The 136,089-nt window shown below is 50.7% G+C and overlaps 1 protein-coding gene across 1 annotated transcript; it reads left to right on the plus strand.

Annotated features, from left to right (window-relative positions):
• Positions 1-9,837: 9,837 nt before the first annotated feature.
• On the plus strand, positions 9,838-50,630 carry LOC133355558 (NADH dehydrogenase [ubiquinone] 1 beta subcomplex subunit 11, mitochondrial-like). Its single transcript, XM_061572898.1, has 3 exons — positions 9,838-9,879; positions 11,586-11,710; positions 49,698-50,630. The coding sequence occupies exons 1-3, from the start codon at positions 9,838-9,840 to the stop codon at positions 49,858-49,860; spliced, it is 330 nt and encodes a 109-aa protein (XP_061428882.1). The 3' UTR covers positions 49,861-50,630.
• The last annotated feature ends 85,459 nt before the right edge of the window (positions 50,631-136,089 follow it).

The following is a 136,089-nucleotide window of genomic DNA, read 5'->3' on the forward strand; positions in this document are numbered from 1 at the left end:
TGACTGCAGGGATTCATCTTCTTGGTTCTTTCGGTAAAGTCACGTAGAAGGGAAATAATAAAAATCAAACATGCATCCTTACGGAGTCATTCAAATTGAATACGGACACTGCTTTTGGGGCGTGGTCCAGTGCGGTCATCTTGTGGAGGGACTCGCCTCTCGCCGCGGGAATGTGGACTTTTTCCTGCCGCCTCTGTCCGGGCCCTCGATTGAGATGAAATCTGCCCCAGTGATCGGTCGAGATTTTCTCGTTACTTTACGACTGTCCGGTCGGTCGCCAACAGCGGCGGTTGCTGCAGGTCTGCTCTGCACGTGTGCGGCGACCTCTCTTTGAAAAAGTCGAGAGTCATTTTGTCTTTCTTTTCCCTTCCCGAGGACACAGACAAGGAAACGACAACAACCTGACGTTCAAGTTCATTTATTAGGTACAGCCCTGTGAGCTATTCGGCTCTTGAATCGGGTGCAACCGCAACAAAAAAAAACAAAAACATGAAACAAGAAAACATCTTAAAAGTGAATATGTGCCCGAGGTCAAGGGGATTATTGAAGAAGTATAAGTTGCGTCGGATCAAATGAGTCAGCCGGTTCAATAAGCGTCCCGCTGCCAAGCGGCATTTGCTGGATGACCCAAGGAAAGCCATCAAGGCACGGGTCAACATGAAGATGTTGTGGATCTTAACAGCGTTCACAAATCAAATTACGACGAAATACAGGCCCTCTCTCTCTTTCGGCCACCCGTGATGCACAAAAAAACAGGCGCTGCATGAACCGTGGAAGCCAATGCTGCGCGATTATAAAATTAATAATCACGGCTTGTTTGTCTTATTTAAGTCCACTGCTGGATGAAGGCGCCCCTCCCTGTACTGTTACTGGTCATCGAGGTTGATTTGGCCGCGGCAGTAGCGCGCTACCACCCGCGCTGACCACTGGTCACCGGTCCGTGCGGGTCGGTGAAGTTTGAGGATGGGAAGCGTTCAAAACCGGTTTCGATATCGCTACGCCACTGGCAGAGATTTCTATGTTGTAGTTGATATATTTATTGTCTTTTTTTTAATGGCCTTTCAGGCCTACCCCAAATCGTGGCTTACCCGAGTCTGGCTTTGCGAGGTTTTACTAAACGCAGCTTCAGTGTTTGACGCTCTGAAGTGAACAGGGGAAGCCTTGATAATTGTTTTTTTTACCCTTCTATCTGGCAACAAAACTGACACCTTTTTTACAAGGAGTCATATTTGCATAGACCACAATACCTGCAGCCATAGATGCAAACAAAAACATAACTCTGATAATATAGGCACTGTCCTTGAAGGTTGATTGGTCCACACCTGAGACAGCTTTCCTTAGAGCCTAGTCTCACATGGGTTGGACCAGATGACGCCAAAAGGCGACCAAGAATGGAACAAACCTGAACGGCAGCTCACGGCGTTCCAGAGAACATAGCTCTTGATGTCGGATCATTCAACACCAGGTTGAATCATCGTCATCATCATCTTTACTACTGGTCAAGAGTGCGTTGAAAAGTGGCAACGCCCAGACACGCCGGGGAGCATCCGTATTGAACTTTTGACTTTACTAAGGCACAGTCTTGGTTTTATGAATTGGGGCGAACATCCCGAGTGGGAAACTGGAATGGACGACGCTTTTCTTAGGGCACGCGTGCAAGCTCGGCGTGGCCCAGGCATTCCCGCGCCATCAAAGATCGTCAAAAACCCCCCGATCGTGATGTCACAGCGGCTTAATTTCCAACGATCCAGCAACGCCGCCTGAGGAACAAAGCCAGCTTTGCTGACAGGATGTGCATTCGGGACATTCGTCATGCAAATATTTAATCTAACACATTGGCACGAATGGATATGGAGATGATTCCCTAGACTGCCAATCGCGCACCCATAATTTACGGTAATGACCCGCCCGGAGGCCCTGCGGCAGGATGCTCGCCGAGCAATCGGAGTTGTGAGTACAAATCCCGGTCGGGGTTCGGCTCGATCAGTCATCCAAGTGTTTTAATAAAGCGAACGGTGCACCTTCTGTGAAGCCAGCGGCGGCAGTGGTCGCCCTGCGGAGAGACCGGCCACCGATGTGGGAACGTGGGAAACCTCACCAGTTGGCCAGTGCCACCAACAGAGCAAAGCACTCTCCTTTGATTTTTTTGGGCACAGAGACACTTGGATTTTCACAGCGAGGTTGGCGTGGCACTGCGGGTGAACACACGTACAGCCCTTTATCGACCCACTGCCTGATGTAGGCCTCTTCAGGCTATGTAGGTCCATGGGGGGTTATTTGACCCTACTGCCACCACACCGGTCGGTACCAAGTTGGTGAACGAGAGGAGGCCCAGGTTGCGTTTCAGATGTCACTCGCCGCTGGGGTGTGTTCAGTAGGCAAGAGCGCACCCCAGAGTCCTTTTCTCTCGAACTACCTTGTCAGCTCGAAGCCGCATCCAGCCAATTGGAGGCGCCCTGCCTTACCTTCCCGCGAACTCTCGTTTGCGGACGCCCACACGCCGCTTCCATTGGCTGGGCAGGTGCGTGACATCACGTTCGCCTTTTGGAGGCCTATCAGCGTCCGAACGTCCAGTTTCTACGAGAGCGATCGCCCCAGCCCCCCGTAAGGAAAACCGCCACGGCAGAGCCCTCCGCCGATGTCGGGCGTGGCCGATGTGTCGACTCTTGGCTTGCCGGGTTCATGAACCCCTTTCCACCCTCGTGGCGCGTGTGGTCCGGTGACGAAAGCCCGTTGCCTTTTCTCAGGCGTGGTGTCGTCGGCTTTTCGGGCCGCAGCCCGCTTTATCGACTTGCGTGCTCGCAGCTGTGCGCCTTGCCCTGCATGTGCCTTTGTGGCAAGTCAGCGGGCATAGGCGTATTGATCGGTTCCCTTTGTTGTTCCTCTCCGGCGTGACTTAGTGAAACAAATGGATTTTAAACTGCGGCTCCCAAGATATTGTTGCCCATTATAGCAATAATACGAGCTGCAGAAGAGGCAGCACTTACCGCGGCGCTCGGTTTGCGCCGCGCGAGAGAGAGAAGGCCCTTGTTCCCGGGAGTTGGATCAAGTGCCGTGTGTGTGCGGCGAGCCGTGGTGTTCTCCGTTAAAGGATGTGCCCAGGCAGGTGCGGACGGACGGTTTTGATGGATGCATGGCGATGCACGTGGATAGTTGCGTTTGGTTATATAGCCATTATGGGGTAGGCATTTTTGTTTGTCCACATTTCGCGTCGGTGAGCTTGGACATTTGATCTTCATACGACAGTCCAACAGTGGAGTTTGCTGCACTGCCGTATGCTTCCCGCCGTGGTCTTTTGCTCGGTGGTCGCCCATCCAAGCGTCGGTACGGGCTCATCTCTGCTTAGCTTCTGAGATCTGATGGGATCGGGCACATTCCGTGTGGTTTGTTGAATGACAGCGATTGAATTGTGTTGATCTACAATGATGCTACGCCACACGACTCTGAACACTGAACACACATACTCCAGCACAGTGCCGAGCGGTTCCTATGCCTACACTGCGGTGGTTTCACGGAGAGGGAAACGGCAGTGAGCGTGTGCGAGGGAGCTTGAGGCTGTGTGTGTGTGTGTGGCAGTGATGTGGGGAGCGGTGGCGCGGTGGTTTGTGCGCTGCGCTACGAACCCCGCGACCCGACTTTGATTTCCCGCTCACGTCTCACAGCAGTGTCAATTAGCTGAACTGGTCCTGGGCCTCCCCTAGGTCGACTCGACCTTAATTAAGTACCTTGTGCGGGGTCTCAAAACATCAGCACTTGGGGAGCAGTGCGTGGTGAGGGCCACCCACCCACCAGCGTGCCGTGCCGGCCTTCATCGGTAGTCGCTAACGGCACTTGCCGCAACAGCCCTGTGTAGGATGCACGCGAGGGATCTTTGTCCTTGAGTGCAGTGAGCGTGGGCTGCAGGATGAATAGGTATTGTACTGGCACTTGTACATTTTCGTTTTCCACCACTGGTCAGGCATTTCGTGAGTAGTAATGCCTAGTTTTGACATCTTTAATTTTGCGAAGAGAAGGGTGCTGGAGACTTGGATTTGAGGGCTGTGCAACCCCATTAATTGGTGTACAATAATTTGACGGCTGTTTGGAGAATTTTTTTTGCATTGCACAAATCTCGAAATGCAAATATCCGACGAGTCAATCGTGCGTCTCCGTGTTCAAACAAGAGCCGAGCGGTCTTCTCTCTTTTTTTTTAATCATTGTACCCCGAAGCGGAGCCAGTGATGATGGCCCATTTTACCCTACTCCGGCGAGGTGCCAGCCTCTCCACCGGATGACACCTCCGTTGACCTCCTGAAGTGGCGCTCTTTTACCGGAGGGATGACGGCCGAGCGTGTGCCGTGAGCCGAGATCCGAACTCAGGATTACACCCCAACCCCCCCCCGTGAGATGGACGATTGGTCGTGAGGGCCGAGCAGAGGTTAGCTGTTTGAGCCCAGTGGGTCTCCCCCCCCACCGCCCCCCCCCCCCACGTAATGCTGCGGGAGTATCAATCCGTGAGCTGCGTCGGGAGTGAAATCTTCCCCGTGACGTCGTTCGAAAAATTATCCACGCGCGTGTGGGGGGGGGGGGCAGTGGGGGGGGATGTCACGGTAACCAATTTTTTAGCAACTGTGAAAGTGAACGCCTTCGTGGTCGCCTTTGCGCTGCAAGCTTACCGAAGTAAGAAGATTAGTTATTGTGATCGGCACACGTGAATTATCATGATGATCGTCACCGGTCACGTTGTGTATCCACTGCCGGATGAAGGCCTTCTCACACCGTGGACATTCCCTCACGGCCCTGCCAATTCCACGCGGTGCGTCTCGCGCCTGCATGTTGAACTCGTGTCGTGGGCCCATCTCTGCGGTGGTCAAGGATTCATGCGTTTGGGATCGGGTGGCGTGGCGACGGCTCGCAGCGGAAGTGTTCGTTGGAGTCACGCAGAAGTACGTTGTGTAAAATATCCTCCTCTTCGTGCTCTGCAATCCGTCACAGCTGGGCGATGATTGTCTTCCATCATCGCGGCCTTCTCCTGTGTGGGTCCGTCGATGACCGGACTAAGGCCGACGATCTGGGATGGACAGACCCTGTAGTCACAGTTCGGGCGCCGCGTGTATATAACACGTGTAGTGTCCTCCTTCCTCGAGGCGTGTGTGTGTGTGGCGTGCGGCTATCGTTGTTGGAGTGCAAGTCGACGCTGCTGTGGTGTACAGACGTTCTGCAGTGGTTTCACAAGAGAGGGCGGTGTTGCTGCTGCTGCGTGTGATCCCAATCGATTTAAAATTTCTCACATTGACATGCAAATTTTTACCTGGCAGCCCTTTGATTGATGGAAAACCCACCAACGCCGCAGTCGCTACCCACCGCTTACATTAACATTGGCTGGTGACATTTGGGCTACGCCCATTTCAAACCTTTATAAACGGTTGTCTTTAGAAGCTAACCCTCCTTTTCCTGATGACGGCCACTTGTGTTGCGATCGAAACGTCCTAGTTTCTTGTTATTTTCTTTGAACCTATCTACGTGACTTTACCCAAAGACCCAAAGAATGTAGCAGCAAGTCGGTTGCAGACCCCTAGCTCCCGTGATTTTTGAGTGCGTTTACTCTGGGACGCTCCTCATTTCCTTTCCACATGCTGAAATTGACTCGAGGAAGAATTCACCGAAGTTAAATTCGGGTGGCAAGGACCCTCCTGAATCGTGGTCTTGAGGCTCAGAGAAGGCCCCTCCTGGGTAGATAAAAAAAACAATCATTCACTTTTTTACGGACATTTGTACATGCTCACAATTTATCAACTCACTTCGTTTTTTAACGTCATACGTATCATTGCCATATAATAACACAATCCTATATCCAGGACTTTCCTGAATATCACGGTTGTTTGTTTTAGAGGACCCTACCATAGGTTCTCGCACAGACTTGAATTGCTGATCCACTCTCTGTTGTCGCCGGTGATTAAACAACCAAGTTTCATGATGAATCCGAATGTTGCTTTGAGTGAAGTCACCATTGAGGCTTTGGTGGCTAAGCCAAATTAATCCCCGCGGCGTTTATTCTGTTGATGTGCCTTTATTCAGTCAGTTCAAGTCAGTTTCTTCTTCTAAAAGGAAGGAAATCATTAAGTAAATACAACCATCAACGCATTAAAGGCCCTTTCAAGAACACTCCGCGTATGATGATCACGTGATCAAAAGAGGCCAGATAACGCAAATTTCCTGCAGAATGAAGCCAACCTTCTGAGCTCAACTCCACAATGGATAACAAAATAACTTTAGTGATCGGTTTTTACTCTTTCAACTGGTACAAAAGCTGACACCTTTATACATGGCATCATGTTTGCATTTTGACCTGCTTGTGTTGTGGTTATTGCAAACATGATGTCTTGTATAAAGGTGTCAGTTTTTGTACCAGTTGAAAGGGTAAAAACCTATCACTATATTTTGCCACTGGTAAAGGAGGTTTCATAGTGTAAAAAAACTTTACTTTAAGCCGTGAATAAAAAAAAATCCAGTTTAATATATTTATAAAGGGGACGACAACCTTGTTTCAGCATTCAAAATGCGGAGCGATCGCACCACTGCACGAGCTTTGGGAGATAGTGAATGCCTCTTCTTGGTTCTTTCGGTAATCATCTTCTTGGTTCTTTTGGTAAAGTCACGTAGAATGGAAATAATAAAATAATAAAAATGAAACATAAATAATTCTCACGACGTTTCGGCCACAACGCAAGCAGCCGTTGTGGCCGAAATGTCGTGAGAATTGTATTTTATTATGTTTTATTTTTATTATTTTATTATTTCCCTTCTACGTGACTTTACCGAAAGAACCAAGAAGATAAATCCCTGCAGTCACGAAAGCTTTAAATCGAAATATTTCGGTAAAGTCACGTAGAAGGGAAATAATAAAATAATAAAAATTACATAATACAATTCTCACAATTTTAAATCGAAAACTAGTGAATGCCGTGCAGCATTTCCGATTGACGTCAGCGCGGTCGGATTGCGGCTTCGAGACCTGCGGGCGCGAGCAAAGAGAAGTGTCCGCCAGAGACGCTGCCCCCCCCCCCCCCCCCCCCCCCTATTTCATCTCCAGCCTTTTCCCCGCTATTTTTAAATGCCTCCAATTAACATAGCCGCAGAGAATTCTTGTCATTAGGCAAATGACGCACACTCAATAAACCCCCCGCCCGCCGCCCCGCCAATCCAGCCCGCCCACCCCCCAAAAAAATAAAACCGCATCGGAACCGACCAGTGGGGTGGTGCGTCTTTGCACGATTTCTAATTGGATGCGGTTCCTACGCTACGGCGCGCGTGAGCCGTTGTCAGGGTTGCGTCACTTAGTAGTGCGTGGGGCTGCGAAGTCGTCCGTTGCGTGTGTCATCCCACGGCTTGTCCCCCCCTCCCCTCCACCTCGAGTCTGCGTGGTGCTGTGAACGCGAGAGACTCATTCCTGGTCTCTTGAGTTCCTCGCTCGGGTAAATCAAATGGACCCGGACATCTGTGCAATAAGAGCTTTCATAGGATTCCTCCATTTAAAGCTTTGGTGCAGGGATTCATATTCTTGGTTCTTTCGGTAAAGTCACGTAGAAGGGAAATAATAAAATAATAAAAATAAAACATTATAAAATTCTCAGGATCGTTTCGGCTACAACGCTGTCTTTCCGACAGCTCTGTTTCTTCACCTGAGGACGGCTGCTTGCGTTGTGGCCGAAACGTCGTGAGAATTTTATTACGTTTTATTTTTATTATTTCCCTTCTACGTGACTTTACTGAAAGAACCAAGAATATGAATAGGATTCCTCCAGTGTAAAGAAAGATTCTGATTCTAATTCACCCGATGAAGTCGGTTTTTAATCACCAGCGCAAACATCATACTGAAATTGTAAATGTTATGGGTTTACTCTCCGACACACCGGCGTGCTGAACTGGTGACTAAATTGCCATGTTTTGTTTAGGGGACAAGCCTTACTCACACTGGCGGAGCCAGTGGGGGGGTGGGTGGGCACGTGCCCCCCTCAATGATCCGATAAAAAGCCCTAATTTCGATCGGATAATTTGGGTTTATTAGTAATAAATCGGCATATTGCGACCCCACTGCCACTGTGTAGCATATTATTACGTGCCAGGGACTCTATGAGATGATAGCACAATAGTCTGAGTCCATAATTGGCAATAAGTAACTGCAAAGCGGTTATAAGTGACTCACGGAATTGTGCGCAGTTGCGTATCCAGCACACGACTTTCCTGAAGGCATCAACAGCTTCAGCGAGCGTGATGCCGATCACACAACGCGGTTCGAATTCGACCCTCGATCGATGGCTGCACCATCGCCGCACACGCGTCGAGTAAAAAGCAAGGGACAAGTCCTTAACTTACTTAACAATTCCGATCGGAGTCCCACCATAGGCTGAGTAGACTTCAGTGAGGACCAGTCCCGGTTAGGAATTTAACCGAGTAGTTGCAGTGCTTTCACCACAACCTCTCCTAATGTTCGGGCATTTGATGTGGCCCAATTGGTAGCACATTTGCCGCAGAGGTTAATACTGCGGTACGTATTAACGCTAATAAATACAAGGCCTTCTGCTTCACAGTGCACATTTCCAGATGCCATGTAATTCACATGGATATGCCGTTGCGTGCCAGCGTTATGGGTAAAAAAAATTACCAAATTATAATTTTATTTCCACTAAAATGACTCGATTTGAATACACAAAGCAATAGGCGCTGCACTTTGTATTGAAAATTTTGACAGGACCCTCCTGGAAACGACGTCATGAGATGCACGTGAAGCTTTCCTGAGTAAACAAGCGGTCACAATAACAACACCTGCTGTTTGCCACTGAGTGGCGGTGACGTCACCACACGCTCGTGCCAGGCTATAGATACACCTTGGCCACGTGATGTGTGGAAGGCTCGCTGGCAGCAGGTCACGGGACAGACCCAGGTGCCACGGGTTGACTGACTTGAGATGACTGGCAGATGCACCACCTGTGCTCCCTACTGTGCCACCTTGCATCATTTTAGCCGCCAGGCGCTCCGCTCGTTGTTGTGAGCGGTCCTTCCTCTGCCCTCTGTTGTTGCTGGATGGCACAAACTAAACACAAAGGAGTTCTGAAGAAATTCGTTTTCAATCTAGATTTAAAAGTGCATAGCGCCAGTGGCTTCCTCATTTTGTAAGGAAGAGCGTTCCAGACGGACGTAGAAGCATGTTTGAAAGCTCGCGATGCGGTGACCGTCTTTGTTCGACGGCTAGCCAGAAGCCGCTGCGAGGATGACCAGAGTTCCCGTGATTGTTGACGTTCCTTTACGAGATCAGCAAGGTACCGTGGTTCATTCGTGGCAAGCACTTAGTGTGTAATGATACATACACGTGTGTGCGCACAGGCAACACGCGTGCACACGCAAGAATGAAATGTGACGGGCAGCAATAGTCGCACTACCACCGCCGCAAGGGACGTGGTTGTGACGTCAGCCTACTATCAGAATCGGCGTCTTGTTCCAATATGGCACAGAGATGCATTGTGATAGTAGTAATATCTATCTGCCTCTGCAGATAGCACGTGTGTTCCTTGATCCGTGCCTGTGACCGACTGTGACGAGCATTTCTTGTGCAGCAAGGGCTCTAGAATATTTGAGGCCCTTTCTTTTTAAAATAAATAGTGTGCTATTGTGTAATGCCATTAGGTTTTTCGCCGTGACCTTATTTCATTCACGATTGTTATCGTCCTTATTTGCCCAGGAAAAGCATAATTGAGTCTCGTGGCTTTTTCAGGAGGGGCCTGCCAAGTTGTCAGGAGGTAGGGGGGCGGAGGGCGGGGGGCGATGATTTCTGACAGTATTTGATGAAACCTGCCAAACATGCGGTGTCTCATCACCAGTGTCAGAGCTTGCCAGGTTAAGGTAAGAGCAGTTTCGGCACTGAATGTCGAAACGGGTCCAGAGCCTTTCATTGCACAATGCTCATCAGCACATTTTTTTTGTTACATTATATATTTTCTGTTTTATTCAAATATCTCAACCCCAATAATTGCAAAGGGTACGGGCCATCTCCGGTGCGTTCATTCACACATCCATGCTCTTCACCTGGCCTGTTTAAATATCAGTGGGGTTATCTATAAATAGATTGGCCTGTATTATCTGGAGGCTAGCATCCGTCTTCTTACGTCCGAGGTCGATGTAAGGGCAGCAACTGCAATTTTACCTCTTGGTGGATGAGCCAAGTAATTGCGTCAGTCGCGGCAGAGTGTCACTGTGAATGATGCCTTCCTCGTATTTGCGAATCGGGCTTCAAGTCTACGTTACACGTTCCGTGGCTCTATACTGGGTGGTGACCACAGACTCCGCACACTGCCAGAGAGTTTAAATTTTCCATTTGTGCATCGTCATCATCATCAACAAAGTATAGCCGCATCTGCTGCCGTGGGGTTAGCACAGTGGGTGCGTTTCATGGTTGCTGCCCGCAATCTTCGCTGGAGATTGAAGCCCAGCGTTTTCTGTGTCCAGTGATGAGGTTGGGGATGTGGCTTGCCGGCCGCGTCCGCATCAATGTTTAATCGCACGATGTGCGCTCACCGGTGATTTGTCTCCAGAAGGCCACGCCGGGTTTTCCCAGAGGGATCGGCTGCGCTATTGCTCACCGTTGACATCAGCCACAGTGTGGAATCAAACTCGGGTTGTCATTTGCGCAGTGCGCGAACTGCTGCCGCCACCAGCTCTGTCTCGATCACGTGTGGTCTCTCTCTCTCTCTGTCTGGGCGGTACTGTCGAACTAGAACTGGCAGCACCATGGCTTCAGCTCCCTCTGATCACGCGTTGTCTCTCTCTCTCTCTGTCTGTCTGGGTCGTGTTGTAGAACTGGGAGCACCATGGCTTCAGCTCCCTCTGATCACGCGTTGTCTCTCTCTCTCTCTGTCTGGGCCGTGTTGTAGAACTGGGAGCACCATGGCTTCAGCTCCCTCTGATCACGCGTTGTCTCTCTCTCTCTCTGTCTGGGCCGTGTTGTAGAACTGGGAGCACCATGGCTTCAGCTCCCTCTGATCACGCGTTGTCTCTCTCTCTCTCTGTCTGGGCCGTGTTGTAGAACTGGGAGCACCATGGCTTCAGCTCCCTCTGATCACGCGTTGTCTCTCTCTCTCTGTCTGGGCCGTGTTGTAGAACTGGCAGCACCATGGCTTCAGCTCCCTCTGATCACGTGTTCTCTCTCTCTGTCTGGGTCGTGCTGTAGAACTGGCAGCACCATGGCTTCAGCTCCCTCTGATCACGTGTTCTCTCTCTCTCTCTCTGTCTGGGCCGTGTTGTAGAACTGGCAGCACCATGGCTTCAGCTCCCTCTGATCACGCGTTGTCTCTCTCTCTCTCTGTCTGTCTGGGTCGTGTTGTAGAACTGGGAGCACCATGGCTTCAGCTCCCTCTGATCACGCGTTGTCTCTCTCTCTCTCTGTCTGGGCCGTGTTGTAGAACTGGGAGCACCATGGCTTCAGCTCCCTCTGATCACGCGTTGTCTCTCTCTCTCTGTCTGGGCCGTGTTGTAGAACTGGGAGCACCATGGCTTCAGCTCCCTCTGATCACGCGTTGTCTCTCTCTCTCTCTGTCTGGGCCGTGTTGTAGAACTGGGAGCACCATGGCTTCAGCGACGACTCCGTGGCCGACGTGTGGAACATGAGGCTCGCCTTCTTCTCCGGACTCTCCGTCGCCATCGTGCTGGGCGCCATCTTCGTCCACTACCTCCCCGAGTGAGTTCCCCGCGTCACGGTGGCTGGGAGATGTTAACTACCTCGCCTGGGATACAGGAGGTCGTGAGTTCGATCCCGACCCTGATGCCTGCTGCATACAGGCAGTCCCCGCGTTACGATGGAGATGCGTTACGACGACCCCATCGTAAGTCGAAAATATTGTAAGTCGAGAATGGCCTAGCCTACCCAGGAGTCTTAAAGAATGGTGATGATTTTGCAAAACAGAGCAATTTACAGTACCGTACTGTATAAACTATATACTGTATGTATGTATTAATTACAATACATGCTTTTTTCACTAAAATTGGGCTTTGAAACACAAAAAACACAGAAAAAAATACACGCGCTAACACCGTGACAACTGTACTCTGTCGACCGCTGGTGAGAGTGAGAGGCATCACCACACAAGGCGGGAGATGCATACAGAACATCCCGGCAGCGTCCCAACGTACAGTATCGTACCTCGTACACTGCTGCGTTTGCCTGCCGCGCGAAATGTAAAATATTTTCCAATTTTGCCATATCGCTATCGCCATCGTCAGATCGAAATATCGTAAGTCGAACCATCGTAAGTCGGGGACGACCTGTATTTGGAGTTTGCGTGTCTTCCTCTCCCAGTGGTCGCGTGGATTTTTCTCCGGGTCCTCCGGTTTTCCCCTCCACATTTATAATCGGCGCGCGTTTAGGATATTTGGCTGCTATAAATTTCCACGTGATAAGCCACTTGGTTGAGCTATCATTTGTGTCCAGGTCGCTTCTGGTGGGGCCTTACCTGGTAAAATAAAACAAAGTTTTAAAGTTTGAGCTTAGTAATGCGTGTCCCTCGCCACCGCCATCATCACCGTCGTTTACTCCGGTTCAGAGCCATCATTCACGTCGTAAACAACAACGCCAGTGAGCAGACTCTGTCCCCCCTGAAACGTATCCTTCTCTGCACCCGAAAGTTTTCTTCTGCGTTTTAGATTTTTTTGCGGCCATAATGGGAGGGGTGTCCTTGCCTGTAATGCCTGGCTCTGCCGATGAGACGCTGCGTATCCGAACCCGTGCAGAGATTTGCCTGTCTGGGTTGTGTAAGAAGTACTTTTATTAAAGTAAAAAATGTATGTGGACGGATGTGTGTAGGAGGACGTATCATTATTATTATAAGTCAGATTTTTTTGTGTTATTGCAATTTGTTCAGCAAAACTTGTCACACGACAAAGGAATGGGCCTCATGTCCCCGCCCAAAAGCGAGTGGCCAGGGCACATCGCGAGAAGGTGATCAATGGGTGAGACTGGTGATGGAATGGCAGTCAAAGGAGGAAGAAAACGGTTACAACCCCAAGTGCACCTATTGTTCTCTTTTAGCCCCGCCCACCCCTCCCCCCAACACGTTCCATTCATTGGCTACCACATTCAGATAAGCTCCTCCCCCCCCTCCCCCTTAACTTGTATTTAAGAGCTTGTCTCTTGAATCTCTGCCTCACTTGATACAGTAAATCTAGCTGTGACGGTCCCACCTGATGACGGAGACTTGTGTTGCCTCCGAAACGTCGTAATTTATGATTTTATTTCCATTATTTTTACTTATTATTATTTATTTTTACCTACGTGACTTTACCAAAAAAACCTAAGAGGAGGAAGAAATCGCGCCCGAGCGCACGACCACTCGCCGAGGTGGAGCGGCGGAATGTGTTCGCGTGTCGGAGTGCGGCATCACAGGACCGTGGAGGGATGCTGACAGGATGGAAAAGGCCTTCCTTCATTCAGCAGTGGATAGATCATAGCTGATGCTGCTGCTGCCAATAATAACCATGATGCCGGTGATTAGTGGCAAAAATGATCAGTGTGGGCCTTGAATGGGTGAATGAGGCGATAGCGGCGATTAAATGGAAACGTTTCGCTGTCACGCTTTAGTTTTTGACCCACGCGCACTCACGGGAAAGGCGAGTGGATCTGTCTAATAGAGTCGTGGCGAGAGTCGTGGTGAGAGTCGTGGCGAGAGGCTGGTGCCCTCGCCGGCGTGAGAGATTCTCTGCCCCTTGACGGGCGCCAGGGTAGCGGCGCAGCGAAACTAAAAATAAAAACCCGCGCGCATTGTGGCTGCCGTTGGGCGCACCTCCGATTCGCATGGTTGGCTGCGTACGGGTGCGGGAGGACTTGGACGTGCGTACGTACGCGCATGCATGTGCGGCCAAACGTTCGTCACGCTGAAAAGTGACGTACAGATTACTCCGTTGGGCTTCCACCTTGGCAACATTGCCATCTGTTACGAAAACTTTTCAGAATCCTCCTGGAAAATAGCCTTGAGACTCGGCAAGGCATTCCTGGGTAAACAAGCGTTGTAGTAAGAATAAAAATATCAATAAGTTGGCAAAACATTGCTATGAAATTCCAGAATATCTCCCGAAACCGTGCCCAGTTTGCAAGCACACCAGGTCAAATGTGAAAGGTCTGTTGAGGTCAAACGCTGACTTAAAATACGCCCGTGTAGAATTCACGCGACGCGTATCGTGGTCTCCTCCATGGCTCGCTACGTATCCCAAATGAACCTGCGGTGTTGCTGCCACTCCAAATTGCTTCCCCGCAAAGCAGGGTTGCCTTGACCTCTGCACCAATTGGCTCAAAAGGGAAGCCGTTATTACACTGGCATCAGTTTTTGTCTATCACATCAGGTTTTTGAGATATAAAATATTGCATTTTCAATAAAAACTGCAGAAGAAAAATATTAAATAAATGCGGATATCTACATAAAATGATATTATAAACACACTGTCCTAAAAACACAGCACCATATTTTAACACTAAAGCAGTCACCGACTCGCAACAACTTGCAATCATAAGTGACAGTTAATTTCGGGTAAAATCAATGAAAATGGGGTATGCCGATAGCATAAAAATGAGATGTGATAGAGCAAATCTGAGATCAGATTTGGATTCGGCACCCTGAAATTAGTCTAGAACAGCTGCAAAGTCCAGGCCAGAAAAAAATGTTTTTTTTTGTTGACCAGTGTAATTGACGGTCGTCGTCACCGTCCCTTGGTTCCTGTAAACGCTGGACATCTGCGGAAAAGAGCTTCACAGCTCATTGGATTCCTCCAGTTTCAGTAAATATTCTGATTCTGAATGCGCCGGCCCGTGCGTTGCGAGAGGTTTCGGGGCCTCCGTGTTTATTTGTTTGTTTGGCTGCTCGTTCTTTTGGCCATCGCACGGGACCACGGGCGCGTCCTGTGTCCCCAGCGTGGCTCATGGCCACCGCCAGCCGGCTCGTGAAACACGACGAGGATTCGGGTTCAAGCAAAGTTACTAATACGTGCAGATGCACACACTCGCACACACTCGCACACACTCGCACACACTCGCACACACTCGCACACACTCGCACACACACGCGTGCTTGTATATCAAAATGCGCCGTGTATAGGATATACACAGCATAGGCAATCTACATGCAATGCATACAATATACACGGCATAAGCAAGCTGCATGCAATGCATTGGATATACACAGCATAGGTAAGCTGCATGCAATGCATTGGATATACATAGCATAAGTAAGCTCCATGCAATGCATACAATATTTCTAGCATAGGAAAGCTGCATGCAATGCATACGCTATACACAGCATAGGAAATCTGCATGCAATGCATTGGATATACACAGCATAAGTAAGCTCCATGCAATGCATACAATATTTATAGCATAGGAAAGCTGCATGCAATGCATACGCTATACACAGCATAGGCAAGATGCATGCAATGCATACGATATACACAGCATAAGTAAGCTGCATGCAATGCATACGATATACACAGCATCGGCAAACCATACTCCGTATGTATGTCACGATGTCAAGATGAGCGCGGTATGGTTAAGCTGTTAGTCACAGTGTGGGATGGTGATCATCTTTGTTGCTATGCCTGAGCCCACTCGACCGCTGTTGATTTCCGACAAAGCGGTACGAATTTTATTGCCTCTTGAGATGATGGGCCGAGTCAAACCCCGACTGGGATCCGTGTGCTTTCAACTGTGGCGGCACATGGCGGCTGGTATTTCATCACTCGACGCTCTTGGAGAGAAGCAGCTCTCATTTCTCCACACGACAGACATTTAAGCGGACACTTTCACAGTGTCAAGAGACTCAACGTCTCCACGCTATCGAGTGTGCAGGCGGTGCAACTGCACCCAGGGGCTGGAGGGGCCCAGGCGCCGGGCTGCGAATGGCAGGGGAAGGCAGACCGTGAGTTCTTCCAAATATCCTAACATAGGACCGCAGAGCTTGGACGATCGTTAACGCCGGTTCTGACTCCCTTCCTGCTCGTCTGCGGTTCCCCCACCCCCCTCGAGCCTGCCGTGCGAAAACCGCGCGCGACACAAATGCCCGCTGCCCGATTTTTTTGCGATGCAATTGGAACGAATGGACGGCGTGTAAGTAAAACAAAAAACAGCAATTTTATTTGAACTCGTGACAGACCTGTTCTTCACCTGAGGACGGCTGCTTGCGTTGTGGCCGAAACGTCGTGAGAATTATTTTATTATGTTTTTTTATTATTTTATTATTTCCCTTCTACGTGACTTTACCGAAAGAACCGGTAATGTCGAGCCGCCGCACGCGGGCAAGCGCTCGTCCCCGCCGACTTTGACTCGCAAGCTCCACCCTGGCACCACGACGGGGTCCACAACGGCTTTGTTTATTGCCGGTAAAAATTTGGCACAACGCGTGTTCAGCTCTCGCTCAACGGGGGGCTCGTGGTTGCCACGAGAACAACGCGGCACTTGAAGACGTCTGCTAATGCACATGCGCTCGCACGCACACACACGCACACACGCGTGCAGCTTTGTCCTTGGGAAGGACCGTGAGTGCGCGTGATGCACGCGGCCCTCCCCGCTCGCGCGCCTCCGTCGAGTGGCCGCTAATAGACAGCCCCCGCGCAGCCGAGGGGGCGACGCCGTGCCACTTGAGAGCCGCCACGCGATGGGTCGGCGTTTGGAGGCCGTCGATGGCGGTCGCCAGGGCGGGTGGGCGGGGGGGGGGCGGCGGCCGCGGGCGTTCTGGCAGCTCGACAAAAGCGATCCCCTATGTCACCGTCGTCACCGTCGTCGTCAACGTAGAGCCGATGAATAGCGGAGTTTGTTTGTTAATGGGCCGGGCGGTGCCGTGGGTTTGGGCGAGCGGAAAAAAAATCGCACGTGCCAATACCCAGTCGGGGCGGTCAGCTTGGCCCATGGTCCTAGCTGGCCTTGGCATCGTTACGTGTACGTGCGCGGCCCTTTCGTCGATCCACCGCTGACTGGATGACGACCTCCCCACGTGGTGCGGAGACATGGGAGGAAACTTGACCAGACTTCACCTCGCCGGTGCGGGTCGGTGATTGCCGGGGAGCGTAGGCGTACGGTACAACGGTGTGGATTTAGCCCCACAGCATGGTACCCGCAGCAGCCTACACCACCTGTTTTATTTCTCCCATTCACCCCCCATCCAAGCACTATCAAGGCACAATCTCTACTCCGCTGCTGAGATCTGATGAGATCGCAGGGCTCGCCCTGGTGCTCAGTGCTGCCCCTTGCTCATTGAGGCAGGGAAACACATTTGATCTTTCTCGTAATCAGAAAGAGAGGAGACTCGCCAACGGCTTTCGTGGGTAAAACATACGGGGCACGCGTTCATCTCGACGTGTTCAACAAACGGGTCCGGATCCTGTCGAACGTTTGTTATTGCGCGCTCCTTATGAGTCTGTTCCACTGCGATTGTGCTTGGATCACACATTGAAGCTGGGTCTCTGAAACAACACGATTTGAATTTCGATTTAAAGCTTTCGTGACTGCAGGGAAACATCTTCTTGGTTCTACGTGACTTTACCGAAAGAACCAACACGATTTGAGTCTGTTGCAGAACTGGTTCGGACTCGGCGATGGGGATCCCGACCGTGAGCTGGCAGCATGTTCCAGCGTCCGTGGGCCGGAGACCCCGAAACCTCGCCGAGCCGCCGTGTCGCGCGCGAGTTTCACATGCGCCGGGGTGCAGCGGCAGGTCACCGCGAGAGTCGATTTGGGTCCGTTGAAGCCGGCACGCCACTGATCGGCGAGGTAGGACGGACCAGGTTGATGGAGGCTTTTGAAGAGGAGTAGGCATTAGATTCGCGCGGTGCGAGCTTTTACCAGATGACACGCGCGGACGACTATCGTTTTCCGATTGTGGGCCCCGTGATCCCATTTTGCTGCCGAATCGTTGCCCCCCCCCCCCAACCTTCCCTTTCAAACAGAATCTGTCTTTGTGTTCGTCACCGGAGGGAGTTGGAGGCAGTTTCAGGGGCACGACGCACGGTCTGCTCCGTGTGGGACGAGCAACGCTTACTTCCTACGATGATCATTGCCGAGAGCTCCTCTGTAGGTTTATTTGCAGCCTCCTACAACGTGTATTCCCCCCCACCCACCCGCACTCATCACCATTGGCGGTCCGAGCCAGCGGTCAAAACTCTCGCGTCCCCGAGACGAGGGCCAATTAATTCGTCGGACAGCAACTGTCCACCACTCCTCGCTGGGATTGCTGCGCTCATTCCATTGAACCCCGGGCCGCGGGGGAGGGTGGGTGTTGAGTCAACCCCCCCCCCCCCCCCAACTGAGATCTGAACCTTTCGGGCTAACAAATTAGCAGCGGTGATGCTTTAACCAGCTGCAGTCTGCACGCACGATTCTAAATGTGGAGGGAAAAACCAGAGGACCCAGAGAAAAATCCACATGACCACGAGAAGAGAGACACAAATTTCAAATATTACAAGCATCAGGGTCGGGATTGAACCCACGACCTCCTGTATACCAGGCGAGGTAGTCAACATCTCCTAGCCACCGTGATGATGATGAGAGAGAGAGACACAAAAACTCCAAATATTACAAGCATCAGGGTCGGGATCGAACCCACGACCTCCTGCATGCCAGGCGAGGTAGTTAACATTTCGACACCGTAGCTAACAATTGACAGCACTGCTGTCAGATCCAGCAGTGCATTGACTGAGGGCCGCGTTTAAAGGTTGGTTTCTCACTCGCATTTGACGTTTGGTTTGTCACTTAACGTGGCTCCAAACCTCTCGTTGGACAGCCCTGCTGGTGCATCTGCACGTGAAGAGCCGGCTTCTGTTAGGTGCTGAATCGGTGCTGGAGAGAGAGTTTCGCCCTGGACATACGGCAACAACAGCAGCAGCCACCATTTGCCACAAAGTGGCGATGACGTTACCGCAGCGCTTGTGCCAGGCTAGGTGCACTTTTTTGAGGCCACGTGAAGTGTCGAACACTCGTTGACGGGAGGTCACGGGACAGACTCGGGTGCCATGAGTGGACTGACTGGCAGATGCACCGCCTATGCACCCTTCTGTGCCAACTTGCTGCGTTTTAGCGGCCTGGCGCTCCACACGTGGTTGTGAGCATCACTCCTCTGCCCTCCATTGTTGTTGCAGGGCGACTGCCTCCAACTGCCCAGTAGCATCCTATGCACACAAAGGCATAGCCTAAACAGACTGATGGGGCAAGTGCTGTTAGCGAGCACCTATGAAGGCCGACACGACACACGAGGGGGTGGTTGGCCAGCACCACGCCCGCCCGCCTTTGTCTCCCCAGTGGTGATGTTTACACACAGCACCAGGTACTCATTTAAGGCTGAGTCGACCTAGTGGAGACCCAGGACCAGTTCGGATAATCGTCACCGGCGTTGGCCGTGAGCGCACGCGCGTACCTGACCCCGCACAGACCGGACCAAGCGGCCAGCGGGGGCGGGCCATCGTGAGCCCCGGGGGGCGAGCGCGTGGCTACGTGGCGGGACCATTGAGCCGTGTGTGCGTGTGTGCGTGCGTGCCTGTGTGTGCGTGCGTGTGTGCGTGTATGCGTGTATGCGTGTACTTGTATGTGTGCGTGTGTGCGTGTGTGTGTGTGCGTGTGTGTGCGTGCGTGCGTGCGTGCCTGTGTGCGTGTGTGCGTGTATGCGTGTGTGTGCGTGCGTGCGTGTGTGCGTGCGTGTGTGCGTGCGTGTGTGTGCGTGTATGCGTGTGTGTGCGTGTGTGTGCGTGTGTGCGTGTGTGTGGTCGCGTCTGCTGCGGAAGGCCGCCGGTTTGACACGCCACGTTTCGGCGCCAGCCGCTTGAAACGAACCCGGCTGGGGGGACCGTCTCCCGCGCCATGGCGGACGCGCCGGCGCGGAAAACGACGGCGGGAAGTGGGGTGGGGTGAGGGGCGTGAGTCGTCGCGTCGATGACGACACTTTTGTCAATTTGATGTTTCTGACGCGAAATCTAAGTAGGTTGCGCTCCTAAGAGCTATTTATTTATTTATTCCACTGTTGCTGAGCGAAAAATGTCGAGCGGCCAGCAACAGGCAACACTGGTGAAGGTGTAATCGGAAACGGTTCAAGTTCATTTCAAGTTCATGTATTAGGTAGAGCCCTGTGAGCCATTTCGCTCTTGAATCGGGTGCAACCGCAAAAAACTAAAAACATGAACAAGAAAACATCTTAAAGTGAATATGTGACTAAGTGCAAACAGAAAATCCAAGAAAAGACAGCAAAATATTGCAGATAAAGCACCGTACACCAACGTTGTGTGCAAAAATCCCAGTCGGATGCAAGTCAACAACAACAACCACAACACAACTTAGATTAAGGCCATCAGTCTTACGCTGTACTACAACAAACAAACATGGCCAAACCAAAAACACTTTACGGTGAACGCAATCCTTGGATCGAGCACGGTGATTTGAAGGGATTGGGATGAGATGCGTTGCGAGGGAATTCCAAAGTGAAAGCGGTGCCTGGGAAGACGCACGACTCTTTCTGCTGCTGCTGCTTGTTGTTGTGTGGTTGAGCGTCTGTTGTTGTGACCTACTGCCACAGTATGGGGCACAGCCGGTGCATCTGCCAGTCATCTCAAGTCGGTCAACCCACGGCACCTGGGTCTGTCCCGTGACCTGCCAGAGGTCGCAAACGGGTTTTGATTCCTTACCCGCACCCGTACCCGGCCGCACCAGGGTCGCAAATGGGTACCCGTACCCGGCCGGGTACAGGTACCCGTTCCCTACCCGTACCCTACCCGAAATGAGTGACAAACAGTTACTCACCAGTGACTCACGGCCTACCTGTACCCGTACCCGGCCGCACCAGGGTCGCAAACGGCTACCCGTACCCGGCCGGGTACGGGTAGCCGGGTATCGGGTAGGGTACGGGTATCGGGTACCCGGTTGCGACCTCTGCTTCCTGCCAGCGAACCCTCCGACACTTCACGTGGCCTCAAAGTGCACCTGGCCTGGCACTGGGCACCATGGTGACGTCGCCACCCATTGTTGACGAATGCCGGCTGTTGTTGTTGTTGTTGCTGCGACCTGCAGTGTGCTTGTGAGTTGAGTGTGTTTTTGAGGTCCGCGGTGTAGCAGTTGAACACCGTGATGGATGAGACAGAACGGTGGGCCCGGCCGACCGAGTCCTCAACCATCAAGCGAGATTGACAACGGACTTTAAGCTCTGCGGGGAAAACTGCAGTCCCGGCCTCGTGTGAGAGGGAAACCAATTGGTCAAGAACCCATTTGTTTCTACCCGCCGTCGCCCGGGGCGACCTCGCAGCGCCGCCGCGATCTTTGCCTGATCCATCAACCCCCCGGAAGCAGTGGAGCGCGAGATCCATCGTCGTGACGGGGCAGTGCTGGTCACACCAGGGTTACGTTTGACAAATATACGTCGGAGCCCAAGGTGAGGACCTCGACGAGTCCGTGCGTGAACGTTAGCGCCGGGAAGACAAAGGTGGCTGGGCACGGCGTGGACCCCATCGACCCCGAGCGTGCCTTTACAATGTATGTAAAAGCATTTCACCAGGATGAGAGCCCTTTGAAACGGGGCATTCGGTTTGCAGTGGGCGCACGGCGCGTCGAGTGACGCAGACGTCGCAAACGACCTAACGAGCCGCGTATACAAACGTTTTAAACCATGCAACTTGCTGCAGCATGTTGGCCTTAATAGGCGCAAGCTAACAGCGATTTCCCCAACTGCTCGGCAGGGCCAAGCAAGGGGCAACTCGTCTTCATTTGCGCGTGCGTGTAATTGGAACAACTCGGCAGACCTTGTTGTTGTTGTTGTTGTTATTGTTCCCCCCCCCTCGCAGAAACGATGAGGGCCTTGCTCGGCGTAGCCTTGAGAGATGGTTTTGCTTCAGAATGGGGGGCACCGTTGTTGCGTGGTGTCGCTTGTGGCTACCGCTGAGATGCTGGTTTTCGAATCCGGGGCCGCTGAATTAACCGCCCCCCCCCCCCCCCCCCGAGGCTCTCAGGTGCAGCGAGTTGATGGGCGCCAATGACCGCACAAACAAAAACAAAATCGGGTTTTTATTTTGGCGAAAACGTGGCAGCTGTGAGAGTGGCACGTTTCGAAGGCGACCGCCGTGTGACGTGACCGTGACCGCTGGCGTGCGGGGGGGGGGCGCGTGGTGAAGTTCGAGCCGGACTTTGTGAACGCCGAAGGGCAATTTCTTTGGGGAATGTGGGGATTTCCAACAAAGATCGTAAACGCGAATCGTAATTCCCATCGATTTGGTCAACAGGTTGAATGCACGTTGAACGTTGACGGACGGAACTTGATGAAGAGGGTTCGCTGTTTATTTCATGTTGGTGTTTGTTAGCCACGATCCGCTGACGCGGTGCGATCGTCGGAATATTTTTTTTGCTGAATGTGACCATGGGGCCCAACCTGGTTCGTGACGTAACTAGTCTGACAGATGCCTCGTTTAGACAAAAACATTAAGGCATATCTGCATTTGTCATCAATATGCTGAATTCCTCTGTTGAGATGTAAACTCCTTTGTCAAGGCTCTCTCCTCCCACCCAGCTTAAAATACGCTGCCAAGCTTAGCAGTGTCCATTAGGACGCTGTCTTTCCGACAGCTCTCTTTCTTCACCTGAGGACGGCTGCTTGCATTGTGGCCGAAACGTCGTGAGAATTTAATTTTATTATGTTTTATTTGTATTATTTCCCTTCTACGTGACTTTACCGAAAGAACCAAGAATATAACATTAAAGCACCTTTATTATTTAATGGAGGGGCAGATAATGTGTGAAAGGAGGAGCCGTGTCGTCTGAAGAGTTGTTCACCTACTTATTATATTCTCCACTATGGCACTCATGGGGTGCCACGTCGGCAAGATGTTGACTCCCTCGCCTGGTGTACAGGAGGTCGTGGGTTCGATCCCGACCCTGACGCCTGCTGTATATTTGGAGTTTGCGTGTTTCTCTCTCCCAATAGTGGATTTTTATCCGGGTCCTCCGTTTTTTCCCCTGCACATTTAGAATCAACATCACGCCTTCGGAGTATTTGGCTGCTGTAAATGTCCACGTGATGAGGCCACTTGGTTGTGCCATCATTTGTGTCGGCCAAGTTCGCTTCTGATAAAGAGCTACATAGCTCAGAATGGCCTTTACCCGGTCAAATAAAAATAGTGTTTTTTGTTAGTGTATCGTTTCATGATAATTTCGCAATATCTATTGCATTGTTTCATGGCCGGCATTATTGATGAGACCTATAAAAAAATGGAATCTGGCCTCGGGGTTTTTTGTTTTGTTTCCTTTGTTGAAACAAATGTCAGAGGTGGGGTGGGGAGGGGGTAAACATTGATCCGTAAAACCCATTGGTCGATGGACTTAAATGTTATTTTACTCTGGCGACGAAAACACTCTTGCAAAATGACATTTTTTTTTAGAGAAGCGAATTGCGCCGTCCGCAATTCTCAGATTTCCGCCGGTGAGCTCTGGCACGTCGCGATTGAGCGAGACCGGTCGGGAGCGACGGTCGGAGGGAGCGACTGTCCGCCGCTGCAAATCCTCCCCCCCCCCCCCCCCCCGCGCACGCTATTGGTTCAAACGTTTCGGGAATTTCTCTGCCAACGTTCCACTCGCGGAGAAGCAAGGCTTCAGCGTTTTCACGGATCTTTTTTTTTTCCCACGCCCAAACTTAAAACATTGAACCGCTTAAATAAAGTGAGGGCCGTGTCATCGTTGAGCCGCGGATCGATGGTGTTGACTCCGAGCGGCTGCGTTTCGTTTCCACAAACGATTCTCCGGCGCCATCGATTCGCTAATTTGACCGTGCCGCTGGAGCAAATTGCTGCGAGCTCGTTAAATGTCTCACGTGAGAGCAGACGCCTAAGTTTGTTTATTTGTTTAAAACTAACGGGGCCCGCACGTCCTACTTTGGACGTGGCCGTCGATCTACCCCTCTGGACGAGACGTCCTGCCAGCCAGCCAGCTAGGCAAACTTGTTTCTGATAAAGCGTGAAAATAATGTTTGATACGGGGCTGCCATGACTGCCTGGAAAAAATGAAATATAATTATTTTATTGTTTATGCGGAGAGACAGATATAGGAAGGGAGGCATTGATCAGTATCACCTGAGGTGGATGAGGAGGAGATGGAGCGTCGTGGCCTCCCTGATTGTCCATGCATTCGCAGGCCACAGGACGACTGTAGCTCAACGACTTACAAGGGCAGGGCCAGGTTTCCTCATTGGCCCGTGAGCCGTGGGGGTTGATCGGTATTGCCTGGGGTGGAAAATGCTATGAGTGTCCACCACGGAGCATCCACCTCGGGTAGAGTCCACTATAGTAGGTGTCCACCATGGGTAGAGTCCACCATCGGTAGCGTCCACCACGGGTAGAAACCCAAGTGTACTTTCTGTCTGCCTGTCTGACTGAGAAACGCTGCTTCTGTATTCTCACACTCCTTTCGTGTTTTGCATCGCATCAGGTTTTTTTTTTCTCTTTCTCAAAGCAATATTCTACACGTCACGCTCTCCCCTCTTAATGTAGATGCCACTGGTTCTTCACGTTCTGCAGATGTAGATGCCACTGGTTCTTTATGTTCTGCAGCTGTAGATGCCACTGGTTCTTCACGTTCTGCAGATGTAGATGCCACTGGTTCTTCACGTTCTGCAGATGTAGATGCCACTGGTTCTTCACGTTCTGCAGATGTAGATGCCACTGGTTCTTCACGTTCTGCAGACGTAGATGCCACCATCATCACCTATTGCGCGGCGGTTGCATTTACGACTCTCGGTCCGGACAGGCAACTGGACATACGGACAGGTTTGTTCATATCTCTGAAAGTTCATAAGACGAATGTTCGTAAGTAGAGCAGTTCCTTGCAATAACATTCAATAATAAACCCCAGCTCCGTCAAGTCCAAGTTTATTTTATTTAGCCCGGTGAGGACTTGAGAGACCAGGTTAGTCTCATTTGAAAGGGTGACCTCCACCCAACGCTTCCTCCTGGAAATGAACGGACATATGAGGGGGCTTTTAAATGAGTAAATCTGTGGTTTAATTCCTGTCGCGCATCTGCTTTCTAGCCGTATTGTTTTAAATCGTTCGTCTTGCGATTGGCTCCAGGTCAATTATGATGCTCCTGTGCGATTGGCTGACCACTTGAGTTGCTACAAAATACAAGCGCAGTGCGCTGAGCCCTCGGTGAGGTGTTGTGTCGTGATGGGTATTCGCATTCCCGTCTCTCGCTCCACTGCTGGATGAGGGGCCAGCGGAGGGCACGGAACGGCGGACAATCCCAAGCGACAAGCCGGACCGTGTGGGCTATTTGCGGTTTGCGGTAACCTTTTACGTCCCGATGATGACATAAAAATATAATTGTGTCGGAATAGTAACGGCTCCGGAATAATTGAACTGTAAAGGTTGCCCGTAATCAATAACCTATCGGGTGGCCGGCCCGTGCCTTGCCGCGTCTCGGAACCTTCTGCCCTCCGCCTCCTGCGTGAGTGACATCTGCAAAGCGCCGTCCGTTTATTTGCGTATTCTCTGCAGCTTAGGGGGGGGGGGGGCTTGCAGGTCACAAGGGCTGGGCGGATTGGATGCCGCCATCCTCTCTGCCAGAACAACCATTCTCAAATTCTGGGCAGCTGGTGAAAACCTCGGCGAGGCAGTGCTCAATTTAGCCACCCGGTAAGGATGACGATGATGATGATGGCAGCGATAATGACGACTGAACTTACGATCTCACGTCTGTATGTATATTGAACTACTTTCGCACTGTGTGTAGCCAACCGTGCTAATCGGAGGTGCGGGGCAGGGGGGGAAGGACAACAAACAACAAACAGTTCCAAATAAATTAGTGTTTCAATTGAGATTTACGAGTGCATAGCTCCCAGTGGCTTCCTAATATCAGTAGGAAGAGCGTTCCAGACGGCCACAGAAGCGCATCCGAATGCGCGTGATGCAGCGACCGTCTTTGTTCGATGGCTAACCAAAATCTGCGGCGAGGATGACCGGAGTTCGCGTGATGGTTTATGTTCTTTGACGAGATCAGCAAGGTGTAGCGATAATGATGACTGAATTCACGATCTCACGTACGTATGTACGTTGAACTTCTTTCGCACCGTACTTAGCCAACCGTGCCAATCGGAGGAGCACACATAAAGCAGTTCTAACGAAATGAGTTTTCAATCTCGATGATGATTTAAAAGTGCATAGCTCTCAGTGGCTGCCTAATATCGGGAAGGAAGAGCGTTCCAGACGGCCGCAAGAGCGCATCGGAAAACTCCCGACGGGGGAGCCCTGCTTCTCCTCCTACCAATTGAGCCGCATGCTCACCCCGAATCCATTCACGATTCTGTGTTCCGAATGCGCTCCCAATGCAGAGCGTTGTGCTTGGAGAGCCACCATCAACACCGTTATGCTGTGGAAGGAGGAAAAAATGGAAAGGAAAATGATTTTAATACTCTCGTGTGTAACCTTCTTGCCTTGGACACCTTTATCCTGCCGGGCCACAGCGGCACGTTTGATGTTTTCCCCGCTGGCGGATGGGCACGGCTTGGGCAAACTATAATGTGTGTTTGTAATGCACGTAATTTTTGAGATGAGCGACATCGGAGCATCGGCTGCTTTGAGCGCAAAATCAGCATGCTGTCAGTTTTTTTTACCCTGTCCCTTGCTTGCAATCAGTCAAAGTGTCCTTAAAGGCAACAGTGATTGCATGTTTTTAGTGAAAATGTGCGACGTCTGATGTCGGAGTACATTATTTAACCGTTGTGAAAGCCAAATTGAGGCGACGTTTCTGCGTTTACAAGGACGACCTTTGCACAATGACAGTTTGCAGACCGAGGCGACGCGCTTATTCTGACTTCCTGGAATTCTGCGCCGATGGTTCTTGGCACACTTTGAAGCAACACGTCTCAAACTAAAGAATTTTTGTTGTTGTTTTTTTTTACCAGAGTAAGGCGCGCTGAGCTGTGCGACTCTGTTTTCTAGAAGCGACCTGGCCACAAACGATAGCCCGACGAGAAGTGGCTTCATCACCGCGTGGAAGTGTAACGCAGCCAAGGACTCTGAACGCGCGACGTTGATTGTAAATGCGGAGCAAAGAACCGGAGGACCCTGGAGTCAAAGCCACGTGGGCCACGGGGAGAGAGAACACGCACTTTAGAAACGTCACGTGATCTAATCGATGCGTTTGATTGTTGGGAACCAGGCATTCTGTGACGCTCGGGTTTCCACTCACTTGACAATCGCTCATTTAGGGATTTGGCCAAATATCACAAAGCAGGATCTTCCTGAGAGTGAGACTCTCAACACAAAAGGGTCATTATTGCTGTGAGATTGGAAATATACCGAGCGGGTCTTCCCGCTCGAATGATTGGTGGTGGCTGGCGCTCGTTTGTCCATCGGTAGCTCCGAGCCAGTGGTGGTAATTCTACATTTCCATGGCGAGGTCAGTTCCGGGGAATGCGAAGATGCATTCGGTTCAGGCGCGGTGGTTCTCAGCGACGGGCTCAGATGAACGCCAAATCAGGGGACTAAAACCCATCACATTCTTGTTGCGAGCGGAGCGCTGCTAACCGTATCGCCACCCAGCCGGATAATGACGACGTTCTCTGGATTTATAAGATGTGACAGACAGTAAGTCTGCACCCCTAAGTTGTGCCTGGTTGTCAATAAAGTTACACGAAACCTTAACAACAACAACAACAACCGCCATTCGTCACTAAGTGGCGGTGACGTCACCACGGCGCTTGTGCCGGACCTATCTACACTTTTACGGCCTTAAATCCTTCACACACACACACGGACACACTGACTGGACTTTAAGATGCACCCCCCTGACATTTGCATGAACATGAAAGGCAAATAAGTGATTATTTTAATCCCGACAAATCGTGCGTCAGTAATTTCTTTTTTTCACTTGCATTGTTTGAACACAATCTTGTCATCACCTTTGGTAATGAAGACGATGAGGATGGTTGATCACTCACCTACTTAAATTGGCCTTCACTCACCTCCCCAGTTCCGGTCGTGTACCCTGCGGATTCCGTAAACTTCCTGGCTCTCCATACACGGCGGTGGCGCCATCGGTTGGGATCTACGGATGAAGAGCGCCACTTTACACAATGTCAATTATTTTTCGATTTAAAGCTTTCATGACTGCAGGGATTCATCTCATTCAGACGCTGTCTTTCCGACAGACCTGTTCTTCACCTGAGGACGGCTGCTTGCGTTGTGGCCGAAACGTCGTGAGAATTATTTTATTATGTTTTATTTTTATTATTTTATTATTTCCCTTCTACGTGACTTTACCGAAAGAACCAAGAAGAAGAAAATGTCAGTTATTGTTGCATTTCACTTGGTAACCCTGGCCGTAGTGTTTATTTATTTATTTATTCTACATCCCTCCCGCATGAAGATGTGTTGTCTCAACGGGCTGTCGCCCCCCCACTCCCGCCTTAAACAAAAATCATCGCTTGTCCGTCCGTCCGACCGTTCATATCCCTTCCAATTAGGGCTTTGTAAGTCAGCCGTCGGGAGAAGTGGAAGGCGAGGGAGGGAGCCCGACATTAGCCTCGGGAATTAAGCGGGCAAGATTAGCCTTTCATCTGCCACCAATCCTGACGTGATCGTATTAGCCCCCCCTCCTCCACACTTTCGAAGCGGTTGTTTCGTCAGAATTCCTCGCCTCCCGTTCCCGTTCGCTCGGGCGGTCCCGTTCGCTCGGGCCGTCCCGGAGTGAGGGCCGTCCCGGAGCGAGGGCCGTCCTCTCCGCCGCCGCCGCTGTGCCGCCGCCGCCGCCGTGGCGGGCGGTGGGACCGCGCCGAGGGCAAGCGTCGTCGCGGCGATGGGAGCGACCGTTGCAAGTGCACACGAGTCGTTGCCCCGTGGGATTCGGGGGGGGGGGTTCAATTGGTGCCGTGGGCCGTGCTGTCCTGGTGCCTCGCCGGTCCTGCTCCGGCTGTCTCCTGGGCTCGTTGTCGTCATCGTCGTCGTTGTTGTTGGCGTTGTCTTGTTGTTGTTGTGTTGTTTATTGTTGTTGTGTTGTTGTCGGGTGCTGCGTCCTGGCGGCCTCACGCGGGGTTCTGCTGCTGCGTCGTGATTTCCCCACGCTCTGTCCGGTGTCACTGCCCGCGCCCCGAGTCGCCCCCACCGCTATCCCCGCCGTTGTAAAGTACCTTGAGATGCGGCTGCGTTTAGACGCTGTGCAAATTGAAACGTGTGATGTTGGATTTGTAGGAAGTTGATAGTGGCCGTTCTGTAGAATCACTGCCCGGAGATGCACGTTGCCTTTTGACCTTCAACGGGTGACAAAGACTTTGCGTTTCGCCACATGGACAGGTCGCTGCCTTCATAGCGGAGTGCCCACACACAGACTCGGATTTCCGGGTTCATGACAAAGCACGCAAATCGCTCCAGCACCGCTCCTCTCTCGCTCTCATGCGCACACGCACACGCACACACGCACACACGCACACACGCACACACGCGCACTCGCGTGCGCGAGTAGACATGGCCCCTTTTGTGGACCGAGCGTTCGCGTTCCATTAGCGGGCGACGCGGCGAGACACGTTGTCGCGCGGTCGTGCGGGGCGCCGGTCGGGGAGAGCCGTCGCGCCCCGCTCGGCCTCTCTCCGTGCGCCATCGTTCATCATTCTGCCCTCATGTCATCTCGGAGTGCGGCTAGAGCTGCCTGCGGGGCAGCCCAGGGTCCATTAAAGCGGGCTGAGCTGGACCACATGGACGTGCGTATAAATATATATATGTATTTATGTATTTACATGAAACTAAATTATAAGGCAAAGAAACGTAGTATTCCGCGTTCATGAAATATGATGTTCTGGTCCACCACTTTTTGTCAATCCCCTGCTGGACAAGAACTCTCCCCCCGCCCCCCCCCCCCACCATGCCACGCGGGCCGTGGGGATTTTGACCATACTTCACCGCACTTGTCGGCGTGGGTTGGTCAAGGCAAGGGGGGGAGGCATCGGTGTGGAAGCATAGAAGTACTGCACAACACAGTTTATATTGTACTCTGTAAATGTTGTGGCTTGTCTCTCCAACACACCGGTGTGCTGTACTAGTGACGAATTGGCCACGCTCTGTTTACGTGACAACCCTTACTAGTTGGCTGTGTCGGGGGGTGGCAGGTTTAATGACACATTTATATATTTTCGCGATCTAACCCTAAACAAACCCTGTTTTACGGTTGATTTTGTTCTGCTGCTCTCTGCTGCCCAAGCCGTGGCTTTGGGAATCTCACCATACCCAGCGATCTTCGCGTGATCCGTAAACCCCATCCGCGTAGATCGAGGCGACGTGCGCTGCTCTGTCCCGCAGCCGTGCTGAAAGACCGATCATCCCCCCGCCCCCCGCCCCCCACCGTGCCACCCAGCATGAGAGCCACACGGTTTCCATCGCAATGTTGACGTCGTGCGTGAATAATTTGTGAGAACATCCCCGCCTCGGCGGCTGGCAATCTGCGCCCCCCCCCTCCCCCCCGTGTTCTCTGGGGTAGTGTGGTAGCCCGGTGTGGTAGCCCGGTGTGCCGTCGTGATGCGCCGGGCGAGGTTCGGCCCCCGGTTTTCACAAACGGAGCGAAGCGAGCGGTCCGTGAGCGCCTACCGAGCGCTCGGAATCCATGAATCGGCATTGGCGTCCTAGAGATGTCGGTGGCGAAGTAATAATCGGACAATTTCCTTCACGTATTGTGATGACGACGACGATTTCAATCTGAAAGTACTTTTTGCACGTGCCATTAGCCACTTGGCCTTCCGGCAATGGACACTTGAATCGACATTTGGGTTCAATCTGAGCGAGCTCTTTTCTGACCTATGGTGTAAATTCCTCATTTCTATGGGCGGGGGGTGAACACATCCACGGAAAGAGCACGGCTCGACTTCCTCACAAAAATTGGCGTGAATCTTTTTGACGCTTTCAATCGTGACCGGCCCGCTCGCTCGCTCCGCCAGCCGGATCTACCCGCTGCGGGTGAATGCACGATCAGCGTACCGGTTCGGGTGCTCTGACGGCAGTCGACTCGCGCTTCGATGCCGGTACGGTGAACGCGCCGCGCCGCGCCGTGTGTCAACCCCGCGTGAGCGTCTCTCTCGCTCCCGTCTCCTCTCGCTCCCTCGCCTTGCGAGCGTGGAGGCAGCGCTCGCCTCCTCTTCAGATTCAGAATATGTATTTGTACTGGAGGAATGTGCTGAGCTAGGAAGCTCTTTGTTCACAGATGTCCAGTCGGGGCACGGGGTCAGAACAACAACGAACAGCACACAAACACGACAGGAATGCAAAGTACAAGAAAGTTAAATAAATCACCCAAACAAACAAATTGAACTAAACCATCCCCATCCTACCAGGCGAAGCCCACCGAGGTATTAACTTATTTTTCAAAAACCACCCGGCCACAATTGATAGCTCAACTAAGCGGCTGATCATTGAACATTTATAGCGCTGCTCATTCCACGGTGCCGTGACGAGAGCCGTTCTTCTCCGCACGGCTGCCTTGCCTCGCAGCGTGATTGTCGTCTGCGAGCTGATTCGACAGAGGCGACCTTCAAAGTCGCGCGTCGAAGTCGATTGCGAATGCGGTGGACGCTGTCGTCACAGCGTCACCCCGGTCATATTCGTCCCCCGAGGGTTTCCTGTCGGCAGCCGTCGCGTTCGGAGCGGCGCGCGAGCGCGCTGGGGGAAGGAGACGCACGTTAATATTCGTTTGGTCGTTCGTACGTCGCTCGCTCGCTCGCTCCCGTTTGTTATCCTCAAACCGACAAAATTGCTTTTGGCTAGCGTGGCGATAATTGCGACCCATCCATCACTCCTCGCCGCCGCCGCCGCCGCCACTCGGCTTTCCCTGGGCGATGAGAGCCGTGTGACTCGTGTCAAAGCGGAGACGGAGTTCCTGGCTCTCTCTCTCTCTCTCTCGTCTTCTGCTGTGTCCGGCGCGAGGCGAGAGGATGCCCTCTCGGCCGATCCGTCACCCCTCCGCGGCGACTTTGTGCGCCGTCACGCCACTCGCGCATCGCTCTGCCTCGGCTAGTTTACGTTTGCCTTTCCTCGCACGTGTGTCGTTGTCGCTGCTGGTCTGCTCCGTGGCTGCCAGCGGGTGCATCCTCTGCTTGTCGGCACAAGCGGGTGGATGGCCAACACCACGCCCAGTGGCGATGTTTAGACACTGCACCAGGTACCCATTTGTGGCTGAGTCGACCTAGGGTAGGCCCTGGACCGGTTCAGATAATCGTCACTGGTGTTGGCCGTGGCCGGGAATTCAAATTCGGGTCGCCGGGTTTATAGCGTAGTGCGCTACGCTCCACTATGACCACCACCACCACCACCTCAATCACCACTGTCACCACCACCACCACGATCGTCACCTCAATCACCACCACCACCACCACGATCACCACCACCACCACCACGATCGTCACCTCAATCACCACCACCACTACCACGATCACCACCACCACCAAGTCAGTTCCTCGCCGCTCGACCCGAGCGACTCAGCGGGACCCACCTGAGCCAGCGGTGGAGATTCCTCGTTCCTCTGGCAGTGGCCGGGTCTCTCCATGGAGCAGCCACTGCCGCCTTCCCGCAAGATCACGACGCATTACTTATTTCATAAATCCCCGAAAGAATGAACGACCCAAGTTGGTCCTTGACCAGGATTTGAACTCGCCTTCTTCCCCGCTGCGAGTGAATCGCTGCTGCCGACACGGCGTCGCCCCTCTGGGCGGATAAAAACGAAAAAAATTCCGGCCGTGAATCCGGTGCGCGAATCTTCGCTCGCTGCCTTTTTGTTGAGTTCTTTTTATGGCTTGTGTCACCGGGAGAGAGGTTGGTCGGCGTTAAAGCTTTGATGCGTGCCCCCGCGCCAATTTTCGCCGAACTCGCGCAAACATTGAAGCTGCATCTGCTCCTGCAAACCAATCGCGTTAAATCCCATCGCTGTGTTTTGTGGGCACGTAAATGGGGCTTTATGGCCGATTTTAAAATGCAGATACGGTACACGGAGTTACACTTTGATACAAACGCATTTACAAGGCGGTACTTAGCCATCTATAATATGTGGAACGCGCTGTTAGCAAGCGCCTGTTAACGATGGCACGGCATAGGAGAGGGAGCTGCCGTCAACCACGGTCAATCCACTGCTGGATGAAGGCCTCCGCAAGCCACCGCCGCCACCGCTCACGATCCTGCGATGGTGACATTCCATCTGGCGCCTGGACCACGAATTTATGTCATCGTCGCTCCATCTCCTCGGTGGACGTGCTCTCGGGCGCGTTCCGCTCCTTGGCTGCCACTCCGTCGTTAATATTTTTATGATTATTAAACAAGAGCCCGCAACCAAACACGAACGACTTGGAGAGGGGGGGGTACGGACGTTCTCCGGTACGACAAACCCCGAGGCCTCTGGCGCCCACGTGGCAAGAGGAGAGGGAAGTAGGTTTGGCTCACTTTGCCCCCACTCACGTGGTAGGGGGGGGGGGGGCAGAGAGAATGTACCCCAGCTGCTAAATAACATCACGGACACGCGGCGAGCGGGCCCGGCGTTATCGCGACACCTCCGGCCATGATTCGGGCGCGTCGTCTCTTTGTACTTGTTTGCGTACTTTTTCATTTGTTGTTTCTTGCTCCGGATCAATTTCTGCTGCCCAAAACGCAGATGCCAAATCTTTGGGACCGCACTGGGTAAAGCCGAGATCGGTGGCAACGCGAGTGTAGAAGGACAAGCTGATGAGGTTGGCCACATTCTTGCTGATATGATCCAGCGTTTATGGTATACAAACTAAAGTAAAACTATGAACTCCACTTTTTGATTTATTTTACTAGGTAAGGCCCAACTGAGCTATACAGATTTTTTTCAGAAGCGACCTGCCCACAAATGATAGCTCAATGAAGTGGCTTTTCACGTGGACATTTATAGCAGCCGAACACTGTAAACGCAAGTTTAGAAACGTGGCGAGAATAAACCAGAGGACCCGGAGAAAAACCACGCGACCACAGGGAAAAACAGACACATTCTTAGGTTTTTTCTGTAAAGTCACGTAGGTAAAAAAATAAAATTAATATAAGTAAAATAAAATAAAAATCACGACGTTTCGGAGGCAACACAAGCTTCCGTCTTCAGGTGGAACCATCACAGCACGATAGCTGTATCAAGTGAGAGAAATACCAAGAAAACAGTATTTGTATATATACTGGTTGAGGGTGGGAGGAGCCAAGGTAGGCTCTGAATATATATATATTTTTTTCTAAACATACAGGGGTTGGGAGCGAACCCCTGACCTCCCGTAAACCAGGCGAGGTAGTTAACATCATCCACGTTTTGTCAGTGACAAAACTTAGAAAAGGAAAACTTTCAAAGACAGCCTGTCACGGGTGTAATCTGTCTAGCTCTCGGCTGGAATTCGCTTCTTCGCCGATCCCCGCGACCCGTTTTGAGCTGCGAGCGAGTGAGCGAGCGAGCGCTCCGTATTTTTAGAACTCCTGGGGTACGGTCGACGGCCGGAGCCCGTCACGACGTTGCCGAAATTTTTCAATGTCAGCACGGCTCCCGCGGGATCACCTGTTCCACGAGCGAGCGTCGCAGCGTGTGCAGGGCTCGTAGGGACAGCGAGTCCCTCGTCCGCCGGATCTACGCTTCCGTCAAACCTCCTCTCTACAATTCACACGGCCGACTTCAAGCTGACCGCCACTTTGTGCCGTTTCCTTCTGCTCCCTCCTTTTTGCCTCCCCCCCCCCCCCCCACCTGCCCCCCTCCCCCCTCTTTGCAGCCTTCATGGACGGCGGTCAATTACCACTGTCCAATATTCGGGAGCCTTTTCACCAAACTAAACGTTGTATAATTGATGCAGCGTTCTTGGGTGCTGTCATTGTCGCGCATTAATTATGCACGCGCGTCTGCATTAGCAAGCCCCCCGTGGGAGCTTATTAAATACTGCACGGAAATGTATTCAGTATTCAGTAGTCCTCACTGCGGGACAGACAGCCTGGGCTGGCTGGAGAAGTTACTAAGTTCTACAATTTGCCCATCTCCATTAAGAGGGAGCCTAAAATGGCTTAAACCTATAATAAAAAATCTTTCCCATTTATACATTGCGCTTTAATGTCTCGCCAACTCAAAGTTGCCGTGCAATCGCATCTCGTCTCGCGCATTCGAAGGGCACTCCCAGTGGCCTGCAAAAGCGGGGGCATTATGGGTCTGCCAGCATGGGGCGACGATTGCTACCATGTGTGTCCCGGTAATCGAGTAGTTTGTGAGTATCTTTTGGGGAATTTTTTTTATTTTAGAAACATGTTGACCACGATGCCGGCATGCAATTGCCTACTCGTTGCACATGACGTCATGGGGTCTTTAGCGTCCGCTGTGCGTTGGTTATATTGACTTTCGTTTATGGGACCCCCCCCCGCCCCTCGAGCCACTGTTTATAAGCCGTATTTAGTTTGCTTTCTGTCACGCGCAACAAAGTTTACGATCCACGGAGTAAAAAAAAATCAAATATTATTTCTGCTCGATGGGTGCAAGAGTTTCTGCCCAAAGGCATTTCAAAAACACACATATGAGCCGTGTAGGCCCTGACAGTTGCAATAGTTCATTGTTAATTCTGGATTTGCACCGGAGGCCAGTCAAGCCGCCCTGCTTGTCTCCCGCGCGCATGTTTATGCGCTTGATGGAGAAAGAAAAATGACCGACAAAGATAATGGGAGCTGTTGGATGACACCTATTTTCATGGACGATATGCAGTGCTTGGTTTTTGTTGTTGCAGGATCCAGATTTTGTAGCGTGTGTTGATGAGCTGACTTCATGCACCGTCTCCAATGGTGGTCGTACGCTCAAGCACATTCTCTCCTTTTAGCGGTCATTCTGTCATGGTTCTCAACCCCTGCTCAAGCCCACAATTGTTTTCCTTAACCTGTTCCGATGACGTACGTGTACGTCATCGGAAGTGAATTGGAAGAGAAACTAAAATATAATAACTTTAATGGTACCGAGGCTCCCACAAGGCCACGTGGGAGGGAGTGTGGCACAGTTTGGCGCCAGCTATTGTAGAGTGCGGTCGTGCCGCTACAGTTCTCTGCAGCGAGTAACGATGTCTTTAAAAACGCTGTCGCCTCGACAGACCTGGTTTTCACCTGAGGATGGCTGCTTGCGTTGTGACCGAAACGTCGTGAGAATTGTTTTATTATGTTTTATTTTTATTATTTTATTACTTCCCTTCTACGTGACTTTACCGAAAGAACCAAGAAGATGAACCCCAGTACTGTTTACAGAAGCTTAAGAAATTATTTAAAGGAATTAAAACATGGCTTAACTCCAGGTCCCTAAGGGATTGGATACTTGCAATTGCCATCAAGTTAGGAGAGAAGTTACTGGTGATCAGGACCACTGTTTTTAAGTGAACTGTAAAAAAAAGTCAACCTGTAATTAAAAATATAACAATGATGAAACTCATTAGTAAAAGTATTAACGACTGTAATTTATACTCTAACGCAAATATACTTGCCTCAACCGCAGGCCGACTTAAGCGGATGGAAGCGATGACGTCACGGCAGCCATTTTTCGTGAATGACGTCATAGCGGCCATGTTGCATGGACATGCTTGTCAACCCCTTATCAGTGCCCTACCTTATTACAGACCAATTTAGACCTTATTGGTCACCCCGTGCTCTTATAAATCTCAACGTTCATCCTACAGTCCCATGACAAGGGAGAAACACAAACAAATATACAAAACAAATTCCTGTATTGAAAAGGCTGTAAGCCGTAGTGACCTGCAAACTAAATTTCCTCGTGCAGGAATATGGGTAAACCTATGAGTTGACGGGTATGCATGGGAGTTGCCTTCCTGGCAGCTGATTGGCTGAAGTCAGGACATCATCGCCGGCAACCTAGCTCGCGTGACTTATTGAGTCTTGAGTCGACGTATCGACACTTTTCTGACGACATTTTTCACCTTACTGTAATCTCAGCCTCAGGACCGTGTCAAAATTTAATGAGCATTTTGAGTACTCGGAGCGCTGACCTAGGGTGACTCGGTCTCCACCATCCATAGCCTGAAGCAGTTGTCCTTTCACGGGTTGATGCCTGTCACAGCAATATTTCTTGTCCCCCATGTGCTCGGATGAGTTGCCAAACGTAAGTGGCATCCCACGCTTCCTTGAGCAATTAAAGAGTTTTTGTTTGTACATTTTCTCGAGCGAAGGCCGAAAGGCCCCAAAACATCACGGCATCATCGGAGTTGTCTTCAATAAGAGTTGCGCCGTGTCTTGGAATTGATCGGGGCTTGTTATAAGAGCTTGGGTAAAGAGACGTTGGGAGGGAATTTCAAAGACGAGCAGTGCAAGGGGACGAAAGCAGAGAAAGAACCGTTGTGACCTGCAGTGTGCTGAGCGAACACACCGTAGGTATGAGATGAAACCACTCAGTCTGGTTGACATGAATCTTCCACATGGGGCGCCACGGTGGCTACGAGATGTCAACTACCTCGCCTGGTATACAGGAGGTCGTGGGTTCGATCCTGATCCTGACACCTGCTGTGTATTAGGAGTTTGCGTGTCTCTCTCTGTCATCATCATCATCATAACGGTGGCTAAGAGATGGTAACTACCTCACCTGGTATACAGGAGGTCGTGGGTTCGATCCCGATCCTGACACCTGTGTATTTGGAGTTTGCGGTGTGTCTCTGTCATCATCATCACGGTGGCTACGAGATGTTAACTACCTCGCCTGGTATGTAGGAGGTCGTGGGTTCGATCCCGATCCTGACACCTGCTGTGTATTAGGAGTTTGCGGTGTCTCTCTCTCCCCATGGTTGAATGGATTTTTATCCCTCCACGTTTAGAAACGTGCGTTTAGAGTTTTTGGCTGCTGTAAATGTCCACGTGATAAGCCAATTTTGTTGGTCTATCATTTGTGGCCAGGTCGCTTCTAAAAAATAGCTGCACAGCTCAGTGGGCATTAGCTTGTAAAATGAAAAGTTGACATGGGTGGAGGAATCAATGAGTGAAATTCACAGGAGCAGTAACAATGGTCATCGCAGTACTAGAGTGATAAAGGGACGACTACCCACCAGTGAGTGAGTGGAGAGAATCAGCAATTGCTGGATCATCAAGCAATCAATCAGTTTGAATCATCATTTTTACTTGAATTGTAAATCCAAGCCTTCACAACTAAGATTATGGATTGCTTCTTGTAAGCGCTGCATACGCCTACATGTTAATAAAAAAATGGTTGTGGATTTTGTAAATGGAGTTAGCAGGTGGTGCAATTTTCTCATTTGGCGGTCGTAAAAATCTAGGTGGTTTATTCCAATAAATCAGCGGATAATTAAGGTCATGTTCCGAGATTCATTTAGCAGCGGCCAATGTCGTGCGCGCCGGTGGCTCCGCTTCGTTCACGCCGACTCGCCCGATGGGGTGAATTCAAGTGCACGTTGAACCCGGGACCGGTTCCCTCGTTCAATTGGCGGCGGGCACCCATCATCAACAAGATCGCGCAAGAGTTCAGTTCCCAGTCGGGGTCAACCGTCATCGTCTTCTTTGCTGTTGTCGTTATCGTCGCGCTGTTCCCAGGGCACCACCGCGGAGGCTCGGCTTGGCGCGAATTTGTAATATGCCCCAACAACACGGCACGCGCCCGTCTCGAATGACGTCGGGGGCTTCTACTTTAACGCCCGCCGCCGCCGCCATGCACACGGGGCGAGTATTCGTGCGGTCAACACACAGGCCGCAAAAGCGGGGCCCGTGTCACAATCCTGCCGGAGTGTACGACTCGCCTCGCCGCGGTGAAGTGGATTTAACGAAGATGTCGTCTTTTTTTTTTTTTTTATCCTGGACAGCGCCCTTCAGATCCGCCAAGGTCGCCTACCTTATTCAATCACGCGCGTCCCCAGCCGTCTTATTAACAGGTTTTTTTTTGGCACAGAACCCCGCTGCGTGGGATATTTGGCGTTTCTGTTTTTTTTTTTGGGGGGGTGGGTGGCGGAGGTAATTTTCCGCACGTAGCCCAGAGGTGAGATGGAAAGACGCTGAGACTCCACTCTCAAACGGCCGTGGGGTCCGGATTCATCTTTTTAAGTGGCCCATCTTACCATCGGTGCAAATTCCACATTCTTATGAGATGGGCCGGTCTCTCCATAGGACGATCATCATTGACTGACTCGCCACAGTGTGGGTCCTTATTTTATTGTCTCCGGAGGGGTGATGGGCTCCTTTGTCTGCGTGTATATTCGTGGCCGTCGCGACATAGGGGCACCACGAAAGCGATACAAAGACTCCCTGAAGAAGTCCCTCACTGCTTGCTGCATCGATCACCGTCAGTGGGCAACACAAGCAGCTGATCGCAACTCCTGGCGGCACACAGTCCACCAGGCCACCTCCTTCTTTGAAGATACCCGCAGGGCCCGTATGGAGGACAAAAGGAGGAGGAGGAAGAACCGTGATCCCTCAGCACCCATCCCAGATCAGACCTATACTTGCAGCCGTTGTGGCAGGACCTGCTTGTCCCGCATAAGCCTCGTCAGCCACCAGCGTGCCTGCAGAAGACGTGGATGTCCTTCCTAGATCTTCGTTCGCGAAGCCAAGCCATGATGATGATGATATTGGTGGAACTTCTTTCGCACCGCACGGAGCCAACCGTGCTCGCCGGAGGTGTGGGGGAAGGACAACAACACAAAAGCAATTCTAAAGAAACTCATTTTTAACCTAGGTTTAAAATTGGCTTCCTAATATCGGAAGCAAGAGTGTTCCAGACGGCTACGGAAGCGCATCTGAAAGCACGCGATGCCAGTAGCTTAACATTCCACAGTTAAAATTACCATTCAAGAACCGCATACAGTATTGGGGACAACTCATGCGACCGTATGCACACACACACACACACAGTGTACGTTGTGTATAGATACTTACGATCGGATGTGGAACTGGACATATATACGAGCACAGCATCAACGCCCACGGTCATTAAATCATTTACGATTTATTGGCATCCCGATTGCTCAGCCCAATTTGAAAAGTGCGTCCGCGAGCCCGTAGATTTATCCAGCAACGTTTCCAATCGGCCTCTGCTTGTGTGTCACACAGTCGGCATTGGGGCATCTCAGCCACGCAGCCTGTGGATTTCTTTACTTGAATGCCACGTTGAAATAACACTTAAGTTCATGAGCCTCTTGGTTCTCCGGAACAATGTCATGTGCGTATGTTGAACTTCTTTAGCATCGTGTGTAGCCAACCGTGCTAATCGGAGGTGTCATCCAGGAGCATTTATTTAAGTGATAAAACTCTGGACTGGTGTACCAGGTTTAGCGTGAGTCCAAATCTTGGCCGGAGGTTGAATCAGCCTGTCGTGTCTCCAAATTATATAAGTTAAATAGCTTTTTGTGGTCAGCCCTTGGCACAAATGCTGCATTTCCACCACTGTCTCAGAGCTGGCAAGGAATCAGATTCAGACTATTGATACTGGAGGAATCCGATGGGCTGTAAAGCTCTTTTTCGCAGATGTCCAGTCGGATGTGGTCGGTAAAGTAGGATGAGCGATGCTCCATCGCTCGACTAAGCTCGGCGTGAGACCCACATTTAACCCACCGAAAGCAATGGCTGAGAAAGCAGGAATCAAACTGTGCACAATCTGGGAGCGCCAGCGCGTGCGTGCATCGCGCTCAGCACTGCACCACCGTGGTCGTTTAAAATGAACAGCATTACTTTGGCGTGCGCAATTAAATATGCAGCCAGCGTCCAGCACGTTCGCCACATGCTGGACGATAATTTATCCAATCGCGCCGTCAGATTTAGAAGCAAAGTGGCCAAAGAGATTTATTGACCCTTTTCAAAGTCCACGAGAGAGAAAGCCAAAAGGACCTCGTAAAACACACGTTTTTTTGTGTTTGGCCTCATTGAAACTTTGAACAAGAGCAAAGACTGAATTGAGGTTGTGTGGGGGGGTGGGTGGGGGTGGAGTGGGGGAGGGGACAAGCCGCCTCGTTCGAATTGGCACAGAAAAGAAAAGCCCACGAGAGCGAGAGAGAGAGGGCACCAAGTGGCAGCGTTGCATCCGGCCGCCCTCTGTAGCTCGCGCTGGGAGAGAGGAGAGTCCCGTACACAGGGCCCGGTGTTCGAGTGCATCCCGGTAAAAGGCCCGGCTAGCTGGAGTTATCGGAGGGAGGGAAGGATGGAGCGAGCGAGCGAGCCCTGGCTCGGCCAGCTGAAATGTCGAACTGTCCACGGTTATCGTGAATGTGCGTGTGTGTGTGTGCGTGTGTGTGCGTGTGCGTGCGTATGCTTGTGTGTGCGTGTGTGTGTGCGGGTGTGTGTGTGTGTGCGTGTGTGTGCGTGCGTATGTGTGTATGTGTGTGTGTGTGCGTGTGTGTGAAAGAAATTGAACGGCAACCCCCGCACCGTTCCCCCCTGCACCACCCCTCCCCACAACCCCTCCCCACCATCCCCCCCACCACCCCTCCTCCCCACCACCCCCCCCACCACCCCTCCTCCCTACCATCCCCCCCACCACCCCTCCCCACCATCCCCTCCACCACCCCTCCTCCCCACCACCCCTCCCCACCATCCCCCCCAACACCCCTCCCCACCATCCCCCCCACCACCCCTCCTTCCCACCATCCCCCCCCACCACCCCTCCTCACCATCCCCCCCCACCCTCCCACCACTCCTCCCCACCATTACCCACCACTCCTCCCCACCATTACCAACCACTAACGGATTGCCGTAAGCACATTGATACACTTTACATATTTTACACATTATACACATTTTTACATATTCTCACGCGTTTTATTACGCTTTTTATATCACGCAGCGTATCCCAAACCATATTAGTACATCATAATATATATTTTAATCTATTATAATGCCGGCACATATGGCGTAGTTTTTTCTCGTATAACCCGAGACGATTTCTAATGTCCATACACGGGAGACCACACAGGGAAGTGATTTGGCTGCTATACATATCCACGCGATCACAAGCCCACTTCGTTGAGCTATTATTTGCGATGGCAAATGATAGCTTGGCTGCAAAATTTTCAAAAATTGTTGAGTTTTAGTTCAGACAGTGTGTGGTTCGTGCGCTCACTGCCGTGTGTTTTAATGGCGTAACTTTGTCGTGGAAGCACGGAGGTACGCTGTCCCTCCTCCGCGAACCTCCGATTAGCACGGTTGGCTACGTGTGGTGCGAAAGACGGTTGGCTCCGTGTGGTGCGAAAGACGGTTGGCTACGTGTGGTGCGAAAGACGGTTGGCTACGTGTGGTGCGAAAGACGGTTGGCTACGAGTGGTGCGAAAGACGGTTGGCTACGTGTGGTGCGAAAGACGGTTGGCTACGAGTGGTGCGAAAGACGGTTGGCTACGTGTGGTGCGAAAGACGGTTGGCTACGTGTGGTGCGAAAGACGGTTGGCTACGTGTGGTGCGAAAGACGGTTGGCTACGAGTGGTGTGAAAGACGGTTGGCTACGTGTGGTGCGAAAGACGGTTGGCTACGTGTGGTGCGAAAGACGGTTGGCTACGAGTGGTGCGAAAGACGGTTGGCTACGAGTGGTGCGAAAGACGGTTGGCTATGTGTGGTGCGAAAGACGGTTGGCTACGTGTGGTGCGAAAGACGGTTGGCTACGTGTGGTGCGAAAGACGGTTGGCTCCGTGTGGTGCGAAAGACGGTTGGCTCCGTGTGGTGCGAAAGACGGTTGGCTACGAGTGGTGTGAAAGACGGTTGGCTACGTGTGGTGCGAATGACGGTTGGCTACGAGTGGTGCGAAAGACGGTTGGCTACGTGTGGTGCGAATGACGGTTGGCTACGAGTGGTGCGAAAGATGGTTGGCTACGAGTGGTGCGAAAGACGGTTGGCTACGTGTGGTGCGAAAGACGGTTGGCTACGTGTGGTGCGAAAGACGGTTGGCTACGTGTGGTGCGAAAGACGGTTGGCTACGTGTGGTGCGAATGACGGTTGGCTACGAGTGGTGCGAAAGATGGTTGGCTACGAGTGGTGCGAAAGACGGTTGGCTACGTGTGGTGCGAAAGACGGTTGGCTACGTGTGGTGCGAAAGACGGTTGGCTCCGTGTGGTGCGAAAGACGGTTGGCTACGTGTGGTGCGAATGACGGTTGGCTACGAGTGGTGCGAAAGACGGTTGGCTCCGTGTGGTGCGAAAGACGGTTGGCTACGTGTGGTGCGAATGACGGTTGGCTACGTGTGGTGCGAAAGACGGTTGGCTCCGTGTGGTGCGAAAGACGGTTGGCTACGTGTGGTGCGAAAGACGGTTGGCTACGTGTGGTGCGAAAGACGGTTGGCTCCGTGTGGTGCGAAAGACGGTTGGCTACGTGTGGTGCGAAAGACGGTTGGCTACGTGTGGTGCGAAAGACGGTTGGCTCCGTGTGGTGCGAAAGACGGTTGGCTACGTGTGGTGCGAATGACGGTTGGCTACGTGTGGTGCGAAAGACGGTTGGCTCCGTGTGGTGCGAAAGACGGTTGGCTACGTGTGGTGCGAAAGACGGTTGGCTCCGTGTGGTGCGAAAGACGGTTGGCTCCGTGTGGTGCGAAAGACGGTTGGCTACGTGTGGTGCGAAAGACGGTTGGCTACGAGTGGTGCGAAAGACGGTTGGCTACGTGTGGTGCGAATGACGGTTGGCTACGTGTGGTGCGAAAGACGGTTGGCTACGTGTGGTGCGAAAGACGGTTGGCTACGTGTGGTGCGAAAGACGGTTGGCTACGTGTGGTGTGAAAGACGGTTGGCTACGAGTGGTGTGAAAGACGGTTGGCTATGTGTGGTGTGAAAGACGGTTGGCTACGAGTGGTGTGAAAGACGGTTGGCTACGAGTGGTGTGAAAGACGGTTGGCTACGAGTGGTGTGAAAGACGGTTGGCTACGAGTGGTGTGAAAGACGGTTGGCTACGAGTGGTGTGAAAGACGGTTGGCTACGAGTGGTGTGAAAGACGGTTGGCTACGAGTGGTGTGAAAGACGGTTGGCTACGTGTGGTGCGAATGACGGTTGGCTATGTGTGGTGCGAATGACGGTTGGCTATGTGTGGTGCGAAAGACGGTTGGCTACGAGTGGTGTGAAAGACGGTTGGCTATGTGTGGTGCGAATGACGGTTGGCTATGTGTGGTGTGAAAGACGGTTGGCTACGAGTGGTGTGAAAGACGGTTGGCTATGTGTGGTGCGAATGACGGTTGGCTACGTGTGGTGTGAAAGACGGTTGGCTACGAGTGGTGTGAAAGACGGTTGGCTATGTGTGGTGCGAATGACGGTTGGCTACGTGTGGTGTGAAAGACGGTTGGCTACGAGTGGTGTGAAAGACGGTTGGCTACGTGTGGTGCGAAAGACGGTTGGCTACGAGTGGTGCGAATGACGGTTGGCTACGAGTGGTGTGAAAGACGGTTGGCTACGTGTGGTGCGAAAGACGGTTGGCTCCGTGTGGTGTGAAAGACGGTTGGCTACGTGTGGTGTGAAAGACGGTTGGCTCCGTGTGGTGTGAAAGACGGTTGGCTACGTGTGGTGTGAAAGACGGTTGGCTCCGTGTGGTGTGAAAGACGGTTGGCTACGTGTGGTGTGAAAGACGGTTGGCTACGTGTGGTGCGAAAGACGGTTGGCTCCGTGTGGTGTGAAAGACGGTTGGCTACGTGTGGTGTGAAAGACGGTTGGCTCCGTGTGGTGTGAAAGACGGTTGGCTACGTGTGGTGCGAAAGACGGTTGGCTACGTGTGGTGTGAAAGACGGTTGGCTACGTGTGGTGCGAAAGACGGTTGGCTACGAGTGGTGTGAAAGACGGTTGGCTACGTGTGGTGTGAAAGACGGTTGGCTACGAGTGGTGTGAAAGACGGTTGGCTACGAGTGGTGTGAAAGACGGTTGGCTACGTGTGGTGCGAAAGACGGTTGGCTACGTGTGGTGCGAAAGACGGTTGGCTACGAGTGGTGTGAAAGACGGTTGGCTACGTGTGGTGCGAATGACGGTTGGCTATGTGTGGTGTGAAAGACGGTTGGCTACGTGTGGTGCGAAAGACGGTTGGCTACGTGTGGTGCGAAAGACGGTTGGCTATGTGTGGTGCGAATGACGGTTGGCTATGTGTGGTGCGAATGACGGTTGGCTATGTGTGGTGCGAATGACGGTTGGCTATGTGTGGTGCGAATGACGGTTGGCTACGTGTGGTGCGAATGACGGTTGGCTACGAGTGGTGCGTAAGACGGTTGGCTACGTGTGGTGCGAAAGACGGTTGGCTACGTGTGGTGCGAAAGACGGTTGGCTACGTGTGGTGTGAAAGACGGTTGGCTACGTGTGGTGCGAAAGACGGTTGGCTACGTGTGGTGCGAAAGACGTTCGGCGCACATACGGTACATAGCGTGAGCGCTGGCTGTAATTAATGCGCGCTTTGAGATTCGCAAGAAACAAAACAAAAAATAACATTATTCCTTTTTTTGTTTGCGCGCAGCACAATATCGGTAGTGGGAACACTTGACAAACGAGAACGACCGTTGTGTTTGAATGCGGGGATGCGAACAAGATAAATACAGAGCAGCGCTAAAAGAACCACCCCCTGCCCCCCCCCGCAAAATGTCAGACAGAATTGCAGTGACGTGGGGCCAAGGTCGAGATTACAGAAAGGAATGTTTGCCTATTTTTGTTATTCTTCTTCTTATTATTTTATTATGATTAGATTTTATTGCCTTACAAAAACCCAGATTCTTTTGTTCCCCCCCCCACTCCCAGAAAGGATTTTCTTTGTTGTCTGCCGCGTCTGTGGCTCGCTCGCACAAAGCGTGAGGATAGCAGAGAAGACGAGAGAGAGACGCGAGAGAGACGAGAGAGAGACGAGAGAGAGACGAGAGAGAGAAAAGCCTTCAACAATGGGCCGAGTCTGTTTTCCCCGCCGCGGCCCAAGGTGATCGTGGCTTTTTGTCTGTCACTCACTCCGAGCGCATCTTTTATCTATTTCCTACCTCACCGCCCCCCCCCCTCACTCTCCCCCCCTCCCCTCTCTCCGGCCTGAAACATTGTCAAAGGCCGGCGTACAACATTCTATTCGTCAGACCGGGAGCCGTTTGGCCATCACCGATGAACCGCTGTAATAAATACGAAACAATGATTTTGGTTCTTGGACAGAACCGTCGCCCCCTCCTCGTTCAGCTGCCTTTGTCTTGGAGCGCTCCGAACGCCCGAAGAGCGACGCCGCCGTGGTGAGATGCGTCGAGAGGAAATGAGGAAGCCTCAAAAGATCTGTATCCTCTCTGTACATCGCCAAACGAACTAATCGCGACCAGCTACCGATGTCTCAGGAAATCAATAAGCGGGCAGTATACATCTGTCCCTCCAGATAAAAATAATATATCAGAATCGGCCGCACGGCATTCTGAAGGAGGCATATTGGGTGCTTATTTTGTTACTTATATCTCAAACATGACGGTCGTGATCATTTGTTGTTACGTACCACGAAGGGTTGCATCGATCTAGGACCCGTGGAGGGGTCCCCGGGGGTGGATCCCCTTCCCCTGTAGACATCTGGTCAGTTCACCCGCAATGGTTCAAGCAGAGCCTGACTGCTGATGATGAGACGTCGAATGTCGAAATCGGCTCCAGAATTCTGCTTGTCAGTTTGACATTACGAATTCCGCTTGTGTTGAACCAAGAGTGCTGAATTCACATGCTTCCCAGAAGGCCCGCGTGTCTGTTGATGGGGCGTGTACAAAAGGTACCGCTGTATTGTACATTAACTTTATTTGTAGCATCAGCACGGTGACAAGCTAACTAACCGGGAGCCAGCCACCAACGTCGAAAGGGAATTTCAGAACTGGCACGCCATCGAGAAAAGTTTGAGATGTTACTCTTCTTAGCCTTTGATCTGTTGGTTTATTGCAACATAAATGATGATGTTATGTTGCATTGTATTAGTTTACGTAGCAACTACAATCGCTTTTTCTTCTTCGTACGGCTGATGTTGATGTAGAGCAACGGCTCTGATTTGACATTGAGGTGGTTGAGACAGATGATTGCGTCAATCAATCATTCGAACTTTATTTAGCCGCGGCGCCTTTCACAGTGAGCTTCGCCCAGACCGCTTCACAGATGGAAGGCATTAAAAACGTACGTAACATTCCATCGCTAAACATTTAAATTACGCGACACAATAAAAGAAGGTCTACACGGTTAAACTTAAAAAAAACCTACGGATTGTCAACCCATTGCCCCGAGCGAGTTAAACAGGCCCCCACAGATCAAATAGTGGTGACGAGCGACAGACAGATCAACCCGCAGGGATTTGTGTCTGACCAAAGGGATGGGTCTTCAGTGACCCTTTACGTGTGCTTGCATGGGAGTTAGCGGAGTGATCCACCGCCGTGGTGATGACACCTCCGTATTTTAGTGTGCATATATCCGATTGCTGTGATCACAAAGAGACAAACAGCGGGTCTCTTGTGGGTGACCGCGGTCGCACACCGGAGATAATTTAATGCTTTATTTTACACTCGAGAAGCTTGCAACAACAGTAGAGAGAGAGAGAAAAAAAAAGGATTGATTCTTGAATCGAATTGCCGCCCGGAAAAAAATGAAAGTTAATCGATTTGCAGGTGTGGTGGTAAGGGGGTTGACCGTCGGAGGCCTAGCGCAGGGGCACGTGTACCCATGTGCGTGCGTGCGTGCCCATCGGCGGTTCCCGCTCACGGCCAACACCAGCGATGATGATCTGAACTGGACCTGGGCCTCCTCTAGGTTGACTCAGCCTCAAATGAGCACCTGGGGCGGTGTGTAAAAAACATCGCCGCGAAGGAAGACAAAGGCGGCGTGTGCGTGGTGTTGGCCACCGACCCCCTCGTGTGCCCTGTCGGCCTTCATAGGTGCTACTCGCTAGCAGCACTTTGCCCGGCAGTCCATTCAGGCTACACGGGCGATCTCTATAATTGCGTGTATTGGTGAGGAGGTGATGCGTTCAGTGTGCACGTCGTGACGCTTCGTACGAACACGTAATCCCATTGTGTTTGTGACCTCGGGGGAGTGGATGGGATGGGCAATGTTATGCGATGTTTTTATTTTATTTTAGACGCAAATCTGATTAGCAAAATGAGCCCATGCGGCCCCCCCCCCCCCCCCCCGCGTTCCCGTCGCGATGGCGCTCTCTAATGCGGCTTTTATGGAAACGGTAAATCACTCGCCGCGTCCCGTCCCATCCAGTGGACTTCGCTGCATGTGCACCTTTTCGCCTGGAAACATTAATTCATTCTATCTTCGCCTGCGAATGAATTCCCACCGCTCTCCCCCGAGTTCTCTCGCTGCACTCGCTGCGGACGCGTGCGTATTTTCTGACCATTAATTTCCGCGCCCCGCCCTCCTGTCTTGGTGCTGAACGAGCCGGCCGTTTTTTATATATTACACGGACAAGATTAGAATGCCCATTGGCTTGCCACAACGACAATGCCCCCGGGTTGCGAGGTCGCGAATTAATGTCAAGTAATACATTTGTTTATTTAGACATCAGGACATCCTGCTAAAATCTCACACGTATCCCAGCGGCCCCGGGTAAAGTTCCAGAGTTATGGGTACCACGTTTTGTGTGGAAGTCAACGCGGTTGTCCTATGGATAGACTCACCCACCCGCCCCTCCGCTCGGGAATTTTCACCACTAGCTCAGAGCTGTAAATGGGCGATGTGCACGATCTCATTGCTCCCGTGAAGCAGGAAATCGCTGCCGTCGAGTGGATGGGTTGAGCCGTAGTTCTTCTGTCGTGGAGTCGACAGAAGAACTACATAGCTCAGTGGGCCTTACCTTGCACAGCCGTAGCTTCCCACCGTGTGCCACGCGCCCTAACCCCACGGCGCCCCTCGATAGCTTGGTTTACTCACGGCCGGGTGAAAAAACACGGGATTTGAATCCGGGATCTCTTGTGGTGTTGGCTTCATGTTCCAAACGTGAGTCCGCTGATCCATTGCTCCTAGTCATCACTATTAAAACGAATCTATTTTTCTTTCACCAGGTAAGGTGCACTGAGCTATGCAGCTCTTTTTCAAAAAGCGACCTGGCCACAAATGATAGCCCAAACGAAGTGGCTTATCACGTGGAAATGCATCGCAGCCAAATGCTCTTAAACGCGTGATGTTGTTTCTAAATGTGGAGCGAAAAATCGGAGCCGGAGAAAAATACACGCGACCACGGGGAGAACATGCAAACTCCAAATATACAGACGTCAGGATCGGGATCTAACCCTCGACCACCTGTATGCCAGGCGAGGTTCGTCAACGTCTCGCGCGACAGAGGAGAGGGCCCGCGCGCGTCCGTGCCGCGTGAATGCTCGACGGACGTGGCGAAACTTTGCCTGCTTGTCACGTGCGTATAAGTAGCGCTGCGCATCGGGCATGCCGCTTGTGCTGCGTGCAGCCCGTGCCCCTTGAGTGAGCAGCACGTGTTCTGCAATGACATCGAATTGCTTGCGATGACAAAGTGTGTGGGATTAAATGTGCAAATGGGGAAAAAAGCTAAATCCTTTATTCATCGGGACCGCAGGGGCAAATACTCTTTGTAGCGAGCACCTGCTAAGGGCAGCTTGGCACAAAGCGGGGAGTTGCGGCGGTTTTGCCCGGCGCTGCGGTGTGGGCCAACGGTATCACCCCAGCGCTGATGTTCACATCGCAGCGACGTGTACCCCACAGTATTCCACAGTCTGTTGAGACCGCGGTGGCAGGGGTGGTGGGTGGGTGGTTCAAACTTTTCTCTTTGTCGTCTGTGCGCCGCGTGCAGACCCCGCGTGTGGCTGCGCCGCGAAGCGGAGCGCCTGGTGCGTGAGCGCGAGAGCGCCGGCCTGCCCATCCTGACGCCGGACTACTACGACCGCGACTCCATCGTGCTGCCCAGCGTGGAGGAGGAGGAGCAGTGGGTGCTCGCCCACAAGAGAGAGCAGTAGAGGCGGACGCGGACACGCACACGCAGACACGCACGGACACGCACAGACATGCACAGATGCACAGACACGCATGCACACGCACGCACACGCACGCACAGACACGCACGCACACGCACGGACACGCACGGACACGCACAGACACGCACACACAACAACCACACACACGCACACACAAAACGCACAGACAACATGCACGGACACGCACACACGCGCACACACACACACACGCACGCACACACACGCACACACATGCACAGACATGCCCTGTATCCGTCCCTCGCTGTGAGCGGCACCACCTGACACAGCGCGCCCACCCATCCACCCTCGGACTTAGACTCGCGGCAAAACACGAGGGGTCGTAACCGCGGTAACCGTGCCAGACTCCGCCAGGCACCGGATGTGAGTCGCCGAGGGCGATGCCCCGGCAACGGAGGAGCGCACCGAGCGTCGCGCCCAGACCGAGGCGGAACGCGAGGCTCGACCTCGTCGCACTCGAGACACAAACCACGCGCCGACGGTCGACATCGCGCTCGGCACAAGTGGGGGGGCTGAACCCCGCCGCTGGGCTGCCACCGCCGGCCAGTAGCGCGGCGGGGCTTTGTGAACGCGAGGGCGGCTTCAGGCCTCCACGTTGGCGTTACGGGGGGGGGAATCGTGGCCTCGTGTTTCACCGTTTTGTCACCCTCCCCAAGCGTCAATGTGATTTAGAAAAAAAAAAGCATCTGCTTGAGAATAAATCGTTTGCCAAGTGGGCTAACGCGCCACCATGACGGGCGGATTTCCGTGTGGTGTCTGTGTGTGTGGTTTGTGTGTGTGGTGTGTGTGGGGTTGGTTTGGTGTGTGTGTGGTGTGTGTGCGGTGTGTGTGTGGTTTGTGTGTGGTGTGTGGTGTGTGTGTGTGGTGTGTGTGTGTCGTCGGCATATGAATGTGCGTCTTGCTTTGAAATGTCTTTTGGCGCCGACGGGTTTAGTCGCAGCAGCAGCAGCGTTCGATTTAATAGCTGAGACTTATAAACCGCAGAAAGGCATTTAATCAAATTACTTTTAAAAAATCAAGACAGTTGCTAAGCACAGGCCCAAAGGCCCAAAATGTCCTCCGGCCCCATAGAAAACAGCACCTTAAAAGTGGTGTTTGGTGATGTTCCTTGAATTGAGCGAGGTGGATTATTGTAAGAGCTCGTGAAGAGAGAAGGTGGACGTGAAATCCGAAGTGGAGCAGAGTGACGCAAGATGTCAAAAGAGCTGTCTTGTGACCTGCAGTGTGGTGGGTACGTGTAGTGAACGGTGGGTGAGTGGGTTGTTGTGACCTGCAGTGTGGTGGGTACGTGTAGTGAACGGTGGGTGAGTGGGTTGATGTGGCCTGCAGTGTGGTGGGTACGTGTAGTGAACGGTGGGTGAGTGGGTTGTTGTGACCTGCAGTGTGGTGGGTACGTGTAGTGAACGGTGGGTGAGTGGGTTGATGTGACCTGCAGTGTGGTGGGTACGTGTAGTGAACGGTGGGTGAGTGGGTTGATGTGACCTGCAGTGTGGTGGGTACGTGTAGTGAACGGGTGGGTGAGTGGGTTGTTGTGACCTGCAGTGTGGTGGGTACGTGTAGTGAACGGGTGGGTGAGTGGGTTGATGTGACCTGCAGTGTGGTGGGTACGTGTAGTGAACGGGTGGGTGAGTGGGTTGATGTGACCTGCAGTGTGGTGGTTACGTGTAGTGAACAGTGGGTGAGTGGGTTGATGTGGCCTGCAGTGTGGTGGGTACGTGTAGTGAACGGGTGGGTGAGTGGGTTGATGTGACCTGCAGTGTGGTGGGTACGAGTAGTGAACGGGTGGGTGAGTGGGTTGATGTGACCTGCAGTGTGGTGGGTACGTGTAGTGAACGGGTGGGTGAGTGGGTTGATGTGACCTGCAGTGTGGTGGGTACGTGTAGTGAACGGGTGGGTGAGTGGGTTGTTGTGACCTGCAGTGTGGTGGGTACGAGTAGTGAACGGGTGGGTGAGTGGGTTGATGTGACCTGCAGTGTGGTGGGTACGTGTAGTGAACGGGTGGGTGAGTGGGTTGATGTGACCTGCAGTGTGGTGGGTACGAGTAGTGAACGGGTGGGTGAGTGGGTTGATGTGACCTGCAGTGTGGTGGGTACGTGTAGTGAACGGGTGGGTGAGTGGGTTGATGTGACCTGCAGTGTGGTGGTTGAACACCGTGCGATGGCAGAGAGGAACCAAGTCGGTGTCTGGTAGAGTCCTCAACATAGGAGGAGGAGGAAGAATCGATGAGTGAATTTCAGAGTAAACTCACGGAAGTCAATATCCATAATAGAGGTTTTTTGGGTTAGATCGCGTAAATCTATGAATGTGTCGTTAAAACCCGCCACCACCCGACACAGCCAACTAGTAAGGGTTGTCACGTAAACAGAACGTGGCCAATTCGTCACTAGTACAGCACTAACCGGTGAGTTGGAGTGCCAAGCCACAACATTTACAATCTGAGTACGACGTTTCGCCAGTAACTTCAACTAGCTTCATCAGGCGACAGTGGTGGCGGGTTTAGCAACTCATTTATATATTTACACGATCTAGCCCAAAAAAACTATTTTGGATGATGTTGGTCGCGAAAGCCTACGTGTTGAACTGAAGTCAGCATGTGCGTGGAACTTCTTTCGCACCCTACGTAGCCAACCGTGCTAATCGGAGGTGCGGAGCAAGGACAACGAACGAACGCACAAGAAGCAGTTCTAAAGAAATTCGTTTTTCAATTTGGATTCCACAGTGCATAGCTCCGGTGGCTTCCTAATATCGGAAGCAAGAACGTTCCAGACGGCCGCAGCAGCGCGTGTTAAAGCGCGCGATGCGGAGTGACCGTCTTTGTTCAGTGGCCAAGCCTAAAGCCGCCGCTGCTGGGAGGAGACGACCCCCGGAGTTTGCGCCGACGATGGTTCATGCTCCAGCCACGGCTGGTTGCTCCCGATTGTTGCCACGTTAAGTCGTACCCGTTCAGAACACTTGTTGTGCTTCGCCTCCATCGGCACCTCTTCACAAGACCGCAACGAATGAAAACTCACCCTCGGACGCCCGAGTCGGCGTGTTTGTGTGAACGCGTGCTTACGTTATTTGTGGGATTGGCGAATGCATGCCCAACGCCTCCGTCACGTGGTCCCACATTTCGGGGAGCAGCGCTGCACGCAGGACGTGTCTCTTTGAATTGTCTCCCTCTGTAATGTCGATGAACGTTATTGAAGTTGAGTTAATTGTGGGCAATGCTCTTGATGCCACCGCACACTTTTACTTTCGTGTGCGGTGGTGGCGAGATGTTAACTACCTCGCCTGGTATACAGGAGGTCCTGGGTTCGATCCCGACCCTGACGCCTGCTGCTGTATATTTGGAGTTTGCGTGTTTTTTCCCTGGTCGCGTGGATTTTTCTCCGGGTCCTCTGATTCCCCACACATTTAGAATCAACATCACGCGTTTAGAGTATTTGGCTGCTATAATTCTCCACACGGTGATAAGCCACTTCGTTGAGCTATCATTTGTGATAGCCACGTCACTTCTGAAAAAGTTGCATTGCTCAGTGAGCATTAACTGGTTAAAGAAAAATAATAGTTGACTAGTTTTTCTGCAGTTTTGGTGATACCCAGTGAGTGTATAAACAATTTTAAGTGTTCCCAATCGTGACCCGAGCCCTCTTGTGAATTTGACCATCCTCGCGGTCCAATTCTGGAGTGTTTCTGGGCCCACAGTAGGAAATTACACATTTCTCTAACCGATGATCTCCATATCAATACAACAACGTGTTGACTTGCTAATGAGTGGTACCCGTTTAACTTATACAGGCAAGATCAAGGCCTTTTCTAGGCCATATTTCCCATCCAGCGGTGCAGCCATATAAGGTGTCATCCATTTTACCAACCCCGCATGGATGACCGATGATCACGATCATGATGATGATTCTTATTTTCATAAGCCAGATACTAGACCGATTAAACTGTTCCCGTCGTCATATACGCACGGGACATCATGATCACTTTCTTTTTTATAGCTTTGTTTTTTTAGGACGTTTTTTTTTGCCAGGTTCTGTCTTTTCCTTGGAGCAGCAGCAGTAGCAGCCGGCAGAACACGAGAATAACCTCCCGTTGACCATCGTGACTGGGCATCCGTGGTCCGGTGGTGGCGTTGAACATCCTCGAAAGCGCGGCGGCTTTCGAACGAATGCCCTCTCGTCCAACGACATCTGCAAACGCGGTCACACTTCTTGAATAAAAGCTCAATGTTGTTGGCCGAAATGCGTTGTCGTTTTATTGTTGATCGTTCGTTGCTCTTCGTGCGCATCCCAAGACCTGCGTCGATTCTTTTCATTCCGATGTTCCGTCCGCAGTGAACGCGCGCGATTGCCACTATCAACACCTCGCGAAAAGTAATCCGCGAGCGAAGATGCCGCTGGCATTTTCCGCCAGTGGCGCCGACCGTGCCGACGTGAAAGTTCAAGCCGACATTTGTGATTTATTTTAATTTAACGTCGTAGCGCCGACTTGCGTGGCGAAGGCAGGCGGATAGGGGGAACGTTTGAGAGCGAGGGCCGCGGTAATGGAGCCGTCAACGCCCGTTGCCCGAGCGCTCCCATTCCGCTTCGTTTTTGAGAGTGATCGGCCATCCAGAACGTCGCCGTCGCAAAGTGAGCGCGGCGCGGCGCTCCTCCGCAGCGTAAAGGCCGCGTTCAAAAGAATTTCAAATTTCCTTCCGTTGTCAGAACCTTAAAGAGGAGATAATGTTCAAAGGTGCTTTTGAGGTGTGCGGCACACGAGCAAGGCAGCCTTTTACACCGGGAAACGGGGGGAGAGGGAGGGGAGGTAGAAAAAAAGCTTTTCGTGCGGGCATCAGATTCTTTTTTTTTGCAGGCCGCGACAGGAAAATGTAATCGGAGGAAGCCACCTACGAATTTGGTGGAGGTTTGCCCATCGAGTCTCGCTTCTGCGGCACGGTCGCACGCGTCGATGCCGCGTCGCGCTAAAGCTCCCCGCGCATTTTGCATCGTTTCAAAAAACTCCACTGCAGGCGGATTGTGCGTGAGCCCGTGGCCCACTTGGCCGGGACCTGCTGGGATTTGTGGTAGATTTTGTAGTGCGGGCGGGGATGTTGGGTTCGTGTTGTGGTCCTGCCTCGACTCCTGTTCCTGCCATCCGTTGTGTTGTGGTTGAGCTGTGGCTGGAGCGTTGCAGGTCACGGCGGCGAGAGGCCGGGCCCGTCTCGTCGGACAACCTGCCGCTGATAGTTTGCAGAAAACGCTCCGTGCGTTCTTACGATGGGCCCGGAGGAATTGAGTCGCTTGCCTCTTTGTGTTTTTTTGAGAGCGCGAGATCGTTGATCGAAGTTGATGATGGCACGAGTTGTCATTTAGCCGCGTGAAGACAGCTGCCACGTTCCACTCCACCGAGGGGTGGTGAAATTATGGCTTTTAGTCATTCCCCGAGAGAGATTTGGCCCCGTAGACTTTTCACGACCGACTCGAGCATTTTGTCGCAGTGCCGCCCTGAAGAAATTTCGCAACCCGATGAGCGGTGGCCTTGGCCGCGCCGTGATCCGGACCCGTCGACCTGACTTCGATCGCTGGCCGTGGCAAACACGAGAGAAGAATTTTTATCATCATCATCACCATAACTGGCCTTGCCGTCTCTCTCCTCTCCGTTCACCATCCCGGCAATGACCAGCGTGGCGGTGAAGTTTGGTAAACAAAACAAATCTCGTGTAAACAAAACAAAAGCCACGTGGAATGGTGGTTCAAGTTCAAGTTCATTTATTAGGTATAGCCCTGTGAGCCATTCGGCTCTTGAATCGGGTGCAACCGCAACAAACAAAAAACTAAAACATGAACAAGAAAACATCCTAAAGTGACTATCTGCAAACAGAAAATCCAAGAAAAGACAGCAAAATATTGCAGAAAAAAATCACCGTACACCAACCCTGTGCAAAAATCCCAGTGGGATGCCAGTCAAACAACAACCACAAGACAACTTAGATTAAGGACCTTGATCCGTTGGTGTATTGAGAATGCCTCGGATTGTATTGATTGCAATGAACGTAAAACAAAGTCACGTTACATTCCTGCCCGCGTGCGTGTCCGTGTGTGTATCCGCGTGTGATGTTGGCGGTGGGTTTTTGTGAGACTCCGGAGTGAGTTTGGCTCATACTCGGCGCTGGAGCGGCGGCGGATTTTCATAACTTTCATGGGAGATGTCTCTTATTAGCCCATTGTGCTTTGCAAGATGAAACGCGTTCGTCCGCGGTCGTGCGATGTTCTGCTAAAAGCCCACACGTCAACAAATATCAAAGCGCAAAAGCCTTTTGTGAGGTTATCCGTGGCCCTTTTATTCTTGAAGAGGTCAACATAATAATAAAAAAACGGGAAGTTTAACGATGCCGAAATTTAATTGGAGTAAAAATAAAAATACTATCATCTGTTTAAAGCCAGGACATTGAACTCCGTGTAATAGACGTGAAATGTTAATGGAGCAGAGGTGGCTATAACAACAATTCGTGCAACCGGAGCAATGCAATTCCCTCCCTTCAGCGGCCCCCTCCACGCTCTCGAGGTATCAGCCAGCACACGACTCTGCCCGATTCTCAACGGTAGCAGGAGCAGCAAAAGGCGATGGTGGCGATTATCTCATCTCGCGTGCGCCCTTCAAGTGCCCTCTCCTCCAGCAGCCGAAGCCTGTTGTCCAAGCCTCGCAGCCAGCCGAAGCGTCAGTTCGCCAACGTTGGCTCAAGCGAGCGCTGACTCCGCTGATGAACATCGAATGTCGAAAGCCGTCTTGACTTGTTTTGTTGTTGCTTGTACCGGAATGATGCACTCCCAGGGGGACGTGTGGCCGATGGGATGTAATTTTTTAATATATATAATAATACAAATTTGTAAGTGGACGGACATATGTGAAGTAGGCGTATTGGGTGTTTTTTAATATTTCATTATTTTATCTCCATATATAGAAAAGTCAAAGTTGTGATTGTGTCTGTTCAACATGTTTAGCGTACTTCCCGACATGCAACAAACTGCTAGTTTGATTCCCGCTCACGGCCACCACCGCTGACGATTATTTTAACCGGTCCTGGGCCTCCCCTAGGTCGACTCAGCCTCAAACGAGTAACTGCTGCGGTGTGTGAACATCGCCACTTGGGAGACAAAGGCGGCCGGGCGTGGTGGATCCAAGTCCCGGGCGAAGGCGGGTAGTACAGCTAGTATATAATAATAAAATCATAAAAATTTTACTTTTTACGCGGACTGCATAGATGTGAAAGAGGCGTATTGGGTTCTTTTTTTATTTCGACTTAGTGGGAGGTCGCTCCTTCTCTGCTGCCCCTCCCACTGTCTGGAACTCCCCCAGACATCCACGCTGCCCATTCCTTGGCCCTGTTCAAGTCCAAGCCCAAGACCTTCCGCTCCTCTGCTTGGGACAAAACTATACAGACGATAAATACGCCTCGTTTTTCCCCCTGATCACCATCTGCCATTGCTTTGTACTGCGACTCGAGATTTACAATCCGAATATGCCCATTTTAAACATAAGTTAATTAGAATCCATTAAGACCCACTTGCTTTGGATTTTGCCGTAATTTTTTATGCAAAAGTGAGAGGAGTGGCGGACACGCGGGCGAGCTCTTCTCCGCGTGACAGCGAGTGGCGTCTGGAATCGATCAGCGCGGCTGGTTGAAGTAAACTTCGAGAAGTCATCTTCCAGGTTAATTAGGTGCAGCAGCGGTAACACTTGTGCCTGGGTTCGACTCCCGACCCAGGCCTCTGCGTGTGTGGAGTTTGTTTTCCTCCGATGTCTTCCCGTAGCTAAGCAGCAACGAACAAGCACAACAACAACAATGCAACTGGCAGTGGTCAAAAAACCCATCAAAAATGCGGAAAAATTACACCAATTGTGGTTGCACATGGGAAGCATCTCCCGCTGCTGCACAAAAACAAACTCGGCAGGACCCCCTCCTGAACAAAGTCACACGACTCGGCGACCCTCTCCTGGGCAAAACAAACACGATCATCGGCACCGATCATCGGCACCGTTCCATCGCGAGGGATTTTATTTCGGACGAAAACAGCAACAACAAAATAATAGGCCTATCAATTCTAGATTTGAAGCTTTCGTGACTGCAAGGATTCATACTCTTAGTTCTTTCGGTAAAGTCACCATGTAGGTAAAAATGAAATAAAAATTAATAAAAATAAAACAATAAAAAATCACGACGTTTCGGAGGCAACACAAGTCTCCGTCATCAGGTGGGACCGTCACAGCCAGATTTGCTGCATCAAGTGAGGCAAGGATTCAAGATGTAAGCCCTTAATAAGCCTATCATTTTGGGATTGCAATTTCTGAGGACTGAAAATGCGTTTTCAGGCCCCCTTGTAGGAAGAGACTGCGATGGAACGAGGGCTGCGTGGATTTTTGGTGGGAAACCAGTGCACAGCAAGGCCGCGGTAGAGATGCGTCAACGGTGCAGGTGAAATGCAAATGAGGATCGTGTGTTTATTGTCTCTCTCGCTCTCGCACTCTCGCGCGCGTTCGTTCTCCCGCGCCGATTCCCTCGTGAACATTCTAATGAGGCTACACAGCTGAGCACGCGGCGCACATCGTCGACACGCGCGCTCCATCGGAAGAAGGAGGGGGGGGCGGAGACACCGCGGAACACTCAGCAAGCCAAAACCACGCGCACCGTTTGTTTCATGGCCACGTTTATCGGTGCGCGCGCGTGCCCGTGCGTGCGCGTGCGTGCACGTGTGCGCACGCGTGCCCGTGTGCGCGTGCGTGCGCGTGCATGTGTGTGCGTGCGTGCGCGTGAGTCTTTATCCAGAGATTCTTGGCAAAGGGGTTCGCACCGCCGGATCATCGCTCGCGCGATTTAAATTGCGAATGCAAAGCAGCGAACGACGCAGGCGGCGGTTGATAGATCAGGTTGCACGCCAAACGTAAAAAAAATATATTGCACGATCCATTTTGTTCCCGTAACGCTGAAGTAACTGCATTAACTAGGTCAAGCTGTTCACAATGATTATTTATAGGGCATTATATATATTACATACACACAAAACAATATAAGCTCGTGCATATTTTTTTTCAAATTCCAGCCGTGGGATGAGTTTAAACGGGTAATTACGAAATGTGTTATATTTTGGCACACGTATACGAAACGTGAAAATGTATGCGACCCACATCGCGGGTCTCTTGTTATGTCAAAGTGTTCCGCTCGTTAGAATGCGCGCGGTTGGGCTGTGATCACATTCGTCGAGGTTCCGTCGTGGTTCCTGAGCCGGTGATGGTCGTGGTGGTGGTGATGGTCGTGGTGGTGGTGGTGATGGTCGTGGTGGTGGTGATGGTGGTGGCGTCTTCCACGTTCCCATAATAATAATAAGAATTCCATCTTGTAACGCGTGCCCCGCACATTATTTGCTCGCTTTAAAAAGAGAGGCAATCAGCCACGCGGCGAGAAATCGGCTCTGCCAACAATTTCCCGAGCTCCGCGGTCCTCTGTATATGTTGAAGCGTTACCGGCCAACTAATGAGCCACATGGCTCAGTGGGCACACGGTGTCCATGTGCGAGCGGCTGATACAAGTTCTGCTGAGAGCATCTTGGGTTGCAAACACAAGGTTCCAAAGATGTGACCAAGCTGCTCAAGCGTCGGCACTGCCAAAAACAACCCCCTGGGTTTGAACCCAGGGCAGTTTCCGCCACTGCCCGGCGATTAAACCGAGGCCTCAAACGTAGGAGAGGCGATTGTCTGAAGCAGCCTCGTCACCAATGAATGCATACGAAACAACAACAACAACATCTTGGTTCTTTCGGTAAAGTCACGTAGAATGGAAATAATAAAATAATAAAAAATATAAATAAAACATAATAAAATAATTCTCACGACGTTTCGGCCACAACGCAAGTAGCCGTCCTCAGGTGGAGAACAGGTCTGTCGAGGAGACAGAGTCTAAATGACAAGCCCCAGGCTTGGAGCGACAATTTTATTTTATTATTTCCATTCTACGTGACTTTACCGAAAGAACCAAGAAGATGAATCCCTGCAGTCACGAAAGCTTTAAATCGAAACAACAACAACAACAAAACCTCATAATCGTTGGCACTGTGGCGAATTGAGATGCAGGTCGCATTCATTCAGCTGCCACTGGATTGCAGGCTCAGCGTGCGAGGCGTTCACCAGTGGCAGCCACCCTCCTGCAGCCGCCGCGCCGCTCGCCGCTCGCCACAAATGAGCCACGGCACCTTGGGGGCTGCTGGTGTCGTCAATGAACACGAATCATCGTCACGCGAGCTCCGACGGTCATCCTCGCGGCACCAGCAGCAGCAGCAGCAGCAGCTGGGCACCGGACAAAGACGCCGCCGGTCACCGCAACCGCGCGCGCGCGTTTCCGATGCGCGGCCGTCTGGAACGTTCTTCCTACCGATATTAGCAGGCCACTGGAAGCTATGCACTTGGAAATTATCTAGATTGAAAACGCGTTTCTTACGAATTGCTTTTTGTGTTTAGTTTGTTGCGCTCCCCCCCCCCTCCACATCTCCCCACCCATCGGTTGGCTACGTACGGCGCGAAAGAAGTTCAGCATGCATACGAATGTAGGTCCTGTACTAGGCCCTCTTGTCTGTTCAGGCCGCATTAGACACGGGAGCAATGGGCACATTCTTCACGGGACAACTGTCGTCTCTGCCCCAGAGGAATTATTGGTTTCAGTTGACCGGCCCCGTCTGGGATTAATGAATCCGTGTGGGTTTGCACAATCCAGCAGACGTCTGTGCGACCTCTGGGATTGCGAGTGCGGCGTGATAACAACCATCATTACACGTGGGCTATATTTGGGCGTCTTGTCTGTTCCACACGAGTAACCCTGGCGGCCAGGACCTACGCAAGCATTTCGTTTTTTATTATTTGACCAGGTAAGGCCCCACTGAGTTGTCTCGCTCTGTATTCTGAAGCGACCTGGCCACCAGCAATGATAGCTCAACATAACAGCTTATCTTTCGATTTAGAGCTTTCGTGACTGCAGGGATTCATCTTCTTGGTTCTTTCGGTAAAGTCACGTAGAATGGAAATAATAAAATAATTCTCACGACGTTTCGGCCACAACGCAAGCAGCCGTCCTCAGGTGGAGGAATTCAGACTCTGTCTCCCCGACAGACCTGCTCTCCACCTGAGGACGGCTGCTTGCGTTGTGGCCGAAACGTCGTGAGAATTATTTTATTATGTTTTATTTCTATTATTTTATTATTTCCATTCTACGTGACTTTACCGAAAGAACCAAGAAGATAACAGCTTATCACCGTGTGGAAATGTATAGCGGCCACGTTACACTAAACGCGTGATGTTGATTCTAAATTGCGGAGGGAAACCCCGGAGGAGCTGAATACAATTCCACGCAACCACGGGGAGAGAGCGAACACACATACAGCAGACATCACGGATCGAAGCCACGACCTCTTGTATACCAGGCGAGGGAGTTAACATCTCCTAACCACCGCGATGATTATGAGAGAGAGAGAGACACCGCAAACTCTGAATATACAGCAGGCGTCAGGGTCGGGATCGAACCGACGACCTCCTGTATACCAGGCGAGGTAGTTAACATCTCCTAGCCACCTTGGGGGGGGGCGGGTGTTCTTAGTTGGCTATCGGAAATTCCACATTCCCGTGGAGGAGTGGCAGGGCATCGCTCAGAAGGAGGGACGCGCTGTCAACTTCTCCCCCCCCACCCCCCACACTCAGCCGTACTCATTCTATTGCTCCGGGAAGGCACGATGAGCCGACAGCCCGTCAACTCTGCAGGAAAAACAACAGTGGCCTCCCTGCATACCGGGCGAGGTAGTTAACATCTCACCACCGTGGCGCCCTTTGCCCCGATGAAGGCAGTTGTAGTGGCTTCTAGATTTGAAGCTTTCGTGACTGCAAGGATTCATACTCTTAGTTCTTTCGGTAAAGTCACGTAGGTAAAAAATTAAATTAAAATTAATAATTGTTTTATTTTTATTAATTTTAATTTCAATTTTTTACCTACGTGACTTTACCGAGAGAACTAAGAGTATAGTTGTAGTGGCGTTGGATCGTGCAGCGGGGGGGGAGGGGGGTCGAGGCGGCGAGGAGGAGGAGGAGACGAGCATTGGGATGAATGGGCACGGTCAGTGCCGCTTAATTGTCGCGTGACAGCGCTCCACGATGCCTCCCCTTACCCCCCCCCCTCCTCTAACGAGCGTGCGGCGGGCCCAACTTGCACAGGAAGGCTTCCAGAGCGCCGATGCACGCGCGTGTGTGTGTGTGTATGTGTGTGCGCGTGTGTGTGTGCGTGTGTGTGCGCGTGCGTGTGTGCGTGTGTGTGCGTGTGTGTGTGTGCGTGTGTGTGTGCGCGTGCGTGTGTGCGTGTGTATGTGTGCGTGTGTGTGCGTGTGCGTGTCTGTGTGTGTGTGCGTGTGTGCGTATCTGTGTGTGTGTGCGTGTGTGTGCGTGTGCGCATGTGCGCGTGTGTGTGCGTGTGTGTGTATGTATGCGCGCGTGTGTGTGGGTGCACGCCTGGCCACAGACTGTCCCTACAGGCTGTCCCTACAGTCTGTTAAGGCTATATGGGGGATCTTTGTTTTGTGTATGCGCGTGTGTGCGCGTGTGTGTGTATGTGTGTGCGCGCGTGTGTGTGTGCGTGTGTGTGTGCGTGCGTGTGTGTGCGTGTGTGCGCGTGTGTGTGTGCGATAGTGTGAGGAGCGGTAGTGTAGCGTTTAGCGCGCTGCGCTATGAACCCGGCGACACGGGTTCGATTCCCGCTCACGGCCAACACCAGTGACGATTATCTGAACCGGTCCTGGGCCTCCCCTAGGTCGACTCAGCCTCAAATGAGTACCTGGTGCGTTGTGTAAACATCACCACTAGGGAGACAAAGGCGGTCGGGCGTGGTGCTGGCCACCCACCCCCTCGTGTACCGTTGCGGCCTTCATAGGTGCTCGCTAACAGCACTTGCCCCTACAGTCTGTTAAGGCTATATGGGGGATCTTTATCTTTGTGTGTGTGTGTGTGCGCGCGCGCGCGCGTGTATGTGTGTGCGCGCGTGTTCACGGAGAGCGGTGGTGTAAGCGGTTAGCCTCGCTTGCGCTACGAACCCGGTGTCCCGAGTTCGATTCCCGCCCACTGCCAGCACCAGTTACACGATGATATAAACCGGTCCTGGGCCTCCCCTAGGTCGACTCAGCGTCAAATGTATGCCTTGTGGTGGTGTGTAAACATCGCCACTGGGGAGACAAAGGCGTTTGGGCATGGTGCTGGCCACTGGTGTTGGGAATCGAACTCACATACACACACACATACACACACACACAGACAAACACACACAGACAAAGACACAAACACACATAGACACACACACAAACAAAGACAAGACACACAGACACAACACACAGACACACAGACAAAGACACACACACAGCCAAAGACAAACCGCACAGACACACAGACAAAGACAGACAGACACACAGACACACAGAGATACACACACACACACGTGAAACAAGCGTTCAGCACATTCGAAATGTAATGTTTTGTTCCTAGCCTTTCGTTTGCCTGCGGTAAAAATAAATCACGTTCAAAAGCTGCCCGTGCGGTATTTGACAGCCGTGCAAATGTTGTGCTGTAAACTCTTTTAAAGCAGAGTTTGGTATTTAGCGCATATCAAGGTGTAAACAATGCTCATGGTTGTTTGTGTCCAACGATGTCTCATAATTGATGCGTTTTACATTCAGTCGACTCCTAGTGATGAAGATGGGATGTAGGAAACAACATCATCATTTCGATTTGAAGCTTTCGTGACTGCAGGAATTCGTCTTCTTGGTTCTTTCGGTAAAGTCACGTAGAAGGGAAGTAATAAAATAATAAAAATAAAACATAATAAAATAATGATTCAAAGCTTTCGTGACTGCAGGGATTCGTCTTCTTGGTTCTTTCGGTAAAGTCACGTAGAAGGGAAGTAATAAAATAATAAAAATAAAACATAATAAAATAATGATTTAAAGCTTTCGTGACTGCAGGGATTCGTCTTCTTGGTTCTTTCGGTAAAGTCACGTAGAAGGGAAGTAATAAAATAATAAAAATAAAACATAATAAAATAATGATTTAAAGCTTTCGTGAATGCAGGGATTCGTCTTCTTGGTTCTTTCGGTAAAGTCACGTAGAAGGGAAGTAATAAAATAATAAAAATAAAACATAATAAAATAATGATTTAAAGCTTTCGTGACTGCAGGGATTCGTCTTCTTGGTTCTTTCGGTAAAGTCACGTAGAAGGGAAGTAATAAAATAATAAAAATAAAACATAATAAAATAATGATTTAAAGCTTTCGTGACTGCAGGGATTCGTCTTCTTGGTTCTTTCGGTAAAGTCACGTAGAAGGGAAGTAATAAAATACTAAAAATAAAACAATTAAATTATTCTCACGACGTTTTGGCCACAACGCAAGCAGCCGTCCTCAGGTGAAAACCAGGTCTGTCGAGAACCAAGAAGAACATCATCGTTATTGTACGTGGAGGGGGACAGACATGGGAAGGTGGCGAGTTGTCCGCCTATTCGTGTCCGCTAACTTATATTCTCGGCAGCGACGTTAATGAGCATCATTTGCCGCGCGTCAAGTGGGACATGCGTCAATCTTAATTTTGGAGCTTTCGTGACTGCAGGAATTAGTCTTTGGTTCTTTCGGTAAAAAGATAAAATAATAAATTAAATAATAGCATACGACGTTTTGATTGCAACACAAGCAATCGTCATCAGGTATAAATGAAATAGCAACATAAAAATCTAACCAGAAAACTATAGACAGACATATAAACAGACAGATGTCACCAAGATACATAGAGAGAGAGCAACACAGGCACAGAGGGAGATCGTCTCTGTGGGGTGGCCTTAAATAGACAGAGGGGGGCGGAGGCAGAGAGAGGGAGGGGTTAGAGAATTTTTTTTTACATGTCAATGAGTACGAAGAACGCGTAGTAACATTAGGAGAGAGGGAGAAAGAACACACGAAATTAAATAACCTAGCAAAATATCGAAATGTTATGCGTCAACAATTGGTAACCCACATCTCACAGGAAATGTCTTCCGTGCGCCCAGTGGAGTAGTAGCTGCAGCATCACGCTCAGCAGGTGAGCCATCGGTCAGGTAGGGCCCCCCCCCCCCCCCCCGGTCTGAATGAAAAGTGCGTTCACCCCCAAAACGGCTTGCTCAGTTATTGTTCGTACATAAATGAAAGGCAATATTAGTCGTAATTGTAACTTGTCACTCGCTCCTGCGCAGCAATCCGCTCACTCTCGTGGAGAGACGGAGCAGCTCAGAGGCGCGAGGGAGAACCGCAGACGAGCGGGGAGGTGGCAGCCACGCGTGGTGAGCGGGTTGCCAACAATTGCCCAAGTTCTGCGGTCCTCTACATATTGAGTTTTTTTTTAAATCAGCCAATTAATGAGTGTTTTACATGTGGGAGGAAACCGTGTGTGTGTGTACGTGTGTGTACGTGTGTGTACGGGTGTACGTGTGTGTGTGTACGTGTGTGTACGTGTGTGTGTACGTGCGTACGTGTGTGTGTACGTGTGTGTGTACGTATGTACGTGTGTGTGTACGTGTGTGTGTGTACGTGTGTGTGTGTACGTGTGTGTGTGTGTGTACGTGTGTGTACGTGTGTGTGTGTACGTGTGTGTGTACGTGTGTGTTTATGTGTGTGTGTACGTGTGTGTGTACGTGTGTGTACGTGTGTGTGTACGTGTGTGTGTGTACGTGTGTGTGTGTACGTGTGTACGTGTGTGTGTGTACGTGTGTGTACGTGTGTGTGTACGTGCGTACGTGTGTGTGTACGTGTGTGTGTACGTATGCACGTGTGTGTGTACGTGTGTGTACGTGTGTGTGTGTACGTGTGTGTGTGTACGTGTGTGTGTGTGTACGTGTGTACGTGTGTGTGTGTGTGTACGTGTGTGTGTACGTGTGTGTTTGTGTGTGTGTACGTGTGTGTGTGTACGTGTGTGTACGTGTGTGTGTACGTGTGTGTGTGTGTACGTGTGTGTGTGTGTACGTGTGTGTGTGTACGTGTGTACGTGTGTGTGTACGTGTGTGTACGTGTGTGTGTACGTGCGTACGTGTGTGTGTACGTGTGTGTGTACGTATGTACGTGTGTGTGTACGTGTGTGTGTGTACGTGTGTGTGTGTGTACGTGTGTGTACGTGTGTACGTGTGTGTGTGTACGTGTGTGTGTACGTGTGTGTTTGTGTGTGTGTGTACGTGTGTGTGTGTACGTGTGTGTGTACGTGTGTGTGTGTACGTGTGTGTGTGTGTACGTACGTGTGTGTACGTGTGTGTACGTGTGTATACGCCACGTGGTGTCTAACCTCGGTTCGACATCGGAGACTCCGGAGTCAGAGGGGGCAACGCTCGATCCCTTCTCCCTGGCGAGCCAGGTTGTGGCTCCTTGGCACCCAGGGGAAGTGAGTTTCACGAGATCTGCGCGGTGATCCATCAACTCTCGCTGCTGCCTCCACGGTGCTGGGTTACAGGCAGCCACGTGCAGCAACGTAGCCACCACCACCACCACCACCCGGTTGTTGTTGTTGTTGTTTACAAAGGGGACTTTTCTCCACGTCGGTGGAGAGAGAGAGAGGGGGAGAGGGAGAGAGAATTGATAGCTTTCAAGATATCAATTCCGGTTCAGTGATTCTGCACCGCCTTCAACTTTTATGAACGAAATAATAAAGTTACTTTACTATGCAAGTTTCACATTTGTGTTTTAATATTTACGTGTTTTAAAAAAAAATGTTACGGCTCCTTTATAACAAACGCTACAGGCCCCGAACTAGTTTAATCCTTGCACTGATCACAAGGTCGTCATCAGCAACAACAACAGCAGCAGCACGCAAAGTCATGCTGAGAAGAAGTTGATGTCGAGATTGCCCGAACAAAAAACAAGCGTGCTGATGCAATTTGTCAGTGCCAGTCATGAGCGGGGTAATTAGTCTGATGGCTGTAACGGGTAGGGGGGGAGGGAGGGAATCTGAGAGGTCAAAGCTAAGAATGCCATGCTTAAGAGTTACATCGTCATCAATTATATAGGCAGTGGCAACCCGAAGATGTATTTTGAGTCTCGGCTGGATAATATATTTAGTAGCACGTCTTTTAAAAATTCCTCTGATGTTGAATAACATTTTAAATTGGCTTGAAAAAGCGAAGGAAACTCGCAGAAGTTTAAACATATTTCGGTTTTGCATGAGCATGTCAATGCCTAGATTTGAAGCTTTCGTGACTGCAAGGATTCATATTCTTAGTTTTTTTCGGTAAAGTCACGTAGGTAAAACATTTACTTGATACAGCTGTCGTGGCTGTGACGGTTCCACCTGAAGACGGAAGCTTGTGTTGCCTCCGAAACGTCGTGATTTTTATTTTATTTTACTTTTATTAATTGTAATGTTTTACCTACGTGACTTTACCGAAAAAACCTAAGAATACATGTCAATGCCATACAAGGCACTGACTCGCATTCGGGTTACAAGGCACGCCTTATCCACGGTGTAACCCCTATATGATAGTCCCCGTTATCTTCCGAGTCCTTTGAACAGGGTTTATAAAGATCACACGCAATGGGGCTACCTTTGTTGTTGACACGCCACGATGAATCCCCTTTGCGGGACTCAGCGGACCAGACCCGCCCCGGTTGGAATCAAGCACAAATTGCGTTTCTCTTCTTCTGCAACATTTACAAAATGAAAAAAGATATATATGTATATTTTAAAATATATATTCGAAAAAATGATTTATTTTTCTAATTTTTTTTTTGCATTTTTATTTTATTTACGGAGAAAGAGGCAGACAATCATAGGCACTTGAGTCGGGGTGGATGTGATGTGGTGGCTTGCTTCTCACGCTGTTGCTGCCTGCTGCTGCCTGCTGCCTGCTGCTGCTACCTTCTGCTGTTGCTTGCTGCTGCATGGTGCTGCCTGCTGCTGCTTACTGCCTGCTGCTGCTTGCTGCCTGCTGCTGCTTTCTGTCTGCTACCTGTTGCTACCTGTTGCTGCTTGCTGCCTGTTGCTTGCTGCCTGCTGCTGCTACGTTCTGCTGCTGCTTGCTGCCTGCTGTTACCTTCTGCTGCCTGCTGCTACTTGCTGCCTGCTGCTGCTACCTTCTGCTGCTGCTTGCTGTCTGCTGCTGCCTGCTGTTGCTTGCTGCCTGCTGCTACTTGCTCCCTGCTGCTACCTTCTGCTGCTGCTTGCTGCATGGTGCTGCCTGCTACCCGTTGCTGCTGTTGCTGCTGCTTTCTGTCTGCTGCAACCTTCTGCTGTTGCTTGCTGCCTGCTGCTACTGCTGCTACCCGTTGATGCCTGCTGCTGCTATCTGCCTGCTGCTTGCTGCTGTTGCTGCTGCTGCTACTTACCTGCTGCTGCTGCTGCTGAGAGTTTATCTCTCCGCAGCGGTTTGAGGTCGCCAGGAATTGAGGGCACTCTCGGAGCCCGGCACCAAAGTGGCGGGGACGGGAATTTATGCCGCACGGAGTCCCCAGCGATGTGTGTGCATGTGTGTGTGTGCATGTGTGTGTGTGCATGTGTGTGTGTACATGTGTGTGTGTGCATGTGTGTGTGTGCATGTGTGTGTGTGCATGTGTGTGTGTGCATGTGTGTGTGTGCGTGTGTGTGTGCGCATGTGTGTGTGTTCATGTGTGTGTGTGCATGTGTGTGTGCGCATGTGTGTGTGCGCATGTGTGTGTGCGCATGTGTGTGTGTACATGTGTGTGTGTGCATGTGTGTGTGTGCATGTGTGTGTGTGCATGTGTGTGTGTGCATGTGTGTGCGTCTCTGCGTGGCCGTGCGTCTGTGCGTGTGTGTACGTGCGTGTGTGCGCTTGTGTGTGTGTACGTGCGCCTGTGCTTATGTGTGTGGCCAACACCAGTGGTGACGATTATCAGAACCGGTCCTGGGCCTCCCCTAGGTTGACTCAGCCTCAAATGAGTACCTGGTGCGACGTGTAAACATCACCACTAGGGAGACAAAGGCGGCCGGGCGTGGTGTTGGCCACCCACCCCCTCGGGTGCCGTGCCGGCCTTCATAGGTGCTGCTCGCTAACAGCACTTCTAAAGCGCCTTTCAGCCGGAGGTGACGCGACATTGTATAATAAAGAAACACGCGCAGGCTGACACCAATAAAAAATCCACCCCCCCCCCCCCAAAACTAACTATTAAAGCAATACTAACAAAGCCCTTGTATGTGCTGAACTTATTTCGCACCACGTGACGCTGTCGACCGTGCTACTGTCTCCCCAGTGGCGATGTTTTACACACCGCACCAGGTTCTCATTTTAGGCTCAGTCGACCTAGGGGAGGCCCAGGGCCGGTGTTGGCCGTGAGCGGGAATCGAACTCGGGTGGCCGGGCTCGTAGCGCAGCGTAGCGCTAACCGCTCCACCACCGCTCCCTACACCACCCACATTTGGACCTTGGACTACTCTTGCGAAAGACGTCACTGGATCTTTAAAGTCCACCGTGAACCAGAATGGACCCGCAGCAATGACCAGGGTGGCCTGCCGGATCCGAGCCGTGGACCTCTGCACCGACCAGCGAGCGCAGTGCCCCCGCTCGGCCACTTCGTCGTGAGACTAATCCCAAGCGGCACAGCGGCGAGACGGGGGCCACAGCGCAGACTGTGTCTGAGCCCTCGAGATCAATACAATTGACAACTAACCTATGTATCAATCTTGATTTGAAGCTTTCGTGACTGCAGGAATCCATACTCTTTGGTTCTTTCGGTAAAGTCACGTGGGTAGAAACGTCGAGACGAGATGTCAGGCGCGTTGGGTCGCCGAGGCATTTAAGCAAGCGCCATACGAATTCAAATATGAATATTCGCTTCCATTTTATTCCTGCAAGAGGTCACATTTCCTCTCCGGTCATTTGCTGGAGGTCAGCAATGTATCGCTCTCTGGAGCGACCGACCGACCGACCGACCCCGGCCACGGCAATGTGGAGTTTCCCCCGATGGCCCCCCAAATGAGTCGCGAATTACCGTCATCCCCTCGGTGGCTCGTGGGAGAAGAGAGAGCCCCCCCAGAGCGACTTTGCTACCAGACATCGACTTCGCTATCCGACAAGGCGGCTTGGCTCGTACACATCTAAGCACCACCCCCCCTGCCCCCCCCCCCTGACCCCCCCCCCCCCGGTGGTGAGTGACACACTCGGAGCTAATCCCAGCGGATTGGCGTGGGGATAATCATCGCAGGTGCCTCGACCTCAAGTGTCAGCAGACTCGATCCCGCCGCCTTGGGAGACGTTGACTCTGCTCCCGATGCCGCAGCGCACTGAACCGAATCTCTTCAATCCCCACTCGTGCGTCTAAGCCCGGCTCACTCGGATTGCGACTCCTCGTACACATCTACTCGCGACTCGGCAAAGTGCGGAACGGTGGCGTGCGCGCTGCTCATCTCCCGATCGCTTGTGAATGCACCGAGCCAGAGATGGAAAAGTCCATCATTGCCGCGGTAGAGACGATCGCCAACCTCGCGCCCGCGGTAAGCCACGCGCGGCTCATTTGGTCACTTGGCTATTGGTTACCCGAGCGACGCAAAACATGGGTTTGGCCCATTAGCCTCCGCGGAGAGATTGGTTGGGGTTCAACACGGAGACTTTAGCCCCCTCCCTCTACCCACCACGAAATGTAAAAAATTAACCCGTAGAAACAAATGTTTTTCACCTATAAATCCTTTATATGCGTGGCATCGGTTTTATTTTATTATTCATTTCTGTTTTTCTTGAGTAAGAGTTTCATTTTTATCACATTGATATTTAAAATAAAATCTGAAAATGTTTTTCCCTAAAAAGTGGAACATTTTTTTAAAAAATTTTCACGAAAATAAATTGTCACGCACAACGAGTCTGTGTGCAAAATGTCAGCTCGATTGGATCACGGGAAGTGGGTTAAAAAACGACCGAAAGATTTGCACGGTCGTAAACGCGCAAGCAAGCAAGCAAGTGAACTTAATATAAAGGATTTTAAAAAAAGCCAACTAATTTGGCGTCACTTCAAAGCAGTGCCCGGGCCTGTCTAACTAACCGTGGCGCATGACTAATGCCGGTCACGGTAGCCTGCTCGAGACGTCGCCGCCGCCGCCGCTCACGAGAAGAAATCCTCCGGGGGTGTTGGAAACATCACCGCCGCCGCAGGCTCCGTTCCGGTGGCGCACCGTTCAAGTGAGACGGATGCCCTGCGGGCCGCGAGAGAGTGAGAGAGCGGCGAGAGAACGCTTCACGAATCCGCGTGTCATCCTTTCGCGGAGAGACTGAGAGAGCGAGAGAGAGTAAGAGAGTGAGACTTTTTGACTTTCAAACAACCTTTATTGCCGCCAGCAGCAACAGCACTGGAGGCGATTCCGATACGAAATACACAAAGTCACCAGCAACACAAATAACAAACATTGTACATCCACGCGCTGTGGCGCTAAATGCGCCGCGCACAACACGAAATTAAAGTCACGTGGTGGTGGTGGTGGTCATCGCGCACGCCACGGTGACGAGCGAGCGCTTCAGAAGGTGAACACGAGGGTGCCGTCCACGCTGGTACAGAGAGGGGCTTGTCCGGCTCCCCAGCGTTCGAAGAAGATGCACACATCACCGGCATGTGTGTGGTACACGTGCTCCAGCCGGAGCCACGCTTTAAGCAGGCCCCTGAACACTGGAAGCTCCACAGAGCAGCCGTCGGTGTCACCCTCCAGTATCTTTCTCCTCGCTCTGTACACCGCCATCTTCGCCTGAGCACAGGCGAAGTTGGCGAGATCATGGCACTTGTTAGCCAGGTAAGGCACCACCCCATATACGAAGCTGCTGTTGTAGAAGGGTACCCCCACTTTGCTGAAGATGTCCCCCAAAAGGCGGAATATTGTTTTTAGCCGTTGTATTGGTGGGACAGATCTTCTCTGGCACCGCAGGAAATGCACAAGTCTGTTACCCCTGGCGAGATTCGGCTGAGCCACACGGCCGATGGCAACGTGCAGTGTGCCAACCTCCACTGGAGGTCACCGCAGCGTTTGGCTACAGGGGGAGACTTGTACATTTGTTTCCATTGAGGGGCGGCCGCAATGAGGGCGAGAGAGAGTAAGAGAGTGAGCGAGTGGGGAGGGGATTACATAAAGCAAAGATAAAAAAAAATACAAAATGATGAACAAAGCAAAGTGCCGACTACACCGAGCATCTTCTTATTTCCACTGATCGTAAAAAAGAGTGAGAGAGAGAGCGAGAGAGTGAGCGAGAGAGAGCATCTTTTTGAAATCCCGTTTTGGGGGGGCGAAGTGGTGGGAGGGGGGCGAGTTGATGGGGGTGATGGTGGGTGGGGCGGCGAGGTGGGGGTGGGGAGTAAGGTGGGGGGGGCGAGGTGAAGTGGGGGGCGAGGCGGTGGTGGGGAGGAGGCGTGAACGGCGAGGGATGCGTTTCTATTCCCGGCTCCTGGACAATCTCTCCGTCTGCGTGAGCGGAAGAGACGGATCCCTACCGCCAACTCAATTCACCGTGCGATCATTGCTAATGTGGATAATTATCAGCTGGGTAAGTGTCCTGCGTTACCAGCAAATGACAGAATTTCCGTTGCTCTCCCTCGTTTTGGACAGATTAGCAATTTGCTATTCCTCATTTAGTTTTTAATGTTTTACCAGGTAAGGCCCGCTGAGCGAAACGTCTCTCTTTCAGAGGCGACCTGGCCACGCACGATAGCTCAACGAAGTGGCTTGTCACCGTGTGGAAATTTATAGCAGCCCAAAATACTCTGAACGCGTGTTGCTAAATGTGAAGGGGAGGAACCTGGAGAAAAATGCAACACCGCAAACTCCAAATATACAGCAGCAGGCGTCAGGGTCGGGATCGAACCCACTACCTCCTGTACACCAGGCGAGGTAGTTAACATCTCCTAGCCACCGTGATGATGATGAGAGAGAGACGCAAACTCCAAATATACAGCAGGCGTCAGGGTCGGGATCGAACCCACTTCCTCCTGTACACCAGGCGAGGTAGTTAACATCTCCTAGCCACCGTGATGATGATGAGAGAGAGACGCAAACTCCAAATATACAGCAGGCGTCAGGGTCGGGATCGAACCCACTTCCTCCTGTACACCAGGCGAGGTAGTTAACATCTCCTAGCCACCGTGATGATGATGAGAGAGAGAGACGCAAACTCTAAATATACAGCAGGCGTCAGGGTTTGGATCGAACCCACGACCTCCTGTACACCAGGCGAGGAAGTTAACATCTCCTAGCCACCGTGATGATGATGAGAGAGAGAGACGCAAAGGGGATGTTAACTACCTCGCCTGATGTGCAGGAAGTCATGGGTTCGATCCCGACCCTGACGATGCCTGCTGTATTTGTGGAGTTTGCGTGTCTCTCTCTCTCTCATCATCATCATCATCACGGTGGCTAGGGGATGTTAACTTCCTCGCCTGATGTGCAGGAAGTCATGGGTTCGATCCCGACCCTGACGCCGCCTGCTGTATATGTGGAGTTTGCGTGTCTCTCTCTCTCTCATCATCATCATCACGGTGGCTAAGGGATGTTAACTACTTCGCCTGATGTGCAGGAAGTCATGGGTTCGATCCCGACCCTGACGATGCCTGCTGTATATTTGGAGTTTGCGTGTCTCTCTTTCTCTCTCATCATCATCATCATCACGGTGGCTAGGGGATGTTAACTACCTCGCCTGATGTGCAGCAAGTCATGGGTTCGATCCCGACCCTGACGCCTGTTGTATATTTGGAGTTTGCGGTGTCTCTCTCCCCGTGGTCGTGTGGAGTTTTCTCCGGTTCCTCCGGCGGTTTCCCCTCCACATTTAGAATCGACATCACGCGTTTAGAGAATGTTGCTGCTTTAGATTTCCACACGACGATAAGCCACTTCGTTGAGCTATCATTTGTGGCCAGGTCGCTTCTGAAAAAGAGCTGTGTAGGTCAGTGGGCCTTACCTGGTAAAACTAAAATAATCACACTCACGCACTCACACTCGCTCACTCACCCTCGCTCACTCACTTGCTCACTAACTCACTCTGCAGAACAGGACGAGAGCGTACAAACTCCACTCACTCACTCACTCACCCTCGCTCACCCTCGCTCACTCACTCACCCTCGCTCACTCACCCTCGCTCACCCTCGCTCACTCACTCACCCTCGCTCACTCACCCTCGCTCACCCTCGCTCACTCACTCGCTCACTCACTCACTCTGCAGAACAGGGAAGACCGTACAAACGCCACTCACTCACCCTCGCTCACCCTCGCTCACTCACTCACTCACCCTCGCTCACCCTCACTCACTCACCCTCGCTCACCCTCGCTCACTCACTCACTCACCCTCGCTCACCCTCACTCACTCACTCACCCTCGCTCACCCTCGCTCACTCTCACTCTGCAGAACAGGACGAGAGCGTGCAAACGCCACTCACTCACTCACTCACCCTCACTCACCCTCGCTCACTCTCACTCACTCACTCTCACTCACTCACTCACTCACCCACTCACTCACCCTCGCTCACTCACTCTGCCGAACAGGACGATACCGTACGAACGCCACTCACTCACTCACTCACCCTCACTCACTCACTCACCCTCATTTACTCACTCACCTTCCCTCACTCACTCGCTCACCCTCGCTCACTCGCTCTGCAGAACAGGACGAGACCGTACGAACGCCACAAAGAATTGCGCTCGACTCAGGAGTGTGAGCCCAGCCCCTTCTGGCTGTGAGCGGCGAGCGTGACCACTGCGTCACCCTGCTGCCGAATCTGCCGTTCGTGTTCTCTAATCGCATTGCCCCGCGCACCATCTGGAGATGCTTTGCAGTGCGCAGACGGAAACCCAGATGGTGGGGAGGCTGTCAGGACGGATCTTGGGGAGGTCTCCGCGTGTCTTCTGCCGCGGCAGCTGTAGAGATCTGGCGGATGATGGGAAGGAGGCACAGGGGTAGCGAGACGCTTGCGGTGGTCTGGGGGGGGGGGGGGGGTTATCGACGGCGTTGTCCACGATCTGCTAACAAACGAGCATCGTTTTTATTTTATTACGAAGTCAACGGTGGCCGTCCAAGGGAGAGATTGGCTCCCTGCCCACGGGGGTGTGCGCGGTGTCCACGGGGTCTGGTCCGGTTGACCTAAAAATACGGTTGAGCATACCCCAAGTTAACGGGCGAATGGGCCGAAACGTCGAACGTTGGACGCGTTACACGTGCACACCTACAGCCGACCCACCCCCCTTCTCCACCTTGTCAATCCACTGCTGGATGAGGGTCTCCCCCACGCGCTGCGCAGGCCACTGAGGTCGCTTAGTTACTCTTCACCACGCCGCGGCAGCGTGGCGAAGAGTTGGGAGCATCGCACGGGAGCGCGGTGCAGTACAACAATAATTGATGATTCTGCAGAACTGCCGGCAAACGCAGCTCCGCAGCAGCCCGAGACAACCCGTGCCACGCACGGCGGTCGCCCATCCAAGCACTGTCCAGGCTCAAGTGCTGCTTAGCTACCATCCCACACCCCCACCCACCCTGGTATCCACCGAGGTTCATGCGCAACGCGCGTGCTTTGCTCAGAGGCGTCCGGAGGCTTTCGGGCTCTCAAGTCGAGGCATTCGCAGAGCGAGGGCCACTGTGGCTTTGGGCACGCGTATCCGCAGCGTCGCTTTCTGTCAACAACAACAACAGCAGCAGCAGCAGTGGCCTCCGAGCAAACGAGAGACTTGGCAGCTTTGGCCCCTGCATCACCGCACACCGCGTGATTCTTCGCGTTGCACGGTCGCGTAACGACCCGGCGACGTCTTGGGGCAGAGCAGTTTGTTTAAACATTTATACGTAAAAGCAAAAAAAAAATAATGCATCGTGCGTTAATATTCTTTGGGTCTTTCGGAAAAGTCACGCAGATAGGTTGAAAGAAAATAACCAAAAAAACGACGACGTTTCGATCGCAACACTAGCGGCCGTCATCAGGAAAAGGCCCCCCAATTTTCTGCGACGCTCTCTGAAGGTGTCCCGACGGCCCCTCTTTGTGGGGAGCTCCCCCCCCCCCCCCAGTGGCGATGCTGGTCTCTGCGGCGAGCGACGGTGATAGACGATCCTGCCTGGCTCCTCCGTGCCGAGACGCCCACAGCGTAATTGGTGCGTAAATTATTAAACGAACCCCAAAACAAAAACAACAACAGCAACATTTCAAATGTAGCAGATGATGCGATTTCAGACGACAGAAACCCCTGGCTTTGCGACATCGTTGAGGGGGCCATCCGCATCGATGTCAACGCCCCTGACGAGACCTCGACTCGTGCTCAGGAGGGATAAGGTAAAGACAAAGATCCCCCGTGTAGCCTTAACAGACTGCAGGGGCAAATGCTGTTAGCGAGCACCTATGAAGGCCGGCACGGTGCAGAGGGGGTGGGTGGCCAACAACACGCCCGGCCGCTTTTGTCTCCTCAGTGGCGATGTTTACGCATCGCACCAGGTACAAATTTGAGGCTGAGTCGACCTAGGGGAGGCACAGGGCCGGTTCAGATAATCGCCACTGGTGTTGGCCGTGAGCGCGAATGGAACCCGGGTCGCCAGGTTCTTAGCGCAGCGCGATAACCGCTACACTACCGCTCCCCATAGGCCACACACACACAGTCACACACACACACAATCACACACACACATTCACACACACACAGACACACAGAGTCACACACACAAAGTCACACACACACAGTCACACACACACACACAGTCACACACACACAGTCACACACACACACAGTCACACACACACACAGTCACACACACACACAGTCACACACACACATTCACACACACACAGACACACAGAGTCACACACACACAGTCACACACACAAGCAACAACAACAACATCAGCAAGGTTGTTAGAGCCTGCTGTGGGGCTACGGTGACCGAGGTGGTCGTGGCTTTTTGCTCGAGGCGGCCCTCGTCCCCGTGATGCAGTCGCTCGAGAGTAATTAATTCCCTGCCCTGAGTCATTCATTCACTGAGAGTCATTCATTCACTGAGTCATTCATTCCCTGCTCTGAGAGTCATTCATTCACTGCTCCCCATGACCGTTCTTGACTCATCCCGCGTGGCGATGTGACCGCGACAGCGTGGGGGCTTGTATTTGTACTCTTGTCTGTTCGTATTCTTGTTGTTAATGTCGTTATTACGCGCTGTGGCGATACGCGTTTAGAGCGGGCGTGCAAGCACACAGGCGTATTAAACTTCAGTTTTCATTCGCGGGCACAACGAGTTGTGGAACCTTTAGGCGACCCAGTGAACTCTCCGCGGTCAAAATGCAAAAACGAGTGAGCCGTTCATTCGTCTGCGGCTGGGTGGTCTCCTCAGAATCACGTGGGTAGAGACATCGCGGCTGTCGCTAAACAATACTCGTGTTGTACACTCGCTCTTGATCACTTGTAGTCTCTTCTAATTCCTCTGCGCGATATCGTCAGCGGCGTGGAGGGGAGGGGGGAGAAGGGGAAAGGGGGAGGGGAGGGGAGATGAGGGGGGGGAGATGGGGGGGGGGAGATGAGGGGAGGGTGGGAGAGGATGGGAGGGAGGAGGGGACGGGAAAGGGGGGGAGATGAGGGGAGAGGAGGGAGGGGAGGGGAGATGAGCGGAGGGGGGGAATGAGGGGAGGGAGAGGAGGGGGGGGGGGGTCGCTACGGTCACGTTGAGCCCCCTCAGTCAGTTCCACTCCAGCCGGAGACGTTGGGGTGGAACCCGTACGATCATCAGCAGCATCATCAGCAGCAGCAGCATCATCAGCATCATCATCAGCAGCAGCAGCAGCATCATCATCAGCATCATCATCATCATCAGCAGCAGCATCAGCATCATCATCAGCAGCAGCATCATCAGCATCATCATCAGCATCATCAGCAGCCCCCCCCTCCTCCCTCCCGTGACCGCCGTTCTCTCTCGAGACACCGACGGGCGATCTCACCCACCGCATCCGCCCCTCCGACAGAAACCTGGACAAGATCAATCATCTTCGCGTCGTTGTGGAGGGTATCAGTAGCTGTGAGGACAAATGAATAAAGCGGATGACGCTTCTCTTTTTTTTTCAATCACGTAACTGTCTCGCCGATGTTAAACATCGTGGTGAGAATTGTATTTTATTGCTTTATTTTTATTATTTCATTATTTCCCTTCTACGTGACTTTACCGAAAGAACCAAGAAGATGAATCCCTGCAGTCACGAAAGCTTTAAATCGAAATTCATTGTAAAGGTGTTTTATTGTTGTTGTTGTACAAATCCCATCGGCCACACGGCCCTCGAGGGGGGGTGCATATTAATTCCAGCAGCATTGGTTCAAGTATGACAAAATAATAAAAATTATAATAAGTGTTTTATTTTAATTAGCGCGCGCTCATAAGGCAGATGCTCTTCGTTAATGTTTTAAGTGCCTCGCAGGCTGAAAACACAAGACTAGGGGTTTTTACCCCTTTCTGGCAATGAAATAGGAGTTGTGTCAGGGTGTTCAGACACCAAATATAAACATTCTGCAAGGAATAAAATCTGCATTGTAATTGCAGTGAACACACAAACAAACACGCTCTGGTAATCGATGGCATTGTCTTTGAAACTGATTGGCCTACACCAGAGACATCCTTTTTTAGGGTCCAGTCTCACCACCAGTGTCACACCAAAAACAACCCCAAAAGAAAAACAGTACAAGGGCAATGCACGCATCAGGGCATTTATGGCTCGGAGTTAGAAGCTATACGATGGGACCTTTTTGTCTCCAAGTATCAAAGGATATAAAATAAGTACGCCTTTTGGCGTCATCTGGTCCAACACCAATGGAGACTAGGCTTTAAGAAGAGCTGTTTCGGGTGTGGACCAATCAACTTCAAGGACAGTGCATATCATTATCATTATCAGAGTTGTTTCTTTTTATTTGCATTTTGACTGCTTGTGTTGTGGTTATTGCAAACATGATTCCTTGTATAAAGGTGTCAGTTTTTGTACCAGTTGAAAGGGTAAAAACCTATTACTATATTTTGCCACTGGTAAAGGAGGTCTCATAGTATAAGAATAGCTGTTAGCCTTTCTGGCAATGAAACAGGAGTTGTGTGAAGATGTTCCAACACCAAATAGAAACCTTTTTGCAAGGGATCAAGTCCCCGCGTTAATCACATGCGGGACTGGTGGCGAACATCCAAACTTAAAACACGCTCTGGTAATAGATGGCGTTGTCTTTGAAACTGATTGTCCTACGCCAGAGACGGCAACCTTCTTTAGGGCCCAGTCTCAACCGGTGCTAGACCAGAGGACGACACCGAAATGGGAGCAGCACAAGCACAATGCCACTACCAGGGCTTTTATAGCTCGGGGTGAACAGCTACAGCAGCTTTCCATTTCTATTTGGCGTTTGGACATCTTGACACCTCCCGTGTTATTGCCAAATAGGGTAAAACCAATTCTCATTCCTTTTTCATCCTTTGATACTGGCAGAAAATGTTAAATTTTGTAAGCACCGGTTCAACAACAACCACAACAACCACAAGAAGAAGAAGAAGAAAAGACAACAGCGGTGTTTGTATCCATTGTGGCAGGGTGGCAAATTGACAGGGTGCTCAATTCACGGCGATTACTGAAAACTCTTGAGCCATTCGTCACTTGAGTGAAGCGCCAACGCCAATATTCATGGACATAACAGTCGGCAGCAGGGCAACCCCCCCCCCCCCCCCCCACAGTGAATCATTCAAGCCAGAGTCGCCTGGTTAAATACGAGCCAAGCAAGCTGCTGCGGTTACACAAATGCTGCTTCTTGCGTGGTGCTTAGTGAATAGCGGCTGAGAGATGATCCCGGTCGAGCGGTGCTTCCCACAGGCTTTGCGAGGGTTTCCGCAGTCGCATTGCGGGCGACCTTCGATTGTCCACCTTCGATTGTCCACCTGTGAAGGTGGTGGCTGGACGTGGCGCGATGGGGGTAGTGCGGATTTCGGTTGCGTTGTGCTCCGGCGTTTTGGCACCAGTCACGGCATTGATCGGATCAATTAATGACCTTCCCCGTGCCGACAACATTGTCGGCTCTTCCTAAATCTTGACTGTCAACTGTTCAAAGTGTACAGATGAACAGGTGTGGGTTAATTTATTTGGTTTCAACATTTAATCTATCGGCGTTGTGCGTGAGTAATGCGTCCCACTTGGCGTTTTCGATCAAGCCATCGGCGAATGTCCAAATGAACTACGCGTTGCCATTCCGTGTATCTCACAACGAATAAAATACAATAACGAATAACCAAATGCGGGAACGTGGCTTTATCCAATTGCTGAAAGGAACTGTTAAGCGACGTGAAAGTTTACTCTCCCCCTGGAGAGACTGTTATTGAAACAAAGCAAAAACTGTCAACACAATTCAAGCATAATATAGGTTTTTGGGTCAGATCGCGTTATTTATAAATGTGTCGTAACCCTCCACCACCCGACACGGCCAAACAGTAAAAAATGTGTCACGTTTTCAAAGGACAAATTTATTGACTTCTTTAGCAAACGACATCATTGATGCGATCTCAATCATAAAGGGATTTTATTTAGCTTCCGATCGAGTCACGGATGAATCATTCGCACGGCTCGGTCCGTCGATGAGGTGCCGCTCGTCACGTCAACGCGAAGACGGCGGTCTTGTCCCCCCTGCTCTCATCTTGAAGCCGAAAGCGCCGGATTTTTTTCTTGCCACGATTGCCCCTTGCTGGCACGGCCTCCTCAGCCTGCTTGCTTACACAAAGGATGCGGTGGGAAGTCGTTCGAGACTAAGGTGAGTCATCGATTGTTTCAGTAGGTGAGCCAGAACTAAGACGCTTCCGTTGATGATGATGATGGATAGGTGGAAAAGCCAGAGCGAGGGATGTTACAGTGTTATTATGTTTTATTTTTATTATTTTATTATTTCCCTTCTACGTGACTTTACCGAAAGAACCAAGAAGATGAATCCCTGCAGTCGCGAAAGCTTTAAATCGAAAAATGGTACAGTGTGTTGTCTGTGTTGGTAGGGAGCGGTGGTGCGCTCCGAACCCGGCGACCCGAGTTCGATTCCCGCTCACGGCCAACACCGGTGACGATTATCTGAACCGGTCATGGGCCTCCCCTAAGGTCGACTAAGCCTCAAATGAGTACCTGGTGCGGTGTGTAAAGACAAATGACTGGGGAGACAAAGGCGGCCGGGCGTGGTGCTGGCCACCCGCCCCCTCGTGTGCCGTGCCATCCTTTATAGGTGCTGCTCGCCATCAACACTTGCCCCAACAGTCTGTTACAGGCTACAGCGGGTCGGGTGGGTGGGTGGTGGACATTTGCCTGCGTGTGTTCACGTGTTCCTTACCGTCAGTGCAAATTGACAACAAACATCGTTCAGCCTCGCGGAGAGACGCGGGCACGACTTGGCGTTCGTGGCAGACGCAGCGGGAGAATTGGCACTCGCATCAAATGAAGGAAAACTGCTGGGGGGGGAGGGGAGGAGGGGGGGTCCGGCCGGACGCAATGGCACCGTTGCAAATGCCCAGCTGGCGACCCAGCGAAAGGGCCACGGGGGGTAATTTCGGAGAGGGACGCGATGTGACGGACGCCGCACGTGTGGACATTCATGTCAGCTCAGGTTTGGTGCTGTGGATTTACTCTCCAACACACCGGTGCGCTGTACTACAGCACTTGCCCCAACATCATGTTAAGGTTATACGGGTGATCTTTGTCTTTGTCTGTGTGTGTGTAGAGAATTACAACTGCAGTGAGTGCAGATTTCCAAGGCGGTTGCTGCACTAAATTCACGATCTTGCCCCAGGGGCTATAACCCTATCCACACAGTAATCTGAATCTGTCTCAGTGGGACCTAAATTAAAACCAACACACGCAAAATGCCATCCCACCAGCACACGCGCGCGCCAACAGGCCACCATACGAAGCGTGCTAATGACAGCATTGATTAAATCAGTTCATGAAGCCTATCCACTGGCTAAACGGTTATAATTACTATGCTATTAAAAGGACACATTAAAGGCCAATAAGATATTGCATAACGAATATAAAAACGGAACTCAACGGAGACGATTAATTTGGAAATAATTGTTTACTTGTGTTGGGAATGCCCCCAATGTATGCATTGCGGAATCTTCGAACGCGCGTCAAAGGGGTGATGATGTATGGTAGTTGCTGGTGGCGTTCGCTCGAGAGAATTGTTTATATCGACGTGACTTTACCGAAAGAACCATATAATACTTGCCAATATAATTGCATTAAGAAAGTCCCCCCCCCATAAGCCAGAATGATTTGCTGCGGGTACATTGGCATGGAGTAGAACCCCTCTAAACTAGCAACCCTGTTAACGACGCATCGCTTAACGGTGGGCCTCCATAGAGACCAATGTGTAGTGTATAGTGTAGTGTATAGTGTAGTGTATAGTGTAGTGTATAGTAGTGTAGTGTATAGTGTAGTGTATAGTGTAGTGTGTAGTGTAGTGTATAGTGTAGTGTATAGTAGTGTAGTGTATAGTGTAGTGTGTAGTGTAGTGTATAGTGTAGTGTATAGTAGTGTAGTGTATAGTGTAGTGTATAGTCTAGTGTATAGTGTTGTGTATAGTGTAATGTATAGTAGTGTAGTGTATAGTGTAGTGTATAGTGTAGTGTATAGTAGTGTATAGTGTAGTGTATAGTGTAGTGTATAGTAGTGTAGTGTATAGTGTAGTGTATAGTGTAGTGTATAGTAGTGTATAGTGTAGTGTATAGTGTAGTGTATAGTAGTGTAGTGTATAGTGTAGTGTATAGTGTAGTGTATAGTGTAGTGTATAGTGTAGTGTATAGTGTAGTGTATAGTAGTGTATAGTGTAGTGTATAGTGTAGTGTATAGTGTAGTGTATAGTGTAGTGTATAGTGTAGTGTATAGTAGTGTATAGTGTAGTGTATAGTGTAGTGTATAGTAGTGTAGTGTATAGTGTAGTGTATAGTGTAGTGTATAGTGTAGTGTATAGTGTAGTGTATAGTGTAGTGTATAGTAGTGTATAGTGTAGTGTAGTGTATAGTGTAGTGTATAGTAGTGTAGTGTATAGTAGTGTAGTGTATAGTGTAGTGTATAGTTGACGGGCCTCCATAGAGCCCAATGTGTTCGCTTATCGACCATTCCCCTGTTAACGACGCGCTGTTGTAGGTACAGTAAATAGTGATTAATGCATCGATTAACCATGTTTCTTTTAATATTATGTGTTTGTAATGTTGTTCTTCTTTATGTATTAATATGCATTGTTTAAATATGATCAAGTACGTTTTTTTGGGTTAAAAGGGGGGCAATTGTCGATGCTATTGGAACGGATTACGCCTTCAACGTGCATTTCCTATACTCGCTTAACGCGACCAAATCGCTTAACGACTGGTTTCGTGGGAACCAATTACCGTCGTTAGGTGGAGGAAGAGATTGTAAGCTACAAAGCCCCTCCCCCCCGGACCCCCCCGATGGGGAAGCTATTTTGCTGGCCACTCTCTGCCACTTACAAAGGGATCGGTCGGTCATCCCCCACCGTACAGAATTCTGACTCCCCCCACCCACCCATTCGTATTTTAACGATTCGTCTTTTTTTTTGCCACTTGTATATTTACCACCAAATCGCAGCCAATCCTCGGCACGTGCCACGAAAATCTTCCGGCGCCGTGAGAGGCAGCGGCGAGGGTTTTGGGTGAGTGACTCAATGCGCCCACATATTGGGTGAAACTCTAATTCCCTTAGGTGTACAGAAAACAACAACAACAAGTGGACTTAACCTGTTCCGCCTCTGTGGGATCGAGTGTTTCGCCCTCACACGCGTGGCGTTTTCCCCAAGGAACTCCGGGTTTCCTCCCACGTGTAAAAAAAACACTCGTTAATCGGCCGACAACGCCTTGATGTATAGAGGACAGCAGAGCGTGGGAATCGCGTGGCTGCCTTCATGTTTGTCAGTGGCCCCTACTCCGAGTCATTCTCTCTCGACGAGAGTGAGTGAGCGAGCGAATTCTGCCTGGCGCGCTACAAGCGGATGCTTATCACCACTCACAGCGGAGCTAACAATTGCGGAAAGCTTGCACACTCATGCGGGATATTTCCACCGCTGTGAACAATAATATCCACGGTGCGTTTGTGGGTACAGGCACACACTAGCGCACTGTGACACTAACATAGGCACACGCGACAGCACGAAGTTTAAAGACCCCCGTCAGCATATCCCTGGAGCGTCACGTGACTGCCGCGCACCCCGTGGTGGTGTGACAGCTTCGAGGTGTCCTGCACGCGTTGTTGATTGGTGATTTGTCGTGCGGATGGGAGGGGAGGAAGTTCAAGTTCAAGTTCATGTATTAGGTATAGCCCTGTGAGCCATTCGGCTCTTGAATCGGGTGCAACCGCAACAAACAAAAAACAAAAACATGAACAAAAAACATCTTAAAGTGAATATGTGACTGAGTGCAAACAGACAATCCAAGAAAAGACAGCAAAATATTTCAGAAAAAAAAACCGTACACCAACGCTGTGTGCAAACATCCCAGTGGGATGCAAGTCAAACAACCAACAACAACCACAAGACAACTTAGATTAAGGCCATCAGTCTAACTCTGTACTACAACAAACAAACATGGCTAAACCAATACACTTTTAGAAATCACCAAAATAAAGCCATGAAAGCAATGAAACAGCAGCGATCATAGGAACTGTGACGGGAGGCTCGTGCCGACAGCGAAGGCCAATTTCGTCGTCTTCGTTGAATAGCGGCACGAACGGCACCCTCGGCTCCTGTCACGGGCACGATCCGTGCAAGATGTTCGTCGCAGTCATCCGCTGTCGGTTAGCACGACCGCCGTCAGCACCACGGACAGCGACTTGGCAGTTGTTCAGATGGACGAGTCCAACTGCCAATTCGCTGTCCGTGGTGCTGACGTTAAAAAACCGCCACTTTTTAAATCCTTTATATTAAGTTCGCTTGCTTGCTTGCTTACGTGCTTGCTTGCTTACGACCGTGCAAATCTTTCGGTCGTTTTTTAACCCACTTCCCGTGATCCAATCGAGCTGACATTTTCCACACAGACTCGTTGTGCGTGACAATTAATGTTTGTGAAATTTTTTTTCCAAAAATTTACACTGTTTAGGGAAAACAAATTAAATATTTAATTACCAATTACTTAATACTGGCAGACAATCATCTGACCCATAGGTGGCAGCCATCTCAAGCCAGAGGACGAGAGGACTCTAGCCGCCACGCATATAAAGGATTTAGAGTGAAAAACTTTGTTTTTACGGGTTATACTTATTTAAAATTTTCTTGCTGTGGTTTTCACACCTGATGACGATTGCTTGTGTTGCAATCGAAACGTCGTGATCATTTTATTGTTTCATATTTTTCATTATTTTATTGTTTCCCTTCTACGTGACTTTACCGAAAGAACCAAGAATATGAATCCCAGCAGTCACGAAAGCTTTAAATCAAAATTATTAGGCAAGTTAAAAGAGCCACTACCTTTCCTGCTGAAACCAGCAATTGGGCTGACATTAATCTCCACTGCTGGAAATTCCACATTCCCTTGTCAGGGTCCCATTACAAAGTGATACTGATTTTAACGACCCCACAGGGATGATGGGTACAGTCCTGAATAAACGGATTATCGCATGGGCGAGGAATACATGGAGCGAGATGGACCAGCTGCTCAGTGTTTATTGCATATAAATGTGCCACATACCCATATCTGTTTACATAATAATACAATTGTTACCCTATATCGGTCGACTGTTTCTGTAACTTAATGCGCAACTGGGCTATGAATAGACTAAACATAATCTGCCGGCGCCGACCTAGGCTGCGGGCAATTTATTATTGAGCATTGATTTATGAATCAGTTTAACACGCCGTAGGCTTTCGCCACCAATAGAGGTTTTTGGGTTAGATCGCGTAGATATATAATGTGTCGTTGAACCCGCCACCACCCGACACAGCCAACTAGTAAGGGGGTTGGTGGCGGGTTTAAACACATTCCTGCGGAGGGAGCTGGTAGGAACGTTGGGCTGCTCAGTCAATGGCCAGGGTCAACGGCGGCGTGGTGTATTCCGCAAATATGGCCGACTGTGAGGGCGGGCACAAGCTGGCGTGAGTAGGTTAAACGTTGAGTTTTATAAGGGCACCACGGGGTGACCAGCCCCTCCCCACCCAGCCCCACTCCTCCCCACCCAGCCCCACCCTCCCCACCCAGCCCCTCCCCATTCTCCCCACCCAGCCCCTCCCCACCCAACCCTCTCCACCCAGCCCCTCCCCTCCCATTTTTGGATGCACGACGGATGGACGGATGGACGGATGGACACAATAATCCCCTGTGGGCTAGTGTAACCAGGAGGTTCCTACCAGTACGACACATCTATATTTACGCGATCTAACAAAAAAACCCCTCTGTCATGGAGCATTGCTTAATGTTTGTACAATGCTTTCGATGTCTCGTGGAGACGAAATTCGTTTTGTGCTGCGATCTCTCTTTGCTTCGTTTGCTGTACTTGATTTATTTTTTATTTTTGTCATTCTGGTGACCTCCAGGTCACGCTTGCCGATAAGACTCCCCATCCTGATCTCTTTGAGTTCTCACCCTGGTGAAACAAAATACAGTAGATCGTCGATTATCATCGATTATTCGGCGGCGTCAGGAGAAGGGGGCGTCTGATTTTCAGAAAACGCCAGAAAATCAACAATCATCATTATTTTAAATATCTTATTTTTGCACATTGTTGTATGACATTATGTTTGTAGGTATTACGTTTTTTTTCGTGTTTTCAATTGGTTAACTGTCTGAAATATGCACAAATAAACATGCAAATAGACAAAAGTAAATATCTATTTTTAAAAAGTGACTATTTACTGTACCGTATTTACCACTTCAATCTCGAAGACTCTGCATCATGGGTTGATGTATTTGCGCGTGCAGTATTTTCATCAAGTTGGATGTGGTGTATAATGTGTTGCATGTAATATTTAACACTGAAATCAAGCGAAGCTACTTCGTCAAGCACGTGGTGTGGTTTTTGCCGGTTTCGCCGGAGCGGCTTTGGACCGCCGGATAATTTCGAAAGTAGGCAGATAATCGATGATCAGCTGTAAACATAAACCTCCCCTTTCGTCAAACCAATGCCATCAACACGCTAGAATCAAGAGGGCCATTGGGGGAGGGGGGGGGGTCCCCACTCACACTCGATTCTCAGAAAGCATCGAACAGTGGGAGAAAAAAAAACCTGGACTAACCTTATTCTAGTAATAGCACAGTGCATATCATTATCTTTATCAGAGTAGTTTATTTTTGTTTGCATTTTGACTGCTTGTGTTGTGGTTATTGCAAACATGATCCCTTGTATAAAGGTGTCAGTTTTTGTACCAGTTGAAAGGGTAAAAACCTATTACAGTACTATATTTTGCCACTGGTAAAGGAGGTCTCATAGTGTAACCTTATTCTATGGTTCTTTCAGTAAAGTCACGTAGATAGGAAAAAAATATAATAACAATAAGAAAATAAGAAAAATAAAGTGAAAAATAAAAATCTAGACTCACCTTCGATTTAAAGCTTTCGTGACTGCAGGGATTCATCTTCTTGGTTCTTTCGGTAAAGTCACGTAGAAGGGAAATAATAAAATAATAAAAATAAAACATAATAAAATACAATTCTCACGACCTGTTCTTCACCTGAGGACGGCTGCTTGCGTTGTCGTGATAATTATTTTATTATGTTTTATTTTTATTATTATTTTATTATTTCCCTTCTACGTGACTTTACCGAAAGAACCAAGAAGATAGACTCAGCTTGCTTAGCTTGCAGGACAATAACTTAATTGAAGGACCCTTTCCGATCAACCACCAGGGGCCCCACTCCCGACGCAGATGAAGCTCGCGGCTATGAACCGAAACGGCAAAGAAATCCGCCCGAGGCAGACGGATGGACGCGGGCGAGCTGAAAAGTCTCCTCCGACTGAACCTGCGGCGACGGAGAACCCGAGACAACGAACCCGAATGATGGGTCCACGTGGCCAGCTCGTGTAGTCGTCGTAGGATGATGATTATGATGATTATTATGGCCACACTTTGTGGACTGATGCAAACTCAGGAAGCCGTCGAATGGATTTTTGTCCTTTTTTTTCAGACATTGATTTGTGATGGAAAATCAGTCCCTCCCCTTTCCAACGCAGCTCCTCCCACTGTCCAATTAGCTCATCCCATAGTCTCTACATTGCCTCATCCTCACCCCATAGTCTCTACATTGCCTCACCCCCACCCCCTACCCCTCTACATTGCCTCACCCCCTACCCCTCTACATTGCCCCATCCCCACCCCCTACCCCTCTACATTGCCTCACCCCCTACCCCTCTACATTGCCTCACCCTCACCCCATAGTCTCTACATTGCCTCACCCCCACCCCCTACCCCTCTACATTGCCTCACCCCCTACCCCTCTACATTGCCTCACCCTCACCCCATAGTCTCTACATTGCCTCACCCCCACCCCCTACCCCTCTACATTGCCTCACCCCCTACCCCTCTACATTGCCTCACCCCCTACCCCCTACCCCTCTACATTGCCCCACCCCCACCCTCTACCCCTCTACATTGCCCCACCCCCACCCCCTACCCCTCTACATTGCCTCACCCCCTACCCCCTACCCCTCTACATTGCCCCACCCCCACCCCCTACCCCTCTACATTGCCCCACCCCCACCCTCTACCCCTCTACATTGCCTCACCCCCACCCCCTACCCCTCTACATTGCCCTACCCCCACCCCCTACCCCTCTACATTGCCTCACCCCCACCCCCTACCCCTCTACATTGCCCCACCCTCACCCTCTACCCCTCTACATTGCCTCACCCTCACCCTCTACCCCTCTACATTGCCTCACCCCCACCCCCTACCCCTCTACATTGCCCCACCCCCACCCCCTACCCCTCTACATTGCCCCACCCCCACCCCCTACCCCTCTACATTGCCCCACACTCACCTCCATCGCCTCTGTAGTGGAGGAGCTCCACCCCGCTGCTTTCACTGTCTCCGCCCACGCGGCGCTCGTGCCAGAAGCCCCCCCCACCACCACTCCCCCCACCACCCCCCCACCACTCCCCCCAGCAGCCCCCACCACCCCCACCTCTCGGAGCCTGCCACGATCCAGCAGTGCTCAGCGCTCCCCGCTCACTCGCAGCAGCAGCGGGGCCACGTGCGGGGCTGGTGGGTTGGGGGGACAGGCACAGCAGGCAGGCCTGGTGCTCATCGCACTCTCACTCACTCACACTCACTCACACTCACTCACTCACACTCACTCACTCACACTCACACTCACTCACACTCACTCACTCATACTCACTCACTCACTCTCACTCACTCATACTCTCACTCACTCACTCACAATCTCACACTCACTCACTCACACTCACTCACACTCACTCACTCACTCATACTCACTCACACTCACTCACTCTCACTCACTCACACTCACTCACTCACTCACACTCACTCACACTCACTCACACTCACTTACTCACACTCACTCACTCACTCACACTCACTCACTCACTCACACTCTCACTCACACTCTCACCCATCACACTCTCACTCACGCAGACTCTCACTCACTCACACTCTCACTCACTCACACTCTCACTCACTCACACTCTCATCCATCAAACTTTCACTCACTCACTCACACTCTCACTCGCGCACACTCTCACTCACACACTCTCACCCATCACACTCTCACTCACACAATCACACTCTCACCCATCACACTCTCACTCACACTCTCACTCACTCTCACTCGTGTACACTCTCACTCATCACACTCTCACCCATCACACCCTCACTCACGCACACTCTCACGCACACTCTCACCCATCACACCCTCACTCACGCACACTCTCACACTCTCACTCACACTCTCACTCACACACTCTCCCTCGCGCACACTCAGTCGGTGAGCGCATCGCTGCAGTGATACCGCGCACCGAACCCTAAGAGAGTTCGCGCCGTGCGTTCGTCGTGATTTCTTCACACCCGAGCAAGACCTCCATCATCATCATCATCGTCGGCATCATCATCATCGCAGACCAGCTGTTGAGACTGCGGCATCCATCCTCTTCCTCCCTACCGGGTAAGAAAGCCGCGAGCAGCAGCGTCGGTCTCACAGATCCAATCGCTTGATCGGCGGTTGCGCGTGCGTCTGCTGGTGGACACTGAATGAATGAGCCGAGTATCAGCGGGCAGCCTCTCTACACACTGTGTATTGGGGTTACACACACACACGTGTGACTGTGTATGTGTATGACTGTGTGTGTGTGTGTGACTGTGTGTGTGTGTGTGTGACTGTGTGTGTGTGTGTGACTGTGTGTGTGTGACTGTGTGTGTGACTCTGTGTGTGTGACTCTGTGTGTGACTCTGTGTGTGTGGGGAGCGGTAGTGTAGCGGTTAGCGCGCTGCGCTACAAACCCCGGCGACTCGAGTTAGATTCCCGCTCACGGTAAACACCAGTGACGATTATCTGAACCGGTCCCCTGGGCCTCCCCTAGGTCGACTCAGCCTCAAATGAGTACCTGGTGCGGTGTGTAAATATCGCCACTGGGGAGACAAAGGCGGCCGGGCGTGGTGTTGGCCACCCACCCCCTCGTGCGCCGTGCCGGCCTTCATGGGTGCTCGCTAACAGCACTTGCCCCACCAGTCTGTTAAGGCTATATGGGGGTTCTTTGTCTTGTGTACGTGGCGTATTGGGGTCACGGCACTGCGCTCTGTTTGTCGCGATCTGGGAACCCGGGTTTCCCCTAAGTCTACTCAGCCTAAAAACGAGTACAAATCGGAGGGGCGCGTGACCTTTTTGAGAGTTAGTTGGGGGGGGGGGGGGGGTGCGGGGTCTCATTGTAAGGGTATATCTTTAAACTCTACACGCTCGTCAATAGCACTGCCAGAGGCGACGGTTCGGGCAATGGCCCCTCACGAGGCGTGAAAACGAAACAATGCGTGGTCGCAGTTTGCGTTGTGACGGACGATGCCGAGATGCGGGTTGTCGATATTCTGCTCCGTGCGATAGCCGCAACCGCAGCAACAGCAGCAGCAGCATCGCTGAATGATCTGTAGCAATATTTCATTTTTGGTTTTGTTCCGCTTAAGTCAATGGGTGCGTGAGGGTTCAACGGTTGCTGCGTAAGGGGGACACGGTTGTTGTTGTTGTCGTCACACAGAATGTGGCATTGTCAGGGTCTGTGTTCCAGCAAAACTGGGGTTCTTTGCTGTTTGTTGTGTGACTCTGTCTGGGGAGCGGTGGTGCAGCGGTTAGCGCTACGCTGGGTTACGGACCTGGCGACCCGAATTCGATTCCCGCTCACGGCCAACACCGGTGACGATTATCTGAACCGGTCCTGGGCCTCCCCTAGGTCGACTCAGCCTCAAATGAGTACCTAGTGCGGTGTGTAAACATCGCCACTGGGGAGACAAAGGCGGCCGGGCGTGGTGCTGGCCACCCACCCCCTCGTGTGTCGTTCCTGCCTTCATAGATGCTACTCGCAAACAGCACTTGCCCCTAGTCTGTCAAGGCTATATGGGGGATCTTTGTCTTTGTTCTGTGTGTGTGTATATATGTGTGGTGTGTTTGTGGTGTGTTCCTCCGCTAGAGATGCCTGTTATGAATGCATTATATGCGCCGTGTCTGCATGCTATAGGGTACACACCAAATACAAAGATGCCTCGTGTAGCCTTTAGGAGAATATTGGGAGAAGTGCTGTTAGCGAGCACATTCGAAGGGCCGGGCACGGCACACGAGGTGGCCACCACCACGCCCGGCCGCCTTTGTCTCCTCAGTGCTAATGTCCCATACACACCGCTCCAGGTACACATGTTTCAAGGCTGAGTCGACCGATGGGGAGGCGCAGGACAGCTTCAAACATTCGCTGTCGCCCTTTGTTGGCCGTGAACGGGAATCCAACGCGGCTTGCCCGGGTCTGTAGCACAGTGCGCTAATCACTGCGCCACCGCTCCCCACACCAGGGAAAACCACCACAGTCCGTACAACATGCGCACATTGCTCTGACCAATACTGTACATTGATATATATAGTACACAGAGAGTATATATATATCACTTCGCGCATGCATGTGGTTTAACATGTTTTTTCACACGTGCATGCAATAGCTTCTAATTATCACGTGTTCAAAAATGCATGCAGTCCAATTAAGAGATCTGGGCAGGGTTAATTTCAATGCACACATCCACACGTGCGTGGACGTGTGTGTGTGTATCCTCAATGCAATGTGTGTCTCCCCAATGCAATGCATTGCACATACACATGCCCATGCAATGCATTGCAATGCACGCGCTACGAACCCGGCGACCAGAGTTCGATTCCCGCTCACGGCCAACACCCAGTGACGATTATTTAAACCGGTCCTGAGCCTCCCCTAGGTCGACTCAGCCTCAAATGAGTACCTGGTGCGGTGTGTAAATATCGCCACTGGGGAGACAAAGGCGGTCTGGCGTGGTTCTGGCCACCCAGCCCCTCGTGTGTCGTGCCGGCCTTCATAGGTGCTGCTCGCTAACAGCACTTGCCCTTATAGTCTGTTACAGGCTATACGGGAGATTTTTGTCTTGTATGTGCAATGTATTGCACATACACACACACGCGTGTAAACATCGCCACGTGTGTGTGTGTGTGTGCATTGCACGACTCGCAAAACCCATCATTGCACGTGGATTATCGGGTTTACGACCTGTTCACGCATTGCCCAAAGACAAAGATCCCCCCTGAAGCCTTTACGAGACCGTCGGGGCAAGTGCAATTAGCGAGCACCTATTAAGGTCCGTCCGGTACATGTGGTGGGTTGAGGGGGGTGGTGTTGGCCAACACCACGCCCGGCCGCCTTTGTCTCCCCGGTGCCGATGTTATTATTTTTTAAATTTGTTTTACTACACACACCGCACTAGGCAACTAATTTGAGGCCGAGTTGACCTAGGGGCGACCCAGGACTCTCTCAGGTGGTGCTGGGTGCGTAGCGCAGTGAAGCTGCTCCATCACTCGCGCTCCGCTGCGCGCACGCTCGGAGCGTGCGTTCGACAAACGCACGAATTCGCACAAAACACCCTCTCCGCTTGCGTTGCGTTAACGCAATCGGGCGAGACCCATCCTCATGGAAGTGCACGCACCTCTATTCAACCGCGTGAGCCTTCTGCAGGATTCACCAATCCAGTGGGGGGAGGAGGGGGGGGGGTTGGGCGGCACTCTGCTACCTCGATATCGAATTACAAAATCACCGCATCTCGCGTGCAATGTTCAACACGTTCCGGCATGTGCAGGGCTTTGAAACGGAGTGAATGTCGAATGCTCAGGGGGGTGTTCGTCGTCGGCGGTGCTGCAAGAATACGCTACGATCACGGCTGCGTCCTGCATGCAGCAGCAAGAGGACATTCAGCCGCAGAATTTGTGTGTCGTTACGCACCAAACCCAGCCTATCGTGCAGCAGTGTGTTGACTGTATATAACGTGATCCGCACGCACAGCTCGCTCGCTCATTTGTTTTGCAATCCACCGCTGGATGAGGTTCGCCGCTTTCCCCCCTTTCCCCCCACTCTCCCCGCCACCCCCAAAGATCAAAGACAAAGATCCCCCGTGTAGCCTTAACAGACTTTAGGGACAAGTGCTGTTAGCGAGCACCTATGAAGGCCGGAACGGTACACGAGAGGGGGTGGGTGGCCAGCACCACGCCCGACCACCTTTGTCTCCCCAGTGGCGTTGTTTACACACCGCACCAGGTACTCATTTGAGGTTGAGTCGACCTACGGGAGTCCCAGGACCGGTTCAGATAATCGTCACTGGTGTTGACCGTGAGCGGAAATCGAACCCGGGTCACCGGGTTCATAGCGCAGCGTGCTAACCGCTCTACCACCGCTCCCCGCACCCCCACATTGGTTCGAGTCGTGGAGGTCACTTTGAGACCGGCGCTGTGTTTATGATGATCGGCCCAGAGGGGTCTCGACAAACTGCGGCTCCCCAGACGCGTGCGGTGGCTCTCACGAACGACTCCTTCGTGACCGTCGTTTATTAAAGGGGCCGGCCTCAGTTCCGCATTCAACACTTTCAATTGCCGCTCTTGAAATGTTGAGTTGTTTTTCCTTCGCTGTTTGTTTGTTTGTTTCGATTTAAAGCTTCTTTCGTGACTGCACGGATTCATCTTCTTGGTTCTTTCGGTAAAGTCACGTAGAATGGAAATAATAAAATTAAAACAATAAAATTATTCTCACGACGTTTCGGCCACAGAGTCTGTCTACTCGACAGACCTGCTCTCCACCTGAGGACGGCTGCTTGCGTTGTGGCCGAAACGTCGTGAGAATTATTTTATTATGTTTTATTTTTATTATTTTATTATTTCCATTCTACGTGACTTTACCGAAAGAACCAAGAAGATGTTTGTTTGTTGTTGCTGTTGACCGAATTCGAACAAAATAATGGCTCCTCTTGTTACTTCGCGGGGCATTGTGGGGGTCGTGGGTTGGTTGGTTGGGGGCGGGCGGGTGGCATAGACGTTGAGCATAGTACACTACAACTAAGGATCTGTGTGCACTGCCCTCTGCTGCCCACACGTCGTCTCCTTCTCAACGGGAGCCTCTGTACTCCTGCTCCTTGCCGGTTTTTACGCAACACGACCCGCCCATCCAAGCACGAGCTAGGCTCACAGTCTGCTTAGCGCACGAGATATTAAAAGGCTGAGCGCGTTGCGATTACGCCGCTGTTGGCTTCGGAGTAATTACACATTTCATTCGAGGCGATGCGTAGCCTACGTTAGATATGCACGTGGTGATGAAAAACGCGACGTTTTCAGTTTGTTAATACGAACAAACTGGAAGGTGTCACGTGTGCACATTTGTTTAAATTGCATTGTTAATCAACCGGCTGAACTGGACAACAAAAATTATATTTGCCCTCGTACGTTGCAAGGTATACGCTTATTTTTTTGGCACGTCAGCAGTCACGTGTTTGCAAAGAATACTTGTAGCTGCATCGAACATCGAGTTCAACGTCGTGTCTTTTGGCCAGATTGTGTGTGACGTGTTGCACATGCGGGGCAAAACAAATAATACAAAATCACAATCCGTGGCCGATGTTATGTTCATAAATACGGTCTCGGCAAGCTCGTGTATGTACCGCATGCCGAACTTCTTTTGCACCGTACGTAGTCAACCGCGCTAAATCGGGGGGGGGGGGGGGGGCAGGGCGGGGGATGAACAGCAGCACTAAAAACAGAAGAAAGCAGCTCTAAGGAAATGTGTTTTAATTCTAGAAGCTTATTTTCTGTTCCAGCTTCCAACGCGGATCGGGCAAGCGCCGTGTCAGCAGTTGCCGGCCTCGTTAGGGCGAGACGGGTTGCGGTGGGGGTGGTGGGGGAGGCTCTGCAAAAGTGAACGATAATTGGCAAAGGGATAAAAATGCAAATGGAGAATATGCACGTGGCCCGCTGCGTCTCCTCTTCGAATCCTGATTTTAATTAGATATGTTGATTAAATGTTATGCATTACTAGGCGCATGATTTCCATTGCAACTGATTTTTTCCCTCCGCGTACATCGCTTCCCGAGAGCGCACACACGTGCGCGCGCGTGTGTGTATTTAAATATCTTTGTGTGATGGCAAGTACTTTTCAACTGTAACTTGCACATAAAGTGGGTGAAAAATCCCCTTTGCTGTGATTTCCTTCGATGATAAGCCGATGAGAATCGTTGCGTGTTTGTGGCATTTGCCAGCGTGAATTTTGCAACCCCGCGAAGTTGATCTTAAACTTGCTCTGACGCTGTTCACAAGGGGTGTACAATTGTGGCGTTAACTGCCTCGCATGGTGTACAGGAGGTCGTGGGGTCGATCCCGACGCTGACGTCTGCTGCATATGTGGAGTTTGTGTGTCTCTCTCTTCATCATCATCATCACGGTGGCTAGAAGATGTTAACTCCCTCGTCTGGTGTGCGGGAGGTCGTGGGTTCGATCCTGACTCTGACACCTGCTGTGTATTTGGAGTTTGCGTGTCTCTCTCTCATCATCATCACAGTGGCTAGGAGATGTTAACTCCCTCGCCTGGTATACAGAAGGTCGTGGGTTCGATCCCGACCCTGACGTCTGCTGCATATTTGGAGTTTGCGTGTTTCTCTCACCTTGGCCGTGTGGAGTTTTCTCCGGGTCCTCTGAATATAGAATTAACAACACGCGTTTAGAGTATTTGACTGCTATACATTTCCACATGATAAGCCACTTCATTCGGGCTATCATTTGTGGCCAGGTCGCTTCTGAAAAAGAGCTACATAGCTCAGTGGGCCTTACCTGGTAAAATAAAAAATAGTTTAACTCAAGTACGGTTATTCAAGATGATTAATCTTCTTGGTTCTTTCGGTAAAGTCACGCAGAATGGAAATAATAAAATAATAAAATGAAACATAATAAAAGAAGACAGAGTATTTCAGACTCTGTCTTCTCGACAGACCTGTTCTCCACCTGAAGACGGCTGCTTTATTTTTATTATTTTATTATTTCCATTCTACGTGACTTTACCGAAAGAACCAAGAAGATGAATCCCTGCAGTCACGAAAGCTTTAAATCGAAAGATGATTAATCTTAACCCTCATCACTGCTGGTGGGCCCTGGGTGAGCTGTGGTAATTCCACATTCACATGGCAGGGTGCAGTCAAGTTACGCAATTGCTGCTCGCTCCGCAAACAATGGTAAGCCCATTTCTTTACTCCGTATGGAGGGTTCATTTTGAGAATCACAATCTTGATTCCGATGAGCTATGAAGCTTTTTTCTTCTTCGCAGATGTCCATACTCCACCGCGATTGTCAGTGTGGCTTGCTGAAGAGAGGGAAGCAACAGTACAATGATAATGATGTGCAGCCACTGACAAACATTAGACTGGCGCGTACACGTGCATATATATTCTCCCCCGCCCCCCACTCTCCACTCAAGGACTCGTACAGAGGTTTCTTAAATAAACCATAATGCAGTGGTGTGAATCCGTCAGGGGAGTATACATATCTTTATATGCGGACCTGAGTTAATGCTAATGAAAACAGAATCTTGGTGGCCGGGAAAAGGGAGAGAAAAAAATCCCCAAAATGTTGTCTGGCTGGTCCCTTTTGTGTTGTGTGCATTATGTACACAGACAAAGATCCCCCGTGTAGCCTTAACACACCGTAGGGAGCAAGTGCTGCTAGCGAGCACCTGTAAAGGCCGGCACGGCACACGAGGGGGTGGGTGGCCAACACCACGCCCGGCCGCCTTTGCCTCCCTATTGGCGATGCTCAGACATCGCACCAGGTACTCATTTGAGGCTGAGTCGACCTAGGGGAGGCCCAGGACCGGTTCAGATAAGCGCCACCGGTTTTGGCCGTGAGCGTGAATCGACCCCGGGTCGCCGGGTTCGTAGCGCAGCGCGCTAACTGCTACACTACCGCATTGTGTACGCACACACACACACATACACACACACGCACACACACACGCGCACGCACACACGCGCACGCACACATACACACACACGCACACACGCGCACACGCACGCACACGCGCACGCACGCACACACACAGGCACACACGCACGCACACACACACACGCACGCACACACACACGTACACACACACACACAACCACAAACACACACAGGCACGCGACATCCACTAACTTCACCGCACGCCTTGCAGGGCTACTCAGCCTTTGAGCTGCGGTGACCCAATGATTAGGCCGATTAGATGTACTCATGTCCGATATGGCCATTGTTCACAATTGCCCCCAATAAATAACAACAACAACAACATCAACGATGACGACGAACGGCGGAGTAGCAGCCGAGGGATGGCACCGCGTGCGTGCCAAGAGTTGCCTCGTGACGCCAGGTGCCCGGACAGATCGCTGCATCCCAAGCAGGATCGTGAGAGACATTCACGCAGCAGTGGATTGATCACGGCTGCTGCTGCTGAAGACGACGGTGCGTTTCCAGCGGCCGTTGCGTTACGATGGTGACCCCCCCCCTTGCCCACCACGAAGCTCCCCCCCCCCCAGTGTTTATCACGGCACCCCACGGCGGCGGTCTGAGCGATGTTGTATTCATCGATGGGAGGTCATAGTCTTGTAGTCTTGGTGCTTTCGGTAAAGTCACGTAGAAGGGAAATAATATAAGACAATAAAAAAATAGAAATAATTATTTCCCTTTTACGCGACTTTACCGAAAGAACCAAGAATATGAATTCCTGCAGTCGCGAAAGCTTTAAATCTAAATTCGATGGGAGGTTGTTTAGAGATGTGGCTGGGTTGGTTGGTGGTGGCTGGGTTGGTGGTGGTTGGGTTGGTGGTGGTGGGTTGGTGGTGGTGGTTGGTGGTGGTGGTTGGGTTGGTGGTGGTGGTTGGTGGTTGGGTTGGTGGTGGTGGGTTGGTGGTGGTGGTTGGGTTGGTGGTGGTGGGTTGGTGGTGGTGGTTGGTGGTTGGGTTGGTGGTGGTGGTGGCTGGGTTGGTGGTGGCTGGGATGTTGGTGGCTGGTTTGGTTGGTGGTGGTGGGTTGGTGGTGGTTGTGTTGGTGGCGGTGTGGGGGGTTATTTCCTAGCCGTTCGTCGCTGCTGCTGTGGCACGTGGTGGGTTCATTACAATAAAGGCGGCTGCGACGACTCCCGGGGGGGGGGGGGGGGGCAGAGGGGAACTTGATAGAGACGTTCCCAAGACGAGAGAGAGAGAGAGGGGGGGGGGGGCGAGTTCGCCGCGCGATTGATTTTTAGCCTCATGGGCGGCTCAAGCAAATCCAGCGCCGGGCATTGGCGCCCCGCAATGCGTATTTTTGTTTTATTCTCCGAGCTGCGCGAGGAGGAGGGAGCTTGCCTCTGGCTGGCATTTACCGCCGGCCATCTACATTGGCAGCGTTTAACTTGTAAAAAAAAAAATTACAATTTAAATGCATTCATTAAATATCGCACACCTGGTCGCTTGGTGTACGTGGAATTGGTTTGCATCTATTATGTATGTGCATAGATGTGAAGGTCTCTTGCAACCAGTTGCTAGCAGTTGCTAGCAGTTGCGCAACCGGTTGCTCATAGGTGAAGACGAGACACATTCGCCAACTGGGTTTCACTGACCCTGCGTACAGGAGTTCTACCCACAATGCAATGTGCCAGCAACGTGTCACATTTTTACTTTTATTGCAAAATTAGTTTATTTACTCACACAATTTGGATTTTTTGCAGGGTTTGTCTGTTACATAATAGCTACTAACAGGGCAACTATTTATATGCCCTTTTAAAAACTGTTCATTAGGAAACATTTTTAAATATCATTCTCATTAGGCCCCATGGTGTAAAAGTGCGATCTCCGTCCCCTTAGGATCCACTCCGTCTGTCTGGCCTTTTCTTTCATGTGCTATGAGCAAGGATCATTCCCTGAAACGTCAGCTGTTACATACGTTTCCTTCCAAGGCCACAGTGCTTGTGCAACCACTGCAAATACGGTAGCATCACCAAACAATCTGTTTAATTTGCACGCTCCTGTTTCATTGTTACGATTCCTGATATAATCAAGACTCACCTTTGTTTTGTAGCAAAATGCGTTAGCAGACATCTCGTCCACTGATCTGCCCCTTCCACTTGAAACATCAAAGTATAATTTTTTTACACTTTCCATCAAATACACGGCCACTTGGGCAGTGAGTAATTTTTAGCGGCATTGGTTCAGGACAAGCAAACTCTGCACCGGTTTCGACGTTTAACCCGCTCATCAGCAGAGCCGGGCTTACGTGAAATAAATGCTGGTGAACTGTCCGATGTTTCGAGGCATGGGTCCTGGTTTTGTCGCAGTGCACGAGGCCTGTTTTGTGCTTGGCTGTTGCTCATCCAAGCAACTATCCAAAGCTCACCCCAGCTGAAGCCTCTGACATCTGACGAGATCGGATGTAGCATGGGTGCTTTGGTTGCTCAGCATTTTGCTCGCTCTCGAAGAGAGAGAAAGAAAGAGAGCGACTCAGAGACACTTGGAGGAACCACGACAGAGCAGGGAGGCAGCAACCACGTGGTGAGCCGGTAACAAATCCCCACCCCCAATGCCCCCCCCCCCCAGCTCCGTGGTCCTCTACACATGAAGGGGTTCTTGGCCAATGAATGAGCGTGTACACTGTGAGAGGAAATCGCAGCGTCGGGAGAAAACACACACAGACACACACATACACCCCAGGGGGGAAACCTTCCATTGAGATGGCACACGCTGGAGTCCACATTTTGCCGTGTTGAGACTCACGTTGATTCAGTCTCAATACGGCCGTGCTCAGACTCACGTTGATTCTGTCTTTCCAAGAGTGTCAGATTGTGTTCAGGTCAATAGATGGTGGTCACATGCGCCCATTGGCGCAGTGACGTCGACCTGGATTGAGTTGGGGGCAATCCACCAACCCCTCGCAGCTGCTGCTACTGCCACTGCCTCCACCGCCACCACCGCCGCCGCCACCGCCACCACCACCGCCGCCACGGCCACCACCGCCACCACCGCCGCCACCACCACCGCCGCCACCACCGCCACCACCGCCGCCGCCACCGCCACCACCACCGCCGCCACCACCGCCGCCACGGCCACCACGGCCACCACCGCCACCACCGCCGCCACCACCACCACCACCACTGCCGCCACCACCGCCGCCACCGCCATCACCACCACCGCCACCACCGCCACCACCACTGCCGCCACCACCACTACCACTACCACCGCCGCTGCCCGGCTAACGGACCCTACATCTGATCGGCACGGTTGGCTCCGTACGGTGCGAAGGAAGTTAGACGTACGTGCATACGTTACAGGTGCCCCTGCAGTGCAGCTGCAGCAGTAGCAGCAGCAGCGGCAGCAGCAGCAGCAGCGTGGGCTTGCCTGAGCTACAGTCTGCACCGTCTGCCCCAGTGGTTGTTGTCTGCCCCAGTGGTTGTTGTCTGCCCCAGTGGTTGTTGTCTGCCCCAGTGGTTGTTGTCTGCAGTGATGCAAAAGAACATCGTGACACGGTGTAGGGTTTTGTGGATTTATTTTTGTTATTTTTATCATTTTCACACGTTCCCAGTCTGTGCATCACTCGCGGGAGGCCGGGCAGGATACGTGACATGATTGCAGCGTTTAAAAGTGGTGTGTGGTGTAAAATGTTATTAAACATTGGAGCCTTTTGCGCTGTGTATGCGTACGTGCGTATGTATATGTGTGGGGGAGTGGGGGAAGGGGAGCGGAGGTGCAGCCGTTAGCGCGCTGCCCTACAAACCCCGAGACCCGAGTTCGATTCCCGCTCACGGTCGACACCAATGACGATTATTAGACCTGATCCTGGGCCTCCCCTAGGTCGACTCAGCCTCGAATGGGTACCTGGTGCGGTGTGTAAACATCGCCACTGGGGAGACAAAGGCGGCCGGGCGTGGTGCTGGCCACCCACCTCCTCGTGTGCCGTGCAGACCTTCATAGGTGCTCGCTAACAGCACTTGCCCCAACAGTCTGTTCAGGCTATACGGGTGATCTTTGTCTTGAAGTGTATCAGGGGCGCCTGCGGTGGGTGAGATGTTACCTCCCTTGCCTGGTATACAGGAGGTTGTGGGTTCAATCCCAACCCTCGCTCCTGTACATCTGAAGTTTGCATGTTCTGCTCGTGGTCACGTGGCTTTTCTCTGGGTCCCTCTGCTTTTCCCTCTCCACATGTAGAATCGACTTGCGTTTAAAGGCATTTGGCTGCTCCGAATGTCCACGTGAAAATCTGCTTCGTTGGGTTATCATTACTGACGGCCAGGTCACCTCTGAAAGAGAGCCATACAGCTCAGAGGCCTCACCTGGTAAAATAAAAAAAAAACTGTTTGAGTATCGCTACAATCCCGGGGACCCAGGTTTCACATCTAGTTCTGGTCACGGGGCACATTGGCAAACTCCTATCTCATCTTGGCTTGGTGCTTCCTTTCATGGACTGCTTTTAAATGAGTCTGGGTTATGCAAACAGTGAGCACCGGAGAGACAAAGGCGGCTGGCTGCTGTTGGGCCGTTCCACCCCGCCGCCGCCGCTGCCGCGGTGTTGCCGATCTTAAATAGGCGCTCGCCAACAGCGAGAAACTCGACATCCTGACGGCACCAAACTTGGCGGAGTTGGAGGACCAGGAGGAGGGAGGTCTTTGTGCTCGTGAACTCATTCGAAAGCTCATGAACTCATTCGCACGCGGTGAATCTCACAGCGGCGCAATTATAACGTAGGACGCGGAAACCTGCGTAACGTACAACATACATCGTCGTCGTCGTCATCATTTCTCAATGTTCTCGCACAGCAGAGATGTGTGCGGAACATAAAATGTCCAATGTGACCAGTGTCTCATTGAGCCTCGGCTCTATCTTATTAATTGTCTCTTTGTTGGTTGTTGCCAAGACATTGCCCTCACTGGTAACTCAGCCTTAAATAAATGCCCAGAGCATTGGGAGTGATAATTTGTTTTGCAACACCGGGGAAGACTAAAGGTGTCTGGCAGGGTTTCACGGTGGCCGCACTGCGACCCCAGTCAGCATTCATCCATTGAGCCAATGTTGGAATATGGTCGGAACTGTTGGCCAAACGTCGGCTGAACGTTTCGCATGTAACTGGGACCCCGTTTCGGTAAGCAAAAAAACCCCGCTCACGGTATTTGTCGCAGGAGCCTACGATGCTAAAAGAGTTTTGTGTTTATTTTAGCAAGACTTTTATGCATTGTTACAGAAGATGATGATGATGACAGTGGGTTATTTTGATAGTATTTTGTGGCAAATGGTGACATTCGTGTGTACGTTGTAAGGTGCCAGCACACGTGGCATTTATTTGTTATTTGGGGCAATTGTGAACAATAGCCATATCAGGCAAGAGTAAATCTAATCGGCATAATCATTGGGTCACCGCAGTTCAAAGACTCAGTAGGCCTACAAGGCCGATTCCTCTGTGTGTGTGCGCGTGTGTGCTCGGCATTTTAAGGCCTAAAGACCAGAACCGGTGATTTCGCCGACAATGTGTTCATCAGGGGAGGCAGTTTCATATCCGGACAGCGAAGTGAAGAAGAGCTTGTTTCCAGGGAGCATGTTCTGGAAACTGGGGCGGGGGGGGGGCAAGAGGGTGGCTTGACAGAGGTTGTGCATAATCGGGTGGCACTGCGTCTTTCAGACTTGTGAACAAATGAAATCATCTCCGGGAGTGCCACGTGTCGAGCAGGCGTTGGGTGTTTCTTGGTTCCGCGTTTTCCTGTTTGTGATCGCGTGCCGGCCACAGCGGGAATGTTGCGTGAGTTCCGCTCCCCGATGTTTAAAACCTGACATGCTGTGCTTTGTGCTTCGATCCATGTCAACAAAAATAATTCCCAGAACATGTAAAAAAAAACACGCACACACAACTATTTATTAAATCCTTTATATTAAGTTCGCTTGCTTGCGTGCTTGCGTGCTTGCTTGCTTGCTTACGACCGTGCAAATCTTTCGGTCGTTTTTTAACACACTTCCCGTGATCCAATCGAGCTGACATTTTCCACACAGACTCGTTGTGCGTGACAATTAATTTTCGTGAAAATTTTTTCCTAAATTTTACACTGTTAAGTAATTTTTTAAAAAATATTTAATTACCAATTGCTTAATGCTGGCAGACAATCATCTGACCCATAGGTGGGGCAGCCATCTCAAGCCAGAGGACGAGAGGACTCTAGCCGCCACGCATATAAAGGATTTATAGTGAAAAACTTTGTTTTTACGGGTTAATTTTTATAATAGCCCTCGCTTGGCATTCATGCAAGACCACTCTAATGCACCCGATGGTGTGTGGTGTACGCATGTGAATACGTATTAGCGGGGAGTGGTCGTGTGGTGGTTAGCGCACTGCGCTACGGACCCGGAAATCCGAGTTAAAATTTCGCTCACCGACAACATCTGGGACGAATATCTGAACCGATTCTGGGCAATCCCCGATGTTGATTCACCATTTAATGGGTTCCTGGTGCGTTAAAACATCGCCACTTGGGAGACAAAAGCAAGCCAGGCGTGGTGCTGACCAGCCAAACCCCTCGTGTGCCGTGCTGGCCATCATAGGTGCTCGCTAACAGCACTTGCCCCAACAGCCTCTGTAAGACTCTACCAGTGGATGTCTGTAGTTACGCGCGTGGTGCTTACATGTGGGGGCAAGATGAACTAATTGCATTCGTACCGAGACATTTGTAACCTTTTGCCGTAAGCTGGCCCCTGTACTCATTCTCTGCAGTGTCGAAGTGTTTTGTCTTCGTTTTGCTGCTGCTGCTGGTGCCTTGCTCACACCACGGATCTCCCATGTAAAATAACCCGTGCAACTGGCTAAACGGGGTCATCCGTGTCGCAAATCAAATTAAAATTCACCGTAAGAGCGGTGTTTGTTTTTTGCGAATTCAAGAATGCGATGGGCATTTGTGCGGCCGACAATTTTGGGATGGGGTGGGGTGGGGGGGAAACAGGAAGTGAACTCACAAAGGATGGGGGGTTGGACAGGAAGTGACCTCACAAGGGATTGGGGGCGTGGCTTGGCAGAGATTATGGAGCATGAATTTCCATTGCAAGGCGACACAGTGCGGTATGGGCGCCGAGGTGGTGAGATGTTAACTACCTTGCCTGTTGTGCAGGTGGTCGTGGGCTCGATCCCGACCCTGACACCTGCTATAGATATTTGGAGTTTGCGCTGTCTCTCTCATCATCATCACAATTGCGAGATGTTAACTACCTCGCCTGGTATACAGGAGATCGTGGGTTCGATCCTGACCCGGACGCCTGCTGTATATTTGGAGTTTGCCTGTCTCTTTCTCCGTGGTTGCGTGGATTTTTCTCCGGGTTCTCTGGTATTTCCCTCCACATTTAGAATCGATGTGCGTTTAGAGTATTTGGCTACTAAAATTTTTTCACGTGATGATAAGTCACTTCTGTGGCCAGGTCGCTTCTGAAAAAGAGCAATACAGTTCAGTGGGCCTTGTACGTATGTACTCTCAACTTCTTTTGCACCGTACTTAGCCAACCGCGCTAATCGGAGGTGTTTTACCTGGTAAAATAAAAACAACAGTTTAAATTTTGATTTAAAGCTTTCGTGACTGTAGGGATTCATCTTCTTGGTTCTTTCGGTAAAGTCACGTAGAAGGGAAATAAAATAATATAAAACAATAAAAATGTTCTTGCTGTGGACTTCACACCTGATGATGATTGCTTGTGTTGCAGTCGAAACGTCGTGAGAATTTTTATTGTTTTATATTATTTTATTTCCCTTCTACGTGACTTTACCGAAAGAACCAAGAATATGCTTTATTGTTGTTTAGTTTGTTGTTTCTTTAAATAACTGTGTGTTGTTGTTTAATTTGTTGTCCTACCCCGCACCTCCGACTAGCACGGTTGGCTACGTACGGCGCGAAAGAAATTCAACATTTCTTTTACATACCATTCCCTACACTGTTAAACTGCTGCTATTTTGCTTTCGAATATTTTTCTTGTTCGAATCCAGTGATGCCAACTATTGTAATGCAATGGATTGTTGCGGTTTTTGTTGTTCAGGCCGAGCGAAGTGCCATGATGTCGGCCCCATAGCTCCCCACCGAGATGTCCCTGTCTGGTATCAGTGAGCATCATCGGTTTGGGTTTGGGGGTATCTCGACGCGGTGCTGGGAGAAAGGGGACATTGGGCCTCAGTTGCCGTTCATTCGCTGTGCAGTCGGAGTGGCCTTAGAACTGACCACTGAAAATACAGAGTACAGAATACAGAGCCGGAAATTATTTTTGTCAAAATGTCAAAAGTAAAAAGTCATGCCGATCATTGTGGAAAAGTCAATCCTCAGTGTCAGTTTGTATTTCGTTTCCCCCGTTGAAGCCATCGTTTCATCATACAGCACTGTAATGTTGCACTAGAGGACACATTTTCCACTATTTATTAATAAGTGCTGGAACTAATCCTCCACACTATCGGGGTTTAATTTAATCTCCACAAATTCCTGGAGAAACATGAGTCAGAGGAGAGCTTCCAGCAGGTGAGTGCGATATAGATCCAATGAATTCCGCGTGAAAACCTTTCAAACCCCAGCTCAGTGACACCCAGAGACATCGTACCTCGATGCGCATAATCTCTCGCACGACGATTGTGCAAAAAATAAATATTCCACGTCTTACTTCAAGGAAAACCACAATCCAAAATAAAATATAATCTGTAGCTGTTTTTGAGTAAATGCATGCTTATGCTACGTGCGGTATTACTGTGTGGCTTTATTTCTGAGTAAAAACAATTGAAAATCACAGCCATGTGACTCGGGGTCACCACATATCCAAGTTTTAACCCCGGACAAGTCTGGAACGCGGCATGTGTTTTTGGTGGCACAAATAGATTCGTATTCAGATCCGGTACCGATATTGCGTTGAACTTAATTTCAGATAATTGTCATCTGTGTTCGGGTGAATGGAATGGGATTGTACCGAGCTCTGGTACCCACTGCCGTTGCGTAGAACTTTATCGCAGTCGACTTGATCATTATAGACCTTCAAGTTCAAGTGCATGTATTAGGTGTAGCCCTGTGAGCCATTCGGCTCTTGAATCGGGTGCAACCGCAACAAACAAAAAACAAAAACATGAACAAAAACATCTTAAAGTGACTATGTGACTAAGTGCAAACAGAAAATGTGACTAAGTGCAAACAGAAAATCCAAGACCTCGGCTGACTGAGAAACATGTACAGGTTTGGTCTGCGGTGGCAAAGGTGGCGGTCCCACGTCTGACTTGCGGCACGCCACTACGACAACGCCGTGGTGCCCTCTAAGCGGCACCGCGCACCGCTGGAACGCGTTCACAACGCCGTGCGCGGGATTGGGCAGCCTCTTACCCAGGCCGACATCACGGCCACGTGGTGCTTGATGGGAGCCACGCCACGTGAGGCTATGGGGCAGCCAAGGGCACGTGGGATCACCCCCCATTGCACGTCGTGCGTGGCCACACGCGTTAGAAATCCTTTCACCCGCCCCTGTCTCGGTGTTCTCCTGCCGTTCCACTGCGTTGCTTTGCGTTGCGGGCCCGACGAATCGCTTCGGTGCTGCCGTTCCGGCTGACGATCTGGCGGAGATGCGAGGAGGGTGTTTTGCGATCGAGATGGGCAGCCGGTCACAGGCAGAGGAGCAGGGAGGGGAGGGGTAGGCCTTCAGGTGCGACTTGAAAAGGGAGAGAGAGTTGTCAGAGTCTCGGGCCAGGGTAAGGAGGGTTCCCGACCCGAGGAGCAGCAGAGGAGAAGGACAAGGCACAAGCAACACCCTCCCCCCCCCCCCCCCCCACAGCCTGTAACAGACTGTAGGGCAAGTGCTGTTAGCGAGCAGCACCTATGAAGGCCGGCACGGCACACGAGGGGGTGGGTGGCCAGCACCACACCCCAACCGCTTTTGTCTCCCCAGTGGCGATGTTTGTACATCACACCAGGTACTCATTAAAGGCTGAGTCGACCTAGGGGAGGCCCAGGACCGGTTCAGATAATCGTCGCCGGTGTTCGTCATGAGCGGGAATCGAATTCGGGTCGCCGGGTTCGTAGTGCGCTCACTAACCACCACACTAACGCGAACAAATCTCGACTCAAAACGCATCTGTTTAAAATGGCTTTCTCTCTCTCGGTAAAGTCACGTAGGTAAAAAATTTAAATTAATAAAATAAAAATCACGACGTTTCGGAGGCAACACAAGCTTCCGTCTTGTGTTGCATCCGAAACGTCATGATTTTTATTTTATTTTTATTTTACTTTTATTAATTCAATTTTTTTTACCTACGTGACTTTACCGAAAAAACCTAAGAATATGAATCCTTGCAGTCACGAAAGCTTCAAATCTAGGACCTTTATACATTTAAATTGTTATATTAAACCACACAACACACACAAAACCAACTGCGAATATCTGTACAATTTGCATCTGCGATGTACCGATTGTATCCCGAGTAAAGCCAACTGGCAGATCTCTCCCTGTGTGGATCCCAGCGTACAGATGGGGGATTTAAAATCCGTAACGTTGACACTTGTCCTGTAGGAGGGAGACATGATCTGGGAGGTGACTCGCCCAGATTTTAATTCACACTTGCTGATTGAAACTGCTTGGATTTTGAACCGCGGTCGTTCTGAATGCAGTTTTGATAATTAAATAACACCCAAATGTTTTTTTATCTTCTTGGTTCTTTCGGTAAAGTCACGTACCTGAGGATGGCTGCTTGCGTTGTGGCCGAAACGTCGTGAGAATTATTTAATTATGTTTTATTTTTATTATTTTATTACTTCCCTTCTACGTGACTTTACCCAAATGTTTTTGTTTTGGGGTTGCGTGTCTTCCCGATGTTAACGTGGTCCCTTCGCCATGTGCTCACACCGCTACGCATTCAGGACATCCCGCATTTGAGGGTTGTTCAGACTACACTTTTCTTTTTGACATCGGACACATGCCAGCGGACGGGATGAGCCTTCCCACGTTTGATTCCACCGCCAAAGCTCCTGGCAGCCATCGCGGTGCGTTCAAGTCAGTTTGTGGCCGGAAGTCGAGTAAGAATGTGTCTCCTCCACTCACACGGGAGGCTTTTTCCCCAAGTTGTTTACCTTTTATCTTTGTCTCCATAGAGACGATGGGCTGATTAGACACACTTACTGGGATTTGAACGCGCAATCTTCCAATCGTAAGTCGATTGTTTTTGTTTTTTAACCAAATCGCCACGAGTGGGAAAGTCCGGCCTTACAAATCACGTTCAATGAGGAACATTCCTTATGAACGTATTACTTTCGTTGGGTAGAACACTTACAGGACCTCATTTATTAAACATCAAGTCGAGGTGTGTCACGGTGGGATTATGCAACGAGCGGTTAAAAAAAAGTCAAGAAATTATAAAGCGGCCTCCGGTAAAAAAATAAAAATGCCCTAATGCGTGCATTGCCCTTGTACTGTTCACCTGTTGGGGTTGTTCTTGGTGTGACACTGGTTGTGAGACTGGGCCATCAAGGACATTGCAATGTATTTTAAAACACGGCATTGCCTTTGATAATTATCAGAGCATGTTTATTTGCATGTTCACCACAAGTCCCGCGTGTGATTAACGCGGGGACTTTATTCCTTGTAAAAAGGTTTCTATTTGGTGTTTAAACATCTGAACACAACTCCTGTTTTATTGCCAGAAAAAAGGCTAACAGCTATTCTTATTTTATATACTTTGATACTTGGAAAAAAAGGTCCCATCGTATAGCTGCTCACCCCGAGCTATAATTGTCCTGATGCGTGCATTGCCCTTGTACTGTTTATCTTTTGGGGTTGTTCTTTGGTGTGACACTGGTGGTGAGACTGGGCCCTAAAGAAGGCTGGCTCTAGTGTAGGCCAATCAGTTTCAAAGACAATGCCACCGATTACCAAAGCGTGTTTGTTTGCATGTTCGCCACAAGTACCGTGTGCGGTTAATGTAGACATGATTCCTTGCAAAAGGGTTTCCATTTGATTGTTTAAACATCTGAACATAACTCTAGGTTTAATTGCCAGAAAGGGGTTAAACCCCCGAGTCTTGTAGTGGTTTCAGCCTCCGGTACTCTCGGTCAACGTCGTCGCAGTTGTGCACCGAGAATCAATCCCGAGACACTTAAACATTAACAAAGAGCATCTGCGTGATGAGCGCGCGCTAATCAACAAAAATAAAATAACCTTCGTCAGCGAGCGCGCACCCACGGGCAGCGACGAAAGCATCGCGAACGCTCCGCGTCGTGAACGCTTCGCTCTGCGGACGGCGTGTGGAACATCTTCGGCGGCTAGAAACATTGAGGTTAGGCCTGCCTACGATCCATCCTAGGTTTAACCTGCAGGCTGGATTGTGTGAGGAGCTCACAAATCCTTGAAAGATCTGGACAAAGTCCCATCGGTGAGCTCCTCCGGCAGGCAAGGCTGCGTTGGCTGGGTCATGTAGCCCGCATGCCCAGTCACCGCATGCCGAAACAGCTTTTGTTCGGCCGGATACAGGGGGCTAAACGGGCGCAGTACGGGCTAGAGAAGAGATGGAGTGATGTGGTACAGGAGGACGTGGAGCTGAGTGGACTTGCCAATGACTGGTACCATCGGTGTTAAGATCGGCTTCTGTGGAGGAGGCTCGTGAAGGACGCTACTGGGCAGTTGGAGGCAGTCGCCCTCCAGCAACAACGGAGGACAGAAGAGCGATGCTCACAACAACGAGCGGAGCGCCGGGTGGCTAAAGCACAGCAATTTGGCATAGTAGGGGGCACAGGTGGTGCATCAGCCAGTCGTCTCAGTCAGTCGACCCGTAGCACCTGGGTCTGCCCCGTGACCTCTTGCCAGCGGGCGTCCGACACTTCACGTGGCCTCAACGTGCACATAGCCTGGCACAATTGCCGTGGGGACGTCACGTCCACTTAGTGGCGAATGGCGGTTGTTGTTGTTGTGTCGGTTTTGCGCGCTCCGCCAAGCCAACATCTAAAGTGAATTGTCTTGCACTGAGCGAAATCTTGTCAACGAGAGCCCTGGGAAGAGTGAGCGATGGTGGAGGTGGGTGGGGGGAGTTTCAAAGTCGAGCGGTGCAATGGAGGAAGCAGAGAGAGGGACATGTTCCGCGCTGTGTACAGCTGCTGTGGTGCAAACGGGTTTTGATTCCTTACCCGTACTCGTACCCGGCCGCACCAGGGTCGCAAACGGGTACCCGTACCCGGCCGTACCCGTACCCTACCTTGTGTTGCAGTCGAAACGTCGTGAGAATTTTATAGTTTTATATTTTTATTATTTTATTATTACCCTTCTACGTGACTTTACCGAAAGAACCAAGAGAATGAATCCCTGCAGTCACGAAAGCTTTAAATCGAAATTGTATCCTTATTTATATAGCGCGGTAGATGGACGGATGAACGAATGATTAATGTCCGTGTATTTAATTATCATCTTGCTTTAGTTTTAGTTTTGTGTGTACAATAATGGTAGAAAGGTCCCAAGTTCCTGATACCGAAACTGGCGATAATCGACTGTCCCATATCGAGGTACGTGCCGCCTTGTATGCGATGCATTTTGATTTTACGAAGAAAAGAAACAGAGCAAGCAAACTAATATGCCGGCGGATAAAGTTGCAAATACATGTTATGAATTGAATGGTAATGGAAGAGGGCCAACGAGACAGGATGCCAGCCTGGTGCGCCTGCTCTGCTTGAGGGCACATTTGCTAATTGTTTATCGCAGCTTTGTATCTGGCAAGTGATTTTAAAATAGCGATAGTGGCACCAGGGTCGCCAGGGTGACCAGATGTTAGCTACCTCGCCCGGTGTGCAGGAGGTCGTGGGTTCAAGTCCGACCCTTACGGCTGCTATAATTTTGCATGTTCTCACCTCGTGGTCGCGTGGATTTTTCTCCGGGTCCTCCGGTCTTTCCCTCCACATTCAGAATCAACGTGCGTTTAGAGTATTTGGCTGCTATAAATTTCCACGTGATAAGCCACTTCGTTGAGCTATCATTTGTTGCCAAGTCGCTTCATAGCTCAGTGGGCCTTACCTGGTAAAATAAAATTAGAACGTTTAGTTGAGCTCGAATGTTGCTCTCTCTCTCAAGCTAAGAGACTGCTGCTCGGCAGTTAAGGTAAATCCACAGTGGATAGTAAATGTTTAGAAAAGTGCTGAAATTAGCGATCAAGGTTGACATGACCGGCAGACTAATGTCATCTGTCGCAATTCTTCATAGCGTGATGCGAGGGTGAATGAAGACTGCATGTCAAGGAGGCCACTACATTCAGAATAATGTTTAAAAAATTCATATTTGGTTTTGTGTAGCGTTGTGGGGCATGCAAACTGCATCTCACAGTTGCCGAGGAATCGTGGACAAATCTGCAAGGAAGTAAGCCAGGCCGTGAGCCGGTGATACCCACAATTGTCCAGGCTCTGCAGTCCTCTTCATACTCGGATGTTTCAAGGCAATTAATGAGTGTTTATACAACTCACGCGTACGACGGAGCAACGCTCTGTCCCATGCAGAAGGGACGGGTGATATTAGCCCGTGCCTTTCTGCTCTGCATTGTCTCGGCACGGCAGGGTATGGCCTCCTCCTTGATGCTCACAGGAAAAGAGTTTCGCAACATCTGTGCTATCAGCCAACCCTCGCTGCAGCCTTCGCTGTGCTGGATGACAGACGTGCCTCGGTCATCACTGCTCCGGCTGTATAAGTGTGTTTAGCCTTGCTGATTTTATGTTTCTAAAAGTGCAAGATTGAATCGACTGTGGTCACATGTGCCAGTGACATCGACCGTGTATGGAGTTGGGTCAGAGGTCAGGAGTAGACCGGCGTTACTGGATTTTAGAGGTGTAAAAAAAATAGCTTCTTTTCTCACAGACATTGACTGCACGGTGAATATAATCGGATGCTCCGATCGCCACCATCAGTCACGATGTATCCAACTGATGGATGAATGATTCCGAGCCATCGCCATTTCTCACTGTCGCGTGACGTTACAATCCTTTGCCGCATCTACAAACGAGTTGAGTTCATCACTCCGTCTCCGCGGCGGACGTGATTTACTCTGCTCATGAATTTTGTTGCTACTTGATTAGACTGCCGCACGATGTACGTGCTCTGTGCGGTTTCGTCACTGAGAGGTGCTGTGCATTGGCACACAGGTATCCATTCGCAAGGGGTGGAACTAAGCGGGAGACATTTGGTCTCTGACTGTAATAATGAACTAAACTGCAAACGAACCCATTTTATTTCATTTCACCAGGTATTTATTTTACCCACTGAGCTACGTAGCTCTTTTTCAGAAGCGACTTGGTCACAGATGATAGTTTAACGAAGTGGCTTATCATATGGAAATTTATAGCAGCCAAATATGTACTCTAAATGCACGTTGCTTCTAAATTTGGAGGGAATAACTAGAGGACTCGAAGAAAAATCCACCTGACCATGGGGAGAACATGCAGACTCCAAATATACAGGAAGTGTCAGGGTTGGGATTAAACCCCCGACCTCCTGTATATCAGGCGAGCTAGTTAACATCTCACCACCATGACGCCCACCTACAGAAGGCCAAATATTGGTCGTAGAACTTACAACTGTAACTGGCAGATGGAAAGTCACGTAGCCTTTTGTTATGCAGTCTATTCTTAGTCTTAAGCCTCACCTTACCATATTAATAAAAAGTGTGCCGTACTTGGCCCTTCCCCTCTCCAACCATTATATATACGGAGTGGTAGCTCTTGTAATCTCTCATTTACTTGATACAGCTGTCGTGGCTGTGACGGTTCCACCTGAAGACGGAAGCTTGTGTTGCCTCCGAAACGTCGTGATTTTTATTTTAATTTTATTTTACTTTTATTAATTATAATGTTTTACCTACGTGACTTTACCGAAAAAACCTAAGAATATGAATCCTTGCAGTCACGAAAGCTTCAAATCTAGAATTAATGGCAGATGGAAGTGACAGTGAGGCGTGGTGATGGTGGTGGTGGCGTCAACTTGCATTGGCCGTGTTTGACCTCCTGACCTCGTATCGGCCTGGTCACGTCCCGACTTTGCACGAACGGTAACGATGGATTAGCTTTCGTAATTTTGTTGCGCGGCTGGATTTTCTTAGGCGGCGGTTTAATTTCATTCCCTTACTTAGATTGTCAAAAGAAATCTCCATCGGAAAGATGGAGCTGCAATTTGTTCTAGTTTTTATCTCGTGGAGGGACACACTGCCATAACTCACTTGCGCGTATTCTCTGACAAACGACGATCTGATAATGACAGGGGCGCGTTGCTGCGCTGCAGGTTATCTGGAACAGGCGCTCATTTACCGAGAAAGGTGTCCGTGGATAAGCGCGACGACGGATTTCTATGATCGCCGCGAGATATTTTTGGGGGCAGCGCGTGCAGTTTGGGCCAACGCAATCTTCCCGCGACACTCCAGCGGCAGACAGAACTCGTCGATTGACTCGTGAAAGATTGCCGAGGCAGAAACACTTCATCCGCGCGGTGCGTAGCCAGAAGGATAATCGCACCACCTCCTCCTACGGACGCGCCGAACAGCCACCGAAAGCGGATTGACGCGTTGCGCACAAAGTCGCAAACCGCCTCTTTTATTAAGAACGCGACGCCGCGTATTTTGGGGGCTTTGTGAAGCGTCGCAATGCGGCCCTGCATCTCGGCGGTCTTTAACAAGAGCGATGGGGAGGTGGGTGGGGGGACGCAGGTCGGCAGGAGCGGTGATCCTCCTCCCGTCCGGCACGTTGCAGAGATAAGACGCCGATTTATTTTATTTTTGGAAACGGAAACAAAAGTTACAAATCGACCGTCTCGGGTTCTCTTGGAGGCCTACGAAGCATCAACACGGCAGGAACAGAAGCCACCGCTTGGCTTTTAGTGACTTTGCATTCGCTAAATAAAGAATACAATCCGCGTTCGTGGTTTGTGCTCGGGTGGCAGGAATAGATTTTTTTACGGAGATCTGCTGCTGCTATTGCATTAAACTTCATTTCGATGATAATTGACCTCGGCTGACTGAGACGTATACATCTGGGGCTTTGTCCTAACAGCCGGGAAGGGTGCAGACCCCGACTCTGCATCCACGTAAGCACTTTCCAAGCAATTGAAATCGTTAATTAGCTTATCGAGTAACCCCTTTATCCCGAGAAGCGTTATGGATTGACGAAGCAAAATCAAATCGATGTGCGAACACGTGTCCCGCGGTATTTAATCACGCCTCTGGCTCAATAATCAGCAATTCTTGGAAAACGCGGTTCGATTTTCGACAGATAGAATGCAGGTAACGCGATTATAAGGGTGTGGCAGTGAAGATGCGTGTGTGAGTGAGTGATAGGGTGAGCAGTTGTATAGTGGAGCGGTAGTGGAGCGGTGGTGTAGCGGTTAGCGCTACGCTGCGCTGCAAACCCGGCGACCCGGGTTCGATCTCCGCTCACAACAAATATTGGTGACAAATTTTTAAACCGGTCCTGGGCCTCCCCTAGGTCGACTCGGCTTCAAATGAGTACCTGGTGCAGTGTGTAAAAATCGCCACTTGGGAGACAAAGGCGGCCAGGCGTGGTGTTGGCCACCCAATCCCTCGTAATCCGTTCCGGCCTTCATAGGTGCTCGCTACCAGCACTTGCCCCAACGATCTGTTAAGGCTATACGGGGATCTTTGTCTTTGTGAGGGGACTGGCCTCCCCCGAGGTCAGTTCGGCCTCCAAGAGGCTCCTGCCGAGTTGCCGCGGTCGCGGGCAATGTTGCTGTTGCGAGTAACCCCAATTGAATCATCTGCATCATTTTTTTTATGTGATTTTATTGGGATCTATGATCAACACCCGTCACATCGTAGGTTCGTTTGGCAATGTGAGGAGGCTGAAGAACCAATGTAGAAAAGGGGAAGAACAGAAAGACTCCATACATCGAGACTCCATACATCGAGACTCCATACATCGAGACTCCATACATAGAGACTCCATACATCGAGACTCCATACATAGAGACTCCATACATATAAGGAGCGAACCCAGGCTCGTGTTACTGTGAGGCTCACGTGTCACCACTGTTGGTATGGTTCGAACATCGGCACTTGTGACTTCCTTAAATCTGAAATGGCAGTCTAAAGGTTCATTAGGTAAGATTAACATCTTTCCAATCTTCGCACACAAAGCCCCGTTGTAGTCGTTACCGAGTGTTATATTTGTTTTGGGAATTCATACATCTCCCCCGCGATGGATTTGTTTTATATTGCCCGCGATGATCTTTCCTGCTGTGCTCATGCACATACGAACAACAACAACAGCAGCAGCAGCAACAACAACAACAACAGCAGCAGCAGCAACAACAACAACAACAGCAATCAAAGCCCAACGACACGAATATTCAGAGCGCTATTCGCCGGCAGGAATTTGTTCATTCTCTGTTTGTGGGTCGGGGATTCAGAGGGGATACCTCAGACTCGCGTTTCGCCAAATTCAAACCCGGCCGCAATCTCCACAATATTGTCAAACACAAAGCCTCGCTCGTTTATTGCGGCTTTCATAGATCCCACGGCGCCGTCGTGAGCCAATAACGGAGGGACCGAATTATCTCAGAAAGTCCATTTGCGATTGCAATGCTATAATAAGTATTCAGCGATCATAATAGCACACAATTCTAGATTTGAAGCTTTCGTGACTGCAAGGATTCATACTCTTAGGTTCTATCGGTAAAGTCACGTAGGTAAAAAATAAAATTAAAAGTTAATAAAAGTAATAATGGAAATAAAATAAAATAATAAATCACGACGGTTTTTTTTTTACCTACGTGACTTTACCGAAATAACCTAAGAGTATAATAGCACACACACACGTATCGCTGCCGTAGGAACGTGGAATTTCCACCACGTGCTTCAGAGCGCTGATAGCGATGAGTGGCTGCCCGTTGTTCATGTTGGCATGGCTAGGCGGTGTCGCATTCAACGAATTATTTACATGACGAGCGGCAAGACTGAACGAGGCAGGTGTGGTGGTATCACCCCACTGGAGGAATCGTCACTTCGGAGGCGAGGATTCTGGGATGTGATGTCGGTTTATGAAGCTCACAAACCCTCGGGGCATGCGAGCCTGCCAGGAGAATGATTTATTTTATACTTTAGTTTTTGATACTCGATTGAGGCTTTCCTGGCAAAGTACATCCCGGTAACACTTCCAGGGAATGATCCTGCTTTAGGATGTGTGACCGATTTCATGGAAGGGTAAATATGTTTTTCAAGTTTTAAGTTCACCTTGTTTCACCACGGTGAAAACTCAAGAGGCCAAAGAGCAAATCGCAAAGTGCAACGGTGACGCAAAAATATAAATCAGAGTAGAAAACCACCCCGAGATGAAGGAGAGAATGAACACCCACGTTGTTACCAATTCAATGCAAAATGTAAAACAGTGCAACCCACGACCTCCTGCATACCAGGCGAGGTAGTTAACATCTCCTAGCCACCGTGATGATGATGATGAGAGAGAGACACGCAAACTCCAAATATACAGCATCAGGCCTTAGGGTTGGGATCGAAGCCACGACCTCCTGTATACCAGGCGAGGGAGTTAACATCTCCTAGCCACCGTGATGATGATGAGAGAGAGAGAGAGACACGCAAACTCCAAATATACAGCAGCAGGCGTCAGGGTTGGGATCGAACCCACGACCTCCTGCATACCAGGCGAGGGAGTTAACATCTCATAGCCACCGTGATGATGATGAGAGAGAGAGAGACACGCAAACTCCAAATATACAGCAGCAGGCGTCAGGGTTGGGATCGAACCCACGACCTCCTGCATACCAGGCGAGGGAGTTAACATCTCATAGCCACCGTGATGATGATGAGAGAGAGAGAGACACGCAAACTCCAAATATACAGCAGCAGGCGTCAGGGTTGGGATCGAACCCACGACCTCCTGCATACCAGGCGAGGGAGTTAACATCTCATAGCCACCGTGATGATGATGAGAGAGAGAGAGACACGCAAACTCCAAATATACAGCAGCAGGCGTCAGGGTTGGGATCGAACCCACGACCTCCTGCATACCAGGCGAGGGAGTTAACATCTCATAGCCACCACCGGGGCAGGTGCCCTCAGCAGTAGGCGACTGGGCTCACTGCCCTACTCATGCAGAGGTCGGGATCTGGATGAGTACCACGACCTCCTGTGTACCAGGCGAGGGAGTTAACATCTCAGAGCCAATTTTTTTCAATTTAAAGCTTTCGTGACTGCAGGAAGGGTGCCTTGACAAAGGAATTTGCATATCAACAGAGGAATTTTGCGTATTTATGGCAAATGCAGATATGGGATTAGTCACAACTTGTGGAATGCGTAGGAGGTGACTAATCCCATATCTGCATTTCCCATAAATATGCTAAATGCCTCTGTTGATATGCAAATTCCTTTGTCAAGGCGCCCTTCCTCCTCTAACCAAGCAGCTTAAATAGACGCTGCCAAGCTTGGTGGTGTTCATTCAGACGCTGTCTTTCCGACAGCCCTGTTCTTCACCTGAGGACGGCTGCTTGCGTTGTGGCCGAAACGTCGTGAGAATTGTATTTTATTACGTTTAATATTTTTATCATTCTATTATTTCCCTTCTACGCGACTTTACCGAAAGAACCAAGAAGATCTCAGAGCCAACCACGGCGACCTCGTGATTCAGCCACCTCGAGCCGGAGCAATGTCATTTCGCGGGGCACTGAGAGAGCAATCATCTCCACGTCTGTCACGCGCCCGTCGGGTCTCGAGGGCGACTCGGACGCCGTTGGGATTCTCGCTGACGACTCCGGATTTTTTGTGTTATTATTCGAAAAACTCCGCGTGAAGCGTTTTTATTTTTTTTTGCTGCTGCTGCAATACGACAGAGCACGAACGCTCGAGCAAGACGCGAGCGCCAAGTCCGTGAGTTTTTTTTTTTAACGCATCGGTTTTAACCCGTCTGAAGCGTTTCGTGGCAGCCCAGTCTGGAACGCTATCCCTCTTGCACATTCGCAGCATCACCTCAATCGCCTCCTTCAAGAGACACTTAAAAACTCACCTCTACAACCACGTGCTTTTGAGCGACTCTGAGCTTGGCTCTGCGCCTCTGAGTTGCGGCCACTACGTCTGCAAATTTGCGCGCGTTACAAATTGAACTATTATTATTGTTATTACAAGTTGCCGTGTCGGCACCGAATCAACACGGGACGCCGCTGGTTCCGCGGCTTCTGGAATGTTCGCCGACAAAACGCTTCGCTCGCGACGCAACAAAAACACTCCCCCGATGGCAGGGAAACAAAAAAAACATTTGACGTGAACGCTCGGGTCTGAAAAGTGAGATTCAAAGAGGCGCTGAGTCATGGCAGCGTGCGGAGAATTACACGGAGAGACGGAACGAGGCACCGCGCGGATCGTAGAGCGGCACGGGAGTTGAGTTGGCGTCGTTGGAACTCATCTTCCTGGTTCTTTCGGTAAAGTCACGTAGAAGGGAAATAATAAAATAATAAACATAAAACATTACAAAATAATTCTCACGACGTTTCGGCCACAACGCAAGCAGCCGTCCTCAGGTGAAGAACGGGTCTGTCGGGGAGACAGCGTCTGAATGAAACACCAACACGCTTGGAGCGACTATTTAAGCTGAAGACAGCGTCTGAATGAAACACCACCACGCTTGGAGCGACTATTTAAGCTGAAGACAGCGTCTGAATGAAACACCACCACGCTTGGAGCGACTATTTAAGCTGAAGACAGCGTCTGAATGAAACACCACCACGCTTGGAGCGACTATTTAAGCTGACGACAGCGTCTGAATGAAACACCACCACGCTTGGAGCGACTATTTAAGCTGAAGACAGCGTCTGAATGAAACACCACCACGCTTGGAGCGACTATTTAAGCTGAAGACAGCGTCTGAATGAAACACCACCACGCTTGGAGCGACTATTTAAGCTGAAGACAGCGTTTGAATGAAACACCACCACGCTTGGAGCGACTATTTAAGCTGAAGACAGCGTCTGAATGAAACACCACCACGCTTGGAGCGACTATTTAAGCTGAAGACAGCGTCTGAATGAAACACCACCACGCTTGGAGCGACTATTTAAGCTGAAGACAGCGTCTGAATGAAACACCACCACGCTTGGAGCGACTATTTAAGCTGAAGACAGCGTCTGAATGAAACACCACCACGCTTGGAGCGACTATTTAAGCTGAAGACAGCGTCTGAATGAAACACCACCACGCTTGGAGCGTCTATTTAAGCTGAAGACAGCGTCTGAATGAAACACCACCACGCTTGGAGCGTCTATTTAAGCTGAAGACAGCGTCTGAATGAAACACCACCACGCTTGGAGCGTCTATTTAAGCTGAAGACAGCGTCTGAATGAAACACCACCACGCTTGGAGCGACTATTTAAGCTGAAGACAGCGTCTGAATGAAACACCACCACGCTTGGAGCGACTATTTAAGATGAAGACAGCGTCTGAATGAAACACCGCCACGCTTGGAGCGTATATTTAAGCTGAAGACAGCGTCTGAATGAAACACCACCACACTTGGAGTCTATATTTAAGCTGAAGACAGCGTCTGAATGAAACACCACCACGCTTGGATCGACTATTTAAGCTGAAGACAGCGTCTGAATGAAACACCACCACGCTTGGAGCGTCTATTTAAGCTGAAGACAGCGTCTGAATGAAACACCACCACGCTTGGAGCGACTATTTAAGCTGAAGACAGCGTCTGAATGAAACACCACCACGCTTGGAGCGTCTATTTAAGCTGAAGACACCGTCTGAATGAAACACCACCACGCTTGGAGCGTCTATTTAAGCTGAAGACACCGTCTGAATGAAACACCACCACGCTTGGAGCGTCTATTTAAGCTGAAGACAGCGTCTGAATGAAACACCACCACGCTTGGAGCGTCTATTTAAGCTGGTCGTTGGACTGTTGAGGACGCGGCTATGGTCGAGGATTTAGCGACGGAGCGGCAGCCACGGGACGGAACGCGTCTGAGGGGCACGTCCGCAGAGGGAGATGGAGCGGATGAAATCGGCAGGTTGTGTGCAGGTGCTCCACGACCTGTTGCATCGCGGGGCAGGGAGAGGTGGCGATGGCTTTGGGGGCTCAGGGAGGCCTTCATCCAGCAGTGGATTGACCAAGGCATGACGATGTTGATCGCTTCGGTTTGAATGACGGTGAGCATGAGTTTGAACGGTATTCAAATGTGCCACTCTGAAGCGCACGTGGGACCTCTTTCGCGCCGCGCGTGGCGCAAACCGCGCTACCATCTCATCGGAGGCGTCGGCATACGGACGGTCTCTGAACGCACTCCGTGTCTGACCACATCGTTGAATCGACTCCCCCAGCGGTTCGCGAGAAGCAACGTGATTGATCTCGCTCGCACGATGCACGTGCGACTGGAGGTTTATTTTATTTTATTTCTCTCCCTCTCCAAAGGCCCGCATGAGCTCTCTGATGAATTTAACGAGCGGCCGACGGACGAATTAACGACAAGCCTTTTGACCGTGCTAATGACGAGGCCGAGAGGCCCTAATTCAAGAGTCGGTGTCTCTCTTGGCCGCATTGGGGGTGCGGGGGGGAGGAAGAGCAGCAGGACAATTGCCTCGTCGAGTCCAAGAGATTTCGCGCGCGCGGCACAATCCCCACGTCGCGTTGCTGGTAATTAGCCGACGCGATGCGTGTAACGTCAAGGGCAGAGGCTAAGCGTCTCACTCCTTCATTAGGGGGGCAGCAGCTGGAAAAATATAATTTCTGTGCGCGCTCTAATTGCCCGCTTTAGGCGTGGGGGATGACTCAATAGAGGCTGAGAATTGGCGCAGTTAAGGGCTCTTGATGGCGAGCACATGAGTTCAATTACTTAGCCAGGGTTGAGTCAAGGCATCATCGTTGACGCTCTGTTTTACGCGTTCCACTGCTGGACGAAGGGCCCCGCCCCCCCACACATGTCACGCACTTCGTGAAGGTTGTCTGACCGCACTTCACCGAGACCTGTCCAGTGCGGGGGAGGCGAAGCTGAGTAAATTCAGCGTGGCACGACTGGCAAGATGGTGCGGTGCAGAGGAGGCCGTGTGTAAGAAGTGTGGTACGTACGCTACGTTGAACTTCTTTCGCGCCGTACCTAGCCCACCGTGCTAATCGGAGGTGCGGAGAAACGAGTTTTCAGTCGAGATTTAAAAGCGCAAAGCTCTGGTTACCTCCTGTGATTATTGCAAACATGATCCCTTGTATAAATGTATCAGTTTTTGTACCAGTTGAAAGGGTAAAAACCCTACTACTATATTTTGCCACTGGTAAAGGAGATGTCTCATAGTAATCCAGCACGGGGGTTTAGTTTTCCGAGTGAACAGACGCAGGGTCTATGAGTTGACGTCAATGACGCCTGTTTTGTGTGCGAGTCTGCTCAGCGGAGAGACTAAATGGTTTGCGTTGGCCAGAAGGCACGGCTCTGCATCCTGTCTGGGTCATAAAAGTCCGCCCCGAGCCACTCGTAGAGGCCGCAAAGTGTCTTGTGCCGATTAAAATGGCATCGTCACTGTCATTATCATCATGTTCACTGTACCAGTGTTGGCAGTACAAGTTAGCGCGTTGATTTAAACAGATGTACATTGATTAAGATGCGCCAGACGCTTGTTATGATTGCTTCTATAATTGCAGAATAGTTTTTGTTTGATTACAAAAACGACGGAAATGTGGACATGAGTGGCTGGGATGAAGGCAGCGATAATTCGGAAAGGCAATTCATATATGCCACGCAGACAAATTATGCAATTACACTGGTCAAAAAAAAAACATTTTTTTCTGGCCTGGACTTTTGCAGCTGTTTTAGACAAATTTCAGGGTGCTGATTCCAAATGTGATCTCAGATTTGCTCTATCACATCATTTTTATGCTATCGGCATACCCCATTTTCATTGATTTTACCCGAAATTAACTCTGTCACTTATGATTGCAAGTTGTTGCGAGTCAGTGACTGCTTTAGTGTTAAAATATGGTGCTGTATTTTTAGGATAGTGTGTTTATAATATCATTGTATGTAGATATCCACATTTAATATTTTTCTTCTGCAGTTTTTATTGAAAAGGCAATATTTGATATCTCAAAAACCTGATGTGATAGACAAAAACTGATGCCAGATTTGGAATCAGCACCCCAAAATTACCTTAACACCGTTGGAATACCTTATGCCAGAAAAAAGTGTATTGACCAGTGTTATGAATCACATTCAACTGACGCAAGCTTCATGCGCTTTACCTAAACCAACCTGTGCAACAAATTGTATTCTATTTCGCATTTCTATAGCGCCCTTTGCAACTTTGAAACCATGCAATTAAAATAATAATTAGGTTCATCTTACAACGACACATTTTATTTCTCACCTGTAAATGCCAGGCTAACCATGCACGCTTCGATCACTGAAGTATGGCGTCGCATTTCCGATCATAATAAATGAACCTGATTTTTACAAAATTTATTAAATAAAATCAAGTTAAATTTTGATTGAAAGCTTTCGTGACTGCAGAGATTCATATTCTTGGTTCTTTCGGTAAAGTCAAGTAGAAGGGAAATAATAAAATAATACAAATATAAAACAATTAAAATTCTCACGACGTTTCGACTGCAACACAAGCAATCATCATCAGGTGTGAAATCCACAGCAAGACTTCAGCAGTTTGTTCTTGCTGTGGTTCCCCACCTGATGACGGTTGCTTGTGTTGCGATGGAAACGTCGTGATCTATTCTTTTTCTACCTACGTGACTCTACCGAAAGAACCAAAGAGTACATTAAATCACTTTACGGCGCTGATTCTACTGTCAGCTGCTCCTCACTATAAATGTAACTATTTTTATTTTTTATTTTAACAGCTAAGGCCCGCTGAGCTATATAGCTCTTTTTCAGAAGCGACCTGACCACAAATGATATGTCAACGAAGTGGCTTTAATGCAAATTTATACCAGACAAATACTCTAAAATGCACGTTTCTAAATGTGGAGGGGAAAACCGGAGGACCCGGAAAAAATCCACACGATCACGGGGAGAGGGACATGCAAACTCCAAATATACAGCAGGTGTCAAAGCCGGGATTGGTAGTTAACATCTCATCACCGTGATGATGATGAGAGAGAGAGACGAAAACTCCGAATATACAGCAGACGTCAGGGTTTGGATTGAACCCACGACCTCCTGCATACCAGGCGAAGTAGTTAACATCTCCTAACCACCGTGATGATGATGAGAGAGACACCGCAAACTCCAAATATACAGCAACAGGCGTCAGGGTCTGGATCGAACCCACGTCCTTCTGTATACCAGGCGAGGAAGTTAACATCGTCACCGCAGTACCCACTCGTCTAGGGTTAGCGACTTTGCACCCACGTAACCGCAAACGCAGCGGCAGAAGTAATCCTACATTTGGCATTTCAAAGGTAACATCTGAGAAGTCGACTACTTTTCAAATTACGCTTTTTTAAACGAGCGCGCGCATCCATTCGATGTAACCGTGGAATCGCCGTCACTCTAACAACGGTCGTCGGATGTGTCACGTGATTTCTACTAAGCGCCTGCTGCTACTCTCGCATTTAACCCGAGCTGCTTGTTTTTCATTTTGTTGCAATTGCTTTTATGGTTCAGTTTTCAACCGCAAAAATACTCATGCGAAGTCATCGACTGGTACACGCTAAATGATATAATTGAGTCATACAGGATTACCTGCCCTTGGCACATCAATTAGAGGAATGCATCGCGTCGAACGCGTCTCTCCTTAGCATGGCACGGTGGCTAAACCCTGTCTCTATTACGCTGCAGCCAAACACCTAGATTTGGATCATCTTGGGCCCTAAGCCAGGGCTAAGTTTGGAAGGCGACTGGCACACCCGTGGGATGGCTCCCGTATCATCCAGCAATTCATGAAATCCCCGCGGAGCCCTCAGGAGATGGAGCCGGCTCTGGATGCTGGCTAATTGGGCACTGCGAGGAAATATTCCCAAGGCCCCAGGGTCAAGGTCCAGCCCTGGTCTCATCATCCACATCGTGATGGGCAACGGGCGTGCGTGTCACGTGTGCGTGTGCGGCCTCGCCCGGCTTGGAGTGGTGTCAGGGCCTGCAAGTGAAGCGTAGTAGCAGCAGGAATGTTGAGAATTTCATTTATTTCATTTTTGTCTTATCCACTCAATTCTATCTCGATAGCACCATCGGTCGCCGTTGTATGAAGCGAAACGACCCATTTGGAATTCTCTTACGGAGGCAGATCTATAAGCTTCCCAAGGGGATGGTTGCCGGCCCCAAAATGTCACCATTTGAAACAGGGCCCAACATTAAATAATAATAATAATAATAAAAAAAGAATAAAACATCAATTGCATTTTCTCTGGTAAGTAGCAATAAAATACCAATTTTCAGGGGCTCAAGGGGGAATAGGGGGGGGGGGGCACCGTTATCACAGAGCAGTGCATGACCCCGTGTAGTGGAACAGTCCGTGGAAGGAGCTCTCAGAACTACTGCTTAGATCTCTTCAAATGACACCTTCTCCCCACGAGACTGCAACACTCTTTTGGCCGCCCTACTGCAGAGATAAATGTTCATCGAACGGCAGTCAAACCAATATATATGCATTTTTACATCTCATCGCTCCAATTTAGCACGCATTAACCGCAGAACCATATGTAATTTGTTTTTATTCTTTTCTCTCTGCTCATTGGTGACCAGGGCCAAGACAAATCAACTTTGTCATTGAGATTGCCATGCCCTGGCTCACCTTGACAAGGCAGTGCAGCAAGCGGGACCGATCGCCATCTTTAACCATCTGTACGGGGGATAGAGCGTTGCCCCATCACTTGTGTGGACTCTCTCCGGCTGCTCCGCTTTCCTCACACGCGATTAAACGCCTCATACATCGATAGGCTGAAAACATCTCGAAATAAAAGAAAAAACCCCAACGCATCACCCGCCTGAAAATGAGTCCTAAGACTCTCAAATGTGGCTCTCCTCGATAAGTAATTAAACTTTGCTACGCCACGCAACTCGGTTTAATCATGGGCGGCTCCTCGGGTTTAAAACCCCTGGAGTCTGAGCCGTGCCAGCATAGCCACACTGAGTAACCGGGGCATTGAGAATTCAAACTTTTGGCCTTTTGCCAAATTTAACGTCTTGCTTTGGCGGAGCCTGGGGTGGCACCCATCCCATTGAATCGAGCAGTCGGGATATTCCGCATTCTCACAGTTGAGCAACACCAACGCATACAATAATCACAACAGCAGCCGAAATTAAACCACCGCTGTTGACCTTCGACAAAAGTGGCGCTCCGAGCAGTGGTTCATTTTACTGTCACCTCGAAGGGACCGGGAATTGAACCTGTCGTGTGATTTGTGCTCCGAGTCGAGCTTTCTAATTACGTGACCGTACCTGCCGGATACACGGGCGTCATTAACACTTTATAAATAATAGTGCTGGACACAAACATGCAAGGATGAGTCACTGCAATGCCAAAGTGTTTTTTGAGCCATTAATATAAAAAATACCTCCCCTCCCACACCCTGTAATATTCGGAAAGCAAATACATTATTCTGTTTTCCGTAATCAATCGGCACTTGAAACGGAAAAGCGTGCGATTCATACATTAACAACAACGCAGCGGCACTAATCAATATTCCGACGAACTACCAGGACTCACGGCGGCTCCCGGGAACATTTTGCGGTTCGCGAGTGAAATAAAAAATGCGCGCGGCTGCATTTTGTGATTTGTAAATTTTCTCCGCTTTCTAAAACGTCGCTCCGCGCAGGATGGCGCGGAGCTTTCATCTCGCGCGTGCGCACGCAGCTACGAGACGCTGGTGCGGGTACCGCTCTCTGTGTGAGTGTTCTGGGGTGGGGGGGGCAGGATCAAGCAAGTTATAAAGGGGCCCCCTAAATAAATAAAAACACGTAAATATTAAAACACAATTTTTTTTTACTTGCATGGTAAAGTAATTACCTTTTTTCATTTGCTATACAGCCACAGATAATACCGCAAATCGTTAACCTTAAACACCCAGCCGTTCGTAAAAGTTGAAGGCGGTATAGTACTACATTAATAGAGCAAGTGCAGAATCACTGAACCGGAATTGATAGCTTGAACGCATTAACAACGCGGGGCACTTAGCTCCACATGAAGCTACTTTTTTTTGCCACGAGGATAATCCGGCACGGGGAGGGGGGTGGGGGAAGGGGGGTCGTGACCCCTAGCCGACGAGAGCCCCCTTCGGTGGCAGCGTGAGCGGGAGCGCACTCCACAATTAGCCTCCACTTCGGATGCGCTCGCCTCTTTAATTCGTGGATGTCACAGGCCCCGAGTGGTCTCTGACGAACCGCCTCTGTCCGACTCTCTGTTGTATTACATTCCATTTCTAAGTATACTAGATTTGTGTTTCTATTTCATGTATACCTGATGATGCTGATTGCTTGTGTTGCAATCGAAACGTCGTATGCAAGTATTTAATTTATTATTTTATCTTTATACGTGACTTTACCGAAAGAACCAAAGAGTAGTTGGCTGTGTCGGGTGGTGGCGGGTTTAACGACACATTCATATTTATGCGATCTAACCCCCCAAAAGAAAACTGTCTATTATGGATAATATTGGTCGTGATAGCCGACGCGTCACTCCCCTCCCGCTCGCTGCTTAGACTGGGAAACAGCTCAAGTCGAGGTGTGTTGTTGTTTCACCTCTATATTTAGTAAAAGCGCCAAGGTCCTGTCGTTCTGAGCCCACCAGTGCACGTGAGTGGCAGTACCAGCCTTGATGAGACCGCGATCACGTGCGAGTGTTTCAAACAAAGAGGCCCGCATCTGTTTTGCACGGTGTCAAAATGCGGACGCTGTATTTTAAATCCGCGATATCTTGGACGTTTGCCAGTTCCGGGGGCCTGAATTCCTCCCTCGATATTTTCTTGGGAACGCCTCGCGTCGCGCAGATTGTGAGATTCGGCGTCGCAAGACATTTGTGCGTCCTTATTAAAGGCAGTTCATCTGAAGGACAAGGGAGTTCAATTTAACCGCTGTCCTTTAGGGCGCCTGGCAACCCACAGGCGCTATTCCCGCACGTGTTGTTGCACCTCACCACACACGCCACCGCACAGATTACCACGAACACAAGCGGCATGTAGCCGTCAACACTCTGTTGGGGCAAGTGCGATGGGGCCAATAGCGATGCGGGCCAGAACGGTACACGAGCGGGTGGGTGACCAACACAGCGCGTGGCAGCGTTCGTCTCCCCGGGACTGATGTTTGCACACTCGAGGAGACCCAGGAACCCGGTTCAGATATTTGTCGCCGATGTTGACCGTGAGCGCGAATCGAACTCGAGTCTCTGGGTTCGTAGCGCAGCGCACTATAAGCACTGCACCGCCACAAAGGCCACCGCAGACACCACCCCACACCACCACGGTACATCGAACTTGGGTCGGATGCGACGTTGGCAAAAACAATTCCCGGTTTGCACCGTTCCCTAAGTTTCCCCGGCTGAAATGAATCATCGATCATTGCTCAGACATCACGGCACGCGCACGCGCGCGGATCCACGAGGGGGAAACGCGGCCACGTGGCCACGCGGGGAACCGCGGAGAGGCTGAGATGCCGTGGAGGCGGACGAGCTGACGGCAGGTCAGAGGTCGCAACCGGGTACCCGATACCCGTACCCTACCCGATACCCGGTACGGGTAGCCGTTTGCGACCCTGGTGCGGCCGGGTACGGGTAAGGAATCAAACCCCGTTTGTGACCTCTGCGGCAGGCCGTGGCGAGTGGATGGAGCGCGCTCGCCCGTTCTCTCCCACCCCGCTACGGTGCACATCAGAGCCTCCCGCTGCCCCAGCTGCTGGGAATTAGTCGGCAGGCTCTGCGTCGATCAGATTAGGGCTCGCTAGCGCTACGGCGCCGCTGGGAGCGGCAGTGCCGTGATGAGATGGGACTCCAACATCGTCACAATCCAGATTGTTGATGGCAGGTGTGTGTGTTGGGAGGAGGAGGGGGGGAGCGGTGGTGCAGCGGTTAGCGCGCTGTGCGCTACAAGCCCGGCGACCCGAGTTTGATTCCCGCTCACGACCGATATCAGCGGCCTATATTAGAACCGGTCTGGGGCCTCTCCGATGTTGACTCAGCTTTACACAAAAACATGGCGTGTGTTGTTGAAATATCAGCACGAGGCAGATAAAGGTGGCCCCACCTCTTCGTGTGCCGCGCTGGTCTGCAGAGGAGTTCGCAAGCGGCACTTGCCCGAACAGTCCGTTGAAGGCTATTCGCAGTCGGATAACATAACAGCCAACTAGTAAGGGTTGTCACGTAGCACACCGGTTGTGTGTTGGAGAGCCAAGCCACAACATTTACAATCTGAGCACCATTTTTTTTTGGGTTAGATCGCTTAAATATGAATGTGTCATTAAACCCACCACCACCGGTGTGCTGTGCTAGTAACGAATTGGCCACGTTCCGTTTACGTGACAAACCTTACTAGTTGGCTGTATCGGGTGGTGGCGGGTTTAACGACACACATTTATGTATTTACGCGATCTAACCCAACAAAAAAAATCTCTATTATGCAGGCGAGTGACGTTGGGAGGAGCAGGAGGAAAGGGGATTAACTACAGATGTCCAGGAATTGTCTGTGATGTGTGTGTGTAGTAAGCGGATAATCTGCATGGACAGAAATTCGGTGAAGCCTCGACATCGACGACGGTTTCGCTTCTTGAAAGATGTTCGCGAAAGTAGAATTTCGCGAACGAAGATGCTGTTGTGTTTATATTTGGGGGGAAAAATGGGGTTAGGTCCCGGTGTCCGACTGAACATACGAGAGAAAATAAACATGTTTTGTAACATTAATCCTCGAGTGACTGCACATAAATAACATGCATAGACTAACACAAGTTATACAAGAAAATTGAATGACTGAAATAAAACGTCATATAAATTATTCCGTAAATGTGGACGTTTTATTTACCTTGGACGATGGGAGTATGATGATGATGGGAGTGTGATAATGATGGGGGTGTACTGATGATGGGGGTGTGATAATGATGGGGGTGTAATGATGATAATGATGGGGGTGTAATGATGATAATGATGATGATCATGGAGTTGTGATGACGATGATGGGGGTGATGATGATGATTATGGGGGTGATGATGATGGGGTTATGGTGATGATGGTAGGGGTGATGATGATGGGGGTGTGATGATGGTGATGGGGTGATGATGATGGGGGTGATGATGATGGGGGTGATGATGATGGGGGTGGTGATGATGATGATGGGGGTGATGATGATGATGATGGGGGTGATGATGATGATGATGGGGGTGATGATGATGATGATGGGGGTGATGATGATGGGGGTGATGATGATGATGATGGGGGTGATGATGATGATGGGGGTGATGGTGATGATGGTGGGGGTGTAATGATGGTGATGGGGTGTGATGATGGTGATGGGGGTGATGATGATGATGGGGGTGAGATGATGATGGGGGTGATGGTGATGATGGTGGGGGTGTAATGATGGTGATGGGATGTGATGATGGTGATGGGATGTGATGATGGTGATGGGGGTGTGATGATGATGGGGTGATGGTGATGATGTTGGGGGTGATGGTGATGATGTTGGGGGTGGTGATGATGATGGTGGGAGTGTGATGATGTAATGATGATGGGAGTGTGATGATGTGATGATGATGAGGATGTGATGATGATGATGGTCAGCACATGCGCGACCTCTACGAGCAAGTCGATCCCACAACTCGATGATGTGAGCTCAACTCGTCACTCTTCTGCCCCTTTACTCTCACTTCCTACACTCGAGTACCCCCCCGTACGCCCACGATGCGCCCTTCCAAATCACGAAGAGTCGATGTAAAGATAAAGGCGCGAATATTAAAACTGGTTTACGAAATATGACATCGCGAATAATCGAATTTCGCGACGGCGGAAAAAAAACCCCGAACGAAGAGGTTTTACCGTATGAAAAGTAAGAAGAGGTTTTACTTTTTCTGGAAACACAACAGGTCTTAAGATTTTGATTAAAAGCTTTCGTGACTGCAGGGATTCATGTTCTTGGTTCTTTCGGTAAAGTCACGTAGAAGGGAAACAATAAAATAATATATTTTTGGTTTTTATTTTTCTTATTTTATTGTTTTCCTTCTACGTGACTTTACCGAAAGAACCAAGAGTATAGGTCTTAAGAAGTTCAAACACCAGGCCGCGAATACTGGAGCCCGGCGGGTCGCGAATAGGGAATTATGATCCGTTCAGTCACTCGCAAATATGCGAAACTCGCGAATCCGAAACTCGCGAATAGCAGGGCTCACTGCACAAGAGCTTGGAGTACAGCATATCGGCAACGCGCTGTGTTTCCGGCTGATCAACAGCCCCTTAATTAACTGCTCTGCCAAGTCCTCCGTCACGCCCGGTGCCGCGTATGTGTACGGGCAGCCAGGCGCCACCGTCGCCGCGTCCATGACGAAAGCTTTCAATCAACAATTTAGTAATTGATCAGTTAACAAATCACCCTTCGTTGTCTTGCGCTCGCCGTCACCGACGCAGCGTGTGGTTAACTTACCATGAGTGCAACAACAACAACCAACAACAACAACAACGGCGGGGGAAACCGACGGGCATGTTAAATCTCGCTGCGTCGCAGGCTTCTCCTCCCCGTCCCGTCGCAACTCCACCACGGCACGGGCAAGGGGCCACCCGCCTCCATCTTCGCATCCATCTCCGCGTCCATCTCCGCCTCCATCTCCACATCCATCTCCACATCCATCTCCACACCCATCTCCACATCCATCTCCACATCCATCTCCACATCCATCCCGTGGCCACGTCTCTCCTCAGTCGTGGTGACCGCGACGGCACGAATCATCGGACCCCCCCATCCCCCTGGTGGCGGGTTCAACTTTCGGGGGGTCACGTTGTTTGGGGAGGGGGGGGGGCGTTTGCCGTGGGCCTCTCCGCGCGCTTTAATTAAGTCGGCGCATTTTTGCGCTGATCGCCGTTTTAACATTTAATAGGGTGGGGGGGGGGGGGTATAATGGGTTCCGTATCATCGGCGTTAACAAGCGCAGCCGTGATTGCTTCATAATGCAATTCGTTCATGTTGCACTTATCTCGTTTTACATTCATTACGAACGTAACGTCACCTCGCATTTGCCAGCATTGCGAGTCAATTAATCAACCGAGTGGAGAAACTAAGATGTCCATCTGTCCCATGATTATTTTTAGAATAAAAATGAGAATAATATTGGATGATAACAATAGAAAACACTTCAAATGTCAACGGTTGCAATTGAACAACCAATCGGAACCCTCTATATCCAGATACATTTTTTTACGTAAATAATTCATTCAACCACTTTTCTCATGGGTCGAGGCCCGTAACCATCTAGAAAGTTCTACAGAAAACCGCATTCGTCATTTGATTTCGGAACCAACACGTGCGAACTGCTGGGCATCCCTGGGAGGAGGGGTCATGATCTCGCGTGCGATGAATCTCGTCGACCACGCCATTCCGTGGCATATAAAACTCGACCAAACGCGTCGCTATTTTACAAAGCGAGCTGCCCATCGCAAATGACGGCTCAACGGGAGTGGCTTATTCTGGTAGGAACCTCCTCAGGGGATTATTGTGTCCGTCGTGCAGGGAGGGGCTGGCTGGGGAGGGTGGTGGGGCTGGGTGGGGAGAGAAGGGTGGGTAGAACAGGTCTGTCGAGAAGACAGAGTCATGCAGACGCTGTCTTCTCGACAGACCTGTTCTATACCTGAGGACGGCTGCTTGCGTTGTGGCCGAAACGTCGTGAGAATGATTTTATTATGTTTTATTTTTATTATTTTATTATTTCCCTTCTACGTGACTTTACCGAAAGAACCAAGAAGACGTGGCTCAGATGTTCATTTGAGCACCAAGAGGTGCGCTGTCATTGTTGTAAACGGATCTAATTCCATATCCACTTCCAAGCGCTGGGCCAAGGCCACCTGCAACTTGGCCACAATCTCAAATGTAGCAATGTGATGGGATATGGGCCAATATATCCGCGCAACAGCCACGCCTTTCATATCGCGCTCATCACACACACACAGCGGGCTTACCACAAATGAGCCACAATTCCTCGCTGATCTCATCAAGGAGCATAAAGCGGCACACGAACTCAGGTCATCCTCACAGCAGCGGCTTTTGGCTAATCATCGAACACAGATGGTCGTCGCATCGGGCACTTTCATATGCGCTTCTGCGGCCGTCTGGAACGCTCTTCCGATGTTAGGAAGCCACTGGTGCTATGCAAATTTTAAATCATCTAGATTGAAAACTCATTTCTGTAGAACTGCTTTTTGTGTTTAGTTTGTTGTCCTATTCCCGCACCTCCAATTAGCACGGTTGGTTACGTGAGATGTGAAATAAGTTCGACATGCATACATGTGCTCAGAAAACAGTGTTCAACCCTGATGATGATCACTGGCGGAGCCAGTGGGGGGGGGGGGGGATGGGGTGGCATGTGCCCCCCCCCCCAATGATCCGATCGAAATCCCTATTTTTCCTAATTTCGATCGGATCATTGGGGTTTATTAGTAATAAATCGGCATTTTGCGACCCCCACTGCCGCTGTGTAGCATATTATTACGTGCCAAGGGACTTTATGAGATGATATGACAATAGTCTGAGTCCATAATTGCCAATAATTAATGGCAAAGCGGTTATAAGTGACTCACAGAATTGTGCGCAGTTGCGTATCCAGCACACGACTTCCCTGAAGGCATTCACCTTCAGCGAGCGCGATGCCGATCACACAACGCGGTTCGAATTCGACCCTCGATCGATGGCTGCGCCATCGCCGCACACGTGTCGAGTAAAAAGCAAGGGACCAGTCCTTACTTACTAACAACTCCTCTATCATTTTTCATTGCTGGAGGGGTTGCCCTCCCCCACCCCTACCTGAAAATCCCTTCTCCGCCATTGATGATGATGAAGCTCGTACAGTCGAATGGAGTTCACAAGAAGTGACACACACCTCGTGGAAGACCCAACGACGCAGAAGATCCCGACTTCGTTTTTGCACGAAGCTGACGGGCCAAGCTGAACTACTATCCACACACAGACCATGGCAGCAGCAGGAACAGCAGATACGCTGATACTTGCAAAATCAGAAACTTTCTGGTGCGCGACTGTGGGTCACCCAGAACGCAGCGTTGAACGTGTCGCGGCCTCGGTGTCCGATTAACAAATACGGAGGCGGCGGATGCATCGTCCCAGCGACGCACCGCTCCGCTACTCCTTCACGCAATCATTCGGCTCAACCAACGCAGTGTAGAGATTACATTTGCTGCCCCGACATCAACATCTGGCATGCGGACAAGAAGCGCGAATCGCATCTCAATCTAATTAATTTTTAGAACACTCCCCGCGCGTGAGTTGTTGCGCGCGCGGCAATCGGTCAGAGCTGAGGCATCGACTCGCCACGATGGAGAATACCCACTCACACACACACCACTCCTACCCCACACACCACTCCTACCCCACCACACACACACCGCTCCTTCCACACACACACACACAGCTCCTACCCCACCACACACAGCTCCTACCCCACCACACACACACCCCTCCTACCCCACCACACACACACACACCACTCCTTCCACACACACACACACAGCTCCTACCCCACCACACACACACACACACCCCTCATACCCCACCACACACACACACACCCCTCCTACCCCACCACACAGCTCCTACCCCACCACACACACACCCCTCCTACCCCACCACACACACACACCCCTCCAACCCCACCACACAGCTCCTACCCCACACACACGCACACACCCCCTAGGAGGGTGTGTGCGTGTGGTGGGGTAGGAGGGGCGTGTGTGTATGTGGTGGGGTAGGAGGAGTGTGTGTGTGGTGGGGTATGAGGGGTGTTTGTTTGTGGTGGGGTAGGAGGTATGTGTGTGTGTATGTGGTGGGGTAGGAGGGGTGTGTGTGTGTGGCATGCGTTCACCATGCGTCGTCCCCCTACGCCGAGCGCAGAAGAAACGACGTTGGAGATTGTTGGACCGCAGTCTGTGCCAGTCGCCTTATTGCGTATTCCACATTGTGCTCGTGTGCGTCGTGTACCATCTGCTAAAACGTATAATAATGATAATGCATATTTCAAGGTTGAAACCGACACACAGCATTCGCTCACTCTCCAAGAGAGAGAGAACGGCTCAGAGGTGCGGGGAACAGCAGACAAAGCGGGAAGGCAGCAGTCGCGCGATAAGCCGATGCCAGCAATTGCCCAAGCTCTGCTGCCCTCTTTCTATTAAGGTGTTAGCGGCCAATTAACGAGCGTTTACATGCGGGAGGAAACTGCAGCACACGCGCGCGCGAGGGGGAAACGCTCTATCCCACGCGGATGGAACAGGTAGATTACATACTCTTAGTTCTTTCGGTAAAGTCACGTAGGTAAAAATGAAATTAAAATTAATAAACATATATTTTTTATAATAAAAAAATGAAATTTAAATTAATAAAAAATATTTTTTAAATTAATTTTAATTTCATTTTTTACCTACATGACTTTACCGAAAGAACTAAGAGTATGAATCCTTGCAGTGACGAAAGCTTCAACTCTAGGTAGATGACACATTTTTGCTGTACTACCTACTCCAGTCGTACTCGGGTATGGCTCCTCAATACCCATGGCAAGGGAGTTTAGGTGGGGGAGTTGGGTGTGGGGTGGGTGGTGTGGGGTGGGTGGGGAAATGGGCTTGTGCCTGTTCGTGAACATCGGCTCCATAGGTTTCGTGTCTGAAGGAGAACTGTTTGGGAGGGCGAGTGCACTAACCATTGCGCCACCGCTCCTTCCTCGTGTGTTATGTGTGCGAGGAAAAAAGACGCACGCACGCAAATGCATCCCACGTGTTGATTAATGTTGACACTTGAATGTGATTGGAGCGTGGTGTAGCGTCGCACTGCTTTGTGGGGTAGGTGGGGGGGTAGGAGAGGGGTAGGTGAGTCGTTAGGTGGGGGGGGGGGTAGGTGGGAGGGGTAGAGGGAGGTAGGTGGGGGGGGGGGGTAGAGGGAGGTAGGTGGGGGAGGGGGGGGGGAATGGGGGGGCAGATGGAGGGGTCTGTGGCGGGGGGGTAGGAGTGGCGGTGGGTTGGGGAAGGGGTAGAAGGGAGGGTAGGTGGGGGTTAGTGGGGGGTAGGTGGGGGGATAGGTGGAGGGGTAGATGGGGGGTAGGTGGGGGGCTTAATGGGGGGGGGTGTAAGTGGGGGGGGGGGGTAGGTGGGGGGGGGGGGTAGATGGGGGAGGGGTAGATGGGGGGGGGGAAATACAGGTCTTACCAATCTAGATTTGAAGGTCTTACCACTTTATAAGAAGTATATTTGTTCGTAATAATGTATAATGTATTAAAAATGATATGCGCATAAAAGGTTATTATTTCTGTAGGTACATTAGATGAACACGTAGGCTTTCGCGGCCAACATTATCCATAACACCGCGGGTTTTTTTTGTTGTTAGATCGCGTGAATATATAAATGTGTCGTTAAACCCTCCACCACCCGACACAGCCAATGACTCGTTCGTAGGTTTAGGCAAGGAATAGAGAAAGAAAACAAAGAACGCACTTTGTAGAACGCATCAAGAAGCATCAAGCACGTTCGCTTCCAAAAACCGTGGTTGCTTTTCATTTGCCCCCCTCTCTCGTCTCTCTCCTCTCTCTGTGTCTCTGTCGGAAGCAAGGGCTC

This window comes from Lethenteron reissneri, chromosome 51, assembly GCF_015708825.2.
Source record: "Lethenteron reissneri isolate LAM-NWPU_2019-01 chromosome 51, ASM1570882v1, whole genome shotgun sequence".
Classification (NCBI taxonomy): domain Eukaryota; kingdom Metazoa; phylum Chordata; class Hyperoartia; order Petromyzontiformes; family Petromyzontidae; genus Lethenteron; species Lethenteron reissneri.

Coding starts and splice junctions, on each gene's coding strand:
- LOC133355558 (XM_061572898.1), top strand. CDS start 9,838: ATGCGGTGTCTCATCACCAGTGTCAGAGCTTGCCAGGTTAAG. Junction 9,880..11,585: donor TCAGAGCTTGCCAGGTTAAG/GTAAGAGCAGTT, acceptor GCCGTGTTGTAG/AACTGGGAGCACCATGGCTT. Junction 11,711..49,697: donor TTCGTCCACTACCTCCCCGA/GTGAGTTCCCCG, acceptor CGCCGCGTGCAG/ACCCCGCGTGTGGCTGCGCC.